The sequence below is a fragment of the Triturus cristatus genome, chromosome 4_1 (assembly GCF_964204655.1).
Source record: "Triturus cristatus chromosome 4_1, aTriCri1.1, whole genome shotgun sequence".
NCBI lineage: Eukaryota > Metazoa > Chordata > Amphibia > Caudata > Salamandridae > Triturus > Triturus cristatus.
In genome coordinates this window covers 28,000,507-28,144,685 of record NC_140585.1, presented here as the reverse complement: position 1 = coordinate 28,144,685, position 144,179 = coordinate 28,000,507, and the positions used below count along the sequence as shown (strand labels likewise).

General features: G+C 47.2%; 1 protein-coding gene across 1 annotated transcript; it reads left to right on the top strand.

The window, feature by feature from the left end:
- The first annotated feature begins 38,969 nt into the window (after window positions 1–38,969).
- Window positions 38,970–128,976, top strand: LOC146839364 (glutathione S-transferase P 1-like). The gene is made up of 7 exons (XM_085651365.1): window positions 38,970–39,428; window positions 65,903–65,938; window positions 82,497–82,609; window positions 84,165–84,252; window positions 84,578–84,681; window positions 124,721–124,822; window positions 128,645–128,976. Coding segments are annotated over exons 1-7 (633 nt in total). The 5' UTR covers window positions 38,970–39,427; the 3' UTR covers window positions 128,834–128,976.
- The last annotated feature ends 15,203 nt before the right edge of the window (window positions 128,977–144,179 follow it).

Sequence of the window (144,179 nt, the reverse complement as noted above, 5' to 3'; positions counted from 1 at the left end):
ATACACGTGGGAACTGGATTTGCATGGCCTAATTAATACGTAAACTAAAATATGTACGCATACTAAATGATAGACAATTAGAATATTGCATGTTATATGTTGCTTTTGTGGCGTATTTGTGATTTGTGCTATATAAAGTGAGGATAAATCGCAATGAGTGTTGCTTTTGCTAGATAAATACACACACATATGGGTATTAGTGAGGGAACGACATTTAATAAATCATTTCTGTCTATTAATTACGTTTTTGTGCTTCTTTGCTTAAGTTGCCCATTCTGGCCTATCAAAAATGGCCGACCGAGGTGACGAATATGGTTGACCTGACCAACAGAGTCCTGGACAAAGTGCGCCTGCGCTAACGACAAGCTACTGTGTCCCCTGCGCGACCCTAGGCAGACTGTGCCCATCAAGGCCTCTCCGGGACATCGGCCAAGTCATAAAAGACAATAGACTATTGCTTAAAACCGGAATCAACCCGGGTCATGACCTCATGACAAAATGCCTGTGAGAACTTAACTGGCGACACCAGATCAACTAATCACAAGAATTGAAACCCATATTTTTGATACTTGTTATATTAATTTTTCCTATAAAAAGAGTAGAATAGAGAGGGTCTTTGCCATCGCTTTTTGATTGCCTTCTTGATTTCCTGACGTCATGCTGACGGAGAAGACGGTGACAAGCTATCTCCCTGAACCTCTGACGAACTGAATTGCTGCCCAATTTCTTGATGAACTGAAATATTTGAATGGGCATAGATTGACGGGCACGTTCCTATGGTCCTATCCCTTCGTTGGGACTGTAGCGTGCTGCAAGACAATCTGACTGACTTAGAGGACGACTTTAGCCAGAAAAGGTAAATATGGTCAAATGTGATTTGTATAACATTTCTTTCCAGGTCATATTAATTTAGATAAATGTTACTACTATTGATCATAAATGAGTTGTGTCGTTTATTTTGGAGAACTGTTTGATTTCTAAGGTAATAAGGATATTATTAATCACAACTCCGCAACTAGTAGATCTGTCCCTTAGCATGGAAGGGATATTAGAATATGGTAAGATATAGTGGTATAGATCTACGTTTCTTTTGAAGCTAGAAGAATTCCTTTCATGCCGGCGCTTGGAATAATCATCTCCCAGGTAAACAGACCAATGAAGTATGAATGTTGGTGTTATGGGCCCCACCAGTGAATGTATTGATTGAATGTGGTAGTGTGATCTTTGGTGTGTGACTAGAAGGTAGATTTTGGATTCCGCGCTGCATCAGTTTCAGTACAGACCCTCTGTGCCTCCCTTCTCTGCACCGACTGCCTCTCTCTCCTTGTTTTGTCTCCTCCAGCTCTGGGCACATCTGACACGTCTACAGGTAAAAGCACAAACCGGGTTAGAGCCCTCTTCTTTCCTCTGCCCTCTATGTGTGCCTGGATGCCCCTTTTCTCCGTCCTCTCTTGCCCTCCATGTGTACCTTATGGAAACATATCTCCCTGGGTCCGGACACTGTGGTTGTCTTTTCAGTGCATTGTGGGATACTATTTTCCCAGAGTTCGTGTTAGCTTCCGCGTTCCCATTTACTGCTTTGTAGGGACTTGTTTTGTTTCGTGTGCATTGACTGGCTCTACTTTTGTTTCTCCAATAAAAAATCTTTTGAAATAAATTTTAAAAAAAACTCCTCTGCAAACAGCGGACGCATTCATAGTTCTTAAGTTACCTCGCCCGGGGCGTCATTTACAGAAGAGCTCCCGGACAGCAATAATGCCAAGTCACGTGACCGGAGTGAACCACAGCACTTGGCAAAGGTCCCGGTGCTTCCGGAGGACGATGGTTTCCTGCTTCAGCGGCCAGTGAAAGGACTCACGGCGCATGCGCTCACATGGCACAACTAAAACAGCCGCCATTTCCAGGCCAGAGTGACACATTGGTGGACAATTGCCCAGGGCCCCCACCTTCCAAGGGCCCCTTGGCAGAGTGAACGTTCTCTCTCTGACCTCTCTCTATACCATTCCCATCTAAACCTCTCTGCCTGTCTCTACCTCTGTGTCTTCTTAAGGATTATTTGGTTCCGGGTAAAGTACATTTCAACTGTTTTTGTGTGAACCAGTTAAAGTTAAACACATAGGGGCAGATTTATGAGCCCCTTGCGCCACTTTTGCGTCACTTTTCCCATGTTAAAAGTGATACAAAAGTGGCGCAAGGGGCTCATAAATCTGCCCCATAATTTTTTATTAAAATAGTCCAGAGCTAAATAAATTGAAGTGAATAATTTATTCCCAGCACGGCATAAAAGCATCCACCATAGTAAGGGTCCAGGTGCAACTGAACCTCCACAGTAGAATTGTTTACCCGGAAGGCTCTAAATAGAACCTAGGGCTTACATGAAAAATACACATGTCGCATGCCTTAAAGAAACAGCTTATTAGAAATAATATTTAACTTGAGAATATAACAATTTTGTATTGTTTGGCGCCATGCTGTCTTGATTTAGCAGGAAGGGGTAATAAAACTTCTTTACAGGGCCCCCAAAATATGTCTTATAGGTCTTATGTAATATTTATTTTTAAGTGGTTTTATCTACATTAATGTATTCATATTTTCATAAATTTACCCTGAAGTATTTCTCTTTTCAATATAGAATTATTTTGCCAAAAAAGAGAGAGATAATTTATCCTACAGTGAAGAGGAAGCTCTGGTTTTCTGAAACAGTTTAAATTCTCCCATTAAACATTATGTTCTGATTCAAGGACTAATATATCTTAGACACTAAAGATTCCATGCAAACAATGTTAGCACATGACGCTAGCCCTACAAACATCCTACGTACTAAAAAGACGTAAAAATGCGTTTCTGATCAGTGAATGAAGTGTACGGCCTTTGCAGATATTGGTCCTCGCCGAGAAGCTAGCCATTTGATTGGCTAATAAAGTCCACCTTCCTACTCGCGTGATACTGACGAGGGCTTGGGTGACTCTGATAATGGCTGCGATAAGGATGCGCCAGAGCATGTTGTCCTGCAAGGGCCTCCGGAGAAGAAGTATGAAACGTCTCTAAATCAATCGAGGGAGCCTACTATCAAGATAATAAATCTTTATTCGGCTTAACTAGCCATAAAAGAGCGCAAAAAGCACATTCAGTAACAGCAACATCCATTCCCAGCCCAGGACAGATGGCCCTACAGTAACGTTACAGACTTCAGTAACCTTCATTGGCTGGGTCAAGCGAGGTGGCATCGAGTGCCAACATACAATAGTTGAACAGACACTTAAGAACAGCACGAAAGGAGACTATGAACCATGTCGATTCCCAAATTAAGGTGCTTTCCCAGTGACCTTTATAGTCGCTGAGCAGACCTCCGGCATTTCAAAGTTAATTAAAATCTATAACCTTCAAATGTGCGAATTATTTAAAACTAAGTAAAAACAACCTAATATCGATTCGAAACCCCATTAAAAAAGATTATCAGATCGCTGACCAGATTGTTACTTGCTCTTGGCCTGTTTTTAATAACGTTCTGGCATTCCGACTAGTGCTACTGACCTCGCGGTCCCCGTCTGTAAGAGCAGGACCGACTGTGATGCATGTGGTGTCCAGGGCTATTAGTAGACATTTAACTCCCATTCTAAATCAAGTGATAGAATCGGGTAGTTATCCGTCAGTCTGGAAGAAAGCGTGCATCAGACCCATTCTGAAAAAGCCGGCGCTTGACCCATTGGAGGTCAAGAATTACCAACCCATTTTGTGTCTGCCGATTGCAGCTAAAATCCTTGAGAGGTCGATAAATCAGAAGCTGACATCTTACTTATTATTATTTAGGCATTTATTAAGCGCACTATCACCATTGCAGGCATCCTGGCGCTGACTGGATCAGAGAGAGGCGTGAAAGTGAAACACAGGAGTGGGAGTTATCAGACGGTTGTTTTGGGGAATAACCAGGTTTTGATCCTTCTCCTGAATGGGAGAAGTTCAGAGATGTGCCTAATGTCGGCTGGGAGCGTATTCCAAAGCTTGGCAGCTGTTACCTCGAAGGATCTGCCTCCAGATCTGGCTCAAATGAATCTGGGAACCACTGCCAGCTTGGCCTCAGAGGAGCGAAGCTGCCTGGCTGGAGTGTACCAAGCAAATTTCGATTGTAGGGAGGCAGGGCCAGTTCCATATAGCGCCCTAAATGCTATACAAAGGGCTTTGAATTGTACTCTCTGCCTCACCGGCAACCAGTGGAGTTTGCTCAGAGAGGACGACCCGTGTGCTCTTCTAGGAAGCCCCAAGGCCAGCTTAGCAGCTGCTGATTGGACCCTCTGGAGCCTGTCCAGCAAGAATCCAGGGGATCCCAGCAGAAGGGCATTGCAATAGTACAATCTGCGGAGGATGGTACATCTTACCACTTGGACGCGAGCATGTGGGGGAAGGAGAGGAAGGACTTTCCTTAGGGAACGGAGGATGGCAAAACAGCAAGCAGTAATCTTATGGATATGCGTCTCCAAACTGAGCCTATGGTCCAGCAAGACCCCTAGGTTACGGACTGATTCCACCGGCCGGACTGTAGTCCCAGTTTCAGGGGGCCAGAAATTATCTGGGAATGGCTGGGGAATCTTAGTTCCAACGCTAAGAGCACCTCCGTTTTCCCTGCGTTGAACTGAAGCTAACAACCTGCTGGACGCAAGTCAGCATGGCTTTCGGTTGTGCCATTCAACCTAGACGGCGTTAGTCAAGGCAACAGTGGAGATTCGGAGACAGGTGGATGGGGGGGTAGAGCGATCCTCATCCTCCTCGACCTATCGCAGCATTCGACACTGTGAATCACATGGTGTTGGTGCGGCGGCTGAAGGCGGTGGGGTTTGTGGAGGCGGCTCTGTCCCTCCTCTCCTCATTCCTAGAGGATAGGGAACAGACTTTACACTGGGAAAGTTTACAGTCTGAAACCTTCCTTCTACCATGTGGAGTCCCACAGAGCTCAGCACTGTCACCGACTCTGTTCAACATCTTTGTGATCCCACTCGCCAGTCTCATTAGACAGCATGGTTTCTCGTTCGTGTCTTATTCAGACGACACACAGAATATCATCTCTGTATCTAAACAGACGGAGCATGTTGCCGCGAGTTTCCATGCGTGTCTGACGAGCTGGATGAGCAACAACTATCTTAAAATAAATATGGATAAGACGGAGATGATGGCGTTTGGTGGCGGTCCGTCCCAGTGGAACCACACCTAGTGGCCGACCGCGATCAGCTAACTCTGGCCTCATCTCTGCCACTAAAGTCCGTAGAGCTAGATGGGGTGGAAAGAACCTATCGCACTGTGCAGTTAGGCTGTGGAACCAACTGCCTCGCACAGTTAGACTCCAACCCAACTGGAGAGTGTTTAGGAAGCAAATAAAAACATGGCCGTTCCCTAGGGCATAATCGACTAGCACTGCTGATGCTAGGCCTCCCTCTTCTCACTTCAGCGCCAAGACGCCTCGGCATTCGAGCACTCTATAATATAAATCCTATCCCATCCTATCATATAGACAATTCTGAACACTATGTTAAAAACAATTCTTAAAATGCCAGGGACAAGCGACTCTTTCAATACGGTAACTACAGTATTGAAATACGAGTTCTTACTCGTAAAGGTTTCTAATGGCCAAAGATACTTTTATATAATTGGCTACCGCAATACAGATATCACGGGTAGCCAGTGTGTTGAAGAATTTAAAACCATCAACATATGTACAGGGGCGAAGTTTCTTTAACAGTGGGACCAAACATTTACCCCTTGCTGTTTTATATTTATATATTTATTTATAAGCGCAACATTCATCCATTCTTCCGTAGCCAGATTTTAGCCCATAGGAATAGGGGGACACCAGATATGGATCCGCAGTATGCTCCGATCCCAGTTCCTCATGACATAGGCGGTTAGGGGCACTATTAGGCGTCATCAAAAGCCTTTTAGTAAATTTGTTTTCCACTATTTGTAATGTATATGATGTCCCCACACCCCTGTCCCATATGTTGCAATCAAAAGGCATTTGGCTTTGTAAAGGGTAATTATTTCTCTCACGGGTTTATGGCCTAATTTGCATGCAAAGCGAAATAGCCCGTCCACAGCCCTAGTTGTATGATGGGCTCTTGCTGTCACAACTGGGTCCCAATTTAGTTTATTGTTAAATAAATTCCCCAAGTATATAAAATTCTCAACCTTTTCTATTCTCTTGTCCCGTGCTACGAAAATCTTAGTCTTTGTCCTCTTTGGGCCACATACGCTATCGTGGCCATTAACACCGTGTCGTTAGCATAAGATAGTAGGGGACACATTTACTGCTAATTTTGGGAAAATCAAGTTTCCAGTTTAATAGAGGGACCTCCAAACTGTTTGTATATATTACAAACAGAAAAGGGGCTAGGATGCACCCGTGACGGACACCCTCTGTGGAAGCTATTGGGTCAGTTTTTTCCGCTCGAGTGCCGTATCTTATTGAGACTGAGGTATTGAAATGTAGCCTACGGATGAGCGACACCAGTGCTTCTTCCACACCCAAAGTTTCCAGCATATCCCACAATTTCTCCTGGTTAACAGTGTCAAAGGCACTAGACAAATCCATGAAGGCCAGGTGGATCGAGCCCTTCCTGGCCTTCAAGCATTTGTTAATAATTAAGGACAAATTGAGGCATTGCTCGGTCGTGCCTAGCCCCCTCCTGAAACCGTATTGCATTTTGGATATCACTCCTGTGGTGGTTGCCCAGGTCTCCAAACGGGCGAGGAGAGCTCTACCTAATACCTTAGCGGTGGCACTAATAAGCAAAATTGGCCTATAACAAGCCGTGTCACATCTATTGCCCTTTTTAAAAACGGGGACCACTATTGCCTCCTTACAGGACGCAGGCATTGGACCAATGATTACTCCCTTAAATACATTAGTCAACAGGGGTACCCACACGTTTGGATTGTTTTTAAAAAGGTCAAGGGGCACCCCATCAGGACCTGCTACTTTCAGATGGGTCCCCTGCGCTAACGCTTCCTCGACCTCGGTTACTGTGATAGATACACTGAGTAGGGTCGGTTAATGATTTCCCATTTTTTTTTTGTGTCTTTTAGGGCTCCTGCTCTCTCTAGATCTTCTAATTCTAAAATTCTCAGTTCTGCTTTTCTACCCTCAGTTATGGTTTTATATTTGAGCTGTGCGGCTTTAACTACATCTCTATTACGGGGAATAGCATGAAGCTCCCTTTTTAAATTCCTTATGGGCCCTAGAACAATCAGAGTTAAACCACCAGGCCTCCTGGGGTCCCCCATGCTTAGGACTCCTCGTCAGCCTCGTGGCTACCTCAGAGCAGATTGACCCAAACTCCCGAACAACACCCTCTGGGGGAGAGTCTGGCTGCAAACACCCCATTATTGAGTGCGAGTTTCCTTTGATGAGGTTTCTCTCAATTTTGAGGGGAATGATCTTACCCCAGTTCAGCCTGACTCCCTTATTCCGGTGGTAATAGATTGGGTGATCATCGTCCTCCCCCACCTGGGTCTTTAAATTGAGGGAGACGATAAGGGGGTTATGAGCACTCACGCAATGAGGTTCCACCATAAAATCATGAACAAGCCTGAAGTAATTTCTAGATATTAGCATAAAATCGATAGAACTAGTCCTGCCACAGCTGGCATAAGTGGGGCACTGCAGTGAAGGATCGCTGGCCCAACAATTTATAAGGCTTAAATCGTTCCCTATTAGAACAGAATTTAAGGCTTCTCCCTGGGATGAATGAACGAAATGGGGCTGGAGCTGTCTCTCCGTGTCTTCCAGTCCACACACACGTTGAAAGCTGTGCTTACAGATTGTACAATTAAAATCCCCTACCCAGAGGATGCATAGCGGCTGCCACTGCCCAGTGATTTGCGTGATTTCATCATTTACAATAGCATTATAATTATTTGGATCAAAGATGTTGTGGTACCAATTCAGCAGGAGTATTCTGACCTTGGGTAGATTACGGATCAAGATTAGTTGACGCCAGGGTGATGAGTTTATACGAATTACTTTTATAGATCCACATTGTACTGATATGAAGACCGCAATCCCACCCTTGGCCCTTCCTGCGGCAGAAGTTTATGCAGGAACACAAAATGAACGATAGCCATCCAGGGATATATCATCTCTAGACCAGGTTTCCTGGAGGCAAATAAGATCAAAGCCTCTGATATACCCTAGCCACTCCTCGTTCCTTATCTTAGAAAAGATTCCTGCTATACTCCACGAAATGATTTTGAAGCAGGAGGTAGGATTTCTCTGTTTTTTTGTACCCCCGACTCTATTAGTGGGGGGCAGGGTATGGGAGTCTACTAATTCCCCGACCAAGAAAATCCTTGACTTCTCAGATCAACCTACGTTCGATCCAACTCTAACTTGTTACCCAAATTCTCCTGAATGTGTTCTTAAGAACATATTGCCCAATATGTGTCACATAAGCTGGGACAGCCTATTGATAAGGTGTATCGGTGTAGACTCCGGTTCTAAAAAAGGGGTGGACAATGCATGGATCAATTCTCATGATAGGTTCTTGGACTTAACTAGCCCACTGACTAGAATACTGGACATAGCAGAAGCAGCAAGACTTAACGGCATATGGGTTGATGCTTCCTCTTTGTCTGATTGGGCTCAGAGTGTGGTATACCTTTTTGGTAACACACAAGCAGCCACTGCACAGGAGCAGAGTAAGAGGTTACTCTGAAAATGACCCCAAATTGGGAAATCTGGCAGCTACAGAAAGGAGTTGGGGAGCAAAGGGTATTCTTTTCGATGATGCATTCATCAGGCAACTGAGCAGATATGTGGCTAGCAATGCATCCATTGACAAGGTACAACTTTCCATGTGAAATACGAGGGGATCTAGGGTTTCTGGAGGGGCCGGGAAAGGCAGGAGCAACTTTACAGGCTGCTTTACCGGCCGAAGTCCCTGAAAAGGATATTATTACTAAACCAGGAGCTCCTACAGACTCCCACAGGAATTCCAACCTCAGGTTCACCCTCAAAGAAATAGAGGGTTTGGGCACTGTGGTTACTGGAATGGAGGATCAGAAACTCCAGGTAAGTCTTTGTCCTTCTAGCCATCCTCCAGTAGGTCGTCTAAGTTTTCTCCTGAATGACAAGCAATCAGATCCGATCCTTGGGCTCTACAAACCATTCAGGGTTTTTATATAGATGTTTACGATCAACCAAAACAAACCTTGTTACCTCCCTCTCTGTCCTTTGCAAACAACTTGGAGCTATTAGTGTTTCAGGAGGTACATTCTCTTTGTCTAAAGCAAGCTATAGAGATAACTGTGTTTGGTCCGTCTGGTTGTTTGAGCACCATATTTTTAGTTCAAAGAAAAAAAAGTTCAGCCCAGTCATCAGCGGAAGATTGTTTAACAATTTTGTAGTGTGCCATCACTTCAAAATGGAGACAATAATCCAACTAGGGAACTCCCTGCAAGAGAAAGACTGGATGACCAGCTTTGACTTTCAAGATGCAGGTCTTGCAATTCTGGTACACCCTTCCTACAGGACATTCCGACAGTTTCAGTTCAAATGCCTCCCATTCAGTCTCTCAATGGAACCTTGGTGTTTCACCAAAGTCAAGAGACCCCTCATTAATCACTTGAGAGCACAGGGGATATATGATTAATTGCATTTCGAAAAGAGTTTCTTCTTCCGACTCAGGACAAGAATCTGTTATTGTATCAATTAGCCACCTTACTCGACCTTATTCAGAAACTGGAATTTCTACCAAAAAAAGACAAATCTGCTTTAATTCCTTTGAAACAGATATCAGTTTTGGATTTTCTGGTATACACAGACAAAACAATTCTTCAACGTCCCCAAGAGAAGGTATCTTTGATTAAAATAACATTCATCATGTTTTGACAATATCCACCTGTCTCTCAGTTTCTTGGTGCACATCGTAGGTCTTCTTGCCTCCAATACAAGCAATCTTCTTGAACCCTCTTCTCTTCACTATCATACCCTGCAGGGGTTAAAAATATGCCCTGCACAAAGGTTGGTTGAAATGATGAGTCTCACGGGAGACATGTGTATAAGTAATTCTTAATTTCTTTTCAGTAATTAAGGTAACTTCATCACAGAGCTGCCAGCCAACTCTGCAACGGTCCCCACACACAAGCATTCTCCATGTTCTAACCAGCCCCACATTCCAATGGAATCCCTACATGACAGCATGTCATGTGCATGGAGAACCCAGATCAAACCCATCTCCCTTCTTAAATGAACAACAACAGAATTAGAACAGAAATAGATCACAACAATTTACAAAAAAATAAATAAAGAAAAATTGTTAGACCTGGCATCTTGGCGTGGATCTCCCATCCATTTTTTGCGGTTGCCTCGTGTTTTTGCTGGTGTTAGATGCATTGGGCACTGTGCCACTGCTATCCAGTGCCACAGTGCAAGTGCTCCCTAATGTAAATTGAACTATGGATTAGTGACTGGCTGATTTGGTTTACTTGTCAGACCCTAGTACAGTGCACCAGGAGTGCCCAGGCTGGTAATCCAAATGCTGCTGGTGGGCTTGCAGCACTGGTTGTGCCACCCACAGAAGCAGCCTGTAAAAGTGTGTCTAAGGCTTGCCATTGCAGAGCCTGTGTGCAGTGTGGTACTGCCATGCTGACTGGGCAAGTGCAGCCACTTGCCAGTCCCTAAACCTTCCCTTTTCTTCATATCAGACACCCCTATGGTAGGCCCAAGGGCAGGGTCCATTGTAGGTATAAGGTAGGACATGCCCTGGTGTGTGTGGCATGTCCTAATAGTGAATTACAGCCATTTTCGTTTTTCACTATTGCAAGGCTACCTGTTCCCCATAGGCCAGAATGGGCAGGTTGATTATTACATCTTATAATCCTAACTGACTCAGGGAACATGGTAGAAATTCGAGTTTAGAATGCATGAACTCAGAATGATAAAATACATTGTTTAGTGAAGTTGGTTTTAACGTTCTGTGTTTGAAATACCACTTTTAGAAAGTAGGCATTTTTTTGTCTAACCATCCAAACCTGCCTCTGCTAGGCTGTGTATTCCTTGTCTGTAGTTTGAGTGACAGGGGCTGGGGAATTCCAGGAGACAGGGTGAGTCAGCACAGGGCTGAATAGAGAGATCTGCATCTAGATGGGTGGGAGGAGTGCACCTGGGATCTGAATAGGGCTGTACCTTCCCTCCACAATGCTGGCTCCACCTCCTGTGGTGCGTCTGATGTCTCTGCCCGGCACTCTGAAAGGAAAGAAGGAGTCTTGTCAACAAAGTGCTCCAGGACTGACCAGAACTGTTTTGGACTAGGCAAAGGCCTCTCTGCCTTCAGAGAACAAAGAGAAACTGGGTATAAATATTGGGACCCAAACCTAAGAACTTTAGATCACTTTGGGAAACAAGAAGAAGCCTTTGCTGATGAGAGGAACCAGAGAGACTGAGGAGAGAATATCTCTAAGCTTGATGGATTGGCCTGCAGTGGTTGCCTGACTGCCAAAAAGAGGAGAAAAGGAATTTTGTGTACTTTATTCAACGAGTGAAGGATCTCCAAGGGCTTGAGAAAAGAGCTTGCCTCTTGCGGAAGTCTCAGGGACAACAGACTTCACCCACCAGCTCCCAAAGAGGTCTTTGGAAGTGCCTACTGTTTAGCGAGGCTTTCTGAGGGACTGTGTGTCGCAAGGAGCTGGAAGCGCAACTCACGAGTGTGAGAAGTTGGCCTGGCAAATGCTGGTCACTAGTTATAGTGGCCACCTTGCACCAGTCCAATTCGACTCTTATGGTAGATAGGTTTAAGACAACCTTTTAAAGAAAGCTATCCTAGTGGTAGCTGTGGAGAGCAGCCTTCAGGCTAAGTCTCTGAGGAATGTAAAGCAGCTTGTTTTACCTTAGAATCTCTTGAATTACCAAATGAAAGGACACAACACAGGTATATATATCAAATATATATGTATTTATTACTAGACACACTCTACTAATCTCTTTATGAGATTAGAAGTCAGGAACATTTGCTGGGGCCCTAGGGGCGTACCAGACCATATACTAAAAAAGAGGTTTAGGAATGTCGACCTACAAGCGGACAAGGCCTAGGGCCTGTAGAACCGCTGGGGCCTCACTAATCCACCCAAGGCTGGTAAGTGAAGGACCCACGGGAGACGCATGCAGTGTGAGAACACAGCCGCGGGTTACCTATTGATTTCAATGGAGCAAGTCATGGTTGGAATTTTAAAGTTTTAGGGTACTTCTAGAGAGTCTACAAGCAAGCCACTTACAAGGTAAGTAGTTCGAGGGCCAACACCCACAGGAGCACCGGAGTGCACGAGTTACCTCACCCAGGGAAGCCGGGTGCATAGGTGTCTTCTGGTGTCAGGTCGCGTCGTCATTTTCAATGGAAGCCAAAGAGGTTTTGCTGCTTGTGAAGACTGGAAAAGTGTCCGGTGAAATCCAAGGCTGGATTCAGGATCAAGAAGACCTGAAAGCAGAAGGGACAGTGTTCAAGGCCACTTGCCAGTGACCCGGGGCCAGGAAGATGGATGCCCACGGAAGTCGCGTGATTTTAGGTGATCAAGGGTGTTTTGACTCTTCAGCCACGAGGTCCAGGAGGCGTCGACGACAACCAGGAGCTGGATTCGGAATGTCCCACAAAGTCTGCAGCTTACTGAGGTGTCGGCAACCGGATTGGAGCCAACAAGCCTTGGCAACAGCAAGTCTTGTGGAAATTGAAGAAAGTCAGCGGTGCAGATCAGCAAGGTCTGAGGGACTCACCCAGCAAGAGTAAGTCAGGGCAGACCTGGAGCAACCAGGGAAGCCCTTTGGTTTGATGAGAAAGTCTTCAGGGGACCCACAAGCCAGCCGGCAAGGGATCACAAAGACGCCTCATGAGGATTCGCTTCACAGGAGCCCGCGGTCACTCGGGACAAGGTAGGCCTCTGATTTTCAAGGGAAATCCTGCTGGAGGCTTGGACCACACGTGGTCCAATGCACAAGTTCATAGAATGTCGTGAAGGGGTTGCACTTGACAATAGTGCATGGTACCCGGGTATTGCTGTTACTCGTCACTCGTGGGGTTCACTCGCCTCAGCTTTGCTGGGGACTCACAATGGCCATCAAGAAGTCAGGAAATCCACTTCTGGGGCTGCAGGGACTTTGGACTCCAGCGGGAGCGGGAAAGTTTGCTACCATTGATTCAAGTTTTTGGTGCCTGCCAAGCAGGGGAGTCACTCCTTGACTCCAAGGGAGATTCTTCAGTCTTCCAAAGGTAATGGAACATCGAAGGGCCAGGATTCTTCTTGTAGAGCGTCATCCAGGGATATCTGATTTGCAATGGCAAGGTTTCCCTATCTTATACTAAAAGAAAGGGAGGGACTAGCTCTATGACCACTCCTATGGAAGGGTCACGGGAGTGGGTGGTTACACCCACTTCCCTTTGTCCAGTTTCACGCCACTGCAGGGGCAGGTAGCCCCTGAACCGGTTTGAGCTGGCATATGCACAGAGGAGCCTACTTCTCCCCAGTGCAGGACTTCAAAGCACTCTAGGAGTGCACCCACCCAGCCCCAATACACTAAATCCTGTCTGGAAGGTGGTTACACCTCCCTGTGACAGGAAGCCTATTGTTGGGCCTCCTCCACTGCGAGTTTACTGGTGTGGGGGTATGATTCCAAGTTCTTTGACACCAAACACGACATGTTTTGATGCAGTCATTCCAAAGTTAGCATTTACCGGTAGGTTATAATGCACTTAAGAGTATATGGGTTAACCGCATCCACAAACAGCCACAGAGAATAGACTCTGCCAGCTGGTGAGGCACCCCCTCACATTGTAAACCAAGCACCCTGCCCTCAGGATTGATAGGGCCTGCCTTAGGGGTGACTGATAGGTTTATATATGTGTGTAAGGTGAGATATAGGAACCTATACCTCAGTGAGGAGTGCTAACACTACCTCACCCAGGCTGCAGTAGCAGGCCTGTGGTGTCAGATTTAGTCTGCTTCCCAGGGGTGGCATAATACATGCTTCAGCCCCTGGTAGGCCTGTGAAGTACCTATGCCCTTGGTTCCTAAGGTACCATATACTAGGGGCTCATAAGGTACCACAGCATCCAATCACTAGTGCATCTAAGATGCACTCCAAGTTGTTTAGAGAGAACAGAGAGGCTGGGGCCCTGATTAGCAGGGACCCAGGCAGACTATAGCCAGAAACCAGGGTTAACATCAGAAAAAATGTGGGGGCAACATAAGTGCAGATTCTACTCTCCTACAACGAGCAAGAAGCGTGTCGCCGAACTGCCGCTGCCGCTTCACAACACGAAGCGCCTCGCCGGAGAAGATGATCGACGCTGCTGCAGACGCCGTCGCATCACCAGGAAGCGTGTCGCATAAGAATCGTTGTCAATGCAGGTCCACGAAAGCGCCTCGCATCGCCAGGGGAGAGGATCAACATTGCAGCAGACGCCGCCACATCACTGGGAAGTGTGTCGCAGGGTCTGTCATCTCATCACCGGAGAAGAGGATCGACGTCGCATCAGACACTGCCGCATCTTCGGGAAGCGTGTCGCAGGGCCTGTCGCGGCCCATCACCAGAGAAGAGAATCGGGTCGCAGCAGATACCGCCGCATCACCGGCAAGAGTGTTGCAGGGCCTGTCGCGGCTTGCATCGTTGTGGAAGCAACTCGCATCGCCAGGGGAGAGGATCGATGTCGCAGCAGACGCCGCCACATCACTGGGAAGCATGTCGCAGGGCCTGTCGTGGCTCGCCACATGTGGAAACATCTCGCATCACCGGAGAAGAGGATCGACGTTGCAGCACACGCCGCCACATCACCGGGAAGCGTGTCACATCAAGAAGAAAGCGCCATCTTTGTTTCTTTGCACCAGATCTTCAACACATCACCGTCCTTGCAACACTTTCGTTGTCTTGCGTTACGTATCTTAAGGTACATTGAACTCTGAGTGTCGCATTTACCATCTTAAGAGAACTAAGCTAATTCTACCCTTTTAAGTACAGTATTGTGGATTTTTGTCGTTTGTGGTCTTGTGATAAGTCTATATACAAAATACTTACTTTTGATATAAACCTTGTGTGGTGTCCATCTGTAGTGATGTCACTTGATTACTGTATGTGTTCACAAATGCTTTACACACTGCCTCTGAGATAAGCCTGTCTGCTCGTGCCAAGCTACCAAGGGGGTGAGCAGGGGTTATTTTAGGAGGGTAATCCCCTTATCCTGACTAGAAGAGAGGGTCCCTGCTTGTCACAAGTACTTACCTGTGCCAACCAGAGACCCCCAATTCTAACAAGGTGTCTTTGCGATCCCTTGCCCATTGGCTTGTGGGTCCCCTGAAGACTTTCACATCAAACCAAAGGGCTCCCCTGGTTGCTCCAGGCCTACCCTGACTTATCCTTGCTGGGTGAGTCCCTCAGACCTTGCTGGTCTGCACCGCTGACTTTCTTTTTTGTCAAAGGTACCTACCTCTGCCAACTAGTGACCCCCAAATCTAACATTGGTGGTCAGCGGTGAGTATTCTGGACTTGCATTTGTGACTCATGTACAGTGTTTGGGGAACACTAATAGTGAGTGCAGGCCAAAACGCGACCACATACTTTTGGTAGATTGTTCTTCTGGGACTTTCTATTTTTTTAAAAGAACTGTCAAGTTTAACAACCATGGAGAACGCAGCATCCATAGCATCTGTCGATAATGATTGGGAAGGGGAGAAACTAGAATGCTACACCGTTACCCAGCTCAAGCACTTCTGCAGGAGGTTCACATTTTCTACGACCAGTATCTCCAGAAAAGAGGATTTCCAAAAGGCGCTGAGGGCCTGGATGGAAGCTAGGAATACCCCTGAGAATGAGGAAGGGGATGAGAATGCAGATGGGCAGCTGGAAGGGCCATTGGGTCCAGGGAGGAGGAGAGCACCTTCCCCCACAGGTAGCAGTGTTTCTGCCAAAAGCCTGTCTACAGAGGAGCTGGAGGACAGGGAAAGATGTAGGGTGCATGACATGGAGCTGACCAAGCTCAAGCTAAATGGGCAGTGGGAATTTGAATTGCAAGCTAAGAAATTAGCCCTGGAAAGAAGAAAATGCAGTTTGAACATAAAAAGATTTTGAGTGAGTTGAAATTGAAGGCCAAGAGCTAAGAGATTACTCCCTCTGGAGGCAGCACACCGTCAATGCCTGTTGAATCCAGGGTGTATATTCCTAAGGATGTGGTTAGAGAGTTTTATAAGAATGATGACATTGGGCAGTGGTTCAAGGCCTATGAGGTAGCCATGTCTTCCCACCGGGTCCCTGAGAAGGATTGGGGAGCGGGGTTGTGGGGGCGGTTCCTTAGTGAGGGGCGGGACACACTGTTAGACTTGCCTTCTGAAGTCTATAATTCACATCCCCACATGAAAGATGCATTAATGTCCAGGTATAGTTTAACTCCTGAATTGTACAGACAGAGGTTTAGGGGTTGCAAGAAGATAGAGAACAGTACCTGGGTGGAATATGTCACTTTTTTCTGCAGAGCATTGGATGGTTGGGCGAAGGGTAGCAAAGTTGATGATTTTCAGGGGCTCCTTGATTTGATTGCATGGGAGCACTTGTCAAGTAACTGTTTTCCAAAGCTATGCCAGTATATAGTATAGTATAGTAGGCTGACTAATCCTAGGAAGCTTGCTGAGGAGGCAGACCGCTGGGTCAGTACCAGGGTCCACAAGCGTCACGTGGGAGATTCAGCCAAGAGTGGGCAGGGGCCCCAGCAGAAGAGTGGGGGGGGGGACAAGGGTAAAAAGAGGGAGTTCCATAGAAGGCCCCAAAGTAATCCCCAAGGGAACCAAGGGAAAGGTTCTCAGCCTCCCCCGAAAAACAATCAGGGGCCCGACAGTTCCACCTGTTCAAGGGGGACCCATGAGATGCTGCAAATGTGGTGACCTGGGTCATAGAGCGAAAGATCCTAGGTGCGCCAAGTTTGGAAAGACAGCACCCCCTGGTGCAGCCCCCGGCAGATGGCTAGTGTTGCCCTGGGTGAGGAGATGGGTGCCCAAGGTGGGTGGGGGCCAGCAGAGATGTCCCTTGTCTCTTTAGGAGACTGTGAGGTGGTCCCCAGGACCCAGCTGTCTGATAACACTAAGAAATACAGGCAGTGGGTGACCATCAATGGCCATAGAGTGGAGGCTCTTAGAGATATATGAGCCAGTGTGACAGCTGTCAAGTGTCACCTGGTATCTCCAGAGCAGGTTGTCCCTGGAGCATTCTATCCAGTTGTTGCCGCTGACAACACAGAGAGCCACTGCAAGGTGGCTCAGGTTCCCTTTGAGTGGGGGGGTCTCTGGTACTCTTCAGGTAGCTGTGAGGCCCGCCATGCCTGTTGACTGTTTGTTAGGGAATGATCTGGAGAGCTCACCTTGGGCGAAGGTGGAGCGAAGTGCTCATTTGGAAAGGTTGGGTCTGCCTGACTGGGCGTGTGTCACCACACGGTCCATGGCAGCCAGTAGGGGTTCTCAAGAGGACCTGGAGCCTGAGAGGTGGGCCCAGGTGCCTGCCTTAGAGAGAGGAGGCAGGGGGCATGGGAAACCGGCCCCTAAAGTTCCCACGGTCCAGGAGGAAGCAGACCCTGAGGGGGATGCCCTGGAGCCTACAGGGGAACAGGTAGCTGAACTGGGGGGCCTGCCTGAGCTGACCCATTGGCAGCAAGAAGGAGGACCCTCCAGGGAAGAGTTCTGCCAGGAGCAGAAAGAATGCCCTTCTCTCGTAGGTCTGCGGCAGCAGGCTGCAGACCAGGCAGCAGGTGATCAGTCCGGGTCACATTGGGTCTACTGGGAGAATAGTCTCCTGTATAGTGAGCCTAAGGTTGCTGAGCCTGGGTCAGCCTGTGTGCTGGTGGTACCCCAGCGCTTCTGAGCCTTCCTACTGGGGCTGGCATTGGCAGGACATTTGGGGCAGGACAAGACCTTTGAGGTGCTTGTCACCCACTTTTATTGGCCCCAAATGCTCAGGAGTTCAGACACTCACTGCAGGACAGATCAGACTTGCCAGGCAAGTGGAAAGAGTGGGAGGAATCAAAAGGCTCCTCTCCAACCATTCCCTGTGGTCAGCACCCCCTTTGAACGGGTGGGTATTGACATTGTGGGGCCACTGGACCCCAAGACAGCCATTGGCAACAGGTTCATCCTGGTCTTGTTGGACCAGGCCACCCGGTACCCGAAAGCCATACCTCTGAGGACAGTGACGGTCCCCGTGGTGGGACGAGCATTGATGGGAATTTTCTCTAGAGTGGGATTCCCTCGCGAGGTAGTGTCTGAACGAGATACCAACTTCATTTCCAAGTATATGAAGTCCCTGTGGCAGGAGTGTGGGGTAACCTATAAGTTTACCACTCCTTACCACCCCCAAGGAAATGGGTTGGTTGAAAGGTTCAACCAAACCCTGAAAGGCATGATTCTAGGTCTTGAGGAACCAATGAGCGGTAAGTGGGACGTCCTCTTACCATGCCTACTCTTTGCATACCGTGAGGTGCCACAGAAATCTCTAGGGTTCAGCCTCTTTGAGCTTCTCTATGGACACCCAGTGAGAGGACCTCTAAGTTTGGTCAAAGAAGGTTGGGAGCAATCTCCCAGGAAACCTCCCCAGGATGTATATAGCTACATGCTGGCCTTTAGGAACCAAACTAGGCGTTTCAGGCAACTCGCTGAGGCGAATCTGGAAGCCAGCCAGGAGGAGATGAAGCGGTGGTACGCCAGAATTCCAATCTGGTAGAGCTTCAGCTTGGTCAGAAAGTGTGGGTCATGGACCCAGTGGAGCCCTGCGCGCTCCAGGATAAGTGGACCGGACCATTTGAGGTTGTAGAGCGCAAAAGTCCAGTTACCTACTTGGTGGACTTGCGGTCTCCCAGGAACCCCTTGAGGGTCCTGCATGTCACCCGCATGAAGCCCCACTTGGAGAGGTCCCAAGTGGGCATGCTCTTAGCGACAGATGATGGAATGGAGGAGGAGACTGAGCCTCTTCCTGCCATCCTGTCGGCGACAGAGCAAGATGGGTCAGTGGATGGTGCCAACCTCTCTTCCACCCTGACCCCTGAGCAACAGAATGACTGCCGCCAGTTGCTGGGACAGTTTTCTGATCTGTTCTCCCTGATTCCCAGTGTCACTGATTGGTGCGTCCATGATGTAGACACTGGGGATAGTACACCTGTGAACCACAAAACTTACAGGGTGACTGACAGGGTGAGAGCTTGCGCTCCAGCGGAAAAGGGCAAATTTACAATTTATACATTATATACATCTGCACCTATAGAATCCTAACTTTGACATCAAGGCACTCCACCACTTGGTTGATGGACCAATTAGTTGGACTGGTTGATGGTGATTTAGAACCAGCTAAAACACAATTAACGCTTCGGAAACATTCGGTTAACTTTCAATACCTTATTAAAGAATCACAAACTCATTTTTTATTAATCCAATTTTAGTTTATCTAATTTAGTTCTCTCTGCATTAGCATGTTCAGGGTTACAGTTCAAATAATTCATCTGTTTAAAAGACTTCCAATCTTTTGATCTTTAGCATAAAAATTAACATAACATTTACATTTACCGAATTTTGAACATTGACGACCTTCCGACCACCCAGAATATTATTCCAATCTCTGCGGCAATCTTCAGAAGAACCCGTCAACCCACAGCAATAATCAAAACCCTTCAGATGGAATCGTCCTCTTGTATTCAAAGAAAACCCAGGTAAACCAGGAAATCTCCTTCAGTTCGATGCAGTCCACACGCCAAAGATGGTCAATCTAACGAACCAACGAACCAACGAAACACCCAAAGAATGAACGACTGAAACCCCCTCTTCCAGATCAGGGACTTTTTATGCCTTTTTTCTCCTTACTTTCAGGTCAATGCGCAACAATTTAGGGGTAGAAAGTGTTCTGATTGTTCAACTTGCAAGTCTCCCGAATGTTTCCAGGTTTGCCTGTTTCCCATGAGACCGGGCATGACATTTCTCAATTGTATCCTTTTTGGTAATTCACCGGCAAAAAGTTCCGAAGTAACAACATGCAAGCCTTCTTGTACAGGTCCTTCATTGTCCCCTCGATCGTTCGCACCATTCTCCATTTTGGCAGTCCTCCAAGATCCTATCCTTGACAAGGAACACTCTGGTTCCTGTTGGAGGTCGCTTGGAGATCTCCAGAGCCATCCGATTCTGCGCAGTAGACATCGCGCTCACATGACAGTGGCATCTTCAGAACTCCATCTTATTTACTGCGGCCTAGTAGGCACAAATGCCAACTTAAGCAAAAACAAACATAACGGTAATTAAAATATAGAAATGAAGATTCTAATGTTTAAACCCACGCTAATCCCAATATATATTAGTATTTTCCTAGCTTGTAGCAACATTTATAGCAATAATACTCATCATTCTGCATCACTGGAAGCACAAACCATCACAGAGGCAACATGAATCGTGCAATTCTCTATTTCACCACATTCTAAGGTTAGTTTGCGTACCACAGTTATTTATTTTAATTGTTTGACATGCAATTAGCATTTTAGTCCAGGGTGAATCTCGTGTTTATCAAGGTGCAAAGGTTGATTAGTCATGCCATTTCACACTAAATAATATGAGTTAATACTTAGAATGATTACGTAGTTAATTTCACGCAAAATAGAGGAGGTATAACATTTTTTGTTTCACCTGCTCCATCAATCCCTCCTTTGGTGATTTTTAACATCACCACAAATCACAATAAAATGTCAAATTTTCTACGGAAATTATTACTCAGTTCCCTTGCATCTGTTACGTTACACCATAGTATTTCCCATCTCATCTTCTCTTGTTTTCTTGTACATGTTTTCTTTCCATTCTTCTAGTTCTGTATCTCCCACTTCTCTTTCTCTTATTTCCTTCTCCTTTCTTTTCTCAATCTCTCTTTTTATTTTATTTTGTAACTTTCTTCTTTTTATACATACACACCCTAGTCTTAATATCAGTATCAGTATTACCACACAAGTCACTGGTATTAGTATTTTACCTACAAATGAACTACCTAATTTTGTTAATAAACTCTTTATAGTAGAAAACCTTTTACCAAGTTTCTCCCAAACACTTACAACCTCCAGTGGAACAATTTCTTCAAGCAAATCAGTTATGTACTACTTTAAATTTTGACTCTCGTCGGGAATATAAGTACAGCAATGTTGTACTTTCAGCATTCCACAGACTCCTCCCTCTTTGGCTAATATAATATCAAGGGCAAGTCGATTTTGCATAATCATAGCTCTCATGGCAACCATTTCGGTATTCACCATTAAGAACCCTCCTGCTGTGCTTGTCGATAAGCGATCCACAACTGTAGACAATTTTCTAATTTTATGTGCATCCAGAGATAATCCAACGGCTAGTATCAGTGCTCCAAAAATATCCCCTATAATTTCTGACCAACTCTCCCTCCTTCTACGTGTTAGTTGTCTACCTATTTTGTGCAAACCGTCCTCTCCCCTCCCCACATGAAATATTTTTGGGAAGATCAGGCCTAGGTAGCATGTACCATACCAGTGGTCTGGTAACCTATAATAAGCCCTGTTCCCACAGATATATTATAATCAAGGGAATACCGGATCATTTCCTCCTTTAAATCCCCATCCTCCCATGATTTTATATAAGTCATGGCATTCACTTGCACCTACAAAATCATTATCATAAGCAGTGTTATCTCTACTGATGCACAATTTCCCTCTCTGAGGCCAATCTAAAGCCATTGCGGGATTTGTTTCTTCCTTTAAATGGTTTTCCTTTCCAGCATCCCAAAATGTTGTTTCTATCTTTTCCCCAGACCATTTTCTTTGCATCTTAATTCTCCTCTCCTCTACCATGTTCAGGAATGTTCTTTCCTCTTTTCTCAGGCTACAAGTAAGATTATTCTTAAACACTTCTTCTAAAGTTAAATCTCTTGTTTCTAAGAAATATTCACCTACATTTCTACCAGGAATTACCTTGTTTAGTTCGGGGACTAGAGGTATCTGTGAGAAAACATTATCTACATCAGTATAATAGTATTCTAATTTCCCTGTTCTATAAAACAAACTTGCTAACACACTACAAGTTATCCCATATGTCAAAGGAAGGTGATGATAGGTGACACCTTCTGACACAGATGCAGGTAACTGCATACAAACATAACAATCTCTAACTTCCATAGTCTTTACATATTCGTACAGCAACTTTGAAAAAACGGTAACATGAGTATCATCAGTATCTCCTCTATTAGTCCTGTTCTCGGTGGGGTTTTCTACCTCTTCAAATGTTACTCTAAATGAAACCGTTATTGCTAATATGATCCATACAAGCATTGGTAATCTTGTACAACAAAAACACATTTTACACCATCTTCGGAGAAACCCACATGTAGGTTTTCTACCTTCATGTTTGCCATTTCGGAAATGATCAGTGTCTTTTGACTTAGCCTCTTTTCATTCACAATTTATTTTCATCTAAACCTCAGGCTTTGATTGCCTACTTGGTTCTTTCAGTCACGTGTCTTGTCCGGCGTTTTAACTCCTTGCGTCTTTCTTTGTCATTTCAATCCGTGCATGGATCACCTTTGTCTCCGTTTTCACAACCTTGGTTCAGAACTTCCTGATCATCCGTCTCTTCTCTGATATCAGATAAGATAACTTTCAGGATTTCCGCATCTTCTTCTTCTTCAACCACTTCCTGCACAGTCACTCCTAGACTTTCTTGGCTGTCTGCTTCCTCTTGTACATCAGGAAGTGCCACATATGTCCACTCTGGTGACTTGTACTTCTGGTTTGGTTTCTTTATCCTCTTTGCTCTTTTCAAGTGTGCCTGATCAGTGTCTTCTGAATTCTCTTGACTAGACACCTCATTCACTTGTTCAGCATTAGAAGATTTTATTCTCGTTAGTTGGTATCTCAATCTTTTACGTTTATTAGACCAAATGTCTTCTCTCGATGGCCTCTTCTACCCTTTCCCCGTCTCTCCTCACTCCGTTTTCCAAGCTCTTTTCCTCAAAGTTCTTCCTTCTTGGCTTTCTTCTTCACTCTCTTAAGATTCTGTATCGGTCTGAATTTTACTTTCTTTGGATTTTGTTCTCAGGACCTCAGGTTCAACTATCTACATTTATCCCTCCTCGTGTTTCTTCCACGCAATCTTCCTGCTGACTGACTGTCCCTTTTTCTACCTGGATGTGTGTCGTCCCTACACCTCCTCGGGGGTCTTCCGCAATAATCTTACCCTCACTCTCTGTATCTAATTCCTCACCTTCTATTTCTACGATTTCAGGTGGAATTTCTCTTGTACTTGGTGCTTCTATATCAAAAATTTCTTGTTCAGTTTCTTCAATATTTTCTTTTGTCCTTTCTTGTATTCCCACCTGTTCAGTCTCTCATTCGGAGCTAGTATCGGAAATTTCCAGTCGTCTCCTTAGTGGTATATTCTCCTGCTCCGCAACTTGGCTCAAATCCGCTTCTCCCGTTCTTGGGGTTTGTCTTGTTCTTGTTTCTTCTGATTCTGACTCGGAACTGGTATCAGACTCTTCCAAATACTCTTCTTCAGATCTATTTATAGGACCAGGAACTCGAAGAGTGTGACTAGCATGAATCCAATTCTTTACCTTGGCACACTTCACAGCAGTTGTTGTGGTCAGAATCACTTGATGGGGTTTCCCCCAGCATGGAACCAGACAATTTCTCCTTCTATGTACTTTGATTCGTACCCAGTCTCCAGGACTCAAATCATCAGCTGGCTTCTTTTCAAGGGTGGTTGCATCTGGTCCAACCTGATGAAACACAGAATGAACGGTATCAGCCAACCCCTTGCAATAATCCAAAACAAAGTCATCAGATAGAGGCAGTAGTTTGTTGACAGGAACGAAAACATGTCTCATTGCTCTACCCATAATAATTTCATGGGGGCTTAGGCCGGTGCTCCTATCAGGAATTGATCTAATAGTCATGAGCACAATAGGCAAGACATCTGACCATTTTAAACCTGTGGCCAAACACATTTTTCCCAATCTGTTCTTTATGGTGCCATTCATTTGTTCCACTACTTCAGAAGCCTCTGGTCGATAGGCACAATGTAGTTTCTGTTGTACATTCAATGCTTCACAAATCAATTTTATAATTTCATTTTGGAAATGCTTTCCTCTATCTGATTAAATTGTTACTGGGAAACCAAACCTAGGAATGAACTCCCTCAATAGAAGTTTCGCTAAAGTAACTCCATCACTCCTTCTGGTCGGGTAAGCCTCTACCCAACGTGAAAACAGACAGACGATTACTAAGACACATCTTAGACGATTACACGGGGCATTTCAATGAAATCAATCTGCATTCTAGTGAAAGGACCTCCCTCCTGTCCTATAGTTCCTAAACTCAGCACCGTTTTTCTTCCTGGATTATATTGCTGACATATAAGGCATCTTTGACAAAGGCTTTCAGCTACAAGCTGGAACTTGGCATTATACCATGTCTGTTTGAAAAGTCTAATCATGGCATGTGAGCCTGCCCATGGTACATCCGTGCCATGGTAGAGATCATGCTATCAGGCATTACTGGTCTTCCATCACGATAAACCCAAACTCTGTCTACCTTGCGTGGTGCACATCCTGATTTCATCCACTGTTTCTTTTCCTCTTCTCCTGCCTCTTCCTGTAACTGCCTCACCTCATCCCATGTACTCACAGTGTTAGTAAAAAGCAAGGGACATGAGTTCATTTCCTTTTCCCGATTCTGGTTTAAAGAATTTTGATTCCGCGCACAATACTGCGCTATGTCATTCGCAAATTCGTTGCCCGCTGACACGTAGTCTGTGCCCCTTGAATGTGCCGCACATTTTATAACTGCGATTTGCTTAGGCAGCTGCATCGCCTCAAGCATTTTTCCAACCACTTCAGCATTTCTGAGTTCCACTCGACGTCAGGAAACCTCTTTGGGACCAAATCTGTCCAAAATCATGCACCACTCCAAACCCATAGTGACTATCAGTAACCACAGTGACTCGTAGGTTCTTTCCCAACGTGCATGCTCGGATCAGTGCAAACAATTCAGCAACTTGAGCGGATCTTACTCCTTTCAGACAAGATGCTTCCAACACAGCCGCTACAGTACATACTGCATATGCAGCACTCAGAATTCCCTCTCCAGTTCTCAGGCATGACCCATCCACAAACATCATATAGTCTCTTTCTTTCAGAGGAACATCTTTTATGTCCGGACGTGGCTTAGTGCAAAAATCAAGCACTTCCAAACAGTCATGATTCACATCATCCTTCACTTCCACATTCACAGCATCAGGTAGCAATGTCGATGGATTGACATTAAGGCACCTTACAAGGCTCACATTTGTAGCACCCAGAATGACCTTTTCATATTTAGTTAGACGACTATGCGTCATAAACTGGGTTCGGCTCCTTGTCAAAAGGATTGCAACATCATGGGGAATAAACACTCTCACAGGATATCCCCTCACAATTCCTTCACTCTGTTCCAAACTCTTACATGTGGCAGCCACGGCTTTCAAGCAACCAGGCAAAGCTACGGCTACAGGATCTAGTACAGCCGAAAAGTATGCAACCGGTCGTCTTAGTTTTCCATGCCTTTGTACTAGCACAGAGAGTGCACATCCATCTCTCTCACTGCAATAGAGCTCGTAATCAGGCATTCCAAGAGCTGGTGCTTCACACAAATTGTCTCTCAGTTGTCTAAAAGCCTTCATCTCCTCTTTATTCAGTTCCAGGAGATCTTTCACATCACTTTTTGTCAAGTGTACCAAGGGTTTCGCATTCAACGAAAAGTTGCTATTCCATTGGCGACAATATCCCACCATCCCAAGAAACATTCTAACTTCTCTCTGAGTCATTGGTGCTCTCATTTATTTTATTATTCTGATCCTGTCTGCAGTCACTTTCCTCAGGCCCTTTTCGATCTTGTGATCTAAGTATTGCACTTCCTTCTTACAAAATTGTAATTTTGATGGGGATACCTTGAGTCCTCCATCTGCTAAATGATTCAGTAGTGCAACTGTGTCCACCACACATGCCTCTCGCGTCTTCGATGCCACCAATAGGTCATCAATGTACTGCACGAGCACTGAACTTTCAGGCATCTTCAAATATTCTAGGGACTTCTTTAGAATCTGATTAAATATTGATGGACTTTCTGTATACCCCTGTGGGATACGGCACCATGCCAAAGTACGCTCACCGAACCGGATCGCAAAAATATGTTGGCTATCGGGGTGCAATGGGATAGAAAAGAAAGCATGATACAGGTCGATGACTGTGTACCATTCCGCATCATGGGGAATCTGATATAGGATTACCGAAGGATTTGGTACAATGGGACAGCATGGAACAACAATTTTATTCACTGGACATACCTCCATGCCCCTTATGACCAATTTTTATAATACATTTTCATACTCTAACTGGAGGTACAATTCTGTCCCCCCTCAAGATCATCCCTTTGGGCACAGATAATTAATCCTTTACTTTAAAAAAATACTACATTCTCCTCACAACTGCCCTTCTCTTGGCCAACCACTCATCACATACCTTCCCAGTGACTCCAGAACAACATCTTTATTCATTTCCTGTCACCACAAGCTTTCTATCTGCTCACTGATCTCATCTGTACCCCATACAACATCTTCATATGTAAATGCCACCTCACACTCATCATCCATCGTTCCTGGGCAATCATCCGATTATTAGGCAACCATGACAACCCATTGGCAATTTTTCATTTTATTTTAATTTTATTATAAAAGTGTTATATAGCGCTAGCTTGACCCGTAGGTATCAGAGCGCTTTACATACATACTGTAAAGAAAAACAGACGGAAATTGCATTACATAGTAGGCAGGCAGTAAGGAAGCAAAACCAGGGATACAAAAAATACAGCATGGACGATAAGGTGGTTAACACAGTCTGGTCACCAACTATCCTTGAATGTCAAGAGAGAGAAGTAAACTGGGCTATTCAAGTCTAGGTTAGTTGGCGTTGGTCAGGAAAGTATTTGTTAAGGAGATGGATTTTCAGGTCCCTTTTGAAACAGGAGAAGGAGGGGTTGCATCTGAGGACTCTAGGGAGAGCATTCCACATCCTGGGAGCGTTGCCAGAGAACGATCGGTATTGTGTGGTTTTCTTTCTCAGTTTCGGAGGAATGAGAAGGAGTGAGTTGGAGCTTCTCAGCGATCTAGATTGACCTGCTCTTATCAGTTTGTTGTTCAGATAGTTAGGGGCCGGAGAGTGAAGGGTTTTGTGTGTGATGCAGGTCAGTTTGTAAATACACCTCCCTTCCATGGGAAGCCAGATGAGGGAGTTGAGAGCTGGAGTGATATGATCAAATCTTTTTACTCCAGCTACGAGTCGAGCGGCCATGTTCAACACTGCCCTTAGAGGGGCTAGGTGAGCTTTTGGAGTTCCTGTTAGGATGGCGTTCCCGTAGTCGATTTTAGAGAGAACTAGGGATTGGACTACTGTCTTGAGGTCATCATGGGGAAGAAAAGGTTTCAATTTCTTGAGGTGTTTTAGAGAGAAAAGAGCACTTTTTGCAGAGTTTTTGATGTGGGCCTCAAAATATAAGTTCTTCTCAAGGGTGATGCCTAGAGACTTAACTGAGTCGGATAGGACGATGGGGCAGTTTAGGGCGACCAGATTCTTGAGCCACTCTTGGATTGGACGATGGTTGCTTTTTGGAGAGAATAGGATTAGTTCTGTTTTATCTGGATTGAGTTTTAAGTGGTTGGCGTTGAACCAAGTTTGGATCTCGGTTAGAGTGGCATTGAGGTGTTGGATGTCGCTGGGAGACTTGATTTTGAAATAGATTTGGGTGTCATCAGCGTAAAGGTGGTAATTCACTCCAGATGATTGTGAGGGGCTACATGAAAAGATTGAAGAGGGCCGGGGAGAGGATCAAGCCTTGCGGGACCCCAAGTGTGACTTTTGTTGGCTTCGAGAGACAGGAGTTGATTTTAATTTGTTGCGAGCGGTGTTGAAGGAAGGAGGTGAACCATTTTAGTACTGTGCCATTGATGCCGGAGCGCTTCAACATGGTCTCCAGACGCGTTGGATGATTTACTGTGTCAAATGCCGCAGATAGGTCAATAAGGATGAGTAAGCAGGCATCACCTTCATCTAAAGCCTTGTGAATATTGTCAGAGACGTTGAGCATAGCTGTTTCCGTGCAACAGCCTTTCCTGAATCCTGTTTGAAAGGTGTCGAGGAGTTTGAACTCATCAATGTGTTTGTTGAGTTGGTGGAGAACGCATTTCTCCAATGTTTTGCAAGGAATGGGAGGTTGGAGATAGGTCTGAGGTTGTTGATGATGATTTTTGTCCAGAAAGGGGAAATGGTGTGGTTAAGTTCTTTTATGATTCTGGATGGGATGGGGTCCATAGTGTGGGAGGAAGGTTTTAGGTTAGAAATGATACTGAAAACCTCATTTTCCAACATTAGCTCAAAGTCAGACCAATGCGCTTTGTTTTTTAGCTGGAGGCAGACCGGATTGTCCTTGGTAAGAACTCTTTCTGAATGATCAGTGGTGGTTAGAGTGGGGCAGGTTAAGAGGGAAGGAGGGTTATAGGTTTGGATGAAGGATTGATCAATTTTTGAGACTTTATTAGTAAAGAAGGTGACAATTTCTTCACAACATTCATTGGTGGCTTTGATTTCTTGAGAGGGAGTGCAGTTAGTTTGGCTTTTTACAATGTTGAAGAGTTCTCTCGGTCTGTTTTTTGCCAGATCTAGTTGGCTGCGGAAGACGCCTTTTCACAGAAAATGTGTTTTTTGTATGCTTGCCGAGCAGATCTAAGTTGCACTAGGTGTAAGGTCGAGGGGTTTAGTCTCAAAGACCTTTCCGTTTGTCTGAGTTGACGCCTTTCCTCATTCAGATCCACGTTAAACCAGGGTTTAGATTTGGTTTGCCTCAATTGTTTGAGTTTGAGAGGAGCTACTTGGTCTAGAACCTCTGTCATTTTTGAGTTAAAGTGTGTAGTGAGGTCATTGGCCGTCGATGATGAGGGTTGGAGTTGAAGATGGGCATGAATCCTGGATTCGAGTTCGGATAAATGGATTGCTTTGATATTTCTGGTCCAGTGTTTAGGTTTGTCATCACAAATAGGTTGGTGGAAGACAAGTGCATCAATCTTGAACAGAATGAGGTAGTGGTCGGACCAGTCAATGGAAGAAATCGCTCTCAGAGAGACCAGATCATTGTTGGTAATGATCGCATCCAGTGTTGCACCTTTGGTGTGAGTTGGTTTATTGCAGAGTTGTTTGAGGTTATATATTTTCAAGTAGGTTGGATAGGTTCTGGGCAGTGGAGTCTTCTGTGTCGTTCCAGTGGATATTGAGGCCACCCAGGAACACGTCTTTAGTGTCTGTCAAGGAGAACCGTGATATTAGGTCAGTTAGTTCTTCGGGGAAAAGGGTACGCTCTCCAGGAGGATGGTAGATGGTGTGGAATTTGATGGGTGAGGTGCCCTTAGCATTGAGTTCGACACCCAGGTATTCAAACGATAGGTATTCTGCAGGTTTAAGTTTGGTAATCTGTATTCCTGCCTTGTGGATGATGGCTAGTCCTCCCCCGTTTTGATCGGTCTGTCTTGTCTGATGATGTGTACCCTGGAGGGGAGAGAATGTCAAGAAAGGGTGTGGAGTGGACATTGAGCCAGGATTCAGTGAGGAAAGCGATGTCAATTTCTTCAGCGAGTAGAGCTTCAGCAATGTCTGTGGCGTGTTGTTCTGCTGATCTGCAGTTGAGGAGCATGCAAGAGAGAGGACGGGGAGCCTCGATGATGGGGGGAGTAAGGTGGATAGAGGAGTATTGAGCAGGAGGTCTAGGCGAGTGGACATTTTTAGGGATTCTGTTAGTGCCGATAATAACAGGGATGGGGAAAGGGGCTGACTTCTGGCTCAAACTGAGGTAAGAGTCGTTGATCTCATCAGGTTTCGGTATCGAAAAGGGTTGGCGATCCCGGTTGGGTTGAAGTGCCTGACTCGCTGATGGACTGGAGGGTCGAGGGGTGCACTGAGGGGCCAAGGGAGTGGTATTGAGTGGGGTGGGAGGAAATCTACCGAGGGAGAGGGAGCACGGCGGCTTGGTCCTGTTGAGAAGATCTTGTTGTAAGTATAGGAAATCAGCAGCAAGGGAGTTAATTTTCAGCTCCATTCTGTTCAGTTGCTGTGCTATTGAGCTGAAGAAGATTAAGGTTTTAGGCAGGGGCCGAGAATGACTTGGGTCTTTGGAGGGAGAGTGAACAGGGGTCGGGGATGGGGATTGGACAGAATCAGTGGGGTTAGGAGAGGGGAGAGGTTGGACACGGGGGGCCAGATTGGTAATGCTCCCATTCAAGGGGTTCAAAGGAGGAGTAGAGGGTCTACTGTCCAAGTGAGGAGGGAGAGAAATTGTAGGTAAGAAGTCAGACTTCCGGGGAATGTCAATGAGATTAGCGGTGGAGGCAGGTTGTGTATGTGGGTGTGCGACGGCGGAGGGGGACCGTGTAGTGATAATAGGGGGGAACGAGTTTAAAGGATTGGTGACGACGTTGGCCATGGGGATGTCATGGGGGTTGTCAGTGAGGCAATCAGTGGAAACCGGTTGTGTCTGTGGATGTGGGACATCGGCGGGGGAGTGTGCAGTGGTAGTAGGGGGGAGAGAGACCACTGGATTGGAGATGATGTTGGACATGGGGGAAGTAAGGGTCGGAGGAAAAGGGTCTGTGTTGGAGGAAGAGGTAGTTTGTGAAGGAGGGTTCAGATTATCACGGGTCGAATGGAGAGTAACTGTGGGGATTTCGGTCGTGGGAGGGCAGAGGTTAGAGTCCGAGCTGTCAAGATCTAGATCGGTCTTGTGGTGTTTGTTAATTGTGAGTTTGTTGTTCCTGGTGTGCTCAGTAGATGTAATAGTTGTGGGTGTTTGGCATCGGAGAGTAATGATAGGGGTAGTGTGATTATAGTGAGTGATGGTGGCAATGGTATTATTTTCCCTGGAATACACTCGATCTGAAAATGGAACACTTGTAATTTAGACGCTAACCTCGCTAGTCTTGGTGTCAAGTTCTACCCACCCTCCGGTTTTCAAAATATTAACCAACGGTTGTGATCAGTGCAAATTTTAAATTTCCTTCCCCATACTTACAGAATCGTTCAGCTGCCCACACAGATGCAAGTAACTTCTTCTCTATGACTGAGTTATTTAGTTCAGGTTGCGCTAGAGTACGGGATGCATACGCAACAATTCATATGGCATTTGTATCTTTCTGTGAAAAGACAGACCCAATACCATACTCACTCGCATCCACTGACAATACGCAACCAGCCTCCTTACAAATGACTTTAAACATGGCGCTGCAGATATTTCCTCTTTGATCGCATTAAAACACTTAATCTGCTCACCAGAACATACCAATTTTGCATTTATTCCAATAAGATCCATAAGGGTTCCACCTTCGATGCATAGTTCTCCACAAATCGCGAACAGAATTCCATGAGACCTAAAAACAACATTAACTGTTACTTATTTTTCAGCTCCATTGCATCTACAATAGCTTCCACATGACTGATTTTTGGTGAATTCCATCTTCTGTTGTGAATAGGCGGAGTGGGGAGCCTGTGGAACTGTCGCTACTTTCGTGCCCACGTGCCCGGCGCTTACCTCAGGCAGTGCGCCGGAGTGCAGCCCTACATAATTACTGAAGCATGAGGTAAATAAAACATCCTGGGCTCCCTGGGTTGTTAGAAATCCGCCTGCTCAGAAATAACTGCGGTACCCGAGATCTGATTGGCAGCCTCCCGCCGTGACGTTTCTCATTCAGTGGCCGGGAGCATCAGCAGCTGCCCTGCTATCTCAGAGCGCAGGAGGGGTGCTGCATCAATGGGCTCCGCAGAAGGATGCCGGGATGTAAAAGAGGAGGAGGAGGGGGTGGCGGGGTAGAGAGGAGAGGTGCTTAAGAATGAATGGGAAAGTGGAAATAAGTCCAACTGGGGCATGAAACAAAACGTTTACATTGAAAACTGCAGGGGTCTCTGCTGCCAATAGGTTCACAAGGGACGTAAGAAGCACAAAAAGATGCATGTTGCTGTGACACAGTCAGTCTGTGCATGTTTGTCCAACCAGTATTTGCATGCTTTAGCATCGGGGAACAGATGGGCTCAAATGAATCACCGAGGCATGCCGTTCTGAACAGTACAGCATGCTATAGCGCCAAGAGAACCAGCATGTCGGCCTAGTGCCTTATGTCACGCGTGATACCTTTCCCCATCCAGGCCTGTACAAGGCAGGACGCAGCATGGCAGGACTTACTATTGTGTCTGAAAACATACCAACACGTAAAGGAAGCGTGGCTACAAACAGGACTGCAGAAGGTGTCATACAAGACCACGGACTCGTGCATGCACTAGGTGTGCTTGCAGCAGTTCTAAGCCAATGTACATGGAGGGTTCAACATTGCACGAGCCTTCTTGCTCAACATTCACAAAGCATAAGCCCGGGAGTCGTGTGCGCGCGCGCACCAAAACTGCAGGGGTCTCTGCTGCCACTAGGTTCGGTACCGATGTGTGGAGAGATTATAAAAGCCAAAGAAAAAATGCGAGATTTGAAAACTCTGCGCCACCACAAAACGTAAGTCTAAATCCCGGATCGAGCACACCACAGTTAGCACCACCACCAGGCACAACGTAGGAGAGGAAACAAGTGCAAAAACAAGCTGCAAGCAGTTGTGTTTTCATGCGATCCTCGTTAGTTTGAAGCAATTAACGAGGATCAGCTGAAAACACAAGCGCTAATTAAACACACACACACATACACATACTTTAACCCCATCTACACTCATTATATTGTGGAATGGATTTCTTACCTGAGCCCCAGGGATATTCACGGTGACGGATGTTTCCTTTTCCTCCTCCCCCTCGTCCATGGCTGGGCTGCTAGGTGAAAGTGGAGAAGCCAGTCCTGGGAAGCTGCCGGGAGAGGCAGCGTGGAGTGTGCCTCAGAGGTGGGGGACGAAATAAGGGAGGCGTGGCATTTTCTTGGCCGAAAACTCCGTTAATAACGCGGCTCATCTAAATAAAGTGGTGTGGCAGCTATTAAAGGGAAAGTGTGAATGGCGCGGAATGGGGTGCTTGTTGCCACGAAAGTGAAAGAAAACAAGCACGCGAGTGGTGCGTGCGCGCGTGCCCAGCGCATGTGTGGAGAGATTATAAAAGACAAAGAAACAAGCATTGGCATAGCCCAGTAGTGCGCGCGACGGCAAAAGTGAAAGCAGGCTGGCAAGTGGTGTGCGATGTGCGCGCGCCATGACGAGAGAGGAAAGCCAGATGGCGCCTCTGCTCATCACTGTGCGTGTAACCGCACGCTCTATGCCACCCCCAAAGCTGTGGTCGGACTTTTGAAAGCTCACTCACTAAATGTCTTGCCAGAGCAGCGCATGTGCTGGCTCAGGCGAGACCTAATAACATGACCAAGATATTCCACATGTTGCTTCCCAAACTCAAACTTCTCATTTTCCATAGGCCTTTCTCTCTTTGAGCCAATAAAACTTCACGTAATACCTTATCATGGGCGATCTTATCTGCACCAAAAACCAAAATATCGGCCTGGAATATCTTAGCTCTCTGTATTCCATTAAGAATTCTGATCTTTTCTCTTTGAAAAACTGCCGATGCCATTGCTAGATCAAAAGGCATTCTACGATACTGGTACATACCTTCTGGAGTAATGAAGGCCGTACAATGCCTTGACTCTTCTTCTAACTCAATTTCATAGTAAACACTAGTCAGAAAATTTTTCGAGAACCAAGTAGCATTTCCTATTGACGAAGTCAATTCTTGCAGGTCCGGAAGGGGAAAAGTGTCTACCATATTGCATCATTTAAACATCTCAATTCTACACACAACCATAAATTCATATAAGCCTTAAGGGAAATTCCAACCGAAGAAATCCAATCAGAGCTTTACGCAGACTCAATTACCCCCTTCTCGAACAAGTCCTGCAAAATACCCTTCAACATCTACCAGTAATTTACTGGCACATTCCTCAGTTTCTGTCTAATATGAATAGCATTACCACGAAGAATGACTGTGTGTTTAAATGTGTTCATCCTTCCCAGTGGATCACAAAAAACATCAGGATTACACCCGTCAAAATTCCTATATACGCTCTCAGCGTTACCTTTTTATCCACTGCCCTTTTCCTCCGTCTGCACAACGTACACAGCAGGAGTGACACCCGGATCAATTTTCATCCCAAGTTCCTTAATGTGTGGCCATCCAAGAATTATGGCTCCCTTATCAGCGGCATACACCTTCCTTTGACAATTCCTCGAATCAAATTCAATATCAGCCTACATGACTCCTTGCATAGGTATCTTATGCCTCGGTGCCTATTCTAATCATGGGTCCCGCGCTGCAACTCTGGGCAATAGCTTGCTTAACCTCCACAACGGCCCCAACAGCGCTAGGATGCCTGGCCTCACCTTGGGGGTGCCCAGGAGTGGGCTCTTCACAGGGAAAGACCAGGAAGGGTTCCACAGCGGTATGTGTACAGCGCCTTGATACCCCCTTGGGGGTGATACGTGCGCTATATAAGCACTACTACATATATAAGCACATATAAGCACATATGCCCTGGATAAACATATTCTTTCCCATGATTGCATACCATGCACACAAATCCACCATGGTCTTACCTTGCACGCCATCAATGCCCACCACACAAGTAGGTAAACTTGTAGCATCACTTCCCCACTCACATGCTCATCCTGCACACTTAGTACCACACTTTGGCTTCCGTTTTCCCCATGTTCTGACATACCCTGCTGGAATCACCGTTCTTCTTGCAAGTGCTGCAGACTTTGTTTAATGCTGCAACTGTTTCTCCACGTTTCCACTTGGGAGATCACGGATAAGAACATGTGCAGAGAGTTCACTCCTCGCATAAGATGTTGTGGAGACAATGCATGTGGACATGTACCATTTCCCATTGAAGGTATTTTAAAAGCCCTATAACATAGTTGTCTTCCTTCACTCTTTGTGCACCCACAGACAGCTGTAATCATTTTACAAGAGTGCTGCCAGTGCATCGACGCGCATGAACACACACAGGCGCACACCGCTGATTGCTTTTTGTAATTCTTGCACAGAAAACATGCACTGGTAACGCCAATTGCTCAGGGGCAAAGTTATACTGATTGGCTTTGCCAATACATGTTGTTATGCCAATGTGGAACTATTTTTTTGTTGTTTTGCCGGTGCTGAAAAGCATCATCAAAAAGCATTGACAAAACCAACATTTTTGCATTTCAAAGGCCAAAGGTGAAGCTAATGATTTTGCCAATGCCTCTTTGCTTTAATGATTATTTACGATTAATGCAAACAGTTCTCAGTGCTCCTAAATGTGTCGTTTGGAGCGGAGTGCAGCGCCTAGACTGTGCCAGACTTTATCTGTTCTGGGAGCTGCTGAGTCATGCAGAGAGAGGGGCGGGGGAGGGGGCGGGACCGGAGGGAGGAGAGAGGGAAAGGAAGAGAGAGAGAGAAATAGAGAGAGAGAGGACGGGGAAGGAGAGAAAGGGAGAGAGAGGATGAGAGAGAGGATGAGAGAGAGAGAGGAGGAGGGAGAGAGAGGAAGGGGCCGGACCGGAAGAGAGAGGGAGCCAACAGGACAGAGGGGGAGAGAAAGAGAAGGGGGAGGGAGAGGGAGCCAGCAGGAGAGAGAGAGAGGGAGCTAGCAGGAGAGAGAGAGAGAGAGAGAGAGCCAGCAGGAGAGAGTGTGAAGAGGATTGGAAGAGAGAGGTAGAGCAGGAGAGAAAGAGGGGGAGAGATAAGGAAAGAGAGAGAGAGAGAGAGAGTGAGAAAAGAGAGAGATAGAAAGAGAGAAGGGTGAGCCGGGCGCAGGCTCCTCATGGCTCCCTCTCTTCTCTGTATCTCCGGCTGGCTCCCTCCCTCCTCTCCTGTTCTCTCCCTCTCTATCATCTAGCCCCCCTCCCTCTCTCTACTGCTGGCTCTTTTCTCCTTCTCTCTCTTTCTCTCCTGCTCACTCCCTCCCCCTTTCTCCCTCCTGCTGGCTCCCTCTCTCTTTTTTCCTCTCTCTCTTCAGGTACCGCTCCCTCTCCTAATGGCTCTGTCTCTCCCTCTCTCTACTCCTGGCTCCCTCTCTCTCTTCTTCGCACTCCCTTTCTCCCTCCCCCTCCTCTATCTCCCTCCCCGTCTTCCTCTCTCCCCCTTTCTCTCTTTCTCGCCTTCATACTCCTTCTCTCGCTCCCTCCTCTCCCTCCCTCTCTCTCTCTCTCACCTCCTGGCTCTCTATCTCTTGCTGGCTCCTTCCTCCTTCTCTCTCTCTCCCTCCCTCCCTCACTCTCTCTCCTCCTGGCTCCCTCTCTCTCTCCCCTCCCCCCTCTCTCTCTCCTCCTGGTTCCTTTCTCTCCCCCCTCTCTCTTTCTCCCTCTCTCTCTTCCTCTCTCCTCCCGGCTCCCTCTCTATCTCCCCCTCTCTCTCTCTCACTGGCTCCATCCTCTTTCTCTCCATCTCTCTCTCTTTCTCCCCTGCTCACAACCTCTTCCTCTTCCTTTCTCTCTCTCTGCTGCTGGCTCCCTCCTTCTCTCTCTCGTTCTCTCTCTCTTTCCTGCTCACTCCCTCTCCCTCTCTCTCCATCTCTCTCTCCTGCTAGCTCCCTCTCTCTCTATTCATCTCTCTCTTCTGGTACTGCCCCCTCTCTTTTCTTCTCTCTCCCCCTCCTCCTGGCTCCCTCTCTCTCTCTATCTCCCCCTCTCTCTCATGCGCTCTCCCTTACCCCTCTTCGCTCTCTCCTCCTCCCTCTTCCGGCCCCTCTCTTCCTCCCTCTACTCCCCCCTCTATCCTCCTGGCTCCCCCCCTCTCTCTCTCTCTCTCCTGCTGGCTCCTTCCTCCTTCTCTCTTTCTCTCTCTCCAGCTCACTCTCTCTCTCCCTTCCCTGCAAGCTCCTTCTCTCTCTGTTTCTCTCTCTCCAGTTCCCTCTGTCTCCCTTTCCTGCAGGGTCCCTCTCTCTCTCTCTCTCTCTGCTGCTGGCTCCCTCCTTCTCTCTCTCGTTCTCTCTCTCTTTCCTGCTCACTCCCTCTCCCTCTCTCTCCATCTCTCTCTCCTGCTAGCTCCCTCTCTCTCTCTTCATCTCTCTCTTCTGGTACTGCACCCTCTCTTTTCTTCTCTCTCCCCCTCCTCCTGGCTCCCTCTCTCTATCTCCCCCTCTCTCTCATGCGCTCTCCCTTACCCCTCTTCGCTCTCTCCTCCTCCCTCTTCCGGCCCCTCTCTTCCCTCTCTTCCTCCCTCTACTCCCCCCTCTATCCTCCTGGCTCCCCCCTCTCTCTCTCTCTCTCCTGCTGGCTCCTTCCTCCTTCTCTCTCTCCAGCTCACTCTCTCTCTCCCTTCCCTGCAAGCTCCTTCTCTCTCTGTTTCTCTCTCTCCAGTTCCCTCTGTCTCCCTTTCCTGCAGGGTCCCTCTCTCTCTCCTGCTGGCTCCTTCTCTCTCTCTCTCTGCTGCTGGCTCCCTTCTTCTCTCTCTCCCTCTCTCTCTCCTGCTAGCTCCCTCTCTCTCTCTTCATCTCTCTCTTCTGGTACTGCGCCCTCTCTTTTCTTCTCTCTCCCCCTCCTCCTGGCTCCCTCTCTCTCTCTATCTCCCCCTCTCTCTCATGCGATCTCCCGCTCTCCCTTGCTCCTCTTCGGCCCATAACACCAACACTCATCCTCTATTAATCTGTTTTTCTAAGGAGGTGATTGTTCCATTCGCTGTGATGAAAGGAAGTACCCACTTATCCCCAATGAGTAATAGATTTTCCTACTCTTCTCTATTCATTAAGGCCTAAGCTTCACCTTTAATACTCCTCCCATGAATAGGCCATGGATCAGCTTAGCTGCTGGTTAAAGTGATACTCATTCTATAATTTATTTACATAAATACACTTTCTCATAATAAACAACCCGACACAGTTCTTGTAATAATAATACAATGTTTATCTAAATAATTGCAAAATCATTGATTAATTAAGCAGCTGGTCATCATAATTACCTATTCTAGCTAAATGTCGTCTTCTAAGTCAAAAATCTTGGTCATCAGTTCAGTCTGTCAGAGATGGGAAACAGCTGTCCTGCAGTGTCACCGTCCTCTCCGTCAGCATAAGGTCAGGAAATTCAAAAAATGAGCTACCAACCTCTCTATTCTATGATATTTTATAGTAAAATTGCATTCCACAAGTACCAAATCTTAATTTTAAATGTTTTCTGATTGGTCGATCGAATCCGTTCCCCAGAGTTCCCACATATTAAATGTCTCTTTAGATGTAGTTCATAATTTCCCCGGTCTCGAGTATCTTTTTATTGTTCTGTCAGGGAATCTGGCTTGTCGCCTGGAACGACCTTGAGAGGCACAGTCGTGTTAGGGTCACTGTAAGGCCACTGCTGCTGATGGCGACGCATTCGCACTTCACCCAGAGACTTTTGTAATGGAGTCAACTCGTCAAATAGGATGTCGGCCATTTTGTGGCCACTCCAAATGGTCAACTTAAGCAAAGAAACACAAAAACGTAATTAATACATGGAAATGACTAATAAAATGTTATCCCCTTACTAATACCCATATGTGTGTATTTATCTAGCAGAAGCAACGCTTAATGCAGGTTAGTCTCACATTTATAAAGCGCAAATCACAATTACATCACGAAAGCAACATATAACATGTAATATTCTATTTATCTATGATCAATATGCGTACATAATTTAGTTTATGTATTAATTAGGCCATGCAAATGCAATTCCCACGTGTATTCTTTATGTTAATAAGGTTGATTAGAGTCCACAGCAATTCAGTTAGTACGATTACTATTAGTTAATTATTCTTATTAATCTAAACATGCAAAATGGAGAGGGTATACAACAATTTAAAATAAAACCCGCTCCAGCACTGGCTCCCTCTCTCTCTCTTCCGTATCTCCCCCTCTCTTTCCTTCTCTCTCCCTCTCCTCCTGGCTCCCTCTCTCCCTCCCTCTCTTTCTTCTCCTGACTCCGTCTCGCGCTCTCTCTCTCTCCTGCTGGCTCCTTCCTCCTTCTCTCTCTCCTCCGGGCTCCCTCCCCCCTCCCTCCCTCTGTCTTCCGGCCTGCCCCCTCTATCTCCTTCACCCCCTCTCTCCTCCTGGCTCTCTCTCTCCCCCTCTCATTCGCACTCCCTCTCTCCCTCCCGCACCTCTCTCTCTCTTCTGGTCCCTCTCCCCCTCTCCCTGTCCCTCTTCCTCCCTTTCTCTACGTCTCTCCTCCTGGCTCCCGCTGTCCCTCCCTCCCTTCCTCCCTCCCTCTCTGCATGACTCAGCAGCTCCCACAACAGATAAAGTCTGGCACCGAGTCTAGGCGCTGCACTCGCTTTCAGATTGCGGGGTGGACGGGTCGGAGAGACGCTTCTTAACCGGGAACCACAAGTAAGTGCCCCCACACTTCCCTTGGGCGGGGGGCGGGGCCTCCTGGCCGGGATGTTACCGAGTCAGTTGGTGTTTACTGTATAAACAATTAAAAAACAGAATGAGGCAATTATCAAACGACGCATTCAGTTCAGTAGCACCGAGGGCGGTTTGCATTAATCGTAAATAATCATTGAAGCAGACAGAAGTAGAAATGCTAAGAGGCATTGGCAAAACCATTAGCTTCACTTCTCACCTTTGTCAGTGCAGAACCTTTGGTTTTGCCAATGCTTTTTGATGATGCTTTCCAGCACCGGCAAAAAAAAACAAACAAAAAAATAGTTATCCACATTGGCATAAAAACATGCATTGGCAAAACGAATCCTTATGACTTTGCAGCTGAGCAATTGGCTTTACCAGTGAATGTTTTCTGAAATGTTTTCTGTTCAAGTATTACAGAAAGCATCCAGAGATGTGCACGCGTGTGTGTCCGTGCACGCCCGTGCACCGGCAGCACAGTTGCAATGTTCTTTTCATACAATATAGCAAAAAGGATCCCACGGCCTGTGGGTGCAGAGACACTTGTGGGGATTGTAATGTTTGTTCTGTTCCAAAACCCATTCAAAGATGGCTGCCCCTGCACCGAGGTCCCAGTGTGAGGGTCGTGGTGTGAGGGAAGGGCTGGGGTGAGGAGCAGTGGCTGCAAGTCCACACACATCAGCTTCCTTCTCACCTCTTGAGCGCTGCAAGAAGTGAGGACCTGTCCTTCAGTTACTCTGAGGGGACACTCACCTGCTCAAGCGCCTGGACGCCCTCACAGGTGTGCTTAGGGCGCTACACAAATAGACATAACATACCAAGCTTAGGTTGCAGCGGCTGCTCATAAGGGACCGGGGTTGGCATGTTCGCTCTTTCTACTCACACCCACACATGCACAAAGTAAGCACAGCACACACATTCACACTGGCACAAAGTGAGCACTGCTCAGTCTGCACCGGAGGACACACCAAAGGCGTGACAATAAACTGATGCAACAACAACCTTTCAAAGAAGCAAGTAAGGCACAGCTGGGTCCCTTACATGGCTCTCCCTTCAGGCTGATGGGAGGGATGTGTGGAGCACGTGATGTCCTGCTGTCTGGCCGTTGTCATGTAACACAACAGTTTTGCACCAGTCCGCCAGCCTCTTACATCGAGTTTTGCAACGGTGCAAATAATGGAGCATTTTCAGTTTGTTTCTATAAAAATGACTTTACATAAAGTATGTTGAGAGTTTGAAAGGCACAAATGTTGGGTTTCGAGTCATGAATGCCGTCAGCGAAGTGAGATATCGACACTTTACTCCTGTTCCTCCTCCAGTTTGTAGTCGTACAAAAATGTATGTATTTGCTGCATGTCTTCAGTCGCCATAAACCTAGGGATAGAGCGGTTTAAAATGAGAGAAACCTTATATGCTCCATTTTTGCAACTTTTGTGAAAAGTCGCAGAACCCTTAAATGTTGAAGTAATCCAAGACTTGCCCACTATACTTGCAACTTCGGAAGAGGGTTAAAGTGCTCACGCTGATTTACTACTGTTTTTGCTGCAAAAGAGTTAAGGAAAAAAACAGTTTTATGACACTTTCAAAATATCTTCAGTGGGAAAGGGTATATGATCATGTGAATTGGCCCCACAACGTCCTATCTGAGGAGCGGACTCTCTGCGATATATTAAAGACACAGAGGCGAGTACTGTGCTCTTTTCTTGCATTTTTTTAAGCCGCAGTCAAGATGGCCTGGTGCTACCTATACCCCCTCCTCCCTTGTTCAGACCCACAGAATATCAGCAACAAGAATTTAATTGGAAAAGGGGGTCGTAGATAACCCCTGGCCGTATTTATTAACAAAATTAATCAAACAGTGAATATTAATTTTTACAAAATTTACGCAGATAATCATATAATTGACATTTGATTGACATTTGACATGTACAGATATCAATGGCTATCCTTAACATAACTCTAATACAAGTTATTCCTATCCGAATCTAAGCATAACATCATTCATAATCATAATGGCAGTCATTTTCTGAGTATCCATGTTTGAGCCTACGGCAAGGTCAATAACTGGTGTCAGATCCTTATCAATTAAACCCCGCCCTCCAGCCTGAGTGCGCATGCGCAGAGGGCCCGTTCACCGCGAGGGTACTTCCCCCCAGGCGCGGTGCGTCCATTGGGGCGTGGGGGCGTAGCCCCCCCGCCCGCGCCGCGCCCGCAGCTGCAGCTCCCTCCTCTGTGACTGTGAATGTCCGCAACCGCAGCTCCCGAGTCCTCCCTCTGTGAATGTCAGTCAGCATGACGTCGGACCGTGGGCGGTCCGGTGTCATGTTGACTGACATCATTGTCAGACACCTTTGGGAAAGGCAGCACAAGTGCGCATGAGTGGGCATGGAGCTTAATTTTTTACTCCGTGCCCAGTCATGCGTACTTGTATTTTTGCTGCCTTGCGCATGCCCATTAGGAGCCCCTCGGTCTCCTAAATGGGCAGGCGGCGGGCGAGGAGTAGGCTGTGCCGTCAGCCAATCAGTGGCGCTGCTGCAGCGCCAGGATTGGCTGAGGGCCGTTTGAAGGGGCAGTCGCAGAGAGGCGCCAACGCGGGCCTGGACATGAAGAAAAGCGAGTAATGTAAGAATTGGCAGCACGAGCGGAGTGTGTTTAAGGAGCCCTCATAGGGAATGAATGATGGCCGAGAACCAGGGAGAGGACGGAGGCAGCCGACAGGTAAGTGAACTTTTTTTTAACCCCCTCCTTCCTCCCTCCCCGTCCCACTACCACCTCCTGACTAGGCAATGCACATTTTGCATTTAAACGGACAATGAATAAATACAAATGGACCAATAAACATCAGTAATTTTTAAAGTATACGTATTGGCCCTTGATTTAGTCTTTTTGTTTTTGATCACCTTTAATATGTATATATGTCTTATGAACTACACATCAGAATCTCTAATCTCTGCCCTATGGCTCTCTTGATGTTTGATTTAGTTGTTACCTTTTTGTTTTTGTATCCTATTTAAAGCAAGTTGTGTCACTGTATGTCACACTCGATATTTGTGTGTGTGTGAGAGAGAAACAGTTTGTTTATAAAGTGTGGACAAATCTTCACAGGAGTAGATCATACATAGTGTGTGGATCGCTTTCTCTTGAAATTGCATTCATATGGCGCTCACTGGGGAGGTGTGCCTGAAAGAGAGTGTTTACTTTGTGTGTACTCGTCTTAGTTTTTGACTACTTTATAACTTTATCTGCGTGTGCTCACCCGGGAGTCGGGGAGAGTTTTTTGACAGATACGTGTGGCTTCATGTGTTTCGCAACAGCCCCCCTTTCGTGCATTCATAAATGAATGCGTGTACAGTGACCGATACTATATGAATGAATGCCTTTTTGTCATACCCCGTCCGTAGAACAAGCCTAGAGGAGGGGCTAGAAGTGCGCAGATTTGCCCCACTGGTTTCGTACTTGCCCTGAAGTGTAAGTGGGCATTTAAATTCTGTCGCCGCACTTGTGACGTTTTTTATTGTGACCACTAGTTCGGTGTCATTGCGTGCACTTTGAAATGCCTCGAGGCAGAAGCCTTGCTACGGTGTCTTGTTTACCTGGAGCCGTTGTCGTGTTTTGTCCTTTAAATGTCCGGTTCCTACGCTTTAATTGGCTACAACTCGAAGCAATTATAACGCTGGTTGGTTTCATGCAATGTTTGGAGAAGGACTGCAACGTGCTAAGAGGCGCGCACTTTTTTTTTATTTCTCGGCGTTGGCACCACGTTTGTGTGCTATTTTTATCTCTTTATTATTCTATTTGGCTTCTTTGTGAGGCGAACAATACAAACATTATTCACTCATTGAACTGTATCGAGGAATGACTAATATTAAAGTAGGGCTTGCTAAATTCTAATTTTCATTGGCATTGTAAGGGCGGATTTGCTGTCTATGATTTAACCCTGTCCTCATCTCTCCCTCAAAATAGTGGTGAGAATTATAGGGCAAAACTGATGCTCAATCCGGAAATATAGTTGTTTTATTTTTTTCCAATCAGAGAGAGGAAGTTTTCCAAACAGGCCTAGCGCATGTGACATTTACTGACCAATAATGGAGAGGTCCTGGTGTTTACTGTAAACAAAATGGCTGCCAGGGGCAGTTTACAGCCAATGACATCCATGTTTGTATACAGAACCCAGCGGGAACTGCTACCACGCTGCTGGGAGCGTGGTGACACATCCTGCTCAGGAGAGCATTCACCAATAGAAACACGGGGCAGCCATTGATTGTCATTCTGAGAATGCTGCATTGCTTTCATAAACTTGATGGCTATTTTTAGAAATGTGGTATTTGGAATAAAAATGCATTTCCTCTTTTCCATTTCCATTTTCTTTGAATTTGTCAGATGTGATTAGCAGTACAGGTGCACTGTGATGCAGATACCTCATGCTGTACCATGTACCTGTTGTGATTTATTGTACGTGATTCTTTTTTTTGTTTTTACAATGTGCTTAATGCATGTGTGGATGGTCTATGAATGTTCCTAATTTTGTCTGAAAATGTAATGAAGAAACAGGATGGGGAACTCATTTTCTGGGGATGACTCTCTTTGTTAAGTGGGGAAACTGAGATTATAATGTTAATGCATTTTAGTTTCAGCAGGACTTCACCCTAGAACATACCCTCTGCAGTGGGCTCTATGTGTGTTTGCAGCTCTAGTCTCTGTGCTTCTCAAATTTGCTTGAAAATGCACCCTTTACCCACTTTTTTTTCAAAATTTTCTCGGGGGGGAAAAACCCCCCCGAACCCCCTCTAAGGTGGTCGAGCTCGCTCGCTGCGCTCGCTCGCCACGGTGCACTCCGACAGAAAGTTTACGCCCCACCACTTTCAAATGTCACCATCCGCCACTGCTTCCCCCCCCGTTACCCCCGTACGCTCTGTATACTATCTCCATTGGGGGCCCTTGCAGTTCTGCGCCCTTTACTGGCGCCATTGTGCACGTGCGAGGTGGCCAACCAGCCTAGGAAAAGCGTAACTCCCCCCTCCCCCGCACCCGTCCAGCCACAACGGCTGTAACTGCCCCTGGAGAGTTCTAGGAGGGGCGACTTGTCCCTCCCCCTTGTGCGACCCCATTCACGAAATGGCACCGCCCCCTAAGGACCTTAAATTTACTGCTCACCAATCATGACCTTACCGCCACAGGCCAGCATAGTTGCCCGACTATCTGGTCCCCCCTAACCTTAGGCTAACTAGGAAGTCGTGCCCTGCTCCTCATGCCCAACACCCACGCCAGCAGATTCTCTGATAGGATTGCATTCCCCACAGTTGATAAATGGACACCGTCTTTCAAGAAGCACGGGTCCCCCCGATACACCCATGGGCGATACTCTGCAAATGAGGAGACCTAAACAACCTCTCTATCTTGTTGTTGATACGTCTTACTGAGTGGTTCAGTGCCCTTACAGTCTCCCTCCCCCTCCATTGACATCTAGGTACCATCTGTGACCATGCGATGGTGCATCCTTGGCATGTTTTTGCTAACCAACCCACTTCTGTGATTATGGATTCCACCAGCCCCCTCCTACCCAGATTCACCAGATCATTCCCTCCCAGGTGTAGGATAATGATATCCGGACGGGGACCCCCTTTCTTCAGCAAATCCCCTATAAAACCTCTGCATTGACTCATACACAGACCCCCCCTCCCATGGAATGCAACTTATAGACCAGCCCGCTCTGCCCTGTATCTGTAGTTCCCTGAACAGAAAAATGCCTTCAAACGTGTCACATAGGAATGGCCAATAATCCAAACCACCTGTGTTCCTGATGCAGCCAGAGTTGCAAATCCGTCTTGGGGTCGTGGATGTTCCGATGCCATTTTCCCTCCTGCGTGACAGGCTCGAGAAACTGTAGAGTTTAAGCAGAAAGACACGCATCAGTACAGTGCACACGGCCCACTTACAACATGTGCAGCCGCACATAACGTTTATAACAATTGGAGGACCACCTCCCAATTCTCTTGACATTGCTGCTGTGTAACCCCCTCGCCGTTGCCTCGGTTGCCGCCCCTATCCTAAACGAATGAGTTCCAAAGCGTGCAGGATCCAAACCTATCCGCTGAATTGCCATGTCCATGACCCTCTTAAACTGGAACCGGGTGAGAGGTGTACCGTCTGCATGGATTAATAGAGTCCCACACCTTAAAGGAGATCTTTGACTCAAAAATGCTTCCAATTGTGTTACCGGGCAGCATGGATTGCCATGTGCTCTATGCAAAACTAACCCTTCAACGTGGGCCTCTTGATCAGTTTTGGACTTCTTAATGCATATTAATAGGGCATCACCCTGAATTTTCACATGGTCCCACTGTAAACCCCCCTGTGCATCCTGCTTATTCTGGGCGACCAATTCCCCAATGCGAAATGCGCCATAGAATGCTAGTGAAAAGGCAGCCCTGAATAATAAAGCATCCTCTTGTGTCGTGCAGACGGCGTCCAACGTCACCAGTAGGGCGGCTAATAGTTCCATTCCTATCGGACGCTGTAAATCGGGTGTATTCCCCTGAATGCGCTGCCAACCTTTTAAAGCCTTCCGGACTGTAAAGCTATCAGTGGGATCCCCCTTGTCCCTAGCTTGGGCAAAGAAAGATATCGCTGCCACGTGTCGCCTGGCCGCCGCCACTGAGAGTCCCTCATCATGAAATGCACCTAAGTAGCTCAGCAATGCCCTCGGGGTGTGCTAATCCTCCGCCCATTCCTTCCCCCAAAAAGTGCAATATGCCCAAAACGCCCCCTCATAGGCTTTCTTGGTCCTGGGAGCTAAGCTTGCTGCCACGAGGTTCGGTAGTTGGGGGCACCAATCAGCCAAAGTACTTCTGGGAAGGGTGTTGGGTTCACTTCTGCAGAAGGGAGGTGTGTTCTGAAGTCCTGCATCTTGAAGCGAGAGAGTGCATCAGCAGCATGGTTCAACACACCTGGGACATGTTTAGCCTTAAACAGTATATTCTCCTTCATACACAAAAGAACAATCTCTTTTAACAAGCAGAGGATCATCTTACATCTCGCTGCCTGCTGGTTGATGCATTCTACCACAGTCATGTTGTCAGACCAAAATACCACCGATTGGTTACGCAGCCTGTCCGGCCATACCGTTAAGGCGACCCAGATAGGGAACAATTCTAAGAAACCAATGTTAGCTGTTAGACCAGTCTGCACGCATGCGTCTGCCACCTGTGCGCCACCCACTCATTGCCAAGTATGGCGCCAAATCCCACACTACCCGCAGAGTCGGTCCATGAACCTAGCTCTGCAGAGGTAGTGGGTGGACTGGGCCAGACCACCCTGCCGTTGAAGTCTTGCCGGAATGCCATCCAAATCCGCATGTCCTGCTTGACCTCAGCCGACAGCCGGGTATGATGATGTTTTTCTTGAAGTCCGGTCATGGCTTGGGCGATAGATCGAGAGAATGGGCGTGCCATTGGGATCCCTCTAAGGGCAAAGTTCAACTGCCCTACCGTTTGCTGTAACTGATGCAAGGTGACCTTCTCCTTAGCTAAGCATTGTTGTAAGGTTACCTTGATTTTCTTAATCTTATCTTCTGGCAAGCGAAAACAGCCCTGAACAGAATCTAGCTCAATACCTAAGAATTCTATCTTTGGTGTTGGTCCAACTGTCTTTCCCGGCGCCAGGGGAACCCCAAAAGCCCACATGAGTGTGCAGAATTCCTGCAGTGCCCACGCACACCTCTGGGAGCCCGCCGACCCCAGGATAAGAAAGTCATCTAGATAGTGCATGACAGACTGGTGCCCAGTCACACGTCTAAGAACCCATTCCAAAAATGAACTGAACTTTTCAAAATAGGCGCAGGGACTCGAGCAACCCATGTGCATACACATATCCATATAGAATTTGTCTTGAAACTTGAATCCTAGCAGGTGAAAATCCTCCGGGTGAACCGGTAAAAGGCGGAATGCTGATTCAATGTCAGACTTTGCCATCAAGGCGCCAGGGCCCAGCTCCCTGAGCATTTCCACAGCCTGATCAAAAGACGCGTATTTCACACTACAGCTTTCCTCACTGATTGCATCGTTTAGTGAGGTGCCTCTAGGTGCAGATAGGTTATGGATCAACCGGAACTCGCCCTCTTCTTTTTTGGGGACAACACCCAGTGGTGAACAAACAAAATTATGTACCGGGATGCAATCAAAAGGGCCCATTATTCTGCCCAAGCGTAGTTCTTTAGCAATTTTATTTGCCGCCACTCCAGGGTTAGTCCTCACTGACAAGTGATTTTTGATTTTTGATTTTGTGATGCAGCGTGGAATGTCAAATCCTCCCTTCGTCACAGACCAAATGTCACTATAGCACATTCACTCAATACATTCATTGGTGGGGCCCATAACACCAACACTCACTTTTACTTGATCTGCTCTCACGGGAGGGATAAGCTTTCCAAGCGCTGTAAATGAAAGGAATACTTTTTCTCCTAAAGAACCTTATTTACTTAACACATATTGAATATCTTTATAACTTACTGCAACTTGAGATATTCCCTTCATTTAATCAATGGATCAGTTAGTTGTACTTGATAGTTGGTCATCTAATCCTTCAGTTTTATACTCAATCTTAATCTAATTTCTTCAATAAACGACTAGACACATTTGGTTATAATTCACATCTTCATTTATCTAATTAGTTGTAAAAATTCAATAAATCATTAGTCAATCTGCGGAACATCATATTTACCTATTCTGGCTAATTGTCGTCCTCTAAGTCAGTCAAGTCGTGGAAGATCTCTAATTCATCAAAGTCAAGCCGCCATTCAGTCTGTCAAGGATTCAGGGAAACAGCTGTCCAGCAGTGTCACCGTCCTCTCCGTCAGCATAACGTCAGGAAAAAAGACAAAGAGCGCGCAACTCACTATTCTATTGCCTTTTTATAATAAAATCAATGTAAAATTGTAACAACTATCAGTTTTTGACGGATCTCATTGGTGGGTTTGGGGTCGGTCGGTGAAGTTCTCACATAGTTCGTAAGGTTAGGTCATCGCACTTGCTGGTTCCGGTTTTTAAAGACAGTTCATTGTTTGTTGCCTCTTGTCTTCTCTCCCATTATGTCCTTGGTGGGTACAGTTTGGCTGGGGTCAGGACGAGGCCACTGTTGCTGGTGTTGGTGCAGGCGCACTTCCCCCAAAACCTCGTGAAGTGTTGTCAGTCACGTCGAGTCAAAGGAGCGGCCATCTTTACGAAGGCCCAAATGGTCAACTTAAGTAAAACAAACACAAAACGTAATTAAAACATGGAAATGGCTAATAAAATGTTAAACCCTCACTAACTCCCCTATGTGTATGTAATTATCCAGCATAATAGCAACATTCAAAGCGTTTATATTCACCCAGTGATGTCATCTGGTGCGACTTACAATTACATCACAAAAGAAACATATATCATGCAATATTCTAATTTTCTAATATTACTATGCGTACATATTTTAGTTCACAAATTTTATTGGCCATGCAAATCCCATGTGTAACTCATTTATTAATAGGGTTGATTAATATTCCACTTCAAACATTAATATGGTTATAATTATTTAATTATTCTAATTAGTATGCAGATGCAAATTGGGGGGGTATACAACATTTTGTTCTACCCGCTCCATCAATGGATCAACCGGAACTCGCCCTCTTCTTTTTTGGGGCCAACACCCAGTGGTGAACAAACAAAATTATGTACCGGGATGCAATCAAAAGGGCCCATTATTCTGCCCAAGCGTAGTTCTTTAGCAATTTTATTTGCCGCCACTCCAGGGTTAGTCCTCACTGACAACTGATTTTTGCAGTCAGGAATCCGTACATAACCCGGGGCAGGAATCCTAAACCCATATGTGAAACCTTCTTGCAGTGTCCTTGCAGTAGCATGACAGGGGTACTTGTTCAGCCAAGGGTTCATGGCTATGACGTCAATGGGGGAATGTGTGACTCAGTGCCCAATGTCCTCAATCCTGCTTTCTCTTGCCTTTATCCCTTGATTTTTTGAGACACTTGGACTCTGGGTGGGAAGGGTTTGCGCAGATATAGGAGGCATGTTTAAACTTACATGTGCCTGGCGCCCTAGTACATGTTCTTCTGTTAAAATCCCAACATGTGCCCTTTCGCCCCCCTCCACCGCCTGAGCTATGGGTAGGGACTGAGTTCTGCGCAGACCGAAAGGCTGCTGAGGGTGAAACGCTTGACCTGCTTGTCCTCTGTTCGCCTGCGTTGTGCTAAACTTAAAACTGGTCTGAGGTGCACCAAACTGATCCAACCAAGATATCGTATCCACCATGTTCCAAGAAAGCGCAGGGTCTGATGCCTTTGCCCTCCTGAAGTTAATGTCATACAGTTTCCAACCCCATCCCCCGTATTTATCATGCACCATGGTAATGCGGTTCTGGTAACACGCCATCTCAGCCTGAATGTTTGGGAAATGTTCTGCCATTACTGCCATAAATACTGAGAAACCCCCGATCCAGTTGGTTAAGTTCTCCTCTACTCTGAATCGTAACAACTCGCTGGCCCATTCCCTGGGGAGCATCCAGTCTTTCTGTTTCTTAGCTTCTTCCCTCTCCCTTTCATCTACTAGCAAAGAAAACATGCTAACATAGCACCCTGACCAAATGAGTTCCTTCAATTAGCGTGACACATGCCTAGCCACATTTTCCCTCCCGGTACGAGATTCCCCCACCCCCAGCACAGGCAGTGTTTCCTGCTAACATTCTGCAGTCACGCCCACGGGATCTGCCAGCTTCTCTTTCACCTGGCTCACCACTGGTACTTCTTTGTTGACGCCCCTGGAGCCATTAATAGGGCTGGGAAGAGAAAGAGGAGCCTGCCCTGTTCCTATTGGCCCTACAAACTGTGTAATCAACTTCCTAGCCTCTGCCTCAGGGTCGCCCTGCAGGTCCTTCCCCCCTACAGCTGGCGACAATATCCCTGCTTTCCCCAACCAAGGCAGAACCGCCGCTAAATGCGCCACCAAATCTGTTGGAACCGGATTGATGGTACTATCTTTAAGGACCCCAGCATTTGGCACCCCTGCGCCTTGTGGCGTGATGGCTACCGGAACTGCGCTTGCCGGGAAGACCGGTAATGGCTCAGGTAATGGTTCTCCCATGGGTACCCCCCCCTATTGGCATTGTCGGGACCAGGGGACTCAGGGGGACTCCCCCCAGGGGGACCCCTCCTGATGGTCCAGGGACCTCCCCCTCATTAGGCTGAAAAACGGGCGCCGTTGCTTTAGGCTTAATCCCCCCTTTCTTTGAACTGACCCGCTTTGGAAGTGGATCTAATTCACCTCTGGGTTTGGGGGGTACTATGGTGCACCTGAGTCTTTCTACAGTCCCTTTCTGACCCTCAACCCTCTCCTTGAGATCCGCCAAATTCTTCCCCAATCTATCCACCTTCTTCCATTTCTTGTCCATGCTAACCATTTTCCGCATCATTGTCTCCATCATGAACTCCATGCAAGAGCGCTTGTCGCCCCGCTTCATCTTACCTGCCATAACCTTAGACTAACACCTGCGTGTACAATGTTAGCTGAATGACAACCCCCAGTGGTGACCCCACCTGTCCAAAGGTACGAACGTAAGAACGCTCATTTGATAACTTAATTATTAGCAACACTGTTGTTTGAAGAACAGTCCACAAATTATGATGTTCTCTTGCGCGCTGCTCTTCCCACTTCCAACAATTCCCAGCCTGAATGCTACATAAACAGTATACTTATGATGCGCAGCGCAAGCGTTGTAGAACACAATCCTGCTTTTGCAATTGCTTGCACACTTGTATTTCAAAACAAAATGCACCCAACCTCTGCAAACATAAGCCCCTGCTTCACAAGAAAAACGCTTGTGTAATGTAACCTGCACTCTTAAATCCACATGTTAACCAACATTACTTGATTCAATACATTATTCCACCTTTATGTGAAAATAGCAGCATATATGACACATGCATGTGTCCAGGGCAATAGCAAGGATTGAACCGCTACACTTCCAAGTATGAGTCGACCACCTTAACCTTTAGGCCAGAGTGAACTCTGTGCTGCTGCCTATAATCAATTCTTGCAGCGCGTCTTGTTTTTTCTTCATGTGCTGCTTCTAACAACCCAGGAAGCGACTCTGACAAAACGGAATGTAGAAGGCGGGTGAAGCGCTCGGTTCGCTACCGTTAATGAGGACACACTATCCAAATTATTTGAAGTCGGTCAGACCCTGGCCTCGAACCCCACAGTCAATAAGGAAATCCGGCCTGCCCCTACGAGTGAGCTTACGCCGAGTACAGGTGTGATTGCAGCCCGAAGGTATTGCACGCTTTACAACGATCAACGCTCGGCGATATTTAAAACTCTCCGCACCGCTTCCGTGGCTGCAGATACCTGCGCTATGAAACCTAGCACCGCTGTTCAGCACGCGCTTACCCAACCTTCCACCTCGCCACGAAAAGCACACCAGCACCAACAAAACCATGGTCCAACGCGATCGTCCAGGACCAAGGCTCCCTCGTTCAAGCTCCACCGAGCCGATTCAGCGATGGCAATGCTCCTCGCCGCCCCGCAACAGCCTCCTGTCGATCGACCAGTAAATCCTCCTCGCCGAACAAATCCTTGTCGTGGAACCTCACTGCACCGGAGAAAAGAAAAACGGAGCAAATATTAAAACTACGACCTCCTAATGAGGTTGCACGACATGGCTGGGGAGTGCGGAGGGCAAAGAGGAAGATTCCTCTGCTCCCCAGCCTTTTATTTGGGGCGAGTACTCGCTCCTCAGGGGGGTGGGAGCTGGCGACTTGCGTGACCCGGAAGTGATTTGTTTCACTTGGTTCGCCAATGGGGGGATGGCGAGCCTGTCGCGTCACTACTGTGCGCGACAGGCCCGCCTCCGTTGTGTCGTCGGGGGCCGGCAGGACCACCATATTATCGGCGGGTCCGATGCCGGCCCCACCTTTCTAGTTGAACAACTACAATACCCATAAAAACTTGAGAAAAGAACTTCCATATGTCGTCACAATGCTAACAACCAATCAGCTACTAGATACCCTATAAACCTCTAGATTGGGAGCAACAGATGCTCTTTTTTTGCGGGAGCAGATCAAGAGTTTTCAAACATAGCAACAGTAACTATAATACTTGTAAATGCCAGTCGAAAAGTAAAATATTCAAAGCAAGGTCTGTAATAAGTCCGCATTTCATTTGAGAGGAGGGACCGTCAACAGCACGAGGAATGTCCTGGTTTGAGTAGACTTCATTCAGCCTCAAACACTTCTCGGCCCTAGGGACCTTATCTCTCTGATGATGCATTTTACGGTGTCTGGCTTTTGGTTTGGTTGGCACTAAAGCTAGAGGGGGAGGGGTGTTAATTCAGTAAATGTGGTGGAATAATTATTGGTTTCAAGCATCGCTGCAACAGGATTAGCCACATGAGGACTGGGTTTGCATTAAAAGGTGATAAAAGTGGAAACATTGGACCAATCCGCTGATCTGAGAATGTTCTTCAATCCCACAGCAGCCCAAAAAGCTTGTGCGGCCTGTGGAGTGAGCACCAAGAGCTGAAGTGTCAATGCCTATTAAATTCATGGCCTCTTTAACCAAGCGGGACAAAGTGGCAGAAGAAACCGGTTTGTGGTGAGAAGTTTAAATGAAATTATGAGTGAGGTTGAGGAGGACGTTCTCGAGTCTTTTGTTTCCTGAATATTGTCTTAAGACAATTTCCTCTACAGCGTTAGGTTCAATAGGAGAATAAGGATAGAAGACTGACATTAAATGTAATTGTTCCGGACTTGAAAACAAACACCAGAATAAGTATTTTGTACTGATAAGACATCTGAAACATTAACATCTAAAAAATGTTTCAAAGAGAGACCAAGTAGAGTCGGACAGTTAACTTTAAGAGATAAAGAAGCATTTCAACTCACTCAGGAGGAACCAATTTAAAATCAAATTTGCATCCCACATTAGGTTATATTTAGGTAAAGGAGGTTTAGCAAATCTTAAACCTCAACAGATATGGGGATGATTTTCACATGGTCTAACATCCACTGTAACATGTACGGCTGAAATTGATGACCTGTACGTATTTACAGGCATGTACTCTTGACCTTGAGACACCAAGGACGCTAAGAAATTAACTATAGGACTAACATCTGCTGAAAAGGGATCTGCACCCTGTCCAAACACCAGATATTTCGGACTGACCAGGCGTATTTATATTGTTTGGTCATTCCTGGGGCCCTGGATTGCTGTATGAGCTGAGCAGCTTCTGCCGAAATTCCTGGAGTTCTCCAGCCTGACCCGAAACCATCTATGCTACCAAAGTAAGGGAGTGATTGAAAATCGTTTCTGTACGTTGACCTTGGCGATTGAGAAGCAAACTGAGAAAGGAAGAGATTAGGATGGGTAAATCTACTGAGAACTTCAGGACAATAGGGAAGCATGGCTAAGCCTGGAAAAGGGAAATTATGTCTAGTAAGGTGGCTTTTTGGTGACGTACTTGAGTCCCCAGACCTGGTCTCCAACAGTAAAAGGCGAGAAGTTGAGTACTTAATCAAGAACCGAAAAGCTCCATTGCAAAGGGTCCCAATTTGGAAAAAAGTTTCTGAAAACTGTAGGGTGACAACACTAACTGTTTGCATGTGGAGGATGCCTGAAGCATCAATATGTTCCTGTATTCAGATTGCCCAAAACTCCCAGATTGGCTAGTTCAGTCTGCAGTCTCTAAATGGTTGAAGTACCTTACCGCTGAGAGAATGTTCATACAAAGAAGGATGGATCAACGTATTCTGTTTTTTGAAAAAGTTTGTATTGCAAAAAACCCTACCAGCATCTATAAACAGTTGATGGTCAGAAAGGACTCCTCTTGGGACCGTGTACCTACCGCCAGTCGAGTACTGGCAACACCTGGCGCCCCGGCCTATCCGACTTGCATCGGAATATAATAGAAGATCTGGAGTGGTCGAAAACATTGCCTTCCTTTTCCATGCATTTAAATGGTCCAGCCTCCCCTGGAGTTCGGAGCGGGACTCTGAATCTAATTTGACTTCGTATGATAAGACAGGCTTTTTTTAAAGGCACATTTATAACCTCTGCAGGGTACGATAGTGAAGTGGGCTTAGGACGATTGCTCGTATTGAGGAGGCTAGAAGGCCTAAGATATGCACCAAGAGACTGAGAGACAGGTGGATATTGTCAAGACATGATGACATTTATTTTTAATCAAAGATACCTTCGCTTGGGGACGTTGAAGAATTGTTTTCTCTGTGTATACCAGAAAAAACAAAAATTCTGTCTGTTTCAAAGGAATTAAAGCAGATTTGTCTTTTTTTGGTAGAAATCCCAGATTCTGAAGAAGGTCGAGTAAGGTCGCTAATTGATTCAATAATAGATTCTTGCCCTGAGTTGGAAGAAGAAAGTCATCCCGATATGCAATTAATCATATATCCTCTGTGTTCTTAAGTGATTAATGAGGGGTCTCATGACTTTGGTGAAACACCAAGGTACTGTAGAGAGACCAAATGGGAGGCATTTCAATTGGATGGAGCGTTTTTCCACAGAAACTGTCAGAATTTCCCGTAGGACGAGTGTACCGGAACTGCAAGACCTGCATCTTGAAAGTCAAAGTGGACTATCCAGTCTTTCTCTTGCAGGGAGTTCCCTAGTTGGATTATTGTCTCCATTTTGAAGTGATGGCACACCACAACATTGGTAAACAATCTTGGGCTGCTGACTGGGCAGAACTTTTTTTTCTTTGAACTAAACATATGGTGCTCAAACAACTAGATGGACCAAACACAGTTATCTCTGTAGCTTGCTTTAGAAAAAGAGAATGTACCTCCTGAAACACTAATAGCTCCTAGTCTTTGGCAAAGGACAGACGGGCGATAACAAGGTTTACATTGGTTGATTATAAAGATCTATATAATAACCCTAGATGGTTTGTAGACCCCAAGGATCGGATGTGATTGCTTGTCATGCAGGCAGGAGAGACCTTAGAAGACCTACTGGAGGATGGCTAGAAGGAAAAAGACTTACCTGGATTTTGTGATCCTCTATTCCAGGAACCACAGTGTCTGAACCCTCTATTCCTTTGAGGGTAAAATTGCGGCTTGAATTCCTGTTGGAGCCTGTAGGAGCCTCCGGTTTATTATTAATATCCTCTTCAGGGACTTCGGCCGGTAAAACGGCTCCTACCTTTTCCGACCCTTCCGAAAACCCTAGATTCACATATATTTCACAAGGAAAGTTGTGGCATTGTCAGTGGATGCATTAGAAGCCACATATTTGCTGAGTTGGTTGATGAACGCATCATCGCAAAGGATGCCATTTGCAGGGGTGTAGCTTTAGGTGGCGTGTTTGGGTGTGGCACCACCCTCTAGCATCCAAATAAATGCATTCTTGGGTTCAGAGTTGGGTCTGGGGGGCCTCAGTCGGGTCTTCAATGCCTTTGTTGGTTTTTCTTATCTTCCTTTGACTAAAGGGTTTTAACTTGTTATAGTTTATAAAAGGATCCTAGACAATTGGGGCCACCTAACGCAAATGAGCATTGAAACTGTTCTTCATGGGAATAGTGTATCCCAAACCTTGGTTATGCCTTTATCCTTCCACATACTGTTTTTAGTAGAGAAATTTGCGATTCGCACCCCCGGAATCTCACTAAGAAACGCCCCTGGCCATTTGCTTCCTAACTCATTTCTGTAGCTGCCCGATTTCCCAATATGGGGTCATCTTAAGAGTACACTCTCACTCTGGCTGCTTGTGCCTTACCCAAAGGTCCACCACGCCCGAGCCCAATCAGACAAGGAGGAAGCATCAACTCGTGTGCCCTCGAGTCCTGCTTTTTCTGCCATGTCCAGTATTCTAGTCAGTGGACTAGTTGGGTCCAAGAGTCTATCTTGAGAATTGGTCCATGCACTGTCCACCCCTTTGTTAGAGTCCTTACCAAACTTAGTAAAGAAAAATAATATGTTGGGGTCCATTCCAGTGGTGGAAGCTATATTATTAGGCAAGGAAGAGTGTGGACATTCTTATTTCAAAGGATGCTATTAGTTTTCATAAAACAAGCAGTGTACAAAAAAAGTCAAAAGGATACAGATGTGCTTATCATTGGTGATGATACACAGCTATAATAAAATGCGGAATGGTAAAATCAAAGTGCAAATCAATCAAATAAATGATAATACCACAAACTGATAGTAATGCAAAACAATACAACACAAATCGAAACAATAACTGGCCTGAAGATAGGTATACCGGCTAAAATTAAATATCATATTCGGGAATAAAGGGAGGTAAAGCTCAGTTACAAATGTACTTATTACTTTCCCATGTGTGATTTAAGTTGAGCATTAGTTTATCATGACACGAAAGTGGAAGTAGGAGGAAAATCCACTGACGGATATTGGTGGGTGTAAATTGAGACAGCGCGGAGGAGACTATCTTAGATAGAGTGTAGCTATGAGCATGTTGAGGTGGTTTGATTGAGGTGAAGTAGTTATCTAACCTGTCCCAGATGTGTCTGACTGGAGACTTCCAAGGTGATTGTTGGAGAGCGATATTGTCTGCGCCTCTAATATGTGTGATCCAGCTTTTTAATGAGGCTTGGCGTGTGTCCTTCCAGTTGTTTAGGACTATTTTTATTACGGAAGTGATTAAGAGATCCATTAGTGCTTTGTCTGTTTGGTGTTCTAGACCTGAGTTAAGAAATCCAGCAATTAGGGAGGAAAACTCTTTTTTTAATATGCAATCGAATACGTTGGATAAAAACGTGAACACATTTTCCCAGAAAGAGGATCAAGCTTTGCAGTGAAGAATGAGGTGAGCTAAGTCGCCTACTTCTGTGCGGTTCCAGCAGGTCGGGTCTGGAAGGAGATGTGTGTGTAGTCGCGCTGGTGTCCAGTAATCTTTGTGGATGAGCCATAGTTTTGTTTGAGATAAGACGGGGTAAATTTTATTATAGGTAATCGATTTCCATATTTGGGTCCACTGTGATTCAGACAGGGGTCTAGAGGAATTTTGTTCCCAGAACGTGGTTAGAATTATATTTAACTTCGAGGATTTAGGTCGTAGGAGTTTGTAAATGTGGGAGACTTGACGTCCCAAACTCTTAATTTTAGTAATGAAGCTTGGGAGAGATGGGGTTATTTTATGCAGCTTAGACTTCGATAAGGCCGCTTTAATTTGAAGAAAGTTATAAAATTCCATATTATCTAAAGCGTATGTACTTTGGATGTTCGCAAACGTTAATGGATATGATGAGCGTTCCAGTTGATGAGGGAAGAAGATACCTTTATTTATCCAAGCCTCAAAGTATGTGGGTCTACCCTTATACTTAATGTTGCAGTTATTCCGTAGGGATTCCATGTTTGAAAGTTTTATGCTTGAATAGAGTTTGTCTAGTTTTAGGAGTAATGTTTTTGAGTTTTTGAATATAACACCTTATCAATTCAATAGACTGTCCCAGCTTATGTGACACATATTGGGCAATATGATCTCAAGGACACATTCAGTAGAATTTGGGCAACAATTTGGAGTTGGATCAAACATAGGCCGGCCTGAGAAGTCAAGGATTTTATTGGTCATGGAATTAGTAGACTCCCTAGATCCATTTAGATACGTTTTGTGCTTCTTCTCCGGAGGCCTTTGCTGGACAACATTCTCTAGGTCCTCTTTATCGTACCTATTATCAGAGTCGCCCAGAATCTCATCAGTATCACACGACTGCACCCCATGGGTAGGAAGATGTCGTTTATTAGCCAAATGGCTACCCTCTCGGCGAGGACCAATGTCCGGAGAGTCAGTAGTCTTCATTCACTGATCAGAAGCACATTTTAAAGTCTTGTTAGTCCCCACACTGTTCGTAGGCTTTGTGTGCTAACATTTTTGGCATGGAAGTTACTGTCATCTTCGATATGATAGTCCTTGAATCAGAACATAATGTTCAATGGTAGAATTTAAACTGTTTCAGAAAACCGGAGCTTCCTCTTCACTGTAGGATAAATTATCTCTCCATTTTGGCAAAATAATTCTGTATTGAGAAAAGAGACTTGAGTGCAAACTTATGAAAATATAAATTAATTTATGTAGATGAAACCACGTAAAAATAACTATTTACATAAGGCATATTTTGGGGGCCCCCGTAAAGAACGCATGTTGAGTTTTATTACCCATTCCTGCTAAATCAAGCCTGCATGATGCCAAACAATACTAAATCATATGTTAAACTTGTTAAGCACAAAAACTGTTAAAATATGCTTTACCCCGGAACCAAAAAATCCTCAGGATGACGCGGAGTAGAAGGACAGACTGCGAGGTAGAGAGAGGTATAGCTAGAGAGCTAGTATAGACCGAGATCAAAGAGGGGCCTTTGGAAGGTGAGGGTCCTGGGCGATTGCCCACTTTGCAGATGCCTTAAAACTCCTCTGTGCTTATGTTGAAACTGCAATAAAAGCGACGAGCGAGGGATTGGCAGCTGGTTGTAAAAGCCAGAGTTCTTAGGCGGAGCCAGTCACCCTCCAAATGCAGTGTGGGCCATCCAAGGAGAGACAAACGCCCGTGGGAGGAGTGACCCAGCCTCAGGGTCTCACTCTTGCTTACCACTGAAATGCAGACAATGCACTCTAAAGGAACAAGCATTTGCAATGCAATAGGACTCACATTTACGTGAGACCTATTGCATTGCAAACGGGAGTGCAGGCGGGCGGGGGGCATGGGGGCGAGAAGGCACACATAACAGGAGGATGGAGAGGGGGAAGGGAAGCCATGGAAAGAATAGAGTGCTCATTCAACACTCTAAGTAAAGGGGCCAGTAGCCACGGTAGGATACAAATGACGACATGGGATAATAAGGTGGGACTAACAAGCCTCATTATCAATCAGAAGGCAGAATTTATGAAGGACAAGCACAGAAGCCAATGAAAAATATGGGCAGAGCGTAAGAGAAGCTTGTCTCCCCATACTGGACTACCGCATGCCTCACAGAGCCAGCTGCTCATGCGCACTGCCGACCCAAAAATGAACGGAAAGCAATGTGGACGGCGTTGCTGAAAAGAGTGTCTGACGAGATAAGAATCTCCCGCAGTGCGCGCGCAATTGTAGCTGTTAGAATGACCAACTTGAGAAGGGAGGAGGGGATAAAGGTAAGCCCTAAAGAAAATGAACAACCCTGGCAATATAACTACTCATTAAAGTCTAAGGGGCAGATTTATGAGCCCCTTGCGCCACTTTTGCGTCACTTTTAACATTGGAAAAGTGACGCAAAAGTGGTGCAAGGGGCTCATAAATCTGCCCCAGAATATGTATTTTAATATTGTAGAAACTAAAGTTCATTATGAAAAATGCTTATCTTGACTTCGAGCAGGAAGAAAAGAGGATTTGTGGCTCCCACTCAAGAAGTTTATATGACATCTGGCAGCTAATTGGTTGTTAGTTCTTTTCTCAAATTTTCATAGTTGTTTGTCTTGACTACTTTTAAATAAATAAAAAAAAGAACGCATAATATGAGCCCCGTAATAACATCTTGCCATCACTGCGCTTACAGACATAAAGTGTCGGTGCTCAGAAAATAACGGGTGCTTGTTGCAGGTGTGGGACATGGGAGAATAAAAAGTACCCCCCCCCCCCACCATGCTGAGTTCTGCCACCTGGTTTCCACCTGCTCTTTTCATGAGTGAGAGTAGGTGGCACGGCAGGAGAGTCTCAAAGGCATTGATCGGGTGCACACTATGAGGAAAAGAGAGGGGTCAGTGGAAAAAAGTACATGGCCAACATTTTACCAAAGAAACTAACTGCTTTAAAAGTGCAGGCGTTTACAACTGAAAAAAGAAGGGTATGTCATTTATTTAATAAATGTGGCATATCATTTCACTAAAAAGTGCTGGGACCTACTTCGAACATTTCTGACTATTCAAGAAAATTCAGGGCAACTAGTGACTCTACTATAAACCCAGAAACACAGTTTCTCTAAGAGAAGGAAATGCTTCAGAAAGAAGTCTGTTAAAATCCACTCTGTGATCAAAATAACAGCCCACATCTTATGGTTGTCCTCAATACTTTCCTCTTTCTACTGTAGAATACTTCTCAGTGCTTTTGCATCACCAATGGCGAGGAAGCACAAGGACAATGCTCAGACGGTAACTTCGGGGGAGTTTGGGGTGCGATTGAATCTAGATACCCTGGAATCAATACCAGCTTCCCTCCTTCTGCAAACTGTGTGATCCTAGGCAAACGTTTAACTACACATATCCTCCTTTTTCTCTAATATCACATACAAGAGCACTTTTATATGCTTGACTTCTATGAGATTACGCAAGAAGAGTAATTCTGTATTTAACACAAAAATACCCCAGCGTGTCCTAAACGAGTGCATTTTGAGCAAAGAAATAGCACTAAATGCAGCAGAATACAAATAGGAGCGCGAACAGATGCTTGCGCTCACTAAATGTGCTCTTGGGATCGGATTTTCTCCCAACGTACTCACGCCATTTAGCACAATTTTCTTGTTGCCCCCTCGCTTACAAAATGGGTGCGAGAATGCATTTCGCACTGAGAAATAGTGCGAAATGTGGTCTTGGGGTAAGATTTCCCCCCAGCTTACTCCCAACATTTAGCACTATTTTCTTAGCCGAAAATTCCCTCTAGTGTCCAAAATAGACGTAAGGATGCATTTTGTGGTAAGCAAAAGCGCTGAGTTAAGGAGAACATGACTATCGAGCGCATGAGCGGCCACTCAACTTCGCTAAATGTGCTCTTGCGGTAGGATTGTTTTTCCCCAAATTACTATCAATTATGCAAGCCGGAGTAATTGCATTATCGGTAATCCTGCCATTCATCGGGGGGGGAGCCATGAATGTTTCTGAGTTCAAGTTTAAAAGCTTGTAGGATAAAGCTGCTGTGGGTGTTGTTTTTCCCTTCTTACATTTGACGTTAATGTGCTAAAATGGTTGGTGTTTACACTGCCCTCCATCTTGCACTGACAACACAGTGTATCAGGTGATGACGTTGCAGTTGTTCTTCTTCTAAATAAAGAATTGCGAGATTCACACTAATAAACTAGAGCATTCCCGGAGACTTTCTCTTGCTGTATCGGACCAAGAACATTTCGACTGTCCCAGGCGAACGTCATACAATGTATCAATGGAGTTGCTTGAAATCTGTGAGGATGACTGAAATCCATGAGAAAATCTTTGAATGTAATCTGTAGTAAAATGTTTCTTCTTGCTCGTTGCCTATTGGTGCACATATGAGAACCATGTGCCCGTGTAGAATGTATGAGAGTCTTTGTCTGACGACCGATGAAAGGACATGTAGATTTTGTGCCTCTGGAGACCCCAATCACCCTCTTTTAGAAGGCGAATCTATGCTAGATTTCACTTAGAACTTTACAGAAATCTCTGTGATTATGATCTGTACACCTTGATGCTAAACTTGCTTATGGCACGTTTAATGTAATTGCCTATAAATTGTTCTTCCAAATAGTTTATTGGCATTTTAATTAAACATACAACCAGTCAAGTATTGCAGAGCCCTTCCGAAGCATACAGAGGATGTACCATAAGACATAACTATTAGGAGTACATACACGGCTTTGGAACCAGCAGACATTCTTAAATTAACCCCTTGGATGCCCGCCCCTTTCCCCGCCCAGTGCCGCGCCTTGCATTAGCGGGCGGAGTTCATGACGAGCTGGACTCGTCATGGGCACAGCGCCACCGCAGCCCATGACGAGTCCAGCTCGTCATGGGCACTGAAGGGGTTAAAAGATACAAATGTACTGGTAACGGCACTCAATTTAGTGTAACTAGTGAGTATTTACCCTTTGTGAGATGAGCCCCAGTGAGACAGGAGACCGAGGTATGATGCGTTGTCAATTTCTTATGAATCTGGAGTATCCGAGACCGGTTTGATTGTCTCCAAATCTATGAACAGAGAGAGCGAGCGCCAGATAGCAGTCGAGATCTGGGGATATATCTGGCGATTGGATTGCAAACCATGACCTCTCTCCGAAAAGAGACCCAGGCCCACCATGTGAGGAAAGAGAGTTGGTTGAAGGAATTCCGCTCAGATAAGATGACCTTCACATCGATCGCCAGTAGATCAAGCATGGAGTGCCATGCCGATGCTTTCAAGGCTCAAACTGGTCTATTGCCTATTAATTATTTATATAAAACTTCTAAACGGCAATGCTTGCCTGTCATTCTTACAAGCTTGTTTCAGTATTTTTTCATTAAACGTCATCTATTAGAAATTGTGATGGAGCCATTCGAGGACCACCAAAGTCCGTATAGGGGCTACGCTACTCCTGGTCCTAGCCTGTGGCATGCCCCATGAGATGGATTTCAGGATAAGTTTGTGGGTTGACACCACAAAACAAACATTAGAAAACATCCTATTGCGTAAATGTGGCAGACATATGCTTGCACTTAAAAACACTGTATTTAAGGGCTGATCTAGGGCCCTTGCACAGCGCTGCACATACTGGCCTTCTGGGTGTACCCTTGGGCTGTGCTGCACCTGTGACGACTAGCCTGCAGAGTGTACCCTTGGACAGTGCTGCTCCTGTGAAGACTGGCCTTCCATGTATACCCTTGGGCAGTGCTGCCCCTGTAAAGACCGGCCTTCAGAGTGTTCCTTAGGCCAGTGCTGTCACTGTGAAGACTGGCCCTTAGGGTGTAACCTTGGGCAGTGCCGCCACTGTGCGGTCCAGTGTTTGGCGTGGGAGAGGCGGGTAAGCCACATCCGGACAGCAAGACGGCACCAGTGATACTCTCCACCTCTCTTCATCCACTCGACTCTCTGCTATATAGGCTTACCCGCCTCTCCCACACCAAACACTGGACCGCTCTCCATTACCAAATACGGCATTCGACATCCCTTATTGGATCTCTAGGATGCGTGCGCCCCTACTTCAGGTTTCTGCACCCAGGAACTGTACTGGCCATCCTCATCCCCACCACACCTCCCGAGACTATCCAGCCGGGTTGGAATTATCACAGGCATGCCGCCCTGAAGAGTCACAATTGTACCACGTTGTGACGAAACACGTGTCGGCTGGTTTGTCTATTCTGTATTGATCTGGATTATTATTAAATCCCCATCTAAGATACTCCTGATGTCGACCTTCATAATTTCAGCAACAAGAAATTTCTAAAACTTTGGTTTTGACACTAAAACTACTATCCTTATACGTGTGCACAGGACTTTGTTCTATACCTTCAAGATGCTAACCCACCTTCACAAGGCCCTCCACCACACCGGACCAGCATACCTGAATAGCTCCACGCACCCCAAAGGACCCTACGATCAGCCCAGCTCTCCTACGCCGTGGTCCCCCCCGCACCAGAAAGACCAGATCGGGAGGCCGCTCCTTCTCCTTCTGCGCGGCCCGAGCCTGGAACGACCTTCTGCTCCACCTCAGACAGATAACATCGCTCCCCATCTATGCAAGAAACCTCCAAACCTGGCTCTTCGACAGACCCCCTCCTTGATGGACTGGAACCTGCGGACCCCCCCCCCCCCCCCCCCGCCCCCCACACCCCCAGCGACTTGAGACCCTTACGGGTGAGTAGTCACGCTTAACAAACACCTGATTTTATTTGATTTGATTTGACGACTGGCCTTCAGGGTGTACTCTTAGTCAGTGCTGCCCCTGTGAAGACTGGCGTTCCAGGTGTGCCCTTGGGCTGGGCTGCCCCTGTGAAGACTGACACCCTGGGTGTACCTTTGGGCAGTGCTGCCACTGTGAGGACTGACACCCTGGGTGTACCTTTGGGCAGTGCTGCCACTGTGAGGACTGACACCCTGGGTGTACCCTTGGGCAGTGCTGCCGCTGTGAAGACCAGCCTTCAAGGTGTACCCTTGGGCAGTGCTGACTCTGTGAAGACTGGCCTCCTGGGTGTACCCTTGGGCAGTGCTGCCGCTGTGAAGACCAGCCTTCAAGGTGTACCCTTGGGCAGTGCTGACTCTGTGAAGACTGGCCTCCTGGGTGCACCCTTGGGCAGTGCTGTCACTGTGAAGACTGGCCTTCAGGGTGTACCCTTGGGCAGTGCTGCCCCTGTGAAGACTGGCCATCAGGGTGTGCCCTTAGGCAGAGCTGCCCCTGTGAAGACCGGCCGTCTGGGTGTACCCTTAGGCAGAGCTGCCCCTGTGAAGACCGGCCGTCTGGGTGTACCCTTAGGCAGAGCTGCCCCTGTGAAGAATGGCCCTCAGGGTGTGCCCTTGGACAGTGCTGCCCCTGTGAAGACTGGCCTCTGGGGTGTACCCTTAGGCAGTGCTCACCCTGTGAAGGCCGGCCTTCAGGGTGTACTCTTAGGCAGTGCTGCTCCTGTGAAGACTGGCCTCCGGGGTGTACCTTTGGGCGGTGCTGCCCCTGTAAAGTCTGGCCTCCTGGGTGTACCCTTTGGCAGTGCTGCCCCTGTGAAGACTGCCCTTCAGGGTGTACCCTTTGGCAATGGTGGCCCTGTTAATTGCTGCCAGCATATCTTTTGTACTGTGTTTGCTTATGGTGCCGTTTGCGAAGTAACCGGTGAGCGGGGGAAATGCAATTGGGGACTAAAGATCCGAAGAGCATTTGGAAAACATTGCAAAGATATTCGATGGAGGATTCAGACTCCAAGAACAGTGAGACAATTTTCGGATATTCAACTTGTCCTCCATTTTGGATGACCCCTCAGAGGAGTTTGGTTGGAATCCATTCCCCTTATCCAAGTTGGTGGAGTTCATGTCTATATGGTGATGTAATCTGGTCGATTGGATGAACTACCTGTGAGGGTCTGAGAAGGTCAAAGAGGTTTTGTGGCAATCCTGAAGAAGGCGGTGTTTGTGTTTGCGCACCGAAACATGCATATGTTTGATATAAAAGCTGCAACAAAGACGATAAGGCACATAGGTATTGGATCAATAGATGCAAAAAGAATATTTAAGAAATTGGTGTGGAATATTTGTGTTCCCTTTGAGTGGGTGTACCAAGTGAAGAAAAGTAAAGAATGTACATAAATTATACAATTTGATGTGATTTTCCAAGACGTGTGAAATACTGGGCAAATGAAGTTTGTATAACGAGCATGTGCATGAATGAATATGGTATTAGATGTTTTCCAGAAAACATAGAAGTGATACTTCTTGCATTTTTGACCTGTATAAAGTGTCTAAAGAATAAAAAGTAGCGTGAAATGTATACCATGCCTTCATGCATTGTTCAAATTAAAGTTTTGAGAAAAAAAGTGTCTAATGTATTGTCAATAAATTGTATAAACAGAAATGAAACGATAAAAAAATAGATAAAGTAAAAAGAGTAAAACAATACCTTGGTTTACGGGCAGCATATATATTGGTATGGATGAATGAGAGATTGTGTACTACTGAAGGAAGAATTAGATTTCTAGGGGACTCATCTCTAATAATAATGGTTTATATGTGTACAATATACCCTCTGATTCTCTGTTTTCCTTCTTGCAGTGGCACAGTACACCATCACCTACTTCAACCTCCGTGGTAAGTCAACTTTTGTTTCCTCTTTTAGTCACAGAGAGAAAGGAGCCTTGCCATGTTGTGCCCTCTATCCTCTATGCCAGGGAAGGGCCATTCTGCTACTGAGAAGCAGTACAACTCCACCCATGTTGCGTTTTGCTCTGCATTGGCCTCTTAAGTATTACACTATGTCATTGTGTTCCTTCGAGGGCCAAGGAGTCGGCCTGCTACTATAGACAAGAGACCTGTAACTATATTTGCTTTGTGCTGCCCTCTGTTGCCTAAGAATAGAATTACAGGTGTGCCCCTATGTGCTCTCTGTAGTCTGCATTGATATGGTCAGGCCTCTGTTGTCATAGAGTGGAAAGAATTAAGTCTAGGAATTGTCTCCCCTCCTTGGTCATCTGGCAGAACTAAAAACCATTATACTCTGTCCCCAGTATGGTCTGGTCATTGAGTAAACCTGTATTTATGCCACTGTGTGCCCTTTATAGCCGGATTGTATAATTACAGCTCTATCGTGGCCTAACCACTGTTGCCTTGGAGCAGAACTACAGCCGTGTCCTGGCCTGACTTCCACGGCCCCATTAGAGCAACAGTTATTTCATCATCTAGTCCCTCCAGACATTTGGTAGGCCTGCTCTCTATGATCATTGAGTAAATCTCTATTTATATCTTTGTCCGCTCTCTATGGTCTGAGAGTAAATCTATAGTTATGTCCTGGTCTGCTCTCTATGGTCATTGTGTAAATCTATAGGTATATCTTGGTCTGCTCTCTATGGTCAGTGAGTAAATCTATAGTTATGTCCTGGTCCGCTCTCTATGGTCATATATTAAAACTACAGTTATGTCCTGGTCCACTCTCTATGGTCATTGAGTAAATCTACAGTTATGTCCGGGTCTTTTCTCTATGGTCATTGAGTAAATCTATAGTTATATCCTGGTCTGCTCTCTATGGTCATTTATTAAATCTATAGTTATATCCTGGTCTGCTCTCTATGGTCATTGAGTAACTTTATAGTTCTACCCTGGTGTGCTCTCTATGGTCATTTATTAAATCTATAGTTATATCCTGGTCTGCGCTCTATGGTCATTTATTAAATCTCCAGTTATGTCCTTGCCACTCTCCATGGTCATTGAGTAAATCTATACTTATGTACTGGTCCGCTCTCTATGATCATTGAACAAATCTACAATTATATCCTGGTCCGCTCTCTATGGTCATTGACTAAATCTACAGTTATGTCCTGGTCTGTTCTCTATGGTCATTGAGTAAATCTATAGTTATATCCTGGTCCGCTCTCCATGATCATTGAGTAAATCTCAAATTATATCTTTGTCCGCTCTCTATGGTCATTGAGTAAATCTATAGTTATGTCCTGGTCCGTTCTCTATGATCATTGAGTAAATCTACAGTTATATCCTGATCCGTTCTCTATGGTCATTGACTAAATCTACAGTTATGTCCTAGTCTGCTCTCTATGGTCATTGAGTAAATCTATAGTTCTACCCTGGTGTGCTTTCTATGGTCATTTATTAAATCTATAGTTATATCCTGGTCTGCGCTCTATGGTCATTTATTAAATCTACAGTTGAGTCCTGGTCCACTCTCTATGGTCATTGAATAAATCTACAGTTATGTCCTGGTATGCTCTCTATGGTCATTGAGTAAATCTACAGTTATGTCCTGGTCCGCTCTCTATGGTCATTGAGTAATTCTACTGTTATGCCCTGGTCCGCTCTCTATGGTCATTGAGTAAATCTACAGTTATGTCCTGGCCCGCTCTCTATGGTCATTGAGTAAATCTATAGTTATATCCTGGTCCGCTCTCTATGGTCATTGAGTACATCTTCAGTCATGTCCTGGTCTGCTCTCTATATCCATTGAATAAATCTATATTTTGGGAGCACTTCCATTGAAATAATGATATCGCATTTTAGACATACATATTGTATTTAGATTTTTCTTAATATGCCATCTAAAATCCACACTTTGAGAAGAATTCACAATTCAAAACCAATGTATGGAGCAACGTCCTATGAGCTCCACAATTAGTCAATCATGAATGATATAATTTCTGCTTAAATTTATATACCCATCCTTGTAGTCCACTCAACATATTTAATCCTCTGTTTTTATTTGAGTGGTTATTCCGATTGATAAATTGAATCTCAACCCTAAAGTTTTTCAAAAATTCTTTCAGTCTTGGTTGAAAATCCCATTCATTGAAAATATTTTTGCTTGATGGACAATTTCAACTTCTACAGGTGCATTTCCTCTCTATTTGATGTAAGGTTTGTATAATGCCCTAGGAACCGTCCATATACAAAGATTCCAAACAAGAAATTCCAACTTCTAACGATTCGTAAGTTGCTATTTCTTATTTAGAATGCACTAAAATGGATTTGTTAAAAGTGGTCGCAATTTACACACCAACTTCTATACATTGGTATTTTGGTATTTTGCTGACCAGCCTATGTTCGATGATTGGCCACTATCACAGGGATGGTGACCAGCTGGCCTTAGGACACCACCATGTCGGTGATTGCATTTAAATAAAGCAGACTTTTTTTAAACAAGCAGACGGGTGTCCATAGAGGAATAAGATTTGTTAAAAAAAAAGTTACACAAAATGTTTTCAAAAGGAATCAGTGGTCCCATGGATCACTGCCTACACCGAAAAAATGTTTATCAACATTCAGAAAGGGGAAGGTGTTTCTTGGGAATGGGTTTGCGAATGGGATACCATCTCCTTGAGTTGGTGGTAAAATATTAATATTTTCCTACCGCATTTCAGTTGCAAAACTTTCATACAAAACCGTAATCAATCAACCCTTAACACACCCCTTCCAAATAGTGATTCTTTATGGTTCCCTAAATCCATTTAGAGATTTGAAAAACCTTTTCTGAATTGTTGCATTGGTTTAGTAAATTTAAAAAAGGGTGTTCGCGTTTGCAAACCCTCTGATTTACCGAATCAGAGGGTTTGTGAATGTTAAAACCCTCTATACATGAGACCCATATTTTTTTTTAACTGATTCCAGGCATTTGTCTGTTTACATATTCATTACCCTGGTAGTGGATATTAGGGTACCTAAGTATTTACGCCAAGTTACCCTTAGAAATCACAGAAATTAAGCCCCCCCCTCTCTAAATATGACAGCCACGGTGCTGTTCCATACCAGATCTCACCTGTACAGGTTACTTAATTACAGCTGGTGTGCTCAGTTTCCTGAGCAAGTACTCCTGTGCAGCCTAGGTTTTCATGAACTCTCAAGAATTTATAACAACCACAGACAGTTCGATTCTTATATGAAGTGTAAAGCAATAATAAACAATTAATTGCACACATTGTTTAATAAGGTAAAGTCATAGGTCTAAGGAACATGTTGCTAACCAATAGTCTTACGTGGAGGTGGGGGCCCAATGCGCATTGTGGACTGAGGAGGGGTCACTCTACCTCCTGACTTGTAAACTTCTTCAAAGAAAAACAAGTGCAAACATCCCACCCAACACTAGATGGCAGGAGCATGCAAAGAATGTGAATACAGAGGAAAGATACTAACACACACCCTTGATTAGGTCTCGCCTGACCCAGCGCATGCGCTGGTATGGCGAGACTTATTGAGAGGGCTCCAAAAAGTGCTACCAGGCCAGCCTAAAGCTACAGTGCATGTGCGCAAGGAACGTGCGCCGCACTTCACCCAGATTACTTTCACTTTTGCGACCGCACGGCCGCTTTGATGTTTGATCGTGATCGCGATAGCGATCACTTTCACTTTTGCGGCCGCACGGCTGCTTTGCATAGCCAATAGGTCTCACTTTTGGGACCTTATAAGTATTTAGTTATGCAACTGTTGCATGGCTAAACACTTATAAGGTCCCAAAGGCGAGACCTATTGGCTATGCCAATGCTTGTTTTTATTTACAGCTGATGGAGGGCTATGTAGGTGAATATTCCGGTAGACCTCTTGAGGACTGTATGACTACAGAGGGTGCCTCCCTCTGCCTAGACCAGGGGCCAATAGGAACCCTCAACTAGCATATAATATACTCTGTCATGGAGATAAGAGAATCCTTTACCCTCACTTGTATGTTTTCAAAAGCACTATGGCTTGGGCATGCCCCCAGATCCATATGTATTGGCAAGAAATGACAGGTGCACTTCCGACTATGCAGACTGAACTGACACCGAATGCACCGCTTGTATGCCTATTGGGAATATACAAACTTAGACCAGCGAAGAAACGGACATTTCTAGCTGTTGCACTATTACTGGCCAAGCGCCACTTTGCAGTTCGATGGGGAAGCAAACGTCCCCCCAGATTAAAAGACTGGCATAGTGACATGACGTACTGTAAGGAGACACTAGAGGATTATGCGGGGGAACTACCACAGGCGTCCAGACCCAGAGACTTTTGGGGACCTCTAACACAGCACCTTCAACCCAACACAAGTGGAGGACGAAACCACGTGACCAGGCCTGATCGCACGTGATAAGCTTCAATCTCCGTTTATATAAGGGGAGCGGATGGTCGATATAACAGATGTTGAGATCAGAAATGTGCCAAATGTGTTCAATGGTAGTGAACTGAGGATATCTAGAACTGTCAGATGACCGGGATACGTTAGAATCTTGAATAGTTTATTAATGTACAAGACTACGTGTCCCGTTTGAAATACGTGACTATATGCAAATGCAGAACGTGCTGTGTATGTATTATGTGTATTTTTCATTGCTGTCTGGAATAAAAAATAAAATCATAATAATGTTTTCAAAAGCACTAGGAGCAGAGATTCCTTTGGCCAAGGCCTACGCTTAGACATGATCTGCCCTACTTTTTGTATTGTCTTTGGTTAGGCGCCTTGATGCCTTCGGGCTAAGTTGCGCGTTTACAAGTCTCCTTTCATTCATTCATTCATTCATTCATTCATTCATTCATTCATTCATTCATTCATTCATTCCTGATGAATGCCCTTGATCTTTTATTGGCACATGTACGGGCTGAAACATGTTGGTATTCTGACGGATGAATGTGTTATTACCCCCAATAGTCATCCATTCTTGAACCTTTTTTAAACATACCTGAGGTACCCTCCAAGGAACGTATTCCCTGTGGGTTCACTTCAAGGTATTACAACAATGATCTGGATCCCACCTTTTATACAGTGCATCTTTTATCAAGAGCTCCTTCTTCCTTAGGTTGAGTCTGCCCTGATAGTACCATCTTGTCAGGGTGGGTGAGGCCGCTGATGAAGCCACAACTTGTGGGCGAGACCTCCTCATCCAACAATGATCGCTTCTCTGCACCACCTACGGAAATAAGTTGTGACCCAAAGATGGTGTAACTCCTGAGTGTTTACTGAGAAGAGCGCTCAGAGTGTGGCATTGCTGGCACCCAGGTACCACCTCCCAGGCCATGGAAGGCTGGGTGCTTGAAGGCAAACACATTCTAACAAGGAGACATCATCAATACAACTTTCCTAGCTGCCCTAGACCCCACAAGGCCCTAGGACAGCTCCTCACTGCCCAAGGAAGTCTCCAGCGTGGCCATGGTGCAGGGCTCTGTGAGTGTGCGTTCACTGCCCGTGCCATGACTCTGTAGCAGGAGAGACACAAGTGTGCACTAATGCGCCTCCTCGGGTTTAGTGCGGTCTTCTCAGCGCTGCAAAGAGAAGAAAAGAACATAAGGACTACACATCCCATGCTACTGTGCGGCCTCCGACGTCTGTTAGAGGAGAAAACTGAGCAGCGACGTGTGAGTGTGGCTAAGAACAAAACTCCTTGCACTGTGCAGTGGAATCTAGTGCTGTGGCATGTGTAAAAGTTAATTTACGTCCCGAATTGGAGAGTTTCATTCACAACAGAGTGCCACAAAGTGGGTTTCACAAGTATTTAAAAGCCACATTGTAAATACATTACCTCCAACCCCGCCTTCCCGTCACAGTCCATCCTTTATGAGGCCCCCCACCCCCGCCTCCTCGACAGACACCTCACTCAAAGAGAGCCTCACTCAAAGAGTCATTGATACAGGAAGTTGTCACTTCTTCTGATGAGGCGGAGACAAAAATAACATCCGGTGGACTCTTCTAATAAGGATGATCAGTAGAGTGGCCCTGCGGGCAGATGGTGGACTCTTCCAATAAGGATGATCAGTAGAGCGGGCCTGCGGGCAGATGGTGGACTCTTCTAATAAGGATGATTAGTAGAGCGGCCCTGCGGGCAGATGGTGGACTCTTCTAATAAGGATGATCAGTAGAGCGGCCCTGCGGGCAGATGGTGGACTCTTCCAATAAGGATGATCAGTAGAGCGGCCCTGCGCACAATAGATTCTGAAGTTGAGTGTGCAATCTAGGGAGGACATTCCAGAAGGGTGGCATCCCTCTGCACCCTAGGCACGGCACAACCACTCCCCCCCCGCCCCAGAAGCCAGACGAGAGATCTTGACATGAAGTAAGTCACTTATTAAACATGGTGAAAGATGAAAGTAATCACCAGTTACAAGAGATATGGAACACTACACATGATCACCCCTGGGGGACGAGGGTACAGCACCAGATGGGGCACACCTGGTGCACAGCAAGAAGCTCATGTCCTCAAGAGAATCCATACTGCAGGCCATCAGTGACACCAGGTTATCCCTGGAGAGGGAAATGAAGAAAATTTGAGCAGACTTGTCGCTGCTGCGACAAGATCTCTGCAACACAGTTGAATGGGTGACAAAGATGGAGAAGCATATGTCAGGGGAGGAGGACCAACCTCACATGAGGCCATGATCACCTGACTGATGATGGTAAACAAATGTCTGGAGGATAGAGCCAAAGACACAGAGGGGAGGTCTTGGAGGAATAATGTTAGACGAGTAGGCTTTGTAGAGGAGGCAGTGGGCACCTATAAGGAACATAGCTAGCTAAATCATATAACAAAGACCCTCTTAGATTCAACCCCTCCTATAAAATCCAGATTAGTATGAGAACAGGAAGAAACACCAAATCAACAAGAATGACCAGACTACTAGCACATCTCATCAACACTCCTGTGACTTCCTACTCTACAGAACCCAAGATCTGCAAAGAAACCAAATACATGCTCATAAACTGCAGATTGTCAACCAAACACGCAATAGAAATAGAAGAAACCATCCTGAACTTCGACATTGACATAGCATTCATCACAGAAACAAGGCTAAATGTATCCTCTGTCCCGATTATGGACATGAAAGTCCCAACAAGTGTTTTCAATCATCAAGAAAGACAGAAAGGACTGCCACGGTGGAGGCATCGCTATTATCAAAGAGAAAAACATCAACGTGGGTGAAACAGAAACCTTCACCTAGAACTAACCCTGGGCGTAGTTCGCGTAGTAGCGTGGGTGACGTGGGTGGTGTTTTCAGAGCAGGTGGGGGTCCAGGCGCTGAGGGTGGTGGTGGGGGTCGTTGGTTCGGTGACTGGAGGCGAAGTCTGGGGTCCGAAGCTGTCGTGTATGTCTGCGATCTTGTGGTGGAAGTACGTGGCGAGGGAGTCGCAGAGGTCTTGTGATGGTGCGATGTCGTTGTTGCTGGCGTTGGGGTTGGAGAGCTCTTTGATGATGCTGAAGAGTTCCTTGCTGTTGTGGGTGTTGCTGTCGAGCCGCTTTTTGAACGATGACCTTTTGGTGGTGCGGATCAGCTGGTGGTGTTCGCAAGTGCACCCTCAATGCAGCAGCCAGAATGGTCACAGCAATCCAAAAATATGACCACATCTCCCCTGCCCTGACGGAACTGAAGGGGCTCCCAATTGAAGCTCGCTGCTGTTTTAGAACTGCTTACTTAACTCACAAAGCCCTTCATGCTGGAAATCCAGCTGACCGCGCCACAAAACTCAAAAAGGCAGGTAAGATAAGAAACGTGAGGAGCTCAAACAACCAACTCCTCCTTCTGCTAAAAACCCACAAACAAAAAACCCAGTCACGCTCCTTCTCCAGCAAAGCCCCAAAAATCTGAACTCCATCCCAGTACATACCAGGACTAACTCCTCCTCCCTGAGCTCCAAAAGAAAGCTTAAGGATCTCCTCCTAGTCCAACATCTCAACTAGCAGGGTGTCAATCGGCCGCCAAGACTTGAACTCAACCCCTGATCTCCTTGTACCCCTTCCCTCCTACTTTTCCTCCATTGTGCTCAACCCTGCCTTGTCTCGCTTTGATTTATCCGCTCGGGCTACTCACATTATTTGCTGAACATGTACTGTTGAAAAATGCTCCGATATCCTCGGGTCTTACCAGCGCTATAAAAAACATTTTTTTAAAATACTCCTGCACAACTTGGCTGAAGAGCTGGATCCCTCTGGAGGGCCTCTCTCGCTGATTCGTTGAGGAAAGAGCACAGAGCAGTTGTTGCCTGCGGTCCTTGTACTTTAAACATTTGTTTGCTAGATGCTTGCTGACTTTGCAGGAGCTCGAGACCTCAGGGTATCAAACAGGGCTCCAATGAAGACCTTTCCTTGCTCTGGCTCCAGATTAGATTTGTTCAAGTTGAATAGAAAACCTCGCATGGCGAGACACTTGGAAACCCTCTCGATGACATTCAGTGCTGTGGTTGTTCCCTCAATGCTATGGAATAGCCATCTCTTACTACTCTAAGTGCCCACTTGTCCTTCGTTAACCCATTCCAAGTGTCCTGGTAACAGGTTAGTATTGGCCCCACCATGTTATGTTATGTTAGCTGGTGTTTTATTGAGCGCTCAGCTACTCTAGCAGAGTGTCCCGGCGCTATCAGACCCATACCAGCAGAGCCCCGGCGAAATAGAGGGAACTTATTGGCCGAACAGCCACGTTTTGAGCTCCTTTCTGAACGACAGTAAGCTTGTCCGCTTGGTAGGTAGAGTTTTTGGTTTGGGATTTCTGGCAGCTGAGGTCGGGATGTTTCTCCCAGAGCTGCCACGCCACTTCCGGCTCAGCCTCGAAGGGGCCAATCAGCTTGCTGTGTAACTTGCGGAAACTTTCTCTGAAACAATTATCGCATCTTCTATTCTATGAAAGGAAGATGATGTATCAAGGGTCTTGGATTTGCAAACAGCTTCCACATCTTCACCCAAAACAACCTTCTGGCTGCAACCGATCCCCAGCTGCTGCCGGTGACAACCACAAGTGATAAAATGTCGTGTCCAACAAGAACTTCACTACGAGGTCCATATTTCCCTAAATCGCCGTAGGATCCTCCCCTTGTGGAAGACACTTGAACACGTTTTGGAGGGTCCTTCAATGAAGTATGCGTAGCATAAGCTGCGTTTGAACTTGATTTCAGAACAAACTTAGATGCTGCATAGTGTTGTTCAAGGATTAAGGGTGGTCTCCACTTTCTTGTGATAAGGATCAGACAAGAGGGCTTCTTCTGACACGCGAGAGGATGACGACGCCAGGTTGGACACATCGGAGTGGACCTTCAGAATCTGCAATACCCTTTCCATAAGGGCCGGATATACAAAGCTTTTTGGGGGCGTTCACTAACAGCCCCATTGCGACTGCAAAAAAGCTATTGTTTATGTACAAATGCCCAATTTGCAATTCAGTAACCTATTACCGTATCGCAAATTGGGTTAGCGATTCGGTATTATAAAGGGGCTTCTTTAGGGCGTCCCCTCCCAATAGCGACTTTCAGTGGTATGTGTAAATGTTTGGCGACCGAAATGCGGTTGCAAAATATTCGGATACCTATCATAATCTCTTACGGATGGTGTTTCTGCCGTCAGGATTATGATGTCGTTTTCAGACAGCCTTTCCATGTCGGGCTTTCCGACATGGAAAGGCTGCCGGAAAGCGACTTTGGGGGCCCCTAGAAAGGCCCCCATCCTTCCACAGCCTATGGTTGTGGGCCTGGGGGACACCTATGGGACACCGCTGAAAATCCCTGCATCGTGTGGCAGGCACCATAGGTGCCCCCCACCATATGGTGCCTGCCACATGATGTAGGGATTTATACAAACTCCCATTTCTCTATAGGAGCTTGTGCTGCGGGCAGTTTCCGTCCCCCGCACAAGCTCCCATAGAGTGGTGGGAGTTTGCTACCACACCACGTGCTGTTGCATCATAATCCAGTGTTTGAAACCACTGACCTATGGTCGGTCGGTTCCAACACGGAGAAGGTGTCGGTCAGAGGCAAATCCGACCGACATTGTATTAGAGCCCTTAATGTGTTAAACACACATTTGTACATCGCTGTTTGTGTTTACCATAGAGCGCAGCACAAAAATCCGCTATTAGGTAATGGCAAACCCTAGCATACGTACATCTAGCCCCATATGCTTAAAAATACTTGAGTTGGAAGAGAATCAGCATTGGTCGAGATTGTGCATAGAAACCTCCAGTGGCTCCTGTGCTGAAGGTTCAACTCCCAGAACCTCCCAAATATAGGGCAGCACATGCTGGAAATGAGCCCTGCACACATCTGCCCGCAGGGCCGCTCTACTGATCATCCTTATTAGAAGAGTCCACCATCTGCCCGCAGGGCCGCTCTACTGATCATCCTTATTGGAAGAGTCCACCATCTGCCAGCAGGGCCGCTCTACTGATCATCCTTATTGGAAGAGTCCACCATCTGCCCGCAGGTCCGCTCTACTGATCATCCTTATTGGAAGAGTCCACCATCTGCCCGCAGGGCCGCTCTACTGATCATCCTTATTAGAAGAGTCCACCATCTGCCCGCAGGGCCGCTCTACTGATCATCCTTATTAGAAGAGTCCACCATCTGCCCGCAGGGCCGCTCTACTGATCATCCTTATTGGAAGAGTCCACCATCTGCCCGCAGGGCCGCTCTACTGATCATCCTTATTGGAAGAGTCCACCATCTGCCAGCAGGGCCGCTCTACTGATCATCCTTATTGGAAGAGTCCACCATCTGCCCGCAGGGCCGCTCTACTGATCATCCTTATTGGAAGAGTCCACCATCTGCCCGCAGGTCCGCTCTACTGATCATCCTTATTGGAAGAGTCCACCATCTGACCGCAGGGCCGCTCTACTGATCATCCTTATTGGAAGAGTCCACCATCTGCCCGCAGGGCCGCTCTACTGATCATCCTTATTGGAAGAGTCCACCATCTGCCAGCAGGGCCGCTCTACTGATCATCCTTATTGGAAGAGTCCACCATCTGCCCGCAGGGCCGCTCTACTGATCATCCTTATTGGAAGAGTCCACCATCTGCCCGCAGGTCCGCTCTACTGATCATCCTTATTGGAAGAGTCCACCATCTGACCGCAGGGCCGCTCTACTGATCATCCTTATTGGAAGAGTCCACCATCTGCCCGCAGAGCCGCTCTACTGATCATCCTTATTAGAAGAGTCCACCATCTGCCCGCAGGGCCGCTCTACTGATCATCCTTATTGGAAGAGTCCACCATCTGCCCGCAGGGCCGCTCTACTGATCATCCTTATTGGAAGAGTCCACCATCTGACCGCAGGGCCGCTCTACTGATCATCCTTATTGGAAGAGTCCACCATCTGCCCGCAGGGCCGCTCTACTGATCATCCTTATTGGAAGAGTCCACCAGTCTCTTTGATTGAAAACACTTGTTGGGACTTTCATGTCCATAATCAGGACAGAGGATGCTATGTCAATGTCGAAGTTCAGGATGGTTTCTTCTATTTCTATTGCGTGTTTGGTTGACAATCTGCAGTTTATGAGCATGTATTTGGTTTCTTTGCAGATCTTGGGTTCTGTAGAGTAGGAAGTCACAGGAGTGTTGATGAGATGTGCTAGTAGTCTGGTCATTCTTGTTGATTTGGTGTTTCTTCCTGTTCTCATACTAATCTGGATTTTATAGGAGGGGTTGAATCTAAGAGGGTCTTTGTTATATGATTTAGCTAGCTATGTTCCTTATAGGTGCCCACTGCCTCCTCTACAAAGCCTACTCGTCTAACATTATTCCTCCAAGACCTCCCCTCTGTGTCTTTGGCTCTATCCTCCAGACATTTGTTTACCATCATCAGTCAGGTGATCATGGCCTCATGTGAGGTTGGTCCTCCTCCCCTGACATATGCTTCTCCATCTTTGTCACCCATTCAACTGTGTTGCAGAGATCTTGTCGCAGCAGCGACAAGTCTGCTCAAATTTTCTTCATTTCCCTCTCCAGGGATAACCTGGTGTCACTGATGGCCTGCAGTATGGATTCTCTTGAGGACATGAGCTTCTTGCTGTGCACCAGGTGTGCCCCATCTTGTGCTGTACCCTCGCCCCCCAGGGGTGATCATGTGTAGTTTTCCAAATCTCTTGTGACTGGTGATTACTTTCATCTTTCACCATGTTTAATAAGTGACTTACTTCATGTCAAGATCTCTCGTCTGGCTTCTGGGACGGGGGGGGGGAGTGGTTGTGCCGTGCCTAGGGTGCAGAGGGATGCCACCCTTCTGGAATGTCCTCCCTAGATTGCACACTCAACTTCAGAGTCTATTGTGCATCCAGGGCAGGCTCACAAACATCTTTTGATACAGCCTGCTGCATTCCTGGGCTCAAGCTCTTGCCATTCGGCGAGTGATATTCTTGTGGCCATTCCCCATGGTATCCATCAGGCTAAATTCTGGGTTAATTTAGCAAGGGGAAGGTGGGTGTTAGCTGGCTGGCCACCCCCCCCCCCAACCCCTTCTCCAGTTATCTTCAATGGCCAGGAATCTTACCTAGTCATTGTGCCCTCATGTTGCTGGGCCCAGATCCATCTTGTGCTCTGTCAGTCTTTTGCAGCCTTACTCCTCCTCCTGCAGGGCGTGGTGCTGCACTAGAAAAGCTCCTGCCCTCTGCCATCCAGGGTAATAGGCTGGGACAGACCTGGCCCACAATAATAACTCCCCTGGTCTGGGTCCTGTGTCATGCGGTCAGCTCCCTGCAGACCAGCGCTGTCCAATTGTCAAAGAGGGCAGTGGGGAGAAGAGACTCCCTGGTGCAATTTGTGGGAAGTGGATACGCAGACTCTGCCCTCCATCCCCAGTCTACATGCGGCTCGCTACTGCCTCCTGTGGCTGTGGCTCTCAAGGTGTTGGTGCTGCCTCTCGGTGTTGGCTCCGGCCAGTGCCTGCTAGCCGCTACTAGTCCATGTCCTCAGTACACACCGTGCTGCCCAATACAAGGAGCACTGAACGCTTGGCCTTGGCATTAGTTGCAGCCACCCGCCTCTCAGTCTACGCGTCACTTCCTTGGCCGCTCGGAATTAGTTGCAGCCACCCACCTTTCAGTCTACGCATCACTTCCTTGGCCACTTTGCATTAGTTGCAGCCACCCGCCTCTCAATCTACGCGCCACTTCCTTGGCCGCTTGGCATTAGTTGCAACAACCCACCTCTCAGTCTACGCGTCCCTTCCTTGACCGCTCAGTATTAGTTGCAGCCACCCGCCTCTCAGTCTATGCGTCCCTTCCTTGGCCGCCTGCAAACCAGATTGGTAGCCCCAGTGGTGCTCTCTGGTTTCTGCACCTCATGCAGCTAATATTACACACAGTGGGGCAGAGGCAAGATGAGGAAGGGAACGGATGGTGGGAGATAGAGATGTGAGGTTAAGGCTCTGCCATGTTGGCGCTTTGGACACGCCCCCCGGATCTTTGGTAATCAAGTTACCGTCCTCAGGTGCACAAAGTATTACAGTATATCCACCTGGAGACCCATTTACAAATTCTTCATTCATGAATTATTATTTTGTAAGTTTATTATTTTATTTAGTCTCTAAGTAGCAAAGACAGTAGTCATAAATGTACCACACAAGACAGATAATCTAGTAAGCTTTCAGCCATCCTAAGAATAAGGGCTCATTATTGATTCAGGGTATCTTATGACCACTTTTACATCTGGGTCTGATTCCCTGGGTCTTGTTTTGGATTCCTCTGGATTTCCGTCATCGTCCCAAGTGGAGGTTAGGGTGAAGACACTATGGGGGATATTTACAAAGAAGTGGCGGAGTGAGGCGTTAGCCATCATGGCGTAACGCCTCACTCCGCCACTTCAGAAACGCAGGGCTACCCTGTATTTACAAGGACATGGTTGCAGCCTTGGGTTTCCCTCTACTCTGGCGCTACACTCAGCAGAAGCGCCAAGGAAGGCACCCTTGCACCATAGTGCAACGGTGTCTGCGTGCAGGAGAGGATTGATTATGTGTAGGAAGGTGTCCCTTCCTGCACAAAAAAAATCTTTAAATGCTCTTGTGTCACTTATATGTGTGCTTCATATTGCAGCACATGTGGAAGTTACAAAATGTAAGTTGTTTTAAGGATTGTTTATGTGCAGGAAGGGTCACATTTCTACACATAAACAATCCAAGGCATTTTGCTTTTTCCATGTGTGCTGCACAAGGCAGCACATTTGGGAAAAGCAAAAACGAGGAGAAATAAAGCATTTCTCCTCTTTTCGCAAGTTAAGACCATGGAGCATATGTACAAGCCCCTATTGCCACAGGAGCGTCTCTGTTTGGGACGTTTTTGTGGTGATAGTGGCTTTGACTTATTTACAAGGCAGTGTTAAGCCACTTAAAGTGGCTTAACGCTGCCTTGTAAATAAGGCCCCTTTCACGCTATGCTTAGCGTGAAAGGGGTGGGCAGTGGGTGTTGTGGTGGGCGTTCCACCACAAAAAGTGATGTTCCCGTGGCGATAGGGGCTTGTACATTTGCCCCTGTAAGTCCTAGAGTTCAAGTTAGCTCAGCAGCTCATTGTTCCTGAGACAGGCACAACACTATTGGGACCCCAAAACCTTTGAAACCCCAAGGTTTCCAGTAACTATTGGTGATCCAGCAGCATGCTCCTGAACCAGGAGGCATCCCCCAAAATTAGCTGCTCGGTTCCAGTAATATGTACCTTGGAAATGTCTCCCTCTGGTGGTAAGACAGAGCTAGGTGGGGCGCCCAAAGCCACACACTTCCCTTATTTTAGTGCACAGGACATTTACACGTCTGCCGCTTTGGAGTGTGCAGGACGTTTGTACTAGGTCTAGGTGAAATATAAATGACTTGGGCTTAATTTGTGTAATTTCAAGGAGTTTTGTGTTACGCTTGTTATGTGAAATTCCCGAAATGATGCTGTTACGCCACTTCACATAGTTACGTGCTATGTGCTGTAAAAATGTACCGTGAATAGCGCAATTCACAGTAATTTGTATTAAATATATACAGCAAATGCAAGGGAACAACAGAGTGTGAAAGTCTGTTGTTGGCAGTGATCGGCTCTTGCTTAAATGCGTCCTCGTGAAAAGAAATCTGTGCGAGCGTACATTTTATGCTAAGAAATAGCGCAAAATTACGTATTTGTATTTTGTGTAATTAGGCATAATTTTGTCATAATTATGTAAAAGTAAATCAAGAGAATTTTGCACACACATTATGAATACCCCTTCTACTTTCGAGTGTGCAGGACATTTCTAGGCAACCCGCTTTTAAGTGTGCAGGACTCCGACTTCTACACAACTTCCACTTGTCAGTACCTTACAAATGAAGAATAATTACATATTCCATTAGTTTGAATATTAAGAGTTATCTTCTAGAAACAAACTAGTAAGTGTTTACATTTTTTTATCCAAAATTACTTCATGTTAATTAAACACAATTTTTATTACACTTACTAACTATTAACTGAAAATACAATTGATGGTGAGGGTGGTATTAAATTATGTTTAAATATTACTATTTATAAAAGAAATTAATGTATTTAAATTATTTATTGACATTTATTTTAAAGCATTAATCTGCGCTAACATTTTATTTTATTAGTCCTAGGCAAAAATAAGTATTTTAATTTATTTTCCATTTAACAGTTTACATTTCTTTTTAGATTTTTTTAGTTAAAAAACTTTAATATTTGTTCCTATTTTTTTCCAAAAGGGAATTCTTGACCATGGCGGCAGACAACACCACCACAGCGTGGGAGATCGCCACCTAAATGTAAAAAGTTACTATCAGTAAATTCAGCCTTAGATGTCTTCATCCCCTGGACTGGGGTCTACACTTAGGTGTAAATCGACACTCAGAAATGGTGAATAGTGAAAAAGTTTAGACTTACACCTAGGTTCAAGAGTAAATATACATATGAGTAAATCTACACATGCAGACATAAAGAATAAAAACAGAAACTGTATTATTAAATGAAACATCAAACTGCAGTTAGTGATCTGTTGCAAAACAATAGAATCAATTTAATCCAAATCAGATTAAAAAGGGCAGTAGTAACATTCAGAGAGATTCCGTCTTTCACTTAATGAGCTATGTGCGGAAAATAAGAATTCTGTTATAAATATCTCCATTCTGCTGATCACTGTTCATTTTAGAAAAACAGATCAGAAGTACAAAACACCAGTTCTCATTTTCGTTGTTTAAACAACAACTGTAATTATGCTCTGTGAGTTACCTTTAACCTCTGCTGCTGGCAGCAAGCAGTATGAGTCACTACTCCACTGTAATACATTATTACAGTTGAAAAGCTACATTATTTGGTTATTACAGGTGACTACAGATGTGACAACTCAACTGTAATAAGGAAATTAGGGCGGGGTTTTAATACTAGGATTGCAGATATGTATCCCCACATGCGATGATTTGTAAGGTGTTTGTAATTTACTAGCTCTTTTGTCTCTCTTCCCCTCCAGGCCGCACAGAGACTATGCGGTTCCTGCTGGCAGACCAGGGCTGCGAGTGGAAGGATGACTTTTTGTCCATTCAAGACTGGTTTGATGGAAAGGTTGAGCTGAAGAAGACAGCGGTGAGTATTTTTGAGTCTGGGTTTGGTTCCTAATACGCCTCTCCCGAAGGCCAGTCTTTTTGTAGGGTGAGCCAGTGCCCAGCACCTCCGGCAGGTCCATTAGCTGCCTCGCCAGCTGTTACAAGTGCACTCACCTGAGGAGATTCAGAGGAACTGTTTCTGTGGCATCCTAGGGTCTAAGTGTGGACTGAAGGTGAAGAAATCGTGGACTTCTGAACGGGGACAGGAGCTCGGGTAATTGGAAGACAGTGATAAGGTGTAATTTGCCTGGAATGTTGGAACCAAAACACTCTGTTTAAGGAGGGGATGAGTGCCCCCTCCGGGCAGTGCTAAGTGCACACCTGCCCAATGGAGGCTTTGGAAATGGCCTTTAGGTTTGAAGGTTCTTGCGATGACAACCCTTAGAAGGCAGAGAGTCACCTTCTATCAAAGTACGTTGTTGTTTTTGGAACTAAGCCAGGTCTAGGAGCTGCACAGCATCACTAGTGTGAAGAGGAGCCTGAATGTCCCGTCGAGGGTAGACAGTCAGTGCGGGTACCTCAGTCTCACGATTAAGACAGGTGAGAGAAAGGCTGCATGGATGGCTCGTCTGGACATTGCATTGTACACTGAGACTGTACCATATACTCCCGGGCTCTCACCGATGGACAGGGAACCCAGGCATCCTTGCCTTATAGGCCAGGTGGGTCTATGAGGTACACATTGATAACAGCACACACAGGTACTCATGGGGCGTCGACGCTGGGGTTTCGAACCAGTGCTACGCAAACAAATTATGGACGGAATGCTTAATAAATCCTACATTCCCCCCCAATAAAGAGATCTGGGTTAAATCCATCGTTCTTTTGCTCACCATGCCACCCCAGCTTAGACCCAGCCATATGCAAATCAGTCATGACCCTGTGCCTCATGGGAACAGTCCAGACCGAACTGCCAAGCCAGGTCCTCCCTGGCATCCTGAGACCGATTTCTGGGTATTACCCTTCATCAGCCAGGCTAGCTTGAATCCAGTGGCAAAGTGAGCAAGGGACCCACGTCTGGGCATACCCATCCCACTTAGGGTGAAAAGTGCTACACAAACAAATGCTGGACGGAATGCTGAATACATCATACATTCACCCCCAGTCAAGAGATCTGGGTTAAATCCATCGTTCTTTTGCTCACCATGCCACCCCAGCTTAGACCCATCCATATGCAAATCAGTCTTGACCCTGTGCCTCATGGGAACAGTCCAGACCGAACTGCCAAGCCAGCTCCTCCCTGGACCTGAAACAAGCATCCTGGGACCGGTTTCTGGGTATGTCACCCGTCATCAGCCAGGCTAGCTTGAATCCAGTGGCACAGTGAGCAAGGGACCCAAGTCTGGGCATACCCATCCCACTTAGGGTGAAAAGTGCTACACAAACACCTGGTTAATCTCTCAGATTATCACCAGGGGCTGATCGGCTGAATCTATATGTATTGTGCTTTACCCACCAGAATCCTTTCACTAGGGCTGTAAGATCCATACTCGGCCCAATGTATTTACTCTCTCTTCTTTCTCCTCCTTTTTCAGGTCTTTGGGCAGCTACCCATGCTTGCTGATGGTGAATTTATCCTGTTCCAGTCCAATGCCATCCTGCGATATCTGGGGCGCAAACATGGTGAGCACCATACAAGGATTTGTGGGGTACAGACTCACGGTAGGGTTTGGGAAAGCAAGGAGTGAGGTGGAGTAGATGTGACTGAGAGGGAGTTGAGGTTCTCACAATGCTCAGTTCAATGAAATTCTGTGTCGCTGGAGCGGTGAAGCCCTCAGTACACCAGGGTTCAACAAGGGGAAGGTTTTGAATCGACCCTACCATGCTCATAAGACGCTGAACGAGCATAGACTGATTGTCAACCCAGTTATATAAATGTCCAGCAAATCCTGCCCAAGGCGCGTGCTGCCCCATTCCGCCCTACTTAACACCTCTCCTTCCCTCACAGATCTCTACGGGAAGAACAACAAGGAAGCTGCGCTCATTGACATGGCCAACGACGGGTTGGAGGATCTGCGACAGAAGTTTTACAAATTCTTTTTCTATGAATGGGTAGGTTTGTCTTTATGTTTACTACAAGATGGCCGCCAGAGAGCTGGGTCCTCCCCTTTGAGGGTTCAATTTATAGCACTAAGAGAGAAACCAACAACTATCTTTAGAGGAAGGGTAGCCTATTGCAAAATGGGATGATTTCTCTCCAAATCGATCCTCAAAAAGAGAAAAAAGACTGGTGAGAGGAGGAGAAAGGAGGACAGAGGGGGAAATAAATAAAAGAGAAGGGCAAGGAGAGACAGTGAATAAGAAGCAGAGAAGCAAAACACAAGCCAACATGGAGCAGTTAAAAAAGACATGGAGACCTGAAGTTGTCATGAAAGAGACAATGTAAGAGGGTGAGAGAGAAATAGAGTCTAAAAGAAAGAGAGGACTTTATGGGGGTGCTTTAGCACCTCCCGCACCCTTAGTTCCAGCACCACTGGAGAGAGTGAGCGCGAGAAATAGAGATATGTCCCTAGATACTCTGTAGACAAAGAGACCCTGAGGATAAGACCCAGTAGTTCTTCAAAGTAAAAACAAATGTTTACTGAGAGTTGTAGTGTAAAGGGAAGGACTTCAGTTATCAACCCTGGCTGTCCTACGATGGTCGGCTGATCATTTGTGTAGCTCTTTCAGTCCCCACAGATTCTCCTCAAAGTGTAGAATGAGCAGGAGAATCAAAAGAGGGAGATGGAGAGGAAATGCTTCCTGCTCGGTAGAGACAGTTCTCTGCAACCGAAAATCAAACAGGACTGGATTAAATGTGCAAGACTCGTCAATCAAATCAATGTTCAGCCTGCTGAACCCCAGCGTACACTAGCGTGTTGACAACTCAGTCTCATCCAATGTGTCTGATTTCAGCCCGTCACTCCTGTTAGAAGCCAGTTTGACGTACTTAGCATTCTTTCTGAAAGTACTTTGTTATGCCACTACAGAGCATTTCCTCCAAGAAGTCTTAATTCATGATTCCTCACACAGGAACTCTTTTACATGTGTAAAATTCCGAGAGATAGAGACTTCTAGCCCCAGATTCCTTACCTAAGAATATCCCCCGGCGTCAGACTGAGTCTGCAAAATCTTGAGCAGTACCGCTGTGGGCCAGTAGGTGGCATTGAGAGGCTCCGTGTTGGCGTCATAGTCGTCATCCCAGCCTGATATGACGTGCAGGTGTCTTGCTAGAAGCCACCCCTGCATGCTGACATCAGTTCATTTCTTTCTGCGCCAACAGTGAGGATCCAGAGTGCCACCTTGGTCAGTTTTTGATCTCTTTTTCAACATTCTGGCAAATCTTTTCATCATTTTCCTCCCGGCGTGCCTTAGGATGTCCCCTAAAAACAAATGGGTTTTACACCTTGCAGGGTCTGTCCAAGCAAATGTCTGTGACGGACTCACATCTGGCTTGCCTTTAGTACTTGGAGCCGGACCACGACTCCAAGAACTGTCCCAACTCCTCACCGTGAATCCAAAGGTGATTCAGGATCAGGAGATGAAGACACAGGCAACCTGACATCAGAAGACTCTGCACCGCTCCAGATCCCGGTCACGTTGAAGGTCCCAGACCTGCTCTTTGGGTCCTTCCCGCAGGTCATCGTCACGGTTGAAGTCATCGACGGCCCCACTCCTGCACTCTACCTGTGGAACCTGAGCATAGGTCTACTCCATGTCTCCTTGAATTTCCTTGAGCCCGAGCCATCCTCCCCACACCAACTCAAAAAGTTTTATGATGCCATGAGCCTCATATTTGGGCGGCCTGGCCCTTCTGGAGTGCATTCGTGCCTCACTGGACTTCTGCTGGCAGGTTTGCCTTTGGTATCATTTGGGCTCTCTGGATCCATTCAAGGATCGCAAATCCATGACCCTTCACTGGGGTTCAGCCCTGTGTTGACATTCCCAGCGCCTTTCGGCAGCACCAAGCCAATAATCCCCAGTTCCTTACGGAGGCAGTCTGCCATCACTCGATATCGACGCTGGCGCAGACAGGACCCCAACAACCGTCCAAGTCGAAGGCATTGCCTCCTTTCTATGGCAGACCCTGTGGGGTTATTGACTGGGGGCGATCTGAGGATCCTTATGGCTACCCTGATGTCCACGAAGACTCGTTGTTCCATTTGGATGATGACAACTGTTATGAGGAGTTAGTTCACACTGGTGGCCTGCACACCTCACCAGACACTAGCCTGGGTTCTCTTCCTTGTGTGGCTATGGTGGAAGGTGCATCCTTTGCTATGGTGGTGTGGAGGGTGGCCGAGGTCCTCAACCTCCAACTACCCTCATTGGAAGACAAGAAGAATGTCTTGACGGAGGTGCTTTAGGCAGGGGTATCCCACACAGAATCCCCCTGCCCTTCAAAGAATCCTTCTCTGATGTCCTGCTCGGGGCCTGGGCCATGCCCTGCACGGGCACTCTCGTGCACAGGACGATTACACGTCGCCACTTTCCTGCTCCAGGGGACCCAGCGTTCCTCACCAAGCACCACACCCCTGAAAGCCTGGTGGTGCAGGCCTCAACCTCTAAAGTGAATCTCAGTGCATTCCCTTCCACTCCAGTGAATAGGGAATACAAGAGGTTGTATACCTTTTGGGAAGAGGATTTTCTCTTCTGGTAGCTTTGCACTGCGTTCGGTGAACACTACGTGCCTCTTGGGAAAAAATAGCCACACTGTGAGACTTAGTTGTGCAAGTGTTGCGTATGGTCTCTGAGGAGGCCGGAGCCTTGTTGGTGGCCTTCCTCCACCACGCCCGCTGAGATCAACTGGCTTTCCAGAGGGTGTCCGGCCATCCTTTATGGATATGTGCTTTGATGGCACACACGACGAAGCCCATTCACGCTTGAGTGATTCAGGTAGAGTAGAGTCACCACCTGGTTATTAGGGCACGCTATGGCCCCTCGCCAGCCTCACTCTTCCTTTTGCTCCTTCTGTGGCTATGGTAGGGAGTACCAGCTGCGATCTTTCCAGCAAAGCGTCAGCAGCCGACAGGCTTCCCAGCCTTTTGTGGCAGTTAATATGGCTCCCACAAGTCCTGTGAGAACCAACGCAGGAGATGTTCCCAGGAAGCCAGCCCCTGGCAGCCACAACAACCAAATCTCTTTAGTGTGCCCTGCAAGGACACTGGCAGCCTGTTGAAGGCAGGATCTGGCACTACCTGCCCCAATGGCAAGCCATAACATCAGACTAGTGGGTGCTCCAAATTGTCCTGCATGATTACGCCCTTCCACTCCTAAAAACCACGTCACCACTGCCACCGTAATCAGATTGGCCGATGGAATAAGACTTCTCCATGCTGCATCAGGAAGTGAAGGCTTTTTGGCCAAAGTGCCATTGAGAGGGTGCCAGCATCAAAATTAGGTCATGGTTGCTATTCCAGCTACTTTCTGATGCCAACGATGAGTGGAGGGCCCTGCCCTATTCTAGATCTGCACCCTCTCAATGCCTTCCTGAGGAAGGAGACCTTCAAGAGGATAACTCTTGCCCAGGTACTGTCTATGTTAGACCCTGGAGCGAGGATGGTAGCTTTGGACCTGCAGGACACCTATTTTCACATCCCAATCCTGTAGGCCCATTTGCGTTACCTGCAGTTCACGGTGGGGTAGTAGCACTTCCAGTACGCTGTGCTCCTCTTTGGTTTCATCAGTGCCCCTCTGGTGTTTACCAAGGAGATGATGGTGGATGCAGCACATCTGCAGAGGTCATGAGTGCCAGTCTTCCCCTCCCTCGAAGCCTGACTGCTGAAGGCGGCAGACGACAGACAGGCATTACCCACTGCCAGACACTGATGGAACTCCTTCATTCGCTGGGGCTCACTATCAACATGACTCCTTCTTGGGCATTGCCTTTTATCAGAGCCATTCTGGACACGGTGCAATTCCATGCCTGACCTCCGGAGTGGAGAGGACATGACATCCGAGCTTTGAGCCTGATGTTTCAACCTCAGTCATGGATTTCAGTGAGACTGACTCTGGTTCTTGTGGCTCTGATGTCCTCCTGCATCCGACTGGTGAAGTGTTACTTTGATGGGTATTGAGGCAATGCAGATGCTTTCTGTGTTTCCTTTTTAGGTCTGGTCTTTGAGCTGGCATTAGCTGTTTTGCCAGACTATTACTTTCCATAAAGATGATAGATAACAAACATGCATTGAGGGTTTTTTAGTCAGCAGGCTTCATCCTGTTGGTCTGAGTTGTCATTTTCATTTTGCTTCCACCCACCTCATCATACACTTTGGGGTAATCCTCCTTTGCTCATTGGCGTGTTCCACAATCTCCCTTTGCTCATTGGCTTTCTCCGCAATCCCTCTTTGCTCATGGGCTTGGTCCACAATACCCGTTGCTCATTGGCTTGCTCCACAATCCCCCTTTGCTCATTGGCTTGGTCCACAATCCCCCGTTGCTCATTGGCTTGCTCCACAATCCCTCTTTGCTCATTGGCTTGGTCCACAATCTCCCGTTGCTCAGTGGCTTGGTCCACAATCCCCCGTTGCTCAGTGGCTTGGTCCACAATCACCCTTTGCTCATTGGCTTGCTCCACAACCCCCCCTTGGCTCATTGGCTTGCTCCACTGTCCCCCTTTGCTCATTGGTTGGTCCACAACCCCCCTTTGCTCATTGGCTTGCTCCACAATCCCCCTTTGCTCATTGGCTAGCTCCACAATCCCCCTCTGCTCAATGGCTTGCTCCGTAATCCCCCTGTGCTCGTTGGCATGTCCCACTTTGAGTGACTGCACAAGCCTTCTACACATTGTTCACATCTGCTTCACCATAGTTTCTTTCGCTTAAATGGCAAAGCTCATTCAAAGTGTGCTTCTATAAATTTCTTTTTTATGATACTTATTTTATAGTCTATTTTTTGCCAGTTCGAGGATGGCTATGCTTGTGTCTGCTTCTTGCTATAAAGTGTTTAAGTGGCATAGTGTCTTCCTGTGACTTTAGTGTCTTGTTGGGGTAAGATGTCTTCTTGTCGCCTTCACATAACATATCACCAGTATAACAGCCACATCAGTGAATGGTCTTTAAAATGAGCATTTATATTGTAAGCACACGGTGCCCACCCTTAAATTGGGGTCTGTTGTCTTTGTGGTTTTGTGGCATACGATTGCAATAAATAATGCTAAAAAAGAAAATGACCACTGCAGCAGCATGTCAAAGCCAGACTTAGTGGTTTTGCCAATGCTTGCTCAATGTTGCATTCACTAGTTACATTACTAACAGTAGTTAAGTGGCGAGATATTTCAGTTTGTGGTGCTCTCTGTAGAGTTTGTTTAATTACTGGGTATGCACCTACTCCCAGACCATAGGGATCAAACCCTTGACAGCCCGTCAGGCCCCCACTCCTTCCCCCTGCAGTCATGGCTGTGTCCAGAGGAGGCTGCATAATCCGGCCACTGGGCATTCGTTCTAAATGCGTAAGACGTTATCTAGGGCAGGGTGTCCAATGTAGGTCCAAAGTTTTCGATCCATAACAGATTTTCAAGTTCTCCAGTGATTAAAGGAATGGTGATGATTTACATCCTCATACTTTGGTCTTTCTACAGCAACGCGGGACTCGCCTGTAGAGGAAATGATGTTTCTAGACACACCTGTAGAGGACTGCTGACCATATGACTCACCAGTAGAGGGATAGATTCATCTGTAGAGGACTGCTGACCCTAGGTCTCAACTGTAGAGAGATGATGCTCCTAGGACACACCTGTAGAGGAATTGATGCTTCTAGGAAACACCTGTAGCGGACTACTGACCCTAGGACTCCCCTGTAGAGAAACCGATGCTCCTAGGACACGCCTGTAGAAGAATTGATGCTTCTAGGAAACACCTGTAGAGGACTGCTGACCGTAGAACTTACCTGTAAAGAGATTGATGCTTCTAGTACACACCTGTAGAGGGAGTGATGCTTCTAGAGCACATCTGTAGAGGATTGCTGATCCTAGAACTCACCTGTAGAGGGACTGATGCTTCTAGGACACACCTGCAGAGGACTGCTGACCATATGACTCACCTGTAGAGGGATTGATTCATCTGTAGAGGACTGCTGACCCTAGGACTCAACTGTAGAGGGATGTTGCTCCCAGGACACACCTGTAGAGGAATTGATGCTTCTAGGAAACACCTGTAGAGGACTTCTGACCCTAGGACTCACCTGTAGCGGAACCAATGCTCCTAGAACACAGCTGTAGAGGGATTGATGCTTCTAGGACTCATCTGTAGAGGAACCGATGCTCCTAGGACACGCCTGTAGAGGAATTGATGCTTCTAGGAAACACCTGTAGAGGACTGCTGACCCTAGGACTCACCTGTAAAGGGATTGATGCTTCTAGTACATGCCTGTAGCGGGAGTGATGCTTCTAGAGCACATCTTTAGAGGATTGCTGATCCTAGAACTCACATGTAGAGGGAGTGATGCGTCTAGGACACACCTGTAGAGGGCTGCTGACACTAGGACTTACCTGTGTAGGGACTGATGCTTCTAGGACACACCTGTAGAGGGAGTGATGCTTCTAGAGCACACCTGTAGAGGACTACTGACCCTGGAACTCACCTGTGGAGGGAGTAGTGCTTCTAGGACACACCTGTAGAGGACTGCTGACCCTAGGACTCACCTGTAGAGGGATTGATGCTTCTAGGACACACCTGTAGAGGGAGTGATGCTTCGAGAGCACACATGTAGAAGACTGCTAAGCCTACAACTCACCGATAGTGGGAGTGATCAATCAATCTATTAATCAATCACGCATTTGTAGAGCGCACTACTCACCCATGAGGGTCTCAAGGCGCTAAGGGAGGGAGGCTGCTACTGGTCAAACAGCCAGGCCTTGAGGAGTCTCCTGAAGGTCAGCAGGTCCTGGGTCTGTCGCAGGTGGATGGGGAGGGTGTTCCAGGTCTTGGCGGCGAGGTGGGAGAAAGATCTGCCGTCGGTGGTCGTTCGGTGAATTCGTGGAACGGGGCGAGGTCGGCGGAGCGAAGCTGGCAGTTGGGGGTGTAGAAGGTGAGCCGTTTGTTGAGGTATATTGGTCCAGCGTCATGGAGTGCTTTGTGAGCGTGGGTGAGGAGCTTGAAGGTGATCCTCTTGTTGATGGGGAGCCAGTGCAGGTCCCTCAGGTGGGCAGTGATGTGGCTGTGGAGGGGGATGTCGAGGATGAGGCGTGCAGAGTGTAGGAGAGTAGGATCTGCTTCACATGGGTACCCCCACTTTTTGCTGGTGTTTCACTGTTTTTCGACCTTAGTCTGGCTGTGGCCCTGCTAATCAGGACCACAGCCTAGCTGCTTCCACTCTAAAATGATTTCAATGTACACTAGGTACATATCTAATTGGATTCTGGAGTGCCTTATAAGCCCCTAGAATATAGTATACTATGTACCGAGGGCATAGGTACCTCAGAGGCCTACCAGGGGCTGAAGCATGTATTATGCCACTCCTGGGAAGCACTCCAAAATGGCACCACAGGTCTGCTACAGCAGCCTGGGTAAGGGTGTGCTTGCACCCCTTACAGTGGTATAGGCTACCTATATCACTACCATTGCACACACATGTAAAACCTATAAGTCACTCCTATGGCAGGCCTTAACAATCCTGAAGGCAGAGTGCTTGGTTTTTATGTGAGAGGGTGCCCCTGCATGAGCAGAGCCCCTCTGCAGCGTTCGGAGTACCTCCTCTGATGCTGTTTGTGGTGCAGCCTGACCATATACTCTTAAGTGCATTATAACCTCGCGGTAAATGCTAGCTGATGATGCCAAGCCAAAGACAGCATTTTCTACCCCTAGTGGGCACTATCAGTTTGTGGTAATGGCCTTTGGTTTGAAGAATGCACCTGCCACTTTCCAAAGGTTGGTGAATCAAGTCCTTACAGGCCTGGAAGACTTTAGAGGGTTATGAACCTGAAAACAGTCCCAGGATGCTTGTTTCCGGTCCAGGGAAGACATGGCTTTGGAGTGCGGGCTGGACTGTTCCCATGAGGCACAGGGTCAGACTGATTTGCATATGGCGATGTCTGAACTGGGGTGGCGGAGTGAGCTAAAGAATGATGATGGATTAAACCCAGATCAGTTGACTGGGGGTGAGTGCTTGCATTGTTCAACACTCCATCCGTCATCCCCTTTGGTTTTGCTTTGTTCGCCCTAAGTTGGCAGGTTATGCCAGACGTGGGTCCCTTGCTCACTTTGCCACTGGATTCAAGCTAGCCTGGCTGATGACGGCTGATTAGCCAGAAACCAGTCCCAGGATGCTTGTTTCTGGTCCAGGGAAGACATGGCTTGGCAGTTCGGGCTGGACTGTTCCCATGAGGTGCAGGGTCAGACTGATTTGCATATGGCGATGTCTGAACTGGGGTGGCGGAGTGAGCTAAAGAATGAGGATGGATTAAACCCAGATCAGTTGACTGGAGGTGAGTGCTTGCATTGTTCAACTCTCCGTCCATCATCCCCTTTGGTTTTGCTTTGTTCGCTCTAGGTTGGCAGGGTATGCCCAGACGTGGGTCCCTTGCTCCCTTTGCCACTGGATTCAAGCTAGCCTGGCTGATGACGGCTGATTAGCCAGAAACCGGTTCCAGGATGCTTGTTTCTGGTCCAGGAAATATAAAAAAGATTTGAGAGGGACCCTTTGATACTCAAGGGAAGTAGGGTACTTTAAACCAGAGAAAAGAGAAAATTCCCTTGATTCAACAATTTGGAGAGCATAAAGTATTATGTCAGAAAGGGGGGTTCTATGTAAGAATTTTTTATTAAAAAAACATACACAATCGCAAGACATTTCATAATACATCAAATCAAAATTATTAAAACCTTATACAGTACATATCAATTCGATCTCAATCACATAAAAAAGTATAACCCAATTATGACCAGCATAACATGGAGACAGACACAAAATGTAAGATCCAATTACTCTTCTTTACAAATGCACATCAAAATGAGCTCTAAAATACAGCTTATTATACATGGATAAATCAGTATATAGTTAATCTGTATTGATTCTTTGATTGTGCTTATCCACAGCGTCGACGCGTTTCGATGGCTTAAAATGATATTACCATCTTTGTCAAGACCACATGATTCTGTCTCCCACCACAATTAGTGATTTTCCTTTGTATAGGGGGACGTTTATATATGCTCCTGGCTCTCTAGATGGTGAGATAAACACAAACTCTCCTTCTACTGCCCTCGTAGTTTGTCGAGTAACGTGTTCCACCTTATCTTTCCGTGATTCTGGGGGGATTATTTATTATGAATTGCCTCTTCCTTCGATTATAATCCGAAGTTCCCGCACCACGAGAATATGCTAAAATCCTCTTTTTAGCAGCGAGTCTAATTTCCGCTGTTTTCTCTCCGTCGTGTTTGTTACCGGATCGGAGCAAAATCCAGGAAAGACATGGCTTGGCAGTTCGGGATGGACTGTTCCCATGAGGCACAGGGTCAGACTGATTTGCATATGGCGATGTCTGAACTGGGGTGGCGGAGTGAGCTAAAGAATGATGATGGATTAAACCCAGTTCAGTTGACTGGGGGTGAGTGCTTGCATTGTCAACACTCCGTCCATCATCCCCTTTGGTTTTGCACTATAACCAGTGGACAGCATATACCAGGCCAACTTCTCACAGAGACTGCGTTGTCTTGCTGGATCATTGACAGTGATGAGTCCAGAATGAACCCCAGGGTGCGTGCGTGGTCGGTGAGTGTCGGCGCAGCTCCCCGCGAGGACGGCCACCAGGAGTCATCCCAGGCGAAGGGGGTGGAGCCGAGGATGAGCACCTCCGTCTTGTCCGAGTTCAGCTTCAGGCGACTGTTCTTTATCCATTCGGCGATGGCCTTCATTCCTTCGTGGAAGTTGGTTTTGGCGGGGGCGGAGTCCTGGGTGAGGGAGAGGATCAGCTGGGTGTCATCGGCGTATGAGACGATGTTGAGCTCATGCGATCGGACGATGTTGGCGAGCGGTGTCATGTAGATGTTGAAAAGGGTCCGGCTAAGGGGTGATCCTTGGGGTACGCCGTAGGTGATCTTGGTGGCTTCGGAGCGGAATGGAGGGAGGCGGACTCTTTGTGTTCTGTCGGTAAGGAAGGAAGTGATGCAGTCCAGGGCTTTGTCGCGGATCCCTGCGTTGTGGAGGCATGTGCATAGGTTGCGGTGGCAGACGGTGTCGAAAGCGGCCTAGAGGAGTAGGAGAATGAGAGCCGCAGTTTCGCCGCTGTCCAGCAGGGTCCTGATGTCAACAGTGGCAGCGATGAGGGCGGTTTCGGTGCTGTGGTTGCTGCGGAATCCGGATTGGGACGACTCTAGGGTGTTGTTTTCTTCGAGGAAGCGGGTCAGTTGTCTGTTGACGATCTTCTCTATGACTTTTGCCGGGAACGGGAGCAGGGAGATGGGCCAGAAGTTCTTGAGGTCCTTATGGTCCGCCTTGGGTTTCTTGAGTAGGGCGTTGATCTCTGCGTTTTTCCAGCTCTCCGGGAAGGTGGCAGTCTCGAAGGAGCTGTTGAAGATCTTCTGGAGTTGGGGTGCGATGATGGAGCTCGCTTTGTTGAAGATGTGGTGAGGGCAGGGGTCTGACTGTGAGCCGGAGTGGATGGTGTTCATGGTTTTGATGGTGTCTTCGTTGTTGACGTGGTTCCGGGAGAGCAGGATGCCGGTGTGACTGGGGGGCGGTGAGTCTGAGGAGTCGGCGGGTGTCGGGGAGGACTGAGTGTTGAAGCTGTCGTGGATGTCTATGATCTTGCGGTGGAAGAAGGTGGCTAGAGATTCGCAGAGGTCTTGTGACGGTGGGACGGTGTTAGAGCTGGAGCTGGGGTTGGCGAGTTCCTTCACAATGTTGAAGAGCTCTTTGCTGTTGTGTGCGTTGTTGTTGATGCGTTCCGTGAAGGAGGTCCTTTTGGCGGTTCGGATGAGTTGGTGGTGCCTGCGGATGGCGTTCTTGAGGGCTGCGTGGTTGTCCGCTGTCTGTTCATGGCGCCACTTCTTCTTGAGTCTTCGGCAGGTCTGCTTAGATGTCTGGAGGTCGATGGTGAACCAGATGGCCCTTCTGTCAGTGCGTCTGTGTGAGGGTTGCTTGATCGGGGCGAGAGCGTTGGCGCAGTCGTCGATCCATTGCCTGAGGTTGCGGGCGGCTGTGTTGGTGTCGGTGTGGTCGGTTGGTGGGTCTCGGGCTAGGGTGGGGGTTAGCTGGTCTTCAGTGATCTTGTTCCAGCTGCGGTGGGGGATTTGTTGTGGGTTGTTGTGTGCGGTGTTTTTCTCGAAGGAGAAGTGGATGCAGCGGTGGTCTAGGACTCACCTGTAGAGGACTGCTGATCCTAGGACTCACCTGTAGAGGGATTGATGCCTCTATGACATACCTGTAGAGGGAGTGATGCTTGTAGGACACACATGTGTAGGACTGCTCACCCTAGAAATCACCTATTGAGGGAGTGATGCTTCTAGAACACACCTGTGAAGTACTGCTGACTCTAGGACCTACGTGTGGAGGGGGGATGCTTCTAGGACACCCCTGTGTAGGACTGCTGACCTTAGAAATCATCTGTAGCGGGAGTGATGCTTCTAGAACAAACATGTAGAGAACGGCTGGCCCTGGAACTCACCTGTAAAGGGATTGATGCTTCTAGGACACACATGTAGAGGGATTGATGCCTCTAGGAAACACCTGTGTAGCATTGCTGACCCTACTTTCTATAGCAGAATTTCGTCCAGGTAAATCTCAAGTCCTATATTCAGGGATTCCTACTTTATACCCAAGGAAGGGGTGGGACAAACTCTGGGGACCCACCTGTGGGAGGGTCAGGACAGAGGGGTGGCTACACCCATGTCCTTTGTCCAGTTTCGTGCCAGAGCAGGAGCAAATGACTCCTGCAACCGGTTTGAGCTGGACTATGCACAGGGACACCAAATGTGCCACCAGTGCAGACTTTCTGGCACTCTAGCAGTGCACCCACCTAGCCCCAATACACTAAAGCCTGTCTGGGAGGTGGTCACAACTCCCTGTGACAGGAAACCCATTGTCAGATGTTCCTCTACTCGAGTTTCGTCCAGCAGCCAGAGAGCAGACTCGTGTCTGTGGCTGGCAGCATCCATTTTGTGATGCCCAGGTGGAGAAAGCTGGTACCCGGTGTACTGGTGTTCACATAAGTCCCTCAAGTAGGGTGGAATCATACCTCCCACACCAGTTTCTGGTGTGGAGATATGATTCGAAGGTGTTTGACACCAAACACAACATGTTTCTAAGCAGCCGTTTTAAAGTTAGCATTTACTGCGAGGTTATAATGCATTTAAACATATATGGTTGGCTGCATCACACACAACCCCGGAGAATAGGTTCCGAAGGCTGCAAAGGGGTTCTGCTCTTTCATGGGCACCCTCTCACATAAAACCCAGCACCCTGCCTTTAGGATTGTTATGGCCTGCCAGGGGGTGACTGATAGGTTTGTATGTGTAGTGATTTAGAATAGATATAGTGAACGTATATCTAAGTAAGGGGTGCATGCACCAACTTACACAGGCTGCAGTAGCAGACCTGTGGTGTCAGTTTGAATGGTCTCTCAAGGGGGGCATAATACATGCTGCAGCCCCTGGGAGGCCTCTAGGGTACCTATGCCCTGGGTACATAGTATACCATACACTAGGGACTGATAAGGGTACCCCAGAATCCAATCTGGAGTGTACCTAAAATACATGCAATCAATTTAGAGGAGAAAGCAGCTAGTCTGGGGCCCTGGTTAGCAGGATCCCTGTCAATCTAAGTCGAAAACAGTGAAACATCAGCAAAAAAGTGGGGCTAACCATAAGAAGCAGATCCTACTCTCCTACACCCCCCACAAACGCAGGGACATTAAACTAACCTTGACCAGTTGCGTCTTCATGTTCTAAGTGGAAATATCTGGAGAGTCCATCTGCATGCGCATGGTTACTCCCAGGTCTATGTTCCACTGTATAGTCCATCCCCTGTAGGGAAATGGACCACCTCAAAAGTTTGGGGTTTTCACCCTTCCTCTGTTTTAGCCATAAGAGGGGCTTATGGTCTGTCTGAACAATGAAGTGAGTGCCAAACAAGTATGGCCTCAGCTTCTTCAGAGCCCAAACCACAGCAAAGGCTTCCCTCTCAATTGCTGACCAACGTTTCTCTCTGGGATTCAGCCTTCTGCTACTAAAAGCTACTGGCTGATCCTGACCCTCATTATTCAGTTGTGATAACACAGCCCCTACCCCCAACTCAGATGCATCAGTTTGCACAATGAATTGTTTGGAATAGTCAGGACTTTGCAGAATGGGAGCAGTGCACATGGCCTGCTTCAGGTCATCAAATGCCTTTTGACAGTTAACTGTCCACCGAACATTTATATTCATTCTTTTGGAAGTTAAGTCTTTTAAAGGGGTCACTATGGATCCATAACCTTTGACAAACCTCCTGTAGTACCCAGTCAGGCCCAAGAAAGCTCTGACCTGAGTCTGGGTGGTTAGAGCAACCCAGTCCATGATGGTCTGGATTTTGCTCTGCAATGGTTGAACCTGGCCTCCACCTACAAGGTGGGCCAGGTACACAACCTGACTCTGCCCTATCTGGCACTTGGTGGCCTTGATAGTGAGGCCTGCTTTTTGGAGGGCCTCAAACGTTTCTCAGGTGGACCAGGTGATCCTCCCAGGTGGAGTTAAAGACAGCAATATCATCTAGATAAGCTGCACTTAGAGGAGTAAGCAGCTAGACTGGGGTCCTGGTTAGCAGGATCCCAGTCAATCTAAGTCGAAAACAGTGAAACATCAGCAAAAAAAGTGGGGGTAACTATAAGAAGCAGATCCTACTCTCCTACAGTGCAGATCCAGGGTTTGCAGGAAGCTCTGCTCGGACAGTCATGAAATCACCATTTGTAGTGTCAGCATCAGGAAGGGTTTGTCCTGAACAGGCTTGTTGAGCCAGTTCAAGTCCTGGACCGCCTGCCTCTCCTGCCTGGCGCCAAGAAGTGCTCCACACCCTTTCTGAGAGTCTGTCACCTGAAGTGACCCTCAGCAGGGCTCCTGTGCCTAGCCAACAGATGCAGGATATACTAGGTTTACTAGGTATCAGGAAGCTGGACTGTGGCCCATCTTTTGAGTAAACCTCAGCCGCCTGACCACAGCCCTGCCTCGAAAGGGACATTTTTTCTCTTGCAGACCCTGTCCAGGCTTCTGAAAAATGATTTTCTTGAAAAATTAGATCAGAGCCGAAGAACAAAAAGATCAGTGGATGAATCACAAGACCTGTGTAGCTGTTCCTCCTCACGCAGTCAGACCCACAGCAGCCTCTGATCGCCCTTCGATGCCCGTGATGCTGTGGAAGCCGCCCACCAGGACCCAAAAACCATGTTCAGCAAGACATGGGCAAGGAGTTCCATTTCCCCCAAAATACCTGTGGGGTCTTTACCTTGTAAACAATCAAAGAGAAACTGAAAGTCCTTCAACAATACTTGATAGTGTACCCTGCATGGGTATCAGCTCTCAGCTTTCAGCGCAAAACGCCTCACCGAATAGCTCTTCATGAAGGCATTTTCCACCTTCTGTCCACAGCACCAAGGAGACACGATGCCCGCAGAGCCAAGAGTGAAGTGGACGCCATGCTGGCCGAACTAGAGTTCACCTTCGGCACCTGGGGAAAGTTCACCTCAAACTTGTCCACAGGATACCTTTGGGATAAAAACCTTGGAAACAATTATTTTTAATTTCTCCAAATATTTCCATTATTTTAGAACCACAGCTTTTAGTATGTTATGTTATGTCTATATGGCGCACTACTCACCTGTGAGGGTTTCCAGGCCCTTGAGCAGGTGTGTAGTTGAGAATCATTCGACAAGGCAGGTCGTCAGCTTCTTGCAGAGTTCAAGAAGTGAGGAGGAGGCTCTGACATGTTGTGAGAGGCCATTCCATGTTTTTTGTGCGCTGTTTGAGAAGAAACGACCTCCTGTTGGGCTCTTGTGAATGCGGAGGATGTGTGTGTGTGAGGGTGAGGCTGAGCATAGGTTTCTGTCAGGCTGCTGACAGTGCATGCACTTGTGGAGGTATGCTGGACTAGTGTTGTGTAAGGCTTTGCATGTGTACGAGTGAGGGGAGGGGTCTGTTAGGCTGGTGAAAGTGTATGCGGTTGTTGAGGTATGCTGGACCCGTGTAATGCAAGGCTTTGTATGAGTGAGAGCGAGGCACAGCATAGGTGTCTGTCAGGCTGCTGAAAGTGTATGCACTTGTGGAGAAATGCTGGCCCAGTGTTGTGTAAGGCTTTGTATGTGTGCAAGTGAGGCTGAGCGAAGGTGTCTGTCAGGCTGCTGAAAGTGTATGCCGTTGTGAAGGTATGCTGGACCAGTGTTGTATAAGGCTTTTATGTGCGGTGAGGAGTTTGAATTGGCTGCATTTGTGGATGGGGAGTCAGTGGAGCTCTCTGCGGTGGGTGTGATGTGGTTTTGGTGTGTAAGGTAGAGTATGAGTCTTATGTTGTTCTGGATTCTGTCTAGGAATGATTGTGTGTCGGTATGGCCGGTGGTCTGTGGAAGCAGGCGGCGCCTACTGAGTTGACTTGTGCTGTCATGTTGAGCTTATATTTAATCCTATCAATGGTCCACAGTGTACACAAAATACTCATTAAAAATGACAAATATTTAAATCAAAACACACCAAACACGAAAGGATAAAGAAAAGAAAAATATAAAAATATATATGACCCTTATATAGAAAACAGATTTAGTTATAGAAACATATAAAACATTTTTTATTTTATGAAAATAGTATTGTGATGCTCAAACATATAAGCTGGTACATATAACAATTAATAGACATACACAACCAGACAGGTGTCATACAGAAAGAGGTTACATAGAAGTCGAAGTTCCAACTATAACACACAAAACAATGTGTCCTCCCTAAATCGTGGCCACAATGCGTCAACGGCATTTCGACCTTTGTCATAAATCCATGGTCATCTTCAGGACTGATAAATTATTGAGCATCCCACCAAATAATTTTATTTGCAAGAGGGTCATAAGCAAAATGTAACTCAATGCTTGTATTAAAATCTTAATATGTTTGTGTAAAATGAAATGGACAGTCTTTAGAGTTCAATTTGGAAACTTAACTCAGCAACTGTATGAGCTTGTCATCCAGGATGATCCCCAGATTCCCTTCTGGTACCATGATGATGCAGTTGGTAAAGTTGGTTCTGGTGGTGGCTGTCTTGTCTCTCAGGGAGAGGACGAGTTGTGAGTCGTCAGCGTAGGATATGATGTAAGCCCTGCTGCCTGTCTACCAATACCGACTTTAAAACGAAACTGTTTTTAGAGATATTTTAACTGTTTTATAACTATTTAAATCATTGCCTTTTTGTATATGCGGCTAATCCATATATCTGCAATATTGTGGTTTTAGCACCATCACTGTGCTGCTTACCTGTGCCTTCGCTGCTGTTCTCACCTTAGAGAGGATCTTGCCCCGTTCCGCTGCGGCTGAGTGCCGCTTGCACGGAGGGCAGTGCAACCTCTCTTCTGGTTTTTTGGTAGTTCTTCTGGACTGTGTTGCTGCTTCTGGTGGTGAGCGTCTAGCCTTTTACCGCCACCACACTACTTAAGCTAGATGATGCGGATGCGCGCAGCGGGTCTGCCGCCGGTGCGCCAAAGGCGTGCCAAGGCAAGTCTGTCTCCACCCGTCTATGCTTGGACTGGGCCAGAAACGCTGGTCCGTTGGAATCAGAACCAGTAAGGTATACAGGCATGGAACTCTTAGACCTTGCCCACACAAGTTGGAGCTCAGGCTGCACATTTTGAGTAGGTAGGCGCCCATGCCTACTCCAGGGCTGACCAACACTTACCGGTTGTCCGCAGCGGGTGCGATCTGCGGAGCTAGGCTGAGCTGGTGAACCCTTTCTATTCTTTTTAGGCAACGAACTATTAAAGATATTATGAAACACTCAGTTTTATTTTGACTATAAACAGTTGTATTTCACGAGTAAAACTTCAATTGTGCTTTCTGATGGGCATGAATTTCTAACACTCCACACGCAGCACCTTGGCCCAGTCGACACCATTTGTAACTGGGGCAATTCTCTACTGCAAGGCCAAATTATACTAGAAAAAACCTATGAGGAACCAACTCATCCGCTGTAGCAACAAGCATTTGCAATGCAATAGGTCTCGCATTTAAGCTATTGGCATTGTAAATGACAATGCCTTTTACTTATGTTTTAAAAATCAACACGTAAATAAAAAGTATTTCCATTTACAATGCCAATAGCTCAAAGTCTCACAACTGCGAAACCTACTGCATTGCAAATGCTTGTTTTCTTTTCCAAATCAATTCGGAATCGTAAACAAAAAGAAAGCAAATCACTCTTCTTCATTTTGTAGTCGCGTATGCTTGCTGCAAGCCCCCAAAAAATTGTGTAGCCGGTCGTGTAGGCCTTCCCCCCTGTTTTTTAGGCTTGCTGCACTGCATCAATAATGCTGTGCAGCATGGCTAAAACCATTGGGAAAGCCAATAGTTCCCAAAGGTGAGGCCTGTTGGCTTTGCCAATGCTTGTTGCACGTGTACGTGACCATTATAAGCTGGGATTGTGTAGTAATCGCTGCAGGAGACAGTTGAGTTTGATAGTAGGATGAGTTTATTCAACTGCAAAACCCTGTGACACGCCAAGGCCGGCCCCACACAGCAGCTGACTCGAATCCCACAGTAAACCAGTCCAGGACCGTATGAGGTCACAACACATTACACAGCCCACATTCCATGCTTACCACACAGGACTGGTACACAGATAAGCAACTACTATTACTCATCCCCCTCCCTTCACAAAGGGGAACTACATACATAACTTATGACATCACACACACCGAAAACGTCCACATGTAGGAGACGGGAAAACACACAGTAAGGAAGGTTGTTGACGTACATTATTTAGTACAATAACATTACGGTACACAACTAATATTAAGTTACTTGCATAAGAAAAGCCCAGCCTTGTGTTAATGGAGTAGAGTATATGATATTTCCTGTCCCGGTAATTCCCTATTGATGCTTTTCTGAAATGATGCGAATGTATGAGAGCGTTAATCTTCTCTCCTACCGTACAGAAGAACAGCTCCTCTCCACAGAAGGACCCCCCATTGAAGAGTAAAGGCTAGAGAGCAATCAACCGAGAACGCTATGTAGAACCACTGTTAAAACGACAAAAATAGAGTTCACTGAGAAGTACTCCATATATCCTATCCGCACACTCCTTTTACACCATAGCGCGCTGAATGCCTTTGTAATATTCATTTCTGATAACAGACGCGCTGTTCTCCAACACAGCGCACTGAGTGCAAAGCCAAATGAACAGAGAATCACATTGCAAACATCAGAGTTTAGAGTTGCAGCTTCCATCACTGATCCTACTGACTGCCAGGCGATTCTTAGCAGCTGAAAAGTACCGTTTCCAATACGTGTGAGAGCCCGCAAAGGATCCTGGGACTTTAGAGGGAAGGAAAAAGGCACATCCGATGGAAAATCAAATACAACGAAAGGCGTCGCATGGCACATGCTGTGCACGCCACCTTCCCAAAGTACAACACAGAGAATTGCAGAGCCCGAAGCTTGCCGATGAGAAGCACCCTTACCACACTGGCCCAAATGCAACAAGTAGGGTGACCCACTGCCCGTCATTTTCATGGACTGTCCGTAAATTAGCCCCAACGTCCGTTGTCCGTGATTGATGTCCTAACGGACGGCATTTGTCTGTAACTTTAGCCTCCCCATTACAGGACAAAAGTGAATTCCCACAATTGTGATTCACCACCTGAAGGGAGGGGGTCTCCTGTGCTGCATTCGGGAGGGAGGGGCTGACGGCTAAAAAGAAATAAGCCTTCTTGCTCTTGCTCAATTAGCAACAACTGACTTTAGTATGCTATCGTCATCCATAGCTCCCATCCAGATCCTCCTTTAAAGCATATCCTTCCAAACCTTCTGTCGCTTCTTTCACAGTGTCAAAGTGAGCAAGGAGCCCACGTCTGGGCATACCCTACCAACTTAGGGCAAAGAAAGCAAACACAAGGAGATGATGGACCGAGCGCTGAAACTTTTCAGACACTCACCCCCAATTCATAGATTTGGGTTGAATCCATCATTGTTCTTTAGCTCACTTCACCACCCTAGTTCAGACCCAGCTATATGCAAATCAGTCTTGACCCTGTGCCTCATTGGAACAGTCCAGCCCGAACTGCCAAGCCAGGTCTTCTCTGAACCGGAAACAAGCATCATGGGACCGGTTTCTGGATGACACCCTTCATCAGCCAGCTAACTTGAATCTAGTGGCAAAGTGAGCAAGGGCCCCACATCTGGACACACCTTGCCAACTTAGGGTGAAGAAAGCAAACACAAGGAGATGATGGACGGAGCACTGAAACTTTTCAGACACTCACCCCCATTCATAGATTTGGGTTGACTCCATCATCGTTCTTTAACTCACTTCGCCTCCCTAGGTCAGACCCAGCTATTTGCAAATCAGTCTTGACCCTGTGCCTCATGGGAACAGTCCAGTCTGAACTGCCAAGCCAGAGCGTACCTGAACCAGAAATAAGCATCATTGGACCGGTTTAGGGGTAAAACGCCTCATCAGCCAGGCTAGCTTGAATCCAGTGGCAAAGTGAGCAAAGGACACACATCTGGGCATACCCTGCCAACTTAGGGCAAACAAAGCAAACACACGGAGATGATGGACGGAGCGCTGAAACTTTTCAGACACTCACCCCCAGTCACAGATCTGGGTTGAATCCATCATTGTTCTTTAGCTCACTTCGCCACCCTAGTTCAGACCCAGTTATATGCAAATCGGTCTTGACCCAGTGCCTCATAAGAACAGTCCAGCCCGAACTGCCAAGCCAGGTCATCCCTGAACCGAATACAAGCATCATGGGACCAGTTTAGGGGTAACACCCATCATCAGCCAGTCTAGCTTGAATCCAATGGCAAAATGAGCAAGGAACCCACGTCTGGGCATACCCTGCCAACTTAGGGCAAACAAAGCAAACACACGGAGATGATGGACGGAGCGCTGAAACTTTTCAGACACTCACCCCCAGTCACAGATCTGGGTTGAATCCATCATTGTTCTTTAGCTCACTTCGCCACCCTAGTTCAGACCCAGTTATATGCAAATCGGTCTTGACCCAGTGCCTCATAAGAACAGTCCAGCCCGAACTGCCAAGCCAGGTCATCCCTGAACCGAATACAAGCATCATGGGACCAGTTTAGGGGTAACACCCATCATCAGCCAGTCTAGCTTGAATCCAATGGCAAAATGAGCAAGGAACCCACGTCTGGGCATACCCTGAAACTTTAGGGTCACCTCCTCAGTATCCAGTCCACATTCATTTGCACCTTTGTGAGGCAGCTTAGATAAGCAATCCACAACCTTGTTTTTGCCAACCTGGCACATATTCAATGTTACAATCATAATCTTGCAACTTCACAGCCAACCATGCCAATATCTTTCACAGCTTGGGTTGGGTGTGGAAGCAGGCAGATGAGAATGCGTTTGCTTGTTTCTCCTTGGATAGCTTGCTGTCTAGGATGATGCCGTGGTTGCGGGCGTGGTCTTCTGGGGGTGGGAAAGGGCTGAGTTTAGCAGGCCACCATGCGTAATTCCATGGCGAGGTGCAGTTCCAAAAGATGAGTTCTTCCGTCTTGTCCGTGTTGAGTTTGAGACAATTGTCCCTTATGCACACTGTGACGTTCATGATGCATCTGTGGAAGTTGACTCTGTTGGTAGAGGTGTCTTCTGACAGCGGTAGGATGAGTTGGGTGTTGTCAGTATAGGAGATGATGTTCAGTTCGTGCGATCAGGGGGGTCATGTATGTTTTGAAGATGGTGGGGCTGAGGGACGATCCTTGGAAGATGCCACAGATTATATTGAGTTCCAAGGTGAATGGTGGGAGATGGATTCTCTGGTTTCTTCCTGTGAGGTATGAGGCGATCCATTTGAGGTCTTCTTTCTGGATTCCGATGTGGAGGAGTCTGTTGATCAAGATATGATGGAAAATGATGTTGAATGCTGCTGTTTTGCCGCTGTCCAGGAGGGCCCTGATGTCATCAGTGGCTTCAATCAGGGCTGTCTCGCTGCTGTGGTTGACTCTGAATCCTGATTGAGAGGGGTCCAGGCGGTTGTTGTGTTCCAAGTGTTTGGTGAGTTGCTGGTTGATTGCCTTCTCAAGAACCTTTGCTGGAAAAGGGAACAGGGAGATGTGCCGGTTGTTCTTTTGTTCTGCTGGGTCGGTGGAAGGTTTCTTCAGGAAGGGCCTCACTTCAGCATGTTTCCAGTCCTAAGGGAAGGAGTTGAGGTGATGGAGGCGTTTAAGACTTTCTTGAGCTCATCACAAATCGTTTTACTCCAGAGGTTGAAGATGCGGTGGGGGCACGGGTCTGTGGGTGCTAATGAGTGCACAGAGTTCATGACGTAGATAGTGGCTTGAGTCGTGAGTGGGTTCCAATGGGCAAGCAGGTGTTCAGGTTTAGTGTTCCTGGCTGTGAGCAGCCTGTTGCTGTCAGCGGTGGAGGGTTGGGGTTCGAAATGTTCACAGATGGTTGCAATCTTGTTGCGGAAAAAGTTTGATACGTTGTCACATAGTTCTTGAGAGGTGGCTGTAGGGTTGGAGAACTCCTTCATCATGGCGAGGAGCTCCTTGCTGAGGTCTGTGCTGGCTTCGAAGTGGTTTGCTAGGGCATTTTTCCTTGTTTCTTGCAGAAAGCGGTGGTACTGGTTTAGTGCTATCTTAAAGGTGGTGAGATCTCCTGTCTCTTTACTGGCCACTTCCTTTCTAATTGCCAGCAGTTGTGTTTGGAGGATTTCAACTCTGCAGTGAACCAGGTGGCTCTTCTGGTAGGTCCTTTGGATTTGGCTGGTATCGCCGAGGCAGTTGTGTTGGCATATTCTGTGATCCTCTGGGAGAAGTTCTTCATGACCTGATCTGGTTGGATGTCGTGCTTGGGAGGTGGGAGTTGAGAGTCTTGTTCCTCTGGTCTTCTTTTTGCAGCTTCTGCGCATGGAGCTGAGGGGCATGGTGCAGGAGTTGGTAGGTTCTGAGATGGTGAAGTGGACGCTGTAGTGGTTGGTCCAGGTGAGCTGTGAGACGTGAGTATACTTGACTGTTGCTTGATGTGAAAATGGGGTCAACCATGTGTCCTGCTATATGGGAGGGGTCAATGACAAGTTGCTTGAGGTCGATGTTGCTCATGCTTTCCAGGAGGTCCATAGTGTTTGTGTTGTTGGGGTCGTCGAGGTGGAAGTTAGCTGGCATCTACAATACGCACAGTTTTCAACCCCACCTGAAATGGAACCAAAATGGCAGCATTGACAATAGTATCCTTAATCTGTAAAATGATTGATTGTTGGCTTCACCCCAAAGTAACATCATTCTCAAACACCATTTCGAAAGTCCCCAGCGCTGCATTCAGTTCTGCATCCTCTACCGCCATCACTTGGGCGACTGCTCTTGGGTTCACGATTATGTGCGAGTCATATTAGTGTAACCAACCCCAAATAGTTGGATCCACTTCAGCCACCTAGACTTTTCTGCATGTTTCCCGACCTTTAAATGTGATTTTTGCTGGAACACGAACCATCTCTCCTATATCCACCCCTTGATATCCTTTCGAGATTATGTCGGTTGATTTCAGTATCTCTCCGGCCTACGGTACATCGAACAATTCCTTGGCTATTATAGTATACAATTACCCTGAATCCACCAGCAATCAAATATCCTTCCCATTCAGGATAAAAATTGCCAATTCATAATCCCAACATCTACCATCAGTACGCGTTTGTTTGGCGTTTTCCCACACTTACTTAAAATGTCCCTTCCTGCCACAGTTGATATACTCTTTCCCTAAAGTAAAACAATTTTTTGAATCATCCATGTCAAAGTTGCTACCAAACCTGTGACACAATATAATTGTTGTCATTCCTGTATAGTTTGTTGTTCCTATAAGTTTTGAATTCCAGCCTTTGTTTTTGCGATTTGTCATAAAATGTTTTTTTCATGCTGTTAACTAGATGTGACTGGTCATTTATTTCAGCCACTTCAGAAGCATTTTTGGATTCCATACGCTGCGTTTCCCTTCTGCACCTCGCTGATTCTTCTACTACCGTGGCTACCTTTATTGCATCTTTAAGTGATGGATTGCTCGCCATTGAATGTTTTGTTCCTGCAGCATTAACTCCTGTCATTTGCCCAACCTGACATTTCGCCCCTAGTTCAAGCAGTCTGGCCACAAGTCATCAGCTGAAAAGGAAGGTTTCTCTGGTTATGTATAAAACTTCTGGTGGGCATTACAGTGTTTACTGTCTCTAACCGCAGTTTGCCCTCCTCACACACATCACCCCTTTAATGTCTGTGGTCCTCATGCATGGGTGGCAGTTATTTGAACACATTTTGCCCCTCTTTACCCAACCAACCATGACAAGAGCAACATTCGTCCCCTCAATAACTTGCAAATTGTTTTCAAAAGTGTCACTCCAATCTTCCTACTCAGACTGAAGGTCGGGCACAGTTGCAGTTCTAGGGGCTAGAAGTGTGCGGCTACCAGAGAACAGAGGCGAGCTTGTGGCGTCTCAGACTGAAGGTCGGGCACAGGTGCAGTTCTAGGCGCTAGAAGTGTGTGGCTACCAGAGAACAGAGGCGAGCTTGTGGCTTCTCAGACTGAAGGTCGGCCACAGTTGCAGTTCTAGGCACTAGAAGTGTATGGCTATCAGAGAACAGAGGCGAGCTTGTGTTTCCTCAGACTGAAGCTGGGTCACAGGTGCAGTTCTAGGGGCTAGAAGTGTGTGGCTACCATAGAACAGAGGTGAGCTTGTGATGCCTCAAACTGAAGCGCGGGCACAGGTGCAGTTCTAGGCGCTAGAAGTGTGCGGCTACCAGAGAACAGAGGTGAGCTTTTGGCGCCTCAGACTGAAGCGCGGGCACAGGTGCAGTTCTAGGTACTAGAAGTGTACGGCTATCAGAGAACAGAGGCGAGCTTGTGACACCTCAGCCTGAAGCGTGGGCACGGGTGCAGTTCTAGGCGCTAGAAGTGTGCGGCTACCAGAGAACAGAGGCGAGCTTGTGGCGTCTCAGACTGAAGGTCGGGCACAGTTGCAGTTCTAGGCGCTAGAAGTGTACGGGTACCAGAGAACAGAGGTGAGCTTTTGGCGCCTCAGACTGAAGCGCGGGCACAGGTGCAGTTCTAGGCGCTAGAAGTGTGCGGCTACCAGAGAACAGAGGCGAGCTTGTGGCGTCTCAGACTGAAGGTCGGGCGCAGTTGCAGTTCTAGGCGCTAGAAGTGTACGGGTACCAGAGAACAGAGGTGAGCTTGTGGCACCTCAAACTGAAGGTCGGGCACAGGTACAGTTCTAGGCGCTAGAAGTGTGCGGCTACGAGAGAACAGAGGTGAGCTTGTGGGGTCTCAGACTGAAGGTCGGGCACAGTTGCAGTTCTAGGTGCGAGAAGTGTACGGCTATCAGAGAACAGAGGCGAGCTTGTGTTTCCTCAGACTGAAGCGCGGGCACAGGTGCAGTTCTAGGCGCTAGAAGTGTGCGGCTACCAGAGAACAGAGGTGAGCTTGTGGCGACTCAGGCTGAAGCGCGGGCACAGTTGCAGTTCTAGGCCCTAGAAGTGTGCGGCTACCAGAGAACTGAGACGAGCTTGTGGCACCTCAGACTGAAGGTCGGCCACAGTTGCAGTTCTAGGCACTAGAAGTGTATGGCTATCAGAGAACAGAGGCGAGCTTGTGTTTCCTCAGACTGAAGCTGGGTCACAGGTGCAGTTCTAGGGGCTAGAAGTGTGTGGCTACCATAGAACAGAGGTGAGCTTGTGATGCCTCAAACTGAAGCGCGGGCACAGGTGCAGTTCTAGGCGCTAGAAGTGTGCGGCTACCAGAGAACAGAGGCAAGCTTGTGGCTTCTCAGACTGAAGGTCTGGCACAGTTGCAGTTCTAGGCGCTAGAAGTGTACGGCTACCAGAGAACAGAGGTGAGCTTTTGGCGCCTCAGACTGAAGCGCGGGCACAGGTGCAGTTCTAGGCACTAGAAGTGTACGGCTATCAGAGAACAGAGGCGAGCTTGTGACACCTCAGCCTGAAGCGTGGGCACGGGTGCAGTTCTAGGCGCTAGAAGTGTGCGGCTACCAGAGAACAGAGGCAAGCTTGTGGCGTCTCAGACTGAAGGTCGGGCACAGTTGCAGTTCTAGGCGCTAGAAGTGTACGGGTACCAGAGTACAGAGGTGAGCTTTTGGCGCCTCAGACTGAAGCGCGGGCACAGGTGCAGTTCTAGGCGCTAGAAGTGTGCGGCTACCAGAGAACAGAGGCGAGCTTGTGGCGTCTCAGACTGAAGGTCGGGCGCAGTTGCAGTTCTAGGCGCTAGAAGTGTACGGGTACCAGAGAACAGAGGTGAGCTTGTGGCACCTCAAACTGAAGGTCGGGCACAGGTACAGTTCTAGGCGCTAGAAGTGTGCGGCTACGAGAGAACAGAGGTGAGCTTGTGGGGTCTCAGACTGAAGGTCGGGCACAGTTGCAGTTCTAGGTGCGAGAAGTGTACGGCTATCAGAGAACAGAGGCGAGCTTGTGTTTCCTCAGACTGAAGCGCGGGCACAGGTGCAGTTCTAGGCGCTAGAAGTGTGCGGCTACCAGAGAACAGAGGTGAGCTTGTGGCGTCTCAGGCTGAAGCGCGGGCACAGTTGCAGTTCTAGGCCCTAGAAGTGTGCGGCTACCAGAGAACTGAGACGAGCTTGTGGCACCTCAGACTGAAGCTCGGGCACAGGTGCAGTTCTAGGCGCTAGAAGTGTGCGGCTACCAGAGAACAGAGACGAGCTTGTGGCACCTCAAACTGAAGCTCGGGCACAGGTACAGTTCTAGCTGCTAGAAGTGTGAGGCTACCAGAGAACAGAGGTAAGCTTGTGGCGTCTCAGACTCAAGCTCGGGCACAGTTGCAGTTCTTGGCCCTAGAAGTGTGGGGCTACCAGAGAACAGAGGTGAGGTTGTGGCGACTCAGACTGAAGCTTGGGCACAGTTGCAGTTCTTGGTGCTAGAAGTGTGCGGCTACCAGAGAACAGAGGCGAGCTTGTGGCACCTCAAACTGAAGCTCGGGCACAGGTACAGGTCTAGCTGCTAGAAGTGTGAGGCTACCAGAGAACAGAGGTGAGCTTGTGGCGTCTCAGACTCAAGCTCGGGCACAGTTGCAGTTCTTGGCCCTAGAAGTGTGTGGCTACCAGAGAACAGAGGTGAGGTTGTGGCGACTCAGACTGAAGCTTGGGCACAGTTGCAGTTCTTGGTGCTAGAAGTGTGCGGCTACGACAGAACAGAGGTGAGCTTGTGGCGACTCAGACTGAAGCGCGGGTACAGGTGCAGTTCTAGGCGCTAGAAGTGAGCGGCCACCAGAGAACAGAGGTGAGCTTGTGGCGTCTCAGACTCAAGCTCGGGCACAGTTGCAGTTCTAGGCGCTTGAAGTGAGCGGCTACCAGAGAACAGAGGCGAGCTTGTGACACCTCAGCCTGAAGCGTGGGCACGGGTGCAGTTTTAGGTGCCAGGGGCACCACAGGCAGCCAGTCCCGGACCTCGTTGAAACAGGGAGGGGCAGCACTCTCAATTGGCTGTCTCTGAAGCAGCCGGGCAGTCAACGGTCTCTTGTCATACCATTTATAATGAAGCTAGAGAGAAAAGTCCTCCGTATCCACCAAGTCCAGAATCATATGACATCACAACACACTACATAGCCCACATTACATTGTTACGTCACAGGATTGATACACAGAAAAGCAACTACTTTTACACTTTGTTAGAATGGTATATTAAAATTTTTTAAATGGTTACAAACTTATTAACTTCCAATTTAACGTGTTTTATAAATCAGATGGGTGGTTGTGCTTTAGTTACTGGTTATGTATCGTTGTTGCAAAAAGTAATTTACTAAAAGCTAAACAAAATACGATGCGTCCAAGTTTGCGGTTGTGTTTGACATCCCTCGTTTTTTAGACGGTTGGTCATTTTCAGTAGATTAATCTAACAAACCTCTATTTGCACCTCAAAGCAATGTTTCTGATATTCAACATCCTGATTTAAAATGCACATTTGCATTAGGATAATAGGCCTTCAAAATTGCTGTTACATACACAAACAATTAACTCTTAATACATGTCAGTGCAAGCGACCACTGAGCCTTGCACAGGCCTGGTCGCCCCCACGCTCCTCCTGCTACCTGTTCCTGATTGCTGATTGCTCTGCTGCAGGTGACCCAGCCGCCGCTGAGCCGCCCGCCCGCCCGCACTCAACTTTCCCACCGCTGCCTCCCTGCGGCCCCGCCCCCGCCAGCCGATTGGTGCCCCCGCTCCCGCCACCCAGCAGACCCTCCCTCCCGGCTCCCTTCTTATGACGCCTCCACGCACGCGCAGCGTTCACGTGCAGCGGGCGCGCCGTCGGTGCGGCGAAGGCGCGCCAAAGGCAAGCCCGTCTGCGCCCGTCCGCGCCTGGACCGCGCCCAGCGCCGGACCCCCTGGCCCCCACAGATGCCAGCCCACCCGCCGGACTTACGATGCTGCCACCCTCAACGCACTCAACACCGGCCGAATCCCCGGATGTTACCGAGCCACCCCACGTCGCACCCACGGACCCTTCCGCTGCCAATCCTGCAAGTTCTCCTGCATCCGGACCTGCACCGCACCCGCCAAGCCGAGCACCAGCAGCAACCACCTGAAGTGCATCCTGCTCAACACCCGCTCCGTCCACAGACACGCCGTGGAACTCTGGAACCTGCTCGACTCCACATCTCCAGACGTCGCCTTCCTCACGGAAACATGGATGAACGCCTCCTCAGCGCCCGACATCGCCATCGCCATCCCGGACGGATACAAGATCACCCGGAGGGACCGCGCCAACCAGACAGGAGGAGGCATCGCCATCGTCCACAAGAACACCATCCGCATCACGACCAACTACGACGACACCCTCACAACCGCCGAACATCTCCACTTCCAGATCCACACCGACCCCAACACCACACTCAGAGGCACCCTCATCTACAGATCCCCAGGACCCCGCACACAATTCAGCGAAGACATCGCAGACTTCGTCAGCCCGCACGCCCTCTCCTCCGCTGACTACATCCTCCTAGGGGACCTCAACTTCCACCTGGAGAACAACAAGGACAGCAACACCACCAGCCTGCTGGACAACCTCGCCAACCTCGGACTCAAGCAACTGGTGAACACCCCCACCCACCGCGCCGGACACACGCTTGACCCCGTCTTCTCTTCCAGCAAGGATGTCTCCTTCAGTCACTCCACCGGACACCACTGGACAGACCACAGCTGCGTCCACTTCAGCTTCAAAAGAACCACAACCCACCACCACCCGGAACAGGCTCCCTGCAGGAGCTGGAACAAGATCACCACCGACCAGCTCACCACATCCCTGAACCTGATTCCTCCCGCCAGCACAACGGACCCCAACCAGGCAGCCAGCAACCTCACACAGTGGATCACCAACTGCGCTGATGACCTCGCACCCCTGAAAAACCACCCCAGCAGACCCGGCAGCAAGAAGGCTTCCTGTTTCAATGACGATCTCCTGAACTCCAAGAAGAACTGCCGCACCCTCGAGAAAGCCTGGCGCAAAGACCCGACTACAGATGACATGACCGCCCTCAAGCACGCCACCCGCAAACACCACCAGCTGATCCACGCCACCAAGAAGACAGCATTCAAGGAACGACTAGACGACAACGCGCACAACAGCAAAGAACTCTTCAACATAGTCAAAGAGCTCTCTAACCCCAACGCCGGATCCAACGACATTACCCCCTCGCAAGAACTCTGCGACTCACTCGCCTCGTTCTTTCACAGCAAGATCGCCGACATACACAACAGCTTCGGCACACAGCCCACGCACCCAACCACCGAACCGACGACTCCCACCATCACCCTCCGTGCCTGGACCCCGTTCAGCACCGAAGACACCATCCACACGATGAACACCATCCACTCCGGATCACCAACCGACCCATGCCCCCACCACATCTTCAACAAGGCCGCCTCCGCCATCGCACCCCATCTCCGAGACGTCATCAACTGCTCCTTCAACACCACCACCTTCCCGGAGAGATGGAAGCATGCCGAACTCAGCGCCCTCTTGATGAAACCATCAGCTGACCCCACCGACCTCAAGAACTACCGCCCCATCTCGCTCCTCCCGTTTCCTGCCAAAGTCATCAAGAAGACCGTCAACTGACAGCTTGCCGCCTTCCTCGAGACGAACGGATCCCTCGACCCCTCGCAGTCCGGCTTCCGAGCCAACCACAGCACCGAGACCGCCCTCATCGCAGCCACTGACGACATCCGAGCCCTGCTCGACAACGGGGAAACAGCTGCCCACATCCTCCTGGATCTCTCCGCAGCGTTCGACGCGGTCTGCCACCGCACCCTAGTTCAACGCCTAAGCAACATCGGAATCCGAGAGAAGGCTCTGGAGTGGATCATCTCGTTCCTCGCCGGAAGAACCCAGAGAGTCCGCCTCCCCCCGTTCAGATCCAAGACCACCGAAGTCATCTGCGGCGTACCACAAGGATCATCACTCAGCCCCACCCTCTTCAACATCTACATGAGCCCCCTCTCGACCATCGCACGCCAACACAACCTCAACATCATCTCCTACGCCGACGACACTCAGCTGATCCTCTCCCTCACCAACGACCCAGCCACCGCCAGAACCAACCTACACGATGGGTTGAAAGAAGTAGCCGAGTGGATGAGGACCAGCCGCCTGAAGCTCAACTCAGACAAGACGGAAGTCCTCATCCTGGGACCATCTTCCTCCGCCTGGGACGACTCCTGGTGGCCCCCTGCCCTGGGCAGCGCTCCCAAACCTACGGACCACGCACGCAACCTGGGCTTCATCCTGGACTCCTCCCTCTCGATGACCAGACAAGTCAACGCCGTTTCGTCCTCGTGCTTCAACATCCTGCGCATGCTCCGGAAGATCTTCCGATGGATCCCCACCGGAACCAGGAAGACGGTCACACAGGCACTCGTCACCAGTTGACTGGACTACGGAAACACCCTCTACACCGAAACCACAGCCAAACTTCAGAAGAGACTCCAACGCATCCAGAACGCCTCCGCACGTCTCATCCTGGACATCCCCCGCCACAACCACATCTCCGGACACCTGAGAGACCTGCACTGGCTCCCCGTCAACAAGAGAATCAAGTTCCGTCTTCTCACCCACGCACACAAGGCCCTCCACGACCTGGGACCCAGGTACCTCAACAGCCGCCTGACCTTCTACACTCCCACCCACCAGCTTCGTTCGACCAACCACGCCCTCGCCGCCGTGCCACGCATCCGAAGAGCCACCATGGGAAGAAGATCCTTCTCCTACCTGGCAGCCAAGACTTGGAACTCCCTCCCCATCCACCTCCGTCAGACCCAAGACCACCTCTCCTTCAGGAAGCAACTCAAGACCTGGCTGTTTGAGCTGTAACAGACCCCACTCCCCCTAGCGCCTTGAGACCCTCCGGGTGAGTAGCGCGCTATACAAATTTCTTGATTGATTGATTGATTGATTGACTGTGTACGCCTGAAAGGCCATCCGTAATCAAGCCACTGATTTGCAAGTGTTATAAATATAGTTTATTAAACACAATGAGATAGCACCTAGTGGCATGAATAAAGACGCGGAAATGATGAATTTTGTGCGTAGACGGATCTCCAGCACACAGAAGCTACTTACGTTCCGAAACAACAACAGTGTGGGGCATATTTACAAGCCTCTGTCACCAACACAACCGGGATTTGCCTTATTTACAAGGTGGCGTTAAGCTCCTTAGCGTGGCTCAACGCTGCCTTGTAACTAAGGCACCCGTTCAAGCTGTATTTAGCGTGAAAGGGGTGGGCAGTGGGTGTTGCGGTGGGCGTTCCAACGCAACACCCATTGCTTTTTACGCTGCCCCCTATTTACAAGGGAGGCGTAAATAGGCGACAGCTCCACATTTAAGACCAGGGTAAACATGTCTTAAACAGGCAAAAAGAGGAGAAATGCTTTATTTCTGGTCGTTTTTGCTGTTTCCAATTGTGCTGCCTGGTGCAGTGCACATAGAAACAGCAAACTGCCTGTGATAGTTTATGTGCAGGATGGTGACCCTTCCTGCATATAAGCAATAAAAAAAATGACGTTTTGCAACTTCTATGTGTGGTGCATTAAGCAGCGCACATAGAAGTATCAAAACGCCATGAATGATATTTCCCCCAACGCACACACCCTCGCACTATGGTGCAAGTGTGCCTGCGTTGGTGCTAGGCAGTTAAACTCAGCACCAACGCTAGGGGAAACTCAGAGGTGCGCCACATTCTTGTGAATACAGCCCATCTATGCGTTTTCAGAACGGAGAAGCCTTCCGTTAGCAATGTTTGCTTAACGCCATGCTTCTCCATTCTGTTGTAAATATGCCCGTGTGTTTTTAATCACCCCTGGAGTTTTACATGGTTTACTCAGGTGTAAGTTTACCTTTGTAAATAGACCCCGTGTGTAGGAGAGTAGGATTTGCACTTATGTTGCCCCAACTTTTTTCCTGATGTTTACACTGGTTTCTGGCTATAGTCTGGCTGGGTCCCTGCTAATCAGGGCCCCAGCCTCTCTGTTCTCTCTAAACGACTTGGAGTGCATATTAGATGCACTAGTGATTGAATACTGTGGTACCTTATGAGCCCCTAGTATATGGTACCTTAGGTACCAAGGGCATAGGTACTTTACAGGCCTACCAGGGGCTGAAGCATGTATTATGCCACCCCTGGGAAGCAGACTCAATCTGACACCACAGGCCTGCTACTGCAGCCTGGGTGAGGTAGTGTTAGCACTCCTTACTGAGGTATAGGTTCCCTATATTTCACCTTGCACACACATATAAACCTATCAGTCACCCCTAAGGCAGGCCCTAACAATCCTGAGGGCAGGGTGCTTGGTTTCCATGTGAGGGGGTGCCTCTGCCTGAGCAGGGCCCCTCTGCAGCTCTCCGAGTCTATTCTCTGGAGCTGTTTGTGGATGCGGTTAAACCATATACTCTTAAGTGCATTATAACCTAGCGGTAAATTCTAAATTTGGGATGGCTGCATCAAAACATGTTGTGTTTGGTGTCAAATGCTTTGGAATCATACCCCTACACCAGTAACTGGTGTGGGAGTATGGTCCCACCCTTCTAGAGGGATAGACATGTACCCACTGTGGAAACACGGTAGAATCCAGAAGAGCCCTGGCATCACAAAATGGATGCCACCAGTACAGACACTGGGCTGCCCTCCTGCTGATGACCGAAACTCGCTGTGGAGGCGGCCCAACAATAGGCATCCTGTCACAGGGAGGTGTAACCACCTTCCAGACAGGATTTAGTGTATTGGGGCTGGGTGGGTGCACTCCTAGAGTGCTTTGAAGTCCTGCACTGGGGGAGCAGTAGGCTCCTCTGTGCATATGCCAGCTCAAACCGGTTCAGGGGCTACCTGCCCCTGCTCTGGTGTGAAACTGGACAAAGGGAAGTGGGTGTAGCCACCCACTCCCATGACCCTCCCATAGGAGTGGTCATAGAGCTAGTCCCTCCCTTCCTTGTAGTATAAGTTAGGGAACCCTTGCCGATTGCAAACTAGATATCCCTGGACGACACTCTGACAAAGAATCCCGGGCCTTCGAAGTTCCACTACCTCTGGAAGACTGAAGAATCTCCCTTGGAGTCAAGGAGTGACTCCCCTGCTTGGCAGGCACCAAAACATTGCATCTACGGTCGCAAACTTTCCTGCTCCTGCTGGAGACCGAAGTCCCTGCAGCCCCGGAAGTGGATTTCCTGACTTCTCCAAGGCCATCGTGAGTCCTCAGTGAAGCTGAGGCAAGTGGACCCCACGAGTGACGAGGAACATTAATACCCGGGTACCGTGCACTATTGTCGAGTGCAACCCCTTCACGATGTTCTACGAACTTGTGCATTGGACCAAGTGTGGTCCAAGCCTCCTGCAGGATTTCCTCCGAAGATCAGAGGCCTACCTCGTCCCGAGTGACCGTTGGCTCCTGGTGAGTGAATCCTCCTGATGCGTCTTCGTGATCCCTTGCCGGCTGGCTTGTGGGTCCCCTGAAGACTTTTCAACAGAACCAAAAGGCTCCCCTGATTGCTCCAGGCCTGCCCTGACTTACCCTCGCTGGGTGAGTCCCTCAGACCTTGCTGGTCTGCACCGCTGACTTTCTTCACTTTTCACGAGACTTGCTGTTGCCAAGGCTTGTTGGCTTCAATCCGGTTGCCGACACCTCAGTAAGCTGCAGACTTCGTGGGGCACGCCGAACCCAGCTCCTGGTCATCGTCGACGCCTCCTGGACCTCGTGGCTGAAGAGTCAAGACACCCGTGATCTCCTGAAATCACCCGAGTACTGTGGGCATCCAGCTTCCTGGCCCCGGGTCCATGGCAAGTGACTTTGAACACTGTCTCCCCTGCTTTCAGGTCTTCTTTCTTCTGAATCTAGCCTTGGATTCCACCGGACACTTCTCCTGTCTTCACTAGAAGCAAGTCTTCTTGGGCTCCCATTGAAAACGACGCCGCGACCCGACACCAAAAGACACCTATGCACCCGGCTTCCCTGGGTGAGGTAACTCCAGCACTACATTGCTCCTGTGGGTGTTGGCTCTAGAACTACTTACCCTGTAAGAAACTTGCTTGTAGACTCTCCCGAAGTATCCTAAAACTTTAAAATTCCAACCGTGACTTGCTCCATTGAAGTCTATTGGGATCCGCGGCTGTGTTCTCACACTGCATGCGTCTCCCGTGGGTCCTTTACTTACCTGCCTTGGGTGGATTAGTGAGGCCCCAGCACTTTTACAGGCCCTAGGCCTTGTCCTCTCGCAAGTCGATATTCCTAAGTCTCTTTTTTAGTATATGGTCTGGTACGCCCCTAGGGCCCCAGTCATATATGTGCTTAACTTGTTGTGAACTGTTGATTTTTGCATATGTTCCTGACTTCTAATCTCATAAAGAGATTAGTAGAGTGTGTCTAGTAATAAATACATATATATTTTATATATATACCACTGTGGTGTCCTTTCATTTAGTGATTCAAGAGATTATAAGGTAAAACAAGCTGCTTTACATTCCTCTAAAGACTTAGCCTGAAGGCTGCTCTCCACAGCTACCACTAGGATAGCTTTCTTTAAAGGTTGTCTTAAACCTATCTACCATAAGAGTCGAATTGTACTGGTGCAAGATGGCCACTTTAACTAGTGACCAGCATATGCCAGGCCAACTTCTCACACCGTGTGTTTATTAGTCACCCTTTGCGTTTCACATGGGGTGTTACATTGCGTACTTCAGCTCAGGGCCAGTAGCTCTGAGGGATCTTCTGCGAATTCTAACATGAATAACATTTGGTATCATGGGAAGGAGCTTCCTTTGGGTCCTGGTATGATGTATCTGGCACATTGACGTTCGACACAGTCTAGACAAAGGTCTCTGGTTTACCGGCCCTTGCCTGCTATCAGCATCTTAGGATTGTTGACTGATCAGTGCTGCGTCTGTGCACCCGGCACAGGTCGGACGGTGTGGTTGCCAGGGCAGGTTCTGGTGTTATTAATGTGCGTCCTGTTTGTCCGGATCATTCTCTCCTGACCATGGGTGCTGGATGTGGGCTGCTCGTCTCAGCGTGACTAGACTGACTAGGAGAGTGCGCTCATTATCTACGATTGAATGTGCTGACTAGGAGTGTGCACTGCTTATCTCATACTGAATACACTGACTAGGAGTGTGTGCCGCTTATCTCTGAGTGAGTGCGCTGACTAGGAGTATACGCTGCTTATCTCAGAGTGACTACAATGGCTAGAAGTGTGTGCTGCTTATCTCCAAGTGAATGTGCTGACTAGGAGTGTGCGCTGCTTATCTCTGAATGAATGCGCTAACTAGGATTGTGCGCTGCTTACCTCCGAGTGAATGCGCTGACTATGAGTGTGCGCTCCTTATCTACAAGTGAATGCGCTGACTAGGAGTGTGCGCTGCTTATCTCCAAGTGAATGTGCTGACTAGGAGTGTGCGCTGCTTATCTCTGAGTGAATGCGCTGACTAGAAGTGTGCACTGCTTGTCTCTCGGGTGAATATGCTGACCGGGAGAGTGCGCTCCTTATCTATGAGTGAATGCACTGACTAGAAGTGTGTGATCCTTATCTCTGAGTGAATGCGCTGACTAAGAGTGTGCATTCCTTATCCCTAAGTGCATGCGCTGACTAACATTGTGTGCTGGTTATCGCTGAGTGAATGTGCTGACTAGGAGTGTGCGCTCCTTATCTCCAAGTGAATGTGCTGACTAGGAGTGTGAGCTTCTCATCTCCGAGTGAACGTGCTGACTAGGAGTGTGCGCTGCTTATTTCCAAGTGAACGTGCTGACTAGGATTGTGTGCTGCTGATCTCTGAGTGAATACGCCGGCTAGGATTGTGTGCTGCTTATCCCTGAGTGAATACTCTGACTAGTAGTGTGTGCTCCTTATCTGTGAGTGAATACGCTGACTAGAAGTGTGCTCTACTTATCTCAGAGTGGCTATGCTGACTAGAAGTGTGCACTGCTTGTCTCCAAATTAATGCTCTGACTAGGCGTGTGCACCCTTTATCTCAGAGTGAATGCACTGACTAGGAGTGTGCGCTTCTGATCTCAGAGTGAATGCGCTGACCAGGAGTGTGCTCAGCTGACTGGGAGTGTGCACTGCTTATCTCTGAGATGAATGCGCTGACTAGCCGTTTGCACTTCTTATCCCTGAGTGAATACAATGATTAGGAGTGTTCTCTGCTTACCTCCGAGTGAACGCCCTGACTAGGAGTGTGTGCTGCTCATCTCTGAGTGAATGTGCTGACTAGGAGTGTGCACTGCTTATCTCTAAGTGACTATGCTGACTAGGCATGTGCGCCCTTTATCTCAGAGTGAATTCATTGACTAGGAGTGTGCGCTGCTTATCTGCAAGTAAATATACTGACTAGTATTGTGCACTGCTTATGTCCGAGTGAATACGCTGATTAGGGATATGCGCTGCTTATCTCTGAGTGAATATACTGATTAGAAGTGTGCTCTGCTTATCTCCGAGTGAATGTGATGACTAGGAGTGTGCGCTGCTTATCTCAGAGTGAATACACTGATTAGAAGTGTGCGCTGCTTATCTCCGAGTGAATGCGCAGACTAGGAGTGTATGCTGCTCATCTCAGTGAATGCACTGACTAGGAGTGTGCGCTGTTTATCTCTGAGTGAATACACTGTCTAGGAGTGTGCGCTGCTTATCTCCGAGTGATTGCGCTGACTAGTAGTGTGTGCTGCTGATCTCCAAGTGAATGTGCTGACTAGTAGTGTGTGCTGCTGATCCCCGAGTGAATACGCTGGTTAGGAGTGCGGGCTTCTTATCCCCGAGTGAATGCGCTGACTAGGAGTGTGCGCTGCTTTTCTCTGAGTGAATACACTGACTAGAAGTGTGAGCTGCTTATCTCTGAGTCAATACACTGATTTGGAGTGTGCGCTGCTTATCTCCGAGTGAATGCGCTGACTAAGAATGCGTGCTGCTTATCTCCGAGTGAATGCGCTGACTAGGAGTGTGTGTTGCTTATCTCTGAGTGAATACACTGACTAGGAGTGTGCGCTGCTTATCTCTGAGTGAATGCGCTCACTAGAAGTGTGCGCTGCTTATCTGCGAGTGAATGCGCTGACTAGTACTGTGCGCTGATTATCTCCGAGTGATTGCGCTGACTAGTAGTGTGTGCTGCTTATCTCCGAGTGAATGTGCTGACTAGGAGTGTGTGCTGCTGATCTCCAAGTGAATGTACCGACTAGGAGTGTGTGCTGCTGATCTCCAAGTGAATGTGCTGACTAGTAGTGTGTGCTGCTTATCTCTGAGTGAATGCACTGACTAAGAGGGTGTGCTGCTTATCTCCGAGCGAATGCGCTGACTAGGATTGTTTGCTGCTGATTTCCAAGTGAATGTGCTGACTAGGAGTGTGTGCTGCTTATCTCCGAGTGAATGTGCTGACTAGGAGTGTGTGCTGCTGATCTCCAAGTGAATGTACCGACTAGGAGTGTGTGCTGCTGATCTCCAAGTGAATGTGCTGACTAGTAGTGTGTGCTGCTTATCTCTGAGTGAATGCACTGACTAAGAGGGTGTGCTGCTTATCTCCGAGCGAATGCGCTGACTAGGATTGTTTGCTGCTGATTTCCAAGTGAATGTGCTGACTAGGAGTGTGTGCTGCTTATCTCCGAGTGAATGTGCTGACTAGGAGTGTGTGCTGCTGATCTCCAAGTGAATGTGCTGACTAGGAGTGTGTGCTGCTGATCTCCAAGTGAATGTGCTGACTAGGAGTGTGTGCTGCTGATCTCCAAGTGAATGCACTGACTAGGATTGTGTGCTGCTAATCTCCAGGTGAATGCGCTGACTAAGAGGGTGTGCTGCTTATCTCCGAGTGAATGCGCTGACTAGGATTGTGTGCTGCTGATTTCCGAGTGAATACGCTGGCTAGGATTGTGTGCTGCTGATCTCCGAGTGAATACGCTGACTAGGATTGTGTGCTGCTTATCTCTGAGTGAATGCGCTGACTAGGATTGTGTGCTGTTGATCTCTGAGTGAATACGCTGGCTAGGATTGTGTGCTGCTGATCTCTGAGTGAATACGCTGACTAGGATTGTGTGCTGCTGATCTCTGAGTGAATACGCTGGCTAGGATTGTGTGCTGCTGATTTCCAAGTGAATGTGCTGACTAGGAGTGTGTGCTGCTTATCTCCGAGTGAATGTGCTGACTAGGAGTGTGTGCTGCTGATCTCCAAGTGAATGTGCTGACTAGGAGTGTGTGCTGCTGATCTCCAAGTGAATGTGCTGACTAGGAGTGTGTGCTGCTGATCTCCAAGTGAATACACTGACTAGGATTGTGTGCTGCTAATCTCCGAATGAATGCGCTGACTAAGAGGGTGTGCTGCTTATCTCCGAGTGAATGCGCTGACTAGGATTGTGTGCTGCTGATTTCCGAATGAATACGCTGGCTAGGATTGTGTGCTGCTGATCTCCGAGTGAATACGCTGACTAGGATTGTGTGCTGCTTATCTCTGAGTGAATGCGCTGACTAGGATTGTGTGCTGTTGATCTCTGAGTGAATACGCTGGCTAGGATTGTGTGCTGCTGATCTCTGAGTGAATACGCTGACTAGGATTGTGTGCTGCTGATCTCTGAGTGAATACGCTGGCTAGGATTGTGTGCTGCTGATCTCCGAGTGAATACGCTTGCTAGGATTGTGTGCTGCTTATCTCCGAGTGAATTCGCTGACTACGATTGTGTTCTGCTAATCTCCGAGTGAATGCGCTGACTAAGAGTGTGTGCTGCTTATCTCCGAGTGAATGCGCTGACTAGGATTGTGTGCTGCTGATCTCCGAGTGAATATGCTGACTAGGATTGTGTGCTGCTTATCTCCGAGTGAACGCACTGACTAGGATTGTGTGCTGCTGATGTCCGAGTGAATACGCTGAGTATGCGAGTGTGCTTCTAGGGATTGCAGTGTCTGTCTCCCTCCTCTCTCCATCGGTTCTGCATGGATGCTGACAACTGGCTCTGGATCCAGGAAGTTTGATTCCTGAAATTCTGTATTATGAATGCAAAAAATCTATAACAGTGAAATTATCAACATCATAAATGTTAAATGTAATGTTTTCTAATGGAAATGAAACTTGATTAAGTTGGTGTTCAAGCTTGCAAAGATTGCACTGCTTTCTTACTTGTTTTTATAAAAAGAGGTCAGGAGCTGCCTGGACCTTTAGTGAGTAAGCTGTTGTAACTGTTTGTGTTTTGCTAGATGGTAAGTTTAAGGGGCGTGCAGATGACACTATGCTGTTATCAATGGTGCTTGTTCTAATAATTGCACTGATAGGACGGTCATGAAGTCGGAATTCGACTACTATTCCCTATTCGTGATTGCCCAAAAGGGAAGGGAAAGAATTAAATGAGCATTAACACTCCATTTCATTCCCCACCTCTGTTGTGATTTCCCCTGCAGTGCAAAGAAGCCTGCTTCGCTCTGCCACAAATTATTCATCCAACTGTTCATCCATTTTCCTTCATCTTCGCCCGGTGGTCATTGCCTTCATCCACTAACTTATTCGACCATTCTTTTGTGTTCCATGTAGACTTGTATGTCTGGTATTGACTGTGATTTTTGTGATTGTGTGTGTTTGTGTACCACGGTGGGTTGCTGCATACATGTATGCCTTCGTGTTTTGTGCATGCTTAATGGTAACTGCAGTTAAATGTGCTTAGGTCTCCATGTGTGGGCAAGACTGTTGATCAATGTATGCGATGTGGTGTGCATGACTACCCATGGTAATGGATGTGTGTATTTTTGTTTATGTGTGCCAGTATGCCAATTGATTTGTGTACATGAGTGCCTACATGTCTGCTGGTCTATTTGCATAGGTACATATATAGTTATTGGCCTTTATACATGGACACCTGTATGTTGGTCTGTTTGCATTGGCACGTGTGAGCTTTTTGGTCAGTGCACACGAGTGCCTTGTTGACTATATTGTCTATGACTTGTGTGTTTGTCTGTATAGTGTCACTTGTGCTTGTCTATCTTTGTAGGTTGTTACTTAATTGGATGCTTGAACGTGTTTTGTGTATGCACATCGGTGGCTGCATGTAGTGTGTGCTTGTAAATCTGCAGGTCTGCATGCAAGACTGTTGGTCAATGTACGAGGTGCCTATATGTATGTTTGTTATTGCCCATGATTGTCTGTGTGTCCGTTCTGTGTATAATGGTGTCTGTGTGTCTGCTGGTTGAGTTGCATGAGTACCTCTATGCATGTTGGTCTCTCTACACAGATGCCTGCATGCTTGTTGGTCTCATTGGATGAATACCTGTATGTTTTCTGCCAGTATATACATTAGCTTCTTTGCATGAGTAGTTGGTGGTGGTGCCTGTCGGGCTGCTGTTCTGTGTTTATAGTAGTCAGCACACACATACCTGAATTGTTTAGGACTCTGCACCTGTTTGTTGGGTGTCTACGTGTGCATGCAGTATACTGAAGCCAAACCTAATGGGCTTGTCAATGTTTTGGTTTATTTCGATACAGGAAACTGGCAAGGAGAAGTACATGGAAGATCTGCCCAATCAGCTGAGGCCTTTTGAGTGTCTCATCTCCCAGAATGAGTCTGGATTTCTCGTTGGCAGCACAGTGAGTAGCATGACTGCCCTCTGGAGGGGTGATAATGAACTGCAAGTAAAAGAGAGGTTGGGCTTCAGAAAACCACAGTGCTGGAGCCTTGCAGTGCCGCGGGCCCATGCGTTCTGTCTCTCACAATGCATTATGGGAACAGAGACACAGGGCCTGATTACGATGTCGGGCAGACGTGATCGCCGTGGTCTCGGAACTGACCTACCTCCATGCGGAGGGGGTGGAGTTGAGGATGAGGACTACTGTTTTCTCTGAGTTGAGTTTCAGGCAGCTGTTCTTCATCCAGGTTGCGACTGCTTTCATCCCTTCTTGGAAGTTGTGCTTGGTGATGTTGGGTTCCTTGGTGAGGGAGAGGATGAGTTGGGTATCATCGGCGTAGGAGACTATGTTGAGCCCATGGTTTCTGACGATGGTTGTGAGGGAGGCCATGTAGACGTTGAAGAAGGTGGGGCTGAGGGAGGATCCTGGTCTCTGTCGGTTCTGAGAGGAAGGGTGGCAGTCTTATTGTATGTGTTCTGCCAGTGAGGAATGAGCGTATCCAGTTTATGGCCTTTCCTTGGATTTGCCGGCGTCGTGGAGTCTGGTGGCTTGTGTGCAGTGGGAGATGGTGTTGAAGACTGCTGATATGTCCAGGAGGATGAGGGCTGCTGTTTGGCCTTGGTCTAGGAGGGTGCGGATTACGTCTGTGGTGGCAAGGAGGCTGGTCTCAGTGCTGTGGTTGCTGCGGAATCCAGATTGAGAGGTGTCTAGGATGTTGTTGACTTTGATGAATTATGCTAGCTGGGTGTTGACGACCTTTTCAATGACCTTGGCTGCGAAAGGAAGCAGTGAGATGGACCTGAAATTCTTGAGGTCTGTTGGGTCTGCCGAGGGTTTCTTTAGGAGGGGGTTAACTACGGCACGCTTCCAGTTGTCGGGGAATGTGAGGTCCCGAGGGAGCAGTTGATGGTTCGACGTAGCTCGGGTGCGTTGGCTGTGGCGGCCCTGTGGAAGATGTGTGATGGGCAGGAGTCTGAAGGTGCTAAGGAGTGGATGCTCTTCATGGTCTTTAGGGTCTCTCTTGTTGTGAGTGAGGTCTGTTGTTTCACTATGGAGTTCGGCAAATTCTTGTATGATGGAGTAGAATTCCTTGGAGTTGTGGGCATTAGAGAGGATTCTGTCTTGGAGGAAATTCTTCTTTGTGGATCTGATGAGTTGGTGGTGTGCCGTGGTGGCTGCTTTGTAGGCGGTGCGTGTTTCCAGAGTTTTGCTGTTTCTCTGCTTCTTTTCCAGTTGTCGGCAGGAGCGCTTGGATTCTTGGAGTGCCATGGTGAACCAGTTTGCTTTCTTGTTGTGTTGTCTTGTAGTCTTCTGGTGGGGGGCAAGTGTGTTGATGCAGTTGGTGATCTATTGGTGGAGGTTGCTTGCCATGGTGTTGGTGTCTGTCGTAGTTGGGGGATGGCGTGCAGGTGAGGGCAGAGGAGAGGTGTTCTTCGGAGACTGTTCCAGATTCTGCGTGGGAGGCGGTGCACGTGCTTGTGAGCTGCTTGGGTTTTCTAAAATAGAAATGGATGCAGTGGTAGTCAGTCCAGAGCAGTTCCGTGGTGTGGCTGAAGAAGATGCTGTTTCCTCCTGCGAAGATGGGGTTGAGTGTGTGTCCTGCTGTGTGAGTGGGGACAGAGACAAGTTGCTTCAGTCCTATGTTGTTGAGGTTCTCTAGGAGAGCGGTGGTGTTTGGGTCGTGGTGGTTGTCCAGGTGGAAGTTTAGGTCTCCGAGTAGTATGTAGTCTGTGTAGGCGAGGGCGTGGGGTGTGATGAGGTCGGCGATGAAGTTGGTGAACGGGGTGCGGTGGCCAGGTGGTCTGTAGATGAGGGTTCAGCGAAGCGTGGTTCGGGGGTTGGTCTGGATCTGGAAGTGGATGTGTTCCATGGGGGGCGAGTAGTCATCCGAGTCATGGTTGTTGTGTGGAGGGAGCTTTTGTGGATGATGGCGAGGCCTCCTCCTGGGTGGGTGAGGCGGTCTTTCCTCAGGATTTTGTATCCGTCGGGGATGGCGGTTGCGATGTTGGGCCCGGAGCTGTTGTTGGTCCAGATCTCTGTGAGGAAGGCGACATTGAGCGTGTGAGTGTTGAGGAGGTCCCAGATTTCTATGGCGTGTCTGTGCAGGGAGAGCACATTGAGGAGGATGCAGTTCAGTGGTTTGTGTGCCCTGGCATCCGGTGGGCTGGGAGCTGCTGCTAGGGTCCAGGGATGAGTGAAGGTGCGGTGGCAGTGTCGACAGGAGACCAGGCCTTGGGTGTTGCTCGGCGTCAAGAGCTAGCAGTTGTTGCTGCGTCCGGGGTTGAGAGCATGGAGGGTACTGGCGTCATAATGGCGGTGAGTCGGGGGACCAGAGTCCCTGGCACTGGTCGCGGTCGGGTCGCAGATGGGCTTGTCTTTGGCTTGCCATTAAGTAAGGGGTCAGGGATGGTGATCAGCTGGGAGGCGGGAGCAGGAGCGACACGCTGGGGGGGAGGGGCCATGGGGGCAGCAGCCAGGGGAGCACAGGAAGAGGGAGCAAAAGGGGCAAAAGGGAAAAGAGGCAAAAGAGAAAAGGAGGAAAAAGAGAAAAAGAGGCAAAAGAAAAAAGAGGCAAAGAAGAAAGAGGCAACAGATAAAAGAGAACAGAAGACACAGACCAGAGCGGAATAGCAGAAGAGCAGGGTGCTCTTCCACTAGACTACCAGGGATGAGATGCAGGCAGGAGCCTGCGGGTTGAGGAGGGACTCGGACACCTACCTGTCAAGGAGCTCGGACTCAAGGGCAGTCCCTCAGCGGTGGAGATGCGCAGGGGAGAGCAGTCACACTGACCAGGAAAGTCAGAGGCCTATTGCTCACTCTTATCCCATGCTGATTCCTTCTTCTCTGCTGTCCTCTTTTTCGGACAAGTCCTCTTCACTTTTATTGTTACTCACTTTTGTCCCTTGGTGATTCCTTCATCTTCTGTGTTTTCTTCTCCTTCAGATGAGCCACATTTTCCATAGTGTTCTTCCTTTTTTTCGTGTGATTATTCTTCCTTCTCCTTGTCTTCTCCTCTGGACAGATCCTCCCCAAATAAACAAAGTCATCAAGGATGGGGGATTAGGTTGGCAGCTTCAAAAGATCCCCTGCGTTTTGTCCTGGGATTCACATAAAGGAATTGTCTTAGATGTAACCAGTTGAATAATTGATTGCACAATGCCTTGTATGGTGGATTGCTGAATTTTCAGACATCATGATCGCAGCATTTAATCTACAGACTTCAAAACACTGATCTGGCCTCCCATCTTAGAGTCAATGCACTGACTCCCAGCACAAGCCAGGATTGATTTAAGATTGTGTGGTTCTGTCTGGTGGATCCCCCTAGAGGCTCAGATAAAACATCAGCAAGCGCCACCTGACTAAATCCTTCAGCTGATCTTATGCTTCTGGCATTCCCCAAAGAAACTGCAAAGCGCACAGAAGATTTGTGGTGCTCAGACCTAGATTATGGGTACTCTTGCTCTCCATCTTAGAAAGGAACTTTCACTACTGTTCATCCGCCTGACTTCCAAGGCCTGGCCTTTTCTGATCATTTTCTCCACCTTCCTTCATCCTCACAGAGTTGCGTACCCAGTGCTGAGATGTGATTTGATTGGTGTTTTGAGGGCAGTTCTAACAAATAAATAGATCTTCTTTGCTCTTATTACCCACTCTGGTCGCACGGGGGTTCCTTTTTTTCATCTCCGTCTTTTCCTCTCAAAAGGTCTCTTTTGCTAAACCCTCCTTCTCTCTCATATCCCATGAGTGATCCCTTCATCACTTGGATGTCTTTTCTCTGGACAGGTCTCCTTTGCTGATTACAATCTTCTGGACGTCCTCCAAAGTCACCTGATCTGGTCCCCGGACTGTCTGAATAGCTTCCCCCATCTGAAGGCCTTCAAAGAAAAGATGGAATCTCGTCCCAAACTCAAGGCCTACCTGCAGTCGGATGATCACAAGAACCGCCTCTTGCACCCCACCAGGAAGCTGTAGTCCACCCATTAAGCAATGTGTCATTGGCCACCTCCTCAAGCGCCTCATCCTCCTCACAAGGAACAGCTTCATCTAATGGAAGGATCTAATCAAACTTTGAGCTCATGGGAGGATAGTGAAAATAAAAAACACTTTGTCAAAGATTCTTGTCTGCCCATCTGCAAGATTGTTTTTTAAATTGATTTGTATTTATTCGAAGCTTAGCTCTTTAAAAATAAGGAATGCACTTTGTAAATGGTGGAACAAAGAAAAATTAGAGGTTACATATAGAAGTGATGCTATAGAATAGGTAACAAGTACAGACATAGGGTCCGATTCACAAAGGTTAACTTGGACCTGAAGTCTAACTTTACACCTGGAGTCTGACTTTACACCTGAAGTCTAAGGGCTCGATTCACAAAGGTGTATGTAGACCAAAAGTCTAACTTTACTACTTTTCGGTAATCGCAAAGGTAAGTTGCTGCTAGTAACTTTACTACTAGTAGTAAAGTTACTAATAGTAAAATAACTACTAGTAACTTACCTTTGTGAATACGAAAATGTAGTAAAGTCACACTTTTGGTCTAACTTTACCTTTGTGAATCAGGCCCATTATGTGTAGATAATATCACATATTTACATTCAGATATAGAGGCTAGTAGGGATGGGGTGAGGAGTTGTTGCAGGGATTCTGCACATACACAGAACTACACGCAGATCTGTGTATGTGCATAGGGGCTAAGCCTTCCCACTACCTTAGTGCCCTTGAACCTAGGACCGACTAGCTATAGTGTCTCATTCTCTCTCCTACTCACAAATGGAGAAACCAATAATTAGACACCCCAGAATACAACACTCCCGTATCTCTCAGGAATCGCTGTAACAAGACACACCTTTTCGCTCACATTCTCGTACCTGTTCGCAATAAGATCTGACAGAGACACGTCAATAGTTTACAATATTTATTTTAACTAACTTGCTCTAAAATGCAGTTTGCGAGCCACCACCAAGTACAAAATGCAGAATGTTAATACAGTTAGCATTGCAGCAAGGCCATACATCATAAAGGGGGATATCATTTTATAAAGACAGTGTATAAAGGACTTAAAGGTCTAACCACCCTCCCAATGGTAAACAGAAGTATTATTTGTTAATAGAAGACCTCTGGGCTTTGTTAGCCAACCCTATACCTCAGGAAATTTATTTATTTATAAAGTTTTATATTGCGCAAACATTACCCACGGGGGTATCAGAGCTCTTTACAATATGCATTTGTTGAACATTAGATGGTTGAGGTGGTATACATAGATTAGGTATTCGCCATTCGGTACAAAATAGGTAGATAGGAGTATATGGGTGGCACAGGAGACTGGTAGTTATTAAGGAATGATCCACGAGGGAATCAGAGCGCGTTACAATACACATATTATTACATAATAGGAGGTTGAGGTAGTATACATACATTCGATATTCGTCATTCAGTACAAAAGAGGTAGACAGTAGTGTAAGGGTAGCATGGGAGACTGGTAGTCATCATAGAGTTAAAGTCTTAGGATGTGAATTTGTTCATTAGGAGCAGTTTTACTTCTTTTTTGAAGGAGGTAAAGGAAGTGATTCCGCGAACCACTGGAGGTAGGGAGTTCCAGATCTTCGGCGCGATCCCTGAGAATGCTCTGCAACCAGTTCTCTTTTTGTGGAAGGATTGTGGTTTCAGTAGTAATGAACTCGCACTACGCAATAGTCTGCATCCTCCTGAACGCTCAAGCTTTCGAGCTAAGTAGCTGGGGGTGTTGCAATGCAGGGCTTTGTGGGTCATGCAGGCGATTTGTAGGTGCATTCTTGCCTCGTAGGGTAGCCAGTCCAAAGCTTTCAAGGTTGGAAAAATGTGGTTATTTCTTTTAGTTCTGAGACCAGTCTGGCTGCAGCGTTAAGCGAAGCCCTCAGTGAGGCAAGCTTGTACTTGGGAAGACCACTTAGAGTGGTGCTTCCACAGTCCAATCTTGGTTGCACTAGGGCTTGTACCACCATTTTTAAGTCATTCTGTGGGAGGAAGGGCTTAAGTTTCCTTAGTATGCTCATTTGATGATTAGCTCCCTTGGTGGCAATATTGATTTGTGCCTGCATGTTCAAGTGTTTGTCTATGGTGACTCAGAAGGATTTCGCGGAGTCAATGATGTAGGGAGCACAAAGGAGGTAAGATGCTTCAGCCATAGGTCTATCTTGGGTGTGTGATTGGGAGGGGAGATGAGAAGGAATTCCGTTTTGTTGGTGTTAAGCATGAGGTGGTTGTCAGTGAGCCAACTTAGAGTATTATGTAGAATAGCGTTGAGGGAGATGAAGTCTTCTGGTTGCGAGATTTTCATATAAAGTTGAGTGTCATCCGCATATAGGTGATATAGAAGGTTCGCAGATTTCAGTGCGTTTTCCAGGGGTTCCATGAGTAAATTGAAAAGGATGGGTGAGAGTGCTGATCCCTGCTGAACCCCTATGGTGAACCTGGAGGGTTGAGAGAGTGAATGCTTCGTCTTGATTCTTTGTGTTCTGTTATTTAGGAAGGAGGTGAACCATTGTAGCACTTGGCCAGTTAGGCCCGTCCTTCGTTATAGTAAGGACAGTAGGTTGTCATGCAGGTATCTTGCAAACTCCCAATCCTTCTGTCAGTTCTCAAGATCTCTGCGATAGGATTGCTCAGTTCTTCCACTCCAAAATAGCTGATATTTATTCTGCTCTGGAATCGCAAAGGGCTTCTTTGCCCCCCCCTTCCACTCTTGTTACACCTGGCGCTGGAATTGAAAATCGGACCGTTAAGGCGAGTCTGTCTAGCTTTCCTCCGCTTGCCCTAGCCCAACTGGATATGTTGCTGAGTAAAACCAGGTCGGGCTCGCCTTTGGACCCATGCCCTCTCAAAGTCTTTAAGGATTGCAGGGAAGCCTTATTGCCCCCCTTTTGGACATTATGAATAGGGCAATATATGAGGGTGTGTATCCGGCCGTGTGGAAGAGGGCGGTGGTTAAGCCTCTCTTAAAAAAGCCTACCCTAGATCCTGAAATCCTAAAGAATTTCCGACCCATCTCATTGCTTCCGGCACCTGCCAAAATGCTTGAGACCCATCTAAATGAACATCTGATGGCTTTTCTGGATGCTTATGGGCTACTTGATCAGGCCCGGCATGGTTTTTGGAGGTCTCATAGTACGGAGTCTGCCCTTACAGTTGTGCTAAATAACATTCGCAAGGAGGTGGATCAGGGCCATACTACTCTTTTGGTCCTATTAGACTTGACAGCAGCTTTCGATACCCTATCCCCAGTGACTCTGACATCTCGTCTGAGGGAGATGGGGGTGGAAGGATCGGCCTTGAGTCTTCTGGCCTCTTTTCTGGATCAAAGAGAACAGAGGGTTAAACTAGGCGAATTCCTATCTCCGTCCCTGCCTGTCCAATGTGGGGTCCCACAGGGTTCGGCTCTTAGTCCGACCCTTGTTAATATCTATGTGGCCCCACTTGCCAATCTAATAAGATCTTATGGGATGGAGGTGGTCTCCTATGCGGACGATACCCAGATCATGGTGTCCCTCTCACACCCTGGCAACTCCTCTGCTTTCAGCTTCAAAAACTGCATGGAGGCAGTTTCTAAATGGATGATTCTCAATTCTTTGAAGCTGAATGGTGAAAAACGGAGGTTCTTGTCTTTGGTGGTAAGAGTGACTTATGGTCGGCTGAGTGGTGGCCCCCCTCCTTGGGATTGTGTCCGACACCCACCGACTCAGCTCGCAATTTGGGAGTCCTGATTGATCCCTCTCTTTCCATGAACCAACAGATAAATAGAACGGTGTCTACTTGTTGGGGCATTATCAAAATCTTAAGAAAAATAAAACACTATCTTGCTCCCCCTGCACGTAAACAAATTGTGGTTGCCCTTGTGATTTCACGACTTGACTATTGTAATGCCCTTTACTCTGGTTTAGACAAGGGTTTGGTGCAGCGACTACAAATTGTTCAGACCACGGCTGCCAAATTTGTGACGGACGCCCCGAGGCTTTCCTCGGCTACTGTTGTCAGGAAGAGCCTGCATTGTCTTCCTATCTCTGCCAGGATCCCTTTTAAGATACTCAGCCTTACGTATGGGGCGATATCAGGCCAGGGAGCCGGAGGGGTCAAGGATCTCTTAGTACCCTATGTCCCCTCTAGAAATCTCCGTTCCTTAGAAAAGAACTTGCTATCTGTGCCTCGTTTCAAGAGAGCTAGGTGGGGAGGAAGGTCCTTCTCTTATTTAGCTCCCAAGCTTTGGAATGCTCTCCCCATGGAAATTAGAGCTCAACCTTCGGTCCCCCTGTTCAGGAAAGCATTAAAGACTTGGTTCTTTGTTAAGGCATATCCGTGAGCTGGGTTCTGTGTTTTTGATCGTATTGTTGGGCGCCTTGATGCCTTTGGGCTTAGTTTGCGCGATATAAATCGTTTTTCATTCATTCATGCTTAACCGTATCGAAAGCGGAGGATAAGTCTAGAAGTATCAATAGGCATGATTCGTTGTGGTCGAGCATTTTTAAAATGTCGTCCATTATGTGGGTGAGTGCTGTGACCTTGCCTGAAGCGTTTTTGTCTGGGAGGTTGTAATTCTCGATGTGATTGCATAGTTGTATTTGGATACATTTTTCCAGCAATTTCGCCAAAGTGGGGATGTTGGATATAGGGCGGTAGTTGTTGAGATCAGTGGGGAGGGAGTCGGATTTCTTTAGTATAGGTGTGACCTATCCTATTTTAAGACAGTCCGGTATGGACCCTTGTCTCAGAGAGGCATTTACGATCTTCGCCCATAGGGGAAGAATAGATGTTTTAATCATTTTGAATACAGAAGGAGGTAAGGGGTCCGAAAAGTGATTTAAGGGGTTAATCGCTAGAAGAGTGTTATAGATTTCTTGTTCAGGGATGGGAGAGAAGGTGTGCCAAGAGGCATTGTTTTTGGGGATTTCCTTCCGAGTATTAAAATGGACCTTGATCTGAGAGTGAGATTTCGCATCATGGGCCATAGTTTGTGGGAGAGCCTTCTTAGATTGGATGTTGAGTTCAATGGATTTTGTTTTTTATAGGAAGAAGTTGGCCAGCTCATCACAGTTAGGTGTAGTAGAGTCGCTTGGTTCCAGGGAGTTTGGCTTGTTGCGTGCTTGTTGTTTGACAAAATCGAATAGTTTTTTGGGACGGTTGATTGCTTGGTTCAGCTGGGATTTGAAAAAGTCTGCTTTAGTCTTTATGCTCTTCATGTTGTGTGAATTCCTCGGCACTCTGAGCTGATATAGGTGCTCAGTGGAGGATGATGATTTCCATAGTCGCTCTGCTGCTCGTAGCTTGCGCCGATCCGAATTCAGGTTCTCATTGAACCATGGTTTGGAGAGTTTGGAGGAAATGTTTTTTTCTTGGAAGGCTGCTGCTGAGTCAAGAATTTCAAGCAACGTGGAACTGTAAAAGACTGTGAGATCATGGACGTCAGCCATGTCTGTCGAGGGGATCAGGGCGGAGTTGCATAGGTTTACCAGGTCGATGGGGTTGATATTTTGTAAATTCCTTTTCCACTGTTTTGTTTTTGTGGGTTGACCCCTTTTTGGAATTAACTCAATATTGATTAAAAAGAGAATGCTATAATGGTCTGTCCAGTCACATGGGGTGATGGATTCTAATGATACTCTGTTCATTTTAGCTATTATGAGGTCCAGTGTCTCTCCCTTGTTGTGGGTTGAACTGTCACAGAGTTGGGACAGATCCTGATTTGCCAGAAAAGATTTAAGACAGCTCACACCATGATCGCTTGAGTTATTCCAATGGAGATTGAAGTTGCCCAGGAAAATCTGTGGCACTTGTGAGTTGTCATTGGATGTAATGACTTCCATTAGCTCATCGATGAACGTCAAATTATCACCCGTGGGGGTGGTAAATTATGTGAAGTTTGCAGGCGGGGAGCTTGTCATCAGAGATGTTGATACAGAGATATTCGCAGGAGGATAAAGAGATGGAGTCTGCTTGATTGACTGCGATAGTGTTTCGATAAATGCAGGCTAGCCCACCACCTGGTTGCATGTTTCTGTCTAGGCGGATTAGGTCGTGACTAGGAGGTACCAGTAGGTCCAGGATGGGAGAGGAGGAACTATTTAGCCATGTTTCGGTAAGGAGGATAATGTCAAGATCATTTGTGAGGATGAGATCGTAAATGTCAGGGGCATGTTTGCTAGCAGATCTGCAATTGATGAGTGCACATTTCAGCTTGCTAGTCGCATGGGGAGAGTCTGCACTACGTTGATATTTGTGAGGTTTTCTCTTTTAATGGATCTGTAGTTGTGAGTGGGTTCTCTGAATGGGTTAGTTTGAATGGCTTGGATAGTGTCACCATGTGATTCACTGTTGCATGTCGGGCTGGCGTAAGAGATGCAGAGGTCATCTATGTCATTGTCAGACAGTACAGCAGTTGCCCTCCTAGGACGAGATGGGTCATTGGGGGAAGGAATCATATACTGTCTGGTGTCCTCGAGGTGTGAGTTCTTGGTGCTATATCTGCTTGTTTGGTGGCTGATTCGGTTCACGGTGGCACTAGTAGCTCTGTGTGAGTTTAGGAGTTCTTTGGTGATGGTTGATAGATTTTGTATTTCAGTCTTGAGATGGGATAGGCCGCTGGCTAGCTCATTGAATCGTGCACTCCAATCAGAATTAGGATAAATAGATTTGTGTGTAGGTGTGAGTTGTAATATAGCGGGAGGTCGGCAAATAAGGTTTGGTTGTATGGGTAACTCATTATCTGGTTGCCTGGGGATAACGTTATTAGGGATTGAGGGGGTTAGTTGATCAAGGGTGTTTGTTGTAAGGTCCGAATCAGTGTGTGGGAAGGCCTTTGGGTGTGACCGCATGATTGGGACTGGCACATGTGATCAGGGTATGGTCAATGAGTGGTGAGTTTGTTCGAGCGGAGTGAGCATCAGGGGTGATGGGAGCCGATCAGGTGACGGGGTAGGCGGTAGGTCATGGGGACCTATGGGGACATAGATCGTATTTCTACATCACAGGTGCGTGTTGCTATTCTCCCTGGAAAGATCTCTCTCCAAGTGTGTCTCACCTAAGCATGGATTCTATAATATCAAAGTCCGATTCTCCAGGAAACAGAGCTGTGTTAGTATGTTGTGTCTAAGTGCTGGGGCCTGATCAGAACTGAATAATAGGAGTCAGTGTTTATCGACCTTCAATACTATGTTCAGACTAAACTCCAGAAACAGGCAGAGAACGAGCACAGCAGAGAGTTCTCATGTGAAAGGCATAAACAATGTCGGGCAAAATAAAGACATGCAGTGTCGTGCGCAAAAGCAGCATCATGGCTACAGGGCTCATGCTAACTTAACAATGTCGATAATGTCTGTAGTAACCATGTGACAGAGTATGGGGGTGTCACCAGTATTGGTCCGCCAGCATAGGAAGGCTTTTGAGGGAAGACTTACAAGCAGAAAGTTTCCACCCCAGGTTGTCCAGCAAGGGTGCTCCTTTGGAGGAGTCCAAGGAGTTTGTTCTGGTTGGTTTGGGAATAGACAGGAGGCTCTGGATGCCCAGGAGCCGTGAGTGAGCTTGGGCAAGGGGGAGCGATAACAGCAACAGTCAGGAGCTGTGCCATGTGGTGCCTTGCAGACAGTAGTTAGGAGTTTGCATGGTTCTTATGACGGCCATCTTGGCGCCTCTAGGGAGAAGTAGTGGTGAGTCTAGGCACTTTAAAGACCATGGCCCTGAGTCACAAACTGTGCTTTCTAGTACTTTTTGTAGTACTAAAAAATGTAAACTGAAAATAAAATGTACTACAAGATGCAAGTTTCACCTATACTTATGCGCGTGGAGTGCTTCACCCCGTCTGCAGAGTCTCCGCACAGTACTAAATACAGGAGGGACTGAGGGGAGTGGGCGGGAACAGGGGCAGAGCTACTTGTAAAGGGGATAGAATTAGGGAGGAGTAAGGTGGTTAAGGAGCTTCAGTGGGGTTTTAGAGAGGGACGCCGAAGAGTAACCTATTGCTTTACTCTGGAGGTGGAGACATCTAACTTACACATTTGTAATAAGTTTACACTTGGAGTTTGCGTATACTGATAGAAGTAAACTTACTCCAATATGTTTAGGCTTTCCTGTTTTCAGTTTCTATTTTTGGTAAATTCTGGTGGGGTTTTTTCAGTGTTTTCAATACCTTAAAAAAACAGTGGTTATCAGTATTTACACATTTTCGCGCCATTAAAAACTACAGAAACAGTGTTTTTCCGGTGTTTATGGAACGTTTTGCTTTTATTATTGCTTGCTTTCTGCACAGATAGAGCAGCATATATAGACAGTGTAAGCATAGTGTATATGAGGTTCAAATAGATTTTTGCAAATTAAACTTATTGTAGTACACCATACAATATTTCTTCAGTGAGTCTTTGGTCATGTGTGCTTGTTCTTTCCTTCAGATGTAAACTTTTTTCCGTGAAAAGGCCCTCTCAACATTGGCACTTGAGATCGGCAACGCCAAAACAGCCAGTACACGATTTGTTAACTCTGGCCACTGACATAGCTTTCCATGCCAATACTGGTTCACTTGAAGATTGCGATTCTCAGGGCAGGTTCTGCAACATTTGCATTGATCAGGGCGCTTATGCCCTCAGAGTTATTGAAGCGGCTAAAAATGAAGCAGCACTTTTGAAACTATGGAGGAAATTCCCCTGTACGGAAGGGATCTAGAACAGAGTACCACAGTGAGGTTTCATTGACTCCAAATGCCATTGGTGGTGAAGGGACATTTCTATACATCATTGCAAGCTATTTCTCATACATTGTAAAATAAAAGTTACTGAATTGCTCTTAACCATTGCTTTGCTTACCAAGTGGCAAACACTCTAACATGTTGCAGTGCCAAAGTCACTAAAGGTGTCGCCCAGCCTACTCTCAAGGAGATGTTTCACATGTACACCAATTATGCTGAACACTTGGCAGACAAGGGAGTTTTCAGACTCTAGTTTTTTTTATTATGTCCTCTACAGCAGTTATGTTTTTCTGTAAAAATCTAAGAATAAAGTAGAGTGTACCTTTTTTCACATCCCTATCAATATGTGACCAAAGATCCTCACATTTCTTGCCTTTGGCATCATCACTCAGCAAACATTCTGTAAACGTTTGCCACCTGGATAATATAGCATTCATAGCCCCTTGAACGGAGAACCATCAGCTAAGGGACACAGGGCAGATTTACAAGCCCCTTGCTCTGCCAGTACGTCACTTTTTGTGACGCACTTGCAGCGCATATCGCTGCCCCATATTTACAAGACCAGGAAAAGCCACCCTGCATGACTTTTCCTATCCTTGTAAGTATGGCCCCTTTATACGCAGCACTTTGCATGAAAGGGGCGTTCCATGGGTGTTCCTATGGGTGTTTCCACGCAACACCCATGGAACCAGACACATTTCCAGATTTACGAAAAATCGTAAATCTGGAAATGTGTCAGTTTGCTACACCCTAGGGGTGGCGTAGCGAGTTGCAACGTGGAGAAATGTTGTCATTTCTCCTCGTTTTTTCCTCTTTCAATGCGTGCTGCATTCTACCGCACGCATTGAAAGAGGAAAATACCTGTAGTGATTGTTTTTGTGCAGGAAGTTGCCCCTTCCTGCACAAAAACAATCTCCCGAGGGCGCAGGCATCCTTGCACCATGGTGCAAGGGTGCCTGCGCATGACAGCTGTTTGTGCGCCAGCACACGGGAGAGCACAGGAATGCGACATATCATTGTAAAAATGTCACATTCCTGTGCTCTGAAAGTACCGCAGCGTGGTGCAGACTAAGGGCTTTGGTGCCGCGCTGTGGCACTTTCTTGTAGATCTGCCCCACAGTTGGGATGACTCTTTCTTTGATACCACACAAAGCACAAAATGATAAATATGTGCATTTTAGTTCATGTGCATATGACAACAGTGCACCAGAATGGACTAAAAAGTCAATAGCATTCCTCATTAAATCTGAAGATTGTAAAGATGCTTTCAGAATACCATCTAACAAGTGGCAAGGATCTCTTACAGGGAAGCACTTCAGTTCAGGTATCAATTTTGACTGGTCATCACACAACTTTTTCATAAACTTAACTTAATCACTGCAAATACAAACAATATCACTCCAATCTTTGTTGAACTTGGAATTAACCTTTTTTGCAGAGCATCCCAAGTGACACTGCGTTCCATGTTTTCCAAAAGTCTGGTGTCATGTTTTAACCACTATCCCAGATGCTTAGTGATAGCGCTCTTTTCACATATACTTGAGGTGTTGGTAGTTCGCCTACTATCAATACTGACTCACTAGAAACTGGGGCTGATGTATTAAGGGGATTTTACCCATTCTCTGTGGGTAAATGTGATGACACATGTTAGGAAAGATTATTATGAAACCAGCCATTTTACCTATCAGTGAAAGAATCAAACACAGCCAAAATATCAAATCTGATTCAGATATTTCCTGATTCTCTACAGTTTATAAAATAATTAAAAAAGACCTAAAACATGCTCCTAACCCTGCATCTTTAGACCAAAGACCACAAAACTGAAAAAAACAAAAGGAAGATGAAACGCTTATTTTAGTGGCATCCCTAAACAATAAAACTGGAGCTAATGCTAGCCCAGACTTTTTCCTGCTAGCTTGTATAACAAAGTTACATTGTACTGGCCCCTTCAGGAAGAACAAAAATGACTCTTTCACTCTCTTTTTCCTTTCTCCCAATGGCATTTAGTTTGTGGTTGTGCAGGTGTTTTTTCAGTGTTTATATGTTTTCACTGGTGAGGGCTATTTCTCTTTCAGTGGGGTTTTATCAGTTAATATAGGTTTAAACCTAAAACCGGACAGCCTAAATATGTTATATTGATTTAAAGTGTAAGTCACCTTTGTGATTCACGCCCAGTGTGTTTGGCAAAACGTATTATGTTGTAAGAGGGAGGAGAGTCACTTAGAGTTCAGACTAGAGGATGTGGCAGAAATCTTAAGTCCTCATGACCAGGTTGTTGATCAGTGATTTGGTGACTGTACGGGGAGATGAGGGCTTGTTCCTTGGTGTTCAGAAGCCTAAATCTGACCTCCGCCTCATTTACGCTTTAAGATGGTGAATCATTCTAGTCCAGGGTAGAATCGCACGCCTGGCTAGTGGGCTGGAAGTGATGGTGACAGTGACACCTCCTCATGACAGTGTTGGGGGAGCAACAGTGGTAGAGAGCAAGAGAATGAGGTGTTGAACTCGGGGGGGGGGGGCATTCACAGAATGATGACTGAAAGGCAGTCAGAGATTCTCACTCATTCTACTCGTACACAACGCGTTACGGATGGTTGCCGGATCTTAACGGCTAAGCCCGGGATTGACTCCAAACGTGGTGAAATAAGAACAAAAGAAACAAGTTTTGGAACGCAAGTGGGTGGCATCTCGCAACTGAGCCCCCACCAGCCCCACTGTGTGACACCTTACTAACGGAGGACAGCCATATGTGGTACACCACTGGATTTCCATTTTAGGGATTCGCTTCGCGCATTGCAGCGGGCAACCTACTAGGCCCAACCCTTCCAGGCTGTTCCCCAGTCCTGAGGAAGATCCGCAAGGCCAAGGTTCAAACCACCACTAGGCCACCAAGACGGATCGAAACGTCGACGCCCCATACATACATACCTGGGATACGCCTATCTGCCCACGTGCTCTATTAGAATTGGCTTCTAATGAATGTATAATCGTTTGATTTAATTATAAACCGATACACGTGACCAGGTTCTTGCACTTGGATGGTGAATGACAACCAGTCCATTGCTTAACTAATTTAAATTTTTCTTATGTCACAACCTCTGAAATAATTCCCTCTTTCCTTTTTCACTCTCTTTACTCAAGCACCCTTACTATTTGCACGTTCCCCTTGGAACAACCTTGACACAATTGTTAATGGAAATTTTATAAAATCTTTGATAAAAAAGAATAAAAAGCTTTACTTACTGTGGATATTGTTTTGTTGCATGGTTGACCTTATGAGCAATACTGTATTGGGTACTAAGAGCTACCAAAATAGATTATATGTAGCTCAGAATATGTGAATGATATCACTAAGTTAGGAACCACTATCTATTTTGATTTATGGTCCAGGACCATTGTTTTTCGTATCTCAGAGAGCAGAGGCTGAGCTCAAGCCTCTCAGAGAGTAGAGAGCAGAGGCTGAGCTCAAGGCTCTCAGAGATGACATAGAGCAGATTCTGAGCTCAAGCCTCTCAGAGAGCGGAGAGCAGGGGCTGAGTTCAAGCCTCTTAGAGATGACAGGGAGCAGAGGCTGAGCTCAAGCCTCTCAGAGAGCAGAGAGCAGGGGCTGAGCTCAAGGCTCTCAGAGATGACATAGAGCAGATTTTGAGCTCAAGCCTCTCAAAGAGCGGAGAGCATGGGCTGAGCTCAAGCCTCTCAGAGAGCGGAGAGCAGGGGCTGAGCTCCAGGCTCTCAGAGATGACAGAGCAGAGGCTGAGCTCATGCCTCTCAGAGAGTAGAGGCTGAGCTCAAGCCTCTCAGAGAGTAGAGAGCAGAGGCTGAGCTCAAGGCTCTCAGAGATGACATAGAGCAGATTCTGAGCTCAAGCCTCTCAGAGAGCGGAGAGCAGGGGCTGAGCTCAAGCCTCTTAGAGATGACAGGGAGCAGAGGCTGAGCTCAAGCCTCTCAGAGAGCAGAGAGCAGGGGCTGAGCTCAAGGCTCTCAGAGATGACATAGAGCAGATTTTGAGCTCAAGCCTCTCAAAGAGCGGAGAGCATGGGCTGAGCTCAAGCCTCTCAGAGAGCGGAGAGCAGGGGCTGAGCTCAAGGCTCTCAGAGATGACATGGAGCAGAGACTGAGCTCAAGCCTCTCAGAGATGACATAGAGCAGATTCTGAGCTCAAGCCTCTCAGAGAGCGGAGGGCAGGGGCTGAACTCAAGCCTCTCAGAGAGCGGAGAGCAGAGGCTGAGCTCAAGGCTCTCAGAGATGACAGAGAGCAGAGGCTGAGCTCGAGCCTCTCAGAGAGCGGAGAGCAGGGGCTGAGCTCAAGGCTCTCAGAGATGACAGAGCAGAGGCTGAGCTCAAGCCTCTCAGAGAGCGGAGAGCAGGGGCTGAGCTCAAGCCTCTCAGAGAGCGGAGAGCAGGGGCTGAGCTCAAGGCTCTCAGAGACGACAGAGTGCAGAGGCTGATCTCAAGACCCTAGGCTGTGGGAATTAAATTTGTTTACGTTATCTGTGCTTGTGCATTATTCTATGTAAGTTAGCATTCGCGGCACCATTTTATGTTTGGCCGCCATTTAAAACCATGTTCGAAACGAAGCCTGGGCCTGGGGAAGGCATAGCCAGACCCAATGGGGGCCCGGGCAGAACCCCTCCCAGAGGTGGGAAACCCTCCCCCCTCCATCGCAGAAGCCTGTGAAAAAGGGGTCACCAGGATTGCTCACCCCAGGATAGGCTACGGCGCCCCCATTCCGGGGGCGAGTCAACCAGATGGCACTGCCAACGGGTGAGGGCTCGGCTGGCTGGAGTGCCCGACGAGACTTGGTCCAGGTGTGGACCTGAAGTTCGCTTGAGGTTCTCGCCTGGGCTTGAGAGGCCTGCACTGCACCCTCACCCCCGAAGGCACAGCAGATACTGTAAAAACATGGTTGGTGGGGCCCTGACCTCTTGTGATTTAGGAGATACACTGCTAGAAATGTATTACACTGCAGTTAATATGGCACTTTAAAGTTTAGTGTATATACTGCATAAAATTGTATAACTACCTCCCTGCCTTATGCTTGATTCCGGACTGTGCCTCGGCATTTCTTCTTCGGCCTGAGTCCTGATTGTATCTCGAATTTCTACCGTTCAACCATGCGCCCACCTTACCCCACCCGGAACTCGAATCTTGTGCGCTAGGGACCAAACTCCTGGTCCATTAACTACCCAGACAAAATGACCAGTAATGCAAAAAAGAACTTCAAGCATAGTATTCTAAAACAACACCCGGAAATACTCATTGTAGATAACGACCACACAGCGACCAACAGCAACACGAAAACTAACTTCATTTTCTACACTTATCGCCCGGCTAAATGGAAAAACACCTTCTCTCTTCACCTTCAAGTCGCCAAGTCAGTAATCATTCCCTATGGTGAAAAAATCTCCACTTCCATCTCCCTGACCTTCAAAGGGGAACTCACCATCTCCATCTACAGAACAGGAACCATTCTCATACAGGCCACCGACCCGCACCTCACCACTTTTGACCGCCACTTCCCCACACTTCTTTCCTCGTTAACTCAACTGAGCCGTCAAACCATATCTCCCCAACCCACCATCACCCTTACTAATAACGTGGAACTGATCCCATCTCCCTGCCCTGAGGAACCTCTCTCCAACTCATGGACATCCACCATCACTCACTATAATCACACTACCCCTATCATTACTCTCGGACGCCAAGCACCCACATCTATTACATCTACTGAGCACACCGGAAACAACAAACTCACAATTAACAAACACCACAAGACCGATCTAGACTCTAACCTCTGCCCTCCCGTGACCGAAATCCCTACAGGCACTCTCTGCTCTCCACCGATTACCTCACTGACAACCCCGCGACATCCCCATGGCCAACGTCGTCACCAATCCTTTAAACTCGTTCCCCCTATTATCACTAAACACCACCCCTCCGCCGTCGCACACCCACATACACAACCTGCCTCCACCGCTAATCTCATTGACATTCCCCGGAAATCTGACTTCTTACCTAGAATTTCTCTCCCTCCTCACCTGGACAGTAGACCCTCTACTCCTCCTTTGAACCCCTTGAATGGGAGCATTACTAATCTGCCCCCCGCATCCAACCTCTCCCCTCTCCTAACCCCACTGACTCTGTCAAATCCCCGACCCCTGTTCACTCTCCCTCCAAAGACCCAAGTCATTCTCGGCCCCTGCCTAAAACCTTAAACTTTTTCAGCTCAATAGCACAGCAACTGAACAGAATGGAGCTGAAAATTAACTCCCTTGCTGCTGATTTCCTATACTTACAACAAGATCTTCTCAACAGGACCAAGCCGCCGCGCTCCCTCTCCCCGGGTAGATTTCCTCCCACCCCACTCAATACCGCTCCCTTGGCCCCTCAGTGCACCCCTCGTCCCTCCAGTCCGTCAGCGAGTCAGGCACTTTGACCCAACCGGGATCGCCAACACTTTTCGATACCGAAACCTGATGAGATCAACGACTCTTACCTCACTTTGAGCCAGAAGTCAGCCCCTTTCCCCATCCCTGTTATAATCGGCACTAACAGAAACGCTAAAAATGTCCACTCGCCTAGACCTCCTGCTCAATACTCTTCTATCCACCTTACTC

Coding starts and splice junctions, on each gene's coding strand:
- LOC146839364 (XM_085651365.1), top strand. Junction 84,253..84,577: donor ATATCTGGGGCGCAAACATG/GTGAGCACCATA, acceptor CTTCCCTCACAG/ATCTCTACGGGAAGAACAAC. Junction 124,823..128,644: donor GATTTCTCGTTGGCAGCACA/GTGAGTAGCATG, acceptor TTCTCTGGACAG/GTCTCCTTTGCTGATTACAA.